Source organism: Mytilus californianus, unplaced genomic scaffold (assembly GCF_021869535.1).
Source record: "Mytilus californianus isolate M0D057914Y unplaced genomic scaffold, xbMytCali1.0.p SCAF_1, whole genome shotgun sequence".
In the NCBI taxonomy this organism is placed as follows: Eukaryota; Metazoa; Mollusca; class Bivalvia; order Mytilida; family Mytilidae; genus Mytilus; species Mytilus californianus.
The window spans coordinates 26,135,720-26,270,270 of record NW_026262581.1 but is presented as its reverse complement, the minus strand read 5'-3'; the positions used below and the strand labels follow the sequence as shown (position 1 = coordinate 26,270,270).

At 32.3% G+C, this 134,551-nt stretch overlaps 3 protein-coding genes and 2 long non-coding RNA genes across 7 annotated transcripts; 2 read left to right on the top strand and 3 right to left on the bottom strand.

The window, feature by feature from the left end:
- Positions 1–6,697: 6,697 nt before the first annotated feature.
- Positions 6,698–17,968, top strand: LOC127718006 (MTRF1L release factor glutamine methyltransferase-like). The gene is made up of 10 exons (XM_052223905.1): positions 6,698–6,743; positions 8,480–8,921; positions 9,893–9,975; positions 11,572–11,665; positions 12,395–12,514; positions 13,572–13,689; positions 14,449–14,554; positions 15,061–15,156; positions 16,118–16,225; positions 17,651–17,968. The coding sequence occupies exons 2-10, from the start codon at positions 8,490–8,492 to the stop codon at positions 17,679–17,681; spliced, it is 1,188 nt and encodes a 395-aa protein (XP_052079865.1). The 5' UTR covers positions 6,698–6,743; positions 8,480–8,489; the 3' UTR covers positions 17,682–17,968.
- A 10,194-nt stretch (positions 17,969–28,162) lies between these two features.
- On the bottom strand, positions 28,163–90,430 carry LOC127718065 (synaptophysin-like). The gene is made up of 6 exons (XM_052223968.1): positions 90,387–90,430; positions 77,097–77,162; positions 40,795–40,925; positions 39,048–39,252; positions 34,127–34,324; positions 28,163–28,573 (listed from the first exon to the last, which is right to left on the bottom strand). The coding sequence occupies exons 1-6, from the start codon at positions 90,399–90,401 to the stop codon at positions 28,448–28,450; spliced, it is 741 nt and encodes a 246-aa protein (XP_052079928.1). The 5' UTR covers positions 90,402–90,430; the 3' UTR covers positions 28,163–28,447.
- LOC127718107 (uncharacterized) lies at positions 30,393–32,708 on the bottom strand. Its single transcript, XR_007989577.1, has 2 exons — positions 31,079–32,708; positions 30,393–30,756 (listed from the first exon to the last, which is right to left on the bottom strand). It is a non-coding gene; the product is annotated as an uncharacterized LOC127718107 (long non-coding RNA).
- Positions 39,989–40,780, bottom strand: LOC127718105 (uncharacterized). Of its 3 annotated transcripts, none has more exons than XR_007989576.1 (3): positions 40,550–40,780; positions 40,416–40,460; positions 39,989–40,334 (listed from the first exon to the last, which is right to left on the bottom strand). It is a non-coding gene; the product is annotated as an uncharacterized LOC127718105 (long non-coding RNA). The 3 variants fall into 3 exon arrangements; XR_007989575.1 differs by lacking the exon at positions 39,989–40,334 and adding an exon at positions 40,336–40,371 and having other exon boundaries at positions 40,416–40,505; XR_007989574.1 differs by lacking the exon at positions 39,989–40,334 and adding an exon at positions 40,336–40,371.
- A 7,350-nt stretch (positions 90,431–97,780) lies between the features above and the next one.
- Positions 97,781–111,363, top strand: LOC127718075 (proteasome subunit alpha type-5-like). Its single transcript, XM_052223978.1, has 9 exons — positions 97,781–97,838; positions 101,447–101,554; positions 102,013–102,139; positions 104,560–104,627; positions 106,985–107,092; positions 108,245–108,303; positions 108,919–109,021; positions 110,133–110,219; positions 111,119–111,363. The coding sequence occupies exons 2-9, from the start codon at positions 101,459–101,461 to the stop codon at positions 111,194–111,196; spliced, it is 726 nt and encodes a 241-aa protein (XP_052079938.1). The 5' UTR covers positions 97,781–97,838; positions 101,447–101,458; the 3' UTR covers positions 111,197–111,363.
- The last annotated feature ends 23,188 nt before the right edge of the window (positions 111,364–134,551 follow it).

Sequence of the window (134,551 nt, the reverse complement as noted above, 5' to 3'; positions counted from 1 at the left end):
TTCATTCAGCCCAAGTTTGGCTGAATTTGCTTCAATAGTTTAATTCAGAGAAGATTTTTGAAAGTAACAAACATGATGAACAAATTATGTGAAATTACCTTTTAAAGGGCAAAAACTCTTTAAGGGGTCAATTGACAATTTTGATCATTTGACTTATTTGTAGATCTTACTTTACTGAACATTTTTGTCGAGCGCTGCAACTTTTGTTGCAAAAGCAAGACAAAGTGATCATATACATTCCGGTGGCAGCGGCGGCGTTCACAAATATTCACTCTGTGGTTAAAGTTTTTGAAATTTTAATAACTTTCTTAAACTATCCTGGATTTCTACCAAACTTGGAAAGAAGCTTGTTTATGATCATAAGATAGTATCCAGAAGTAAATTTTGTAAAAAAAAAAATCCTGTTTATCCGTATTTTACTCATAAATGGACTTTGTTTTTTTCTGCCAGTTAACATTACATTCACTCTGCCGTTAAAGTTTTTGAAATTTTAATAACTTTCTTAAACTATCCTAGATTTGTACCAAACATGGACAGAAGCTTGTTTATGACCAAAAGCTAGTATCTAGAAGGAAATTTTGTAAAAATTTATTTCCTGTTTTTTCGTATTTTACTTATAAATGAACTTAGTTTTTCTTCCAGTTAACATTACATACAGTTTGCAGTTAAAGTTTTTAAAACATTTATTAGATTCATAAACCATCCTGGATTTTTACCAAACTTAGACACAATTAACCTTCTTACAATCAAAAGATAGTATCTAGAGAAAAAATTTTAATAAATTTTTCCCCATTTTTGTTGAGCCTGCGACTTATGATCAGCGGAACCCTTAAGAATTTTTACTGTTTACAGTTTATCTTTATCTATATTAATCAATTCAAGATAATAACCAAAACTGCAAAATTTCCTTTAAATTATCAATTCAGGGGCAATAACCTAAAAATCAGTTATCCAATTTGGCTGAAAATTTCAGGGCAGGTAGATCTTGTCCTAATGAACACTTTAACTCAAGATTTGCTCAAATACCTTGGTTTTAGAGATATAAGCCAAAAACCACATTTTTCTCCTATGTTCTATTTTTAGCCATGGTGGCCTTGTTTTTTTTATGAAACAAAATATAAAACACAAACTATACTTAAGTTACCCTAAGGATCATTCAGCGTAAGTTTAGCTGACATTGCTTCAGTAGTTTCAGAGGAGAAGATTTTTTAAAGTTTAAATTAAACAATCATGACGAACAAATTGTGTAAAATTGCCTTTAAAGGGCAACAACTCCTTAATGGGTCAATTGACAATTTTGGACATTTGACTAATTTGTAGATCTTACTTTGCTGAACATTTTTACTCTTTACAGTTTATCATTATCTATGATAATATTCAAGATAACCAAAAAATGCAAAATTTTATTAAATAACCCGAAAATCGGTTGTCTGATTCGTCTGAAAATTTCAGGGTAGGTAGTTCTTGACCTAATGAACACTTTTACCCCCACCTCAGATTTGCTCTAAATACTTTAGTTTTTGAGATAATAATAAGCCAAAAACTGAATTTTCAATGATTTTACCCCTATGTTCTACTTTTTGTCGAGCCTTCGACTTTTGTCGAAAAAGCGAGACATAGCGATCCTACATTCCGTCGGCGTCGTATCGTCGGCGGCGGCGTCCACAAATATTCACTCTGTGGTTAAAGTTTTTGAAATTTTAATAACTTTCTTAAACTATCCTGGATTTCTACCAAACTTGGACAGAAGCTTGTTTATGATCATAAGATAATATTCAAAAGTAAATTTTGTAAAAAAAAAATTCCATTTTTTCCGTATTTTACTTATAAATGGACTTAGTTTTTCTGCCAGTTAACATTACATTCACTCTGTGGTTAAAGTTTTTGAAATCTTAATAACTTTCTTAAACTATCCTGGATTTCTACCAAACTTGGAAAGAAGCTTGTTTATGATCAGTAGATAGTATCCGCCTGTACGAACTGTGACGCCCGTATATGACACGGAAACCAGGCGTAAAAATCATACTTTAACCGGGCGTCATTGCAGTGTTTAAGGAATGCATGTCCAGGCGTCAACCAGGCGTAAACCAGGCGGAAACCAAGCGTAACTGAGGCGGAAACCAGGCGTAAAATTAGGCGTAATATTTAAATGAGTACGCCTGGTCCAGAGAAAACCAGGCGTAATATGCAAATGAGTACGCCTGGTCAATAAATAAACCAGGCGTAATATCCTTATATAATACTACACTTATTTCAAATCAGTGTATTACCTTAACTGTGTACTTTTGTGTATTTAATGCAAACTTCTGTACTGTTGCTTTAATTTCTCATTATTTGACATAAAACTGGAAATATTAACCATTGAAGAAGCTTAATATATAAATAAATACATTTTAGACAGACACTGGCTCAAATAAGTTTAAGTTTAAATAAGAATTATGACAATTAATTTTTCTTGAAATAAAACTTCTGCATTTTTATTAACTAAGATTTTATAAATTAATGTCCTTTAAAATATAAATGATAATACTGCAATTTAACTTCATGTAAAAGATTTTAATGTTATTATCCAAGGATAAAGGTTTTTGGATTTCAAAATTACTGTTAGAACTTAAAACTTAATAACTTAGGTAATATACTCACATAATTATTATTTACCATGTATTATATTCCATTTTTTTCACAATTTTTATTAATCAATTTGATTCCATATTTCCAAATTCTTCCAAAAAGCACAAAACAAGCTAATTATCCCTGAATGTATGAAGCTGCATGAATAAGTCCAACTCTTGCAAACTAAAACCAAAGAGCCAAATTTTGAAAAAAATTTCCCATGATCCTTTAAACAAAGCATTATGGGTATTAAAGTTTACGCCATACCAACAGTTTTACGCCCGTAAGAAAATTTACGCCTTGCTTATTTCAATTTACGCCAGGTTTACCACTTTTTTCTACGCCCGTAAGGACTACAAATTTACGTTTCCTGCTCCCTTACGCCTGGATCGAGACACGTAACTACTACTTACGCCTGGTTTACGCCTTATTTCCAGGCGTAATACGCCTTATAATTTCATACGGGAAGCTGCTGAGTGAGAATTAAATTTTGTAAAAAAAAAATTCCCATTTTTTCTGTATTTTACTTATAAATGGACTTAGTTTTTCTGCCAGTTAACATTACATTCACTCTGTGGTTAAAGTTTTTAAAATTTTAAGAACTTTCTTAAACTATCCTGGATTTCTACCAAACTTGGAAAGAAGCTTGTTTATGATCAGAAGATAGTATCCAGAAGTAAATTTTGTAAAAAAAAAAATCCATTTTTCCGTATTTTACTTATAAATGGACTTAGTTTTTCTGCCAGTTGACATTACATTCACTCTGTGGTTAAAGTTTTTAACATTTTAACAACTTTCTTAAGCAATCTTGGATTTGTACCAAACTTGGACAGAAGCTTGTTTATGATTAAAAGCTAGTATCTAGAAGGAAATTTTGTTAAAATTTTGTACCATTTTTTCCGTAATTTACTTATAAATGGACTTAGTTTTTCTTCCAGTTAACATTACATACAGTCTGCAGTTTAAGTTTTTAAAACATTTATTAGATTCATAAACTATCCTGGATTTTTACCAAACTTGGACAGAAGCTACTTACAATCAAAAGATAGTATAGAGAGGAATTTTTTTATTAATTTTTTTCCTCATTTTTGTTGAGCCTGCGATTAACAGCAAAAGTAGGCGAGACACTGGGTTCCGCGGAACCCTTACGAATTTTATCCATAGCGGCCATGTTTTTTGACGAAACAGATTTTTATACTAGATACCCTAAGGATCATTCAGCTTAAGTTTAATTGAAATAAATTGGACCAGTAGTCATGGTAGTTTTACACTGGACGGCTGACGACAGACGCCAAGTGATAGCAAAAGCTCACATTTCCTTTTAGAGAGAGAATGAAATGTTAACTGGCAGAAAACCTTATTAAAAGTCCATTTATAAGTAAAATACGAATAAACAGGATTTTTTTTTTTTTACAAAATTTACTTTTTAATACTATCTTATGATCACAAACATTAAAGCTTCTGTCCAAGTGTGGTACAAATCCAGGATAGTTTAAGAAAGTTATCAAAATTTGAAAAACTTTAACCACAGAGTGAATGTTATGTTAACTGGCAGAAAAACTAAGACCATATATGAGTAAAAAACGGAAAAACAGGATTTTTTTTTTTACAAAATTTTACTTCTGGATACTATCTTATGATCATAAACAAGCTTCTGTCCAAGTTTGGTACAAATCTAGGATAGTTTAAGAAAGTTATTAAAATTTTAAAAACTTTAACCACAGAGAGAATGTAATGTTAACCATTGTTAACTGGCAGAAAAACTAAGTCCATTTATGAGTAAAATACAGAAAAACAGGATTTTTATTGTTACAAAATTTTCTTCTGGATACTATCTTATGATCATAAACAAGCTTGTCAAGTACAAGTATTAAGTACTCATTATTGAGTTTAACTACTATATCTAAGAAGAAGAAGAAGAAGAAGCTTCTTGTGGAGAGTTGTCTCACTGGCAATCATTATCCACATCTTCTTTTTTATATTCTCTCCAAGTTTGGTTGAAATGCAGGATAGTTTAAGAAAGTTATTAAAATTTCAAAAACTTTAACCACAGAGTGAATATTTGTGGACGCCGCCGCCGCCGACGCCGGCGGAATGTAGGATCGCTATGTCTCGCTTTTATGACAAAAGTTGCAGGCTCGACAAAAATGAATATGACCACTTAAATTGGAAGGCTTCTTTTGATTTCTTGCTTGGACCAGGTGCGGATCCAATGTTTGGACTGATACTTGTAATAAAAAGTCTATGCATTTATGATTTTATCATTTATGTAGCTCCAAAAGGGGTTCCAGAACCCCCCCCCCCCCCCCAAACCTAAGTCCACATTTCCCGTGTCAATTGAGAGTTTTTTTGGTGCTTCTATTATCTAAAACCATGAGGAATCTTTAAAAATTAAACAAATACAAGCAGAGTGTTGGACAATTTCTTTTTTTTTACTTTCACTTTGCCTTCATAAAAATTAAAATTGGCTATTGATTCACGGGTAAAGAAAGATATTGAAGATTTTAGTTCGCAAAACCTGTTTGATAATGATAACAAGGACTTTAAAATATTGTAAGGCTTTACCTCAAATCTAAACAGTAAAGTACAGGACCAGGAAATGTTTCAAAACTCTGAAACTCGACCCAAAACACTCTCCCAGCGAATTAACCAATCAGTAACAAGAACAATTAAAACGAAAGTAGGAGCACATGTGGAGATAACTGGTGTTTTCTAAGGAAAGGTAACAATATTCATAGAGGCATAGAGTCTAGCACAAATCAAAAATAATATGAAAATGCGTTTATTCATTTATTTACTGTACATATATTTAAAAGAATTAGATTATACTCAGAGATTATGTAAAATAACGAAAGAAGGAGCCCATTCCTTCTTTCAAGATCTTTTGTCATATTCTTATAAGGGTGAGCTATTTTAATAAATAGTGCAATATATAAAATTATAGTATACAGGACAAACTACTATTAATTTGAAACTAGAATACAAATATAATAAATATTAGAATGCATGCAGTTATTGGTACAGTGTAAGGGAGCTACCATTTGATATTTATGGGGGCTTTATAAAGGATGAAAAATTTTGTCCTGCATTTTTTTTTAATTTGTTATCTCTGTCCTGCCTTTTTATTTTTCACTCTATTCAGTCTTTTTTTTTTTAGTTTATCCTGACTTTTGTTTACATAAGTTTACATAAGTTGTCATCCTGCCTTTTTTTTTTTGCAAAGTGTCTCTGATAATGAACTGCCTTTTTTTTTACTCTAAACTCCTGTCCTGCCTATTTTTTTCAAATTACATCCTAGCCCACCCCCTCATAAAAATCAAATGGTAGCTCCCTAAGTGAAATACATGATTTCAGATGGTACTACAAAATACATCGAACATTTAAATTCAAAGCATTTATTATTACCAGTGGAAGATCCAATTATTGGGAGGGGCATTACACCTCCTTTGATCACCCCACCCTCCAAAATAAAAATAGAAAAGAATTAATCTCATGTTCCTCACACTTCACGATTTATATAGTGTTTTTTAGCATTATATTGCAAAACAAATTTCAGAGAATATTAATATATGACTTCTCCAGTCATGTCCAGTATCATATTATGACTCAGTATGACACCTCTATCAACTAAATACCTATAGGTTTCATAACGAGTGAGAATGGGATATCGCTTGATATCAACTCGAGTTATCTAATTTCAATTTTATAATGAACGAGCCATCATCAAGATTATTATTACTATTTAAATTAAATAACGAGAGTTGATATCAAGCGATATCCTATTCTCACAAGTTGTTAAACCTATTTTTTTTATGGTCAACATTCTCATTGTGTTAAATTAAAAATTCCTTGAATTTCAATATAATAATAAATGAGCCATCGGCGAGATTATTATTACTATTTAAATTAAATATCAAGAGTTGATATCAAGCGATATCCTATTCTCACAAGTTGTTAAACCTATTTCTCTTATTGTCAACATTGTCATTGTCAATTTGTGTTAAATTAAAAATTTAGTGTATGACGTCATATGTCCTTTTTGGTGTGTCAAACATCAGACATTTTAAGACGTTTTGTATGCTTCAGAATGTAATAAAATTCGACAACAAGAAGATATTCAGGCGAAAAGTGTGAGTGTTTATATTATTGTCTGTTACCATGGACGAAATGTACATCGTCCTAACCTTTGAAAGTCATCAATGACCTAACGAATAGCCATTAAAAATGCTGTAATATCGTCTTATGATGCTGGATAAGCCAATCAAAGTAACACAGATTTTCGTATCACACCCTGTGCAGTGTGATACGAGTAATATCTATTCATACAAGAAATAGATAACAGGCCACCACCATAAGAGAAACCAATATAAGCATTAGAGCTTTCCTCAAAGGATTTTTATACAACCGCAAAAAATTTTGCGGTCATATTTTGGTATCACTTCGTCGGCGTCAGCGTCAGCGTCGTCTGAAAAACATTTGGTTTCCAGACAATAACTTTAGTATAAGAAAATAGAAATCTATGAAATTTAAACACAAGGTTTAAAACCAAAAGAGCAAGGTTGGGATTGATTTTGGGGGTTATGGTCCCAACAGTTTAGGAATTAGGGGCAAAAAAATGGCCCAAATAAGCATTTTTCTAGTTTCCAGACAATAACTTTTGGAACAGTGTATGGATCTCTCTAAAATTATACCACAAGTTTCCATACCTCAAAGGGATGATTAGGATTGGCTTTGAGGGGTTATGGCTCAAACCGTTTAGGAATTAGGGGCAAAAAAGGGGGGGAAACAAGGGTTTCCTGGTTTATCATGTTTATGGACAGTTACTTAAGTATCGGTCTTTGGATCTCTTTGAAATAGATATTGGACCATTAAGCATTATATAAGGGATAACATTGATTGATGATATTTCACAGTATATAGTAGAGAACAATATTTTGGGATTTTGATTTTGAGAAAGCTTGCTTTATGTTGGGAATAATTGCTATAAGTATTACAATTTTTCATGCTATTGTATATTACAATGTTTTTCATATGCTGAATCTAACTGTGTATTTGTTTGTTGGGCCCATTTTCTAATTGGTCCAAATTTTGGTCCTAATGCTATAAAATTTGTTTTGTTTGATTTAATAAACATTAAATAAAATTTAAAAGATAATAATTACAATGTTATATTTGAATTACCTCCCTTACATTGCTTTTAAATTATATAAAGTTGTCTCTAGTTCTAGTATGAACTTTTTTTTAGCTGTTTCTAGAAACATCAAATACTGTGATGGAAGTACATATAATATGATAATAGTGTATATTTTTTGGAAAAAGGGGTGGTGGGGGGGGGGGGGGGGGGGTCAATTTTTCTTCAAGATTTATAAAAATTGTCAATTTTCCCAAGAAAAATTGTGTGAAACAATTGCTAATTCTTTGTATATTGTCTGAAAACAGATTTACAAAGTATTGCGCAACAGCAAAGTGTGTTGCACAAAAGCAAGAAATTGAATACAAATTCAAATCATATAACCAATTCTAAGTTCTATGACTACAGCTATTCTGTGTCAGATACCTATTATGTGTCAAATATTATTTACAATCCAAATTCAGACCTGTATCAAGCCCGAATATTGTGTCCATTTTTGCCCCAACTGTTCAGGGTTGGACCTCTGCGGTCGTATCCAGCTGCGCTTGGCGAAGCAATTTATTTTTGTATGAGCTAGGGTTGATACAGTGTGAGATAATGAAGAAAACATATCATTAACAATTTGTTTTATAATACTTTGTTTAGGCTATCATAAACTCTAGCTTCTGATCAGAAGCAAGAGTTTATGATAGTTCAAATATATATATCTTGCATAATATTTCATTTTTTATTAAGGTCATAATAAATGAAGTCATTACAGAGACAAGGATGCTATGAACTTCTTCAAATCACAAAATTTATCACTGGGAACATCATTGGTCATCCATCATGTCCATACCTATTAAATGAATCACAGAAGTCCACCAGGATAATTAATAACTGTTTATCTAAAGTGTCGATAAGAACAGTGTCCACTGCTTCAATACATCACAGAAAATATGGGACAGTATTGCTTTCTCCAATACAAAGAACAAAATATTTTGATGGACACAGAGCATTGTTGTTCCAACAAAGCATGCAAAGTGTAAAGCTGTTTTCAACTGATACCATGTGTAAGAATCAGTCTGATGTAAAAGAACTGTCAAAATTTTGGACAAAAATGTTTGAAGAAGAAGGTGTGTCTGAACCTCAGACATCTGCAGAGCTTATTATTGCTCATGCTCTTGGAAAGAAAATGGTAATTCATGTGCAATTGTACATGTATAAGAATAAGAGATGTGTTAGGATTGCCAATGAGATAATGTTCCACTAGAGACTAATTGATGTAGAAGTAATTTACCATATGGCCTTCAAGAAAAAGCAAAACCCATACCACACAGCAAGCTATAAATGACCCCATAAAGACAAATGTAAAACAATTCAAATGAGAAAACTTAAGGTACCAAAAACCTTGACTAAAATTAATTTGGCTTGTTTAATTTTTATAAAATTTCGACAAAATATTTACTTTGACCCTCTGACATGTCTGACAAAAATATAAAAATTTTGAAAAACTTGAACCATTACATTATCAGAAAAATTTCATTGGATATATAGCAGTTTGACAAACACTAATTTTGATCATTGAGAAGCTTAATATTTCCTTAACAATAAAACGTGATTAAAACTTTCATCTGAGTTCATCTCCCTGTAGTGTTATGTACCACCTTAAGACCTGATTTATTGACAAAACAATAAACGAAAAACAAATATGATATACATCAACAAAAGACAACCACTGAATTACAGTCTCTGGACTTGGTACAGGCACATACAGAAAATAGTTTATTAAAACCTACCATTTAGAAAAGATTAAAAGTCGACTCATGGCAGCTCTCCTAATTATAAGAATTGCAAAATGATTGATGTGAAATGTGGTTAACAAGGACAAAAAGTAAAACATTAACACTATTTGGTATCATCCATAAAAGAAAATCAACCATTTATTCATTGATATTTATTAGTTCAAAAAAAGAAGAAGATACCAAAAGTGTGTATTCTTTTGTTCAACATATGACAAAATTGCTTACTTTTAAACTCTATATTTGTGATTATATTAAGTGCATTCCTATATCATTTTTGTATATATTCCGCTTTGAATTATATATCAGCAATAAAATTTGTATAATAATTTCTCGACAAATGTGTGATCGATTTTACTTTTTACAGTTGCATGAAGTCCCACCAGAATATACAGTTGACCTTTCTACAAATTTAGTTATTCAAGAACTATGTCAAAGGAGATTACAAAGGTTAGATTTAAAATATGCTTTAGGGACTTTCCGTCATTATTAGACAACTAATAACATTAATGGTACCTTAGATTTTTACTGCACCAGATCTGCATTTCGACAATTAATGTCTGCATTCCATGTTTCATATGCCTTTAGGTGGTTGAATTCTAGAAGATTTTTCAACTACAGGGGTACTGTCATGACTGGATTCATAATTATTCGTGGGATACCAATTTTCATGGACTTCTTTGGTAAAAAAGAACCACAAATTTAAATGTCCAAAGAAAGTACAAATTTCAGACTTTGGCAAAACCACGAATTTAAATGTCCATGAAAATACAATTTTCCCTCAATCCACAAAAATTGGTACCCACCAAAATAAATGAACCAACAGTATCACCAAATTCTCTATTTTTGGCTTTTTTATTAAGAGGAACTTAATTGACCAATCTTGCATTGTTGCCAAGCTTAGGATTTATACTAACAACAATTTGTCGTTTGTTTTTCATGCTCAGATGACAGTCTAAACAAGTGACTATTGATTATCAGGCAAGGATTCATGATTTATTTATTTAGAGGGCCTTGGCCAACCTTGCATTGTTGCCAAGCATTATCAATCTAAGATCCCTTCCTAATGTGTTTATCATGTTAAGTTGACAATCTAATAAATACTTAACCAACATTTAAAAGGAAGGTACCACAGGCACTTGTCTCTGAAAAAAATTCTCAATATACTTTAATACCGGTATATCACATCTAAAACGTACATGTATCTTCTTTATTAAAGGTTAAAAGACAGTTGATCCAATAAAATAACCTGAATAAAACTAATTTGACTTCTCTTAATATAATATTGAACTAAAAAAGTCAGCTAAAAGTCTTTATTTTTTTTTTTTTTAATAATTTTCAATTTTAACAAGAAATAGGAGCCATATTTATGATATTGAGGCTTCATAGAACCTTCTCATTCTCTACTTCAAATATCCATTCATGTTTAGGTTATTTTTTATTTACAACTTTTAATGTTGATTTTGATTAAAGAGGCAAAAGGTACCAAAGGACATTCAAACTCATAAGTTGAAAATAAACTGACAACGCCATGGCAAAAAAAGACAAACAACGGTACACAAAACTCAACATATAAAACTAAAGACTGAACAATACGAACCCCACCAAACACTAGGGTCTATTTCAGGTGCTCCGGAAGGGTACTCAAATCCTGCTCCACATGTGGCACCCGTTGTGTTGCTCATGATAAATGTTATATACATAGTACATGTATATGCAAATAATTAGATTTTGGATGTAACGTGTGTTCTGATCAGCTGAAAGTTGTTTGTCACATGACCGTGACGTCATCATAATTTTTTCATGATATAATCCTTAACAATGGAATTTTGAATTAAATTATAGGGAATGACTGTAATATTTTTCTGTCTATTTTTCGAAATAACAAAAAATGTGGTGCACATTTTTAAATAACCCACTATTTGGTGTTATTTCTTCATAGACAGAAAGAATATTACAGTCATTCCTTACATGTCTAATAATATATCACTAATTGTTTCATTTTTTTCTATGACTTTGTATAATGTGATAAAGTTTGAATTTAAGGGTACCAGTACAGTACATCATTGGAGAATGGGATTTCCATGATCTTGTTCTAAAGATGAAGGAACCAGTATTTATACCCAGACCAGAAACTGAGGTAGCAATTGGTTAAGTATATTGCTTCAATTGTATGAATTATCTCCCTTATGAAACTAATTATTTTAAAGGGAGATAATTTGTTTTCTTCTTTTGGCTTTAGGCCATTTGGATACCACAGAAAACAACCAATGGCCAACTCCTGGAATAAAAATCACAACCCCACACCCAAAGACAACAGTAACAAATATTTGGGCTGGACAGCTTGATTTAGTACAGGCACAACATGTGGAGGGGTTGAAACTATTTTTCCTGTAATTAAACCTTCCTATTAATTAATTGATAAGTTGATGCAATAAAACTTTTAGTAAAAACCTAATTAATGCAGCAATCATGCAACACAATAACCACTTGATTGAGCTATTAAAGAAGTGAAAAATGGCACTTAATTTGGAAAGCAGTGTCAAAATGAATTATGTTAATTGTTATAAGCTAACTATTGCATGGTGAAAAGTGGTATGTTTTGCAACTTTTCAGTGCAAATTTTACAAGGTTCTTATATTGCATTTTTCTAAAATTTTAATATTCCTGTCAAATATTTTTTGCATTTGGATATGTGTGAACAGATGAAAAACTTTTATTTATGCATTTATAGTAATTCAATAGTGAGGTGATTTTAAATTATAGAAATTATGGTAAATAACTGTTTGAACTAAATATCCCTGTAGTTAAAATTTCATATTTTGTTTGATAAAAATTTTAAAAGTTGTGAGAATTTTTTTAATTTCAGGAACTTGCAGATTTTGTATGTGACTATATAAAATCCAATAACCTTCAAAATGGAAAATTTTTGGACATAGGTTGTGGATCAGGAGCCATATCATTACACATATTGAATTCATTCAAAACGGTTAGATATAATATATTTTATTTTAATCGATAATTGTCTTAAGTCGTCTTCTATAACCTCAAAAATAATGCAGAAAACACATTGTGTGATAATCAGGATAATAGCTTTATTCTATCTAATTTTTCACTAAAGTTTGAACTTTTAGTTCAAGATTTCCAATTATAAAAATAAGAAGATGTTGTAATATTGCCAATGACACAACTCTCCACCAGAGACCAAATGACATAGAAGTTGACCCCTATAGGTCATGTTGCAGCATTCAACAATGAGCAAAACCCATACCACTTAGTCAGCTATAAAAGCCCCAAAATGACAAATGTAAAACAATTCAAACGAGAAAACCAGTGGCCTGATTTATGTACAAAACAATGAACGAAAAACAAATATGATATACAGCAACAAACGACAACCACTGAATTACATGTTCCTGACTTTGGGACAGGCACATACAATGTGTGGGGGGTTAAATTAGTTTCTTTTTAAAAGATGCGGTAAGGGTTATTTGAGAATAATGTATGCATATGGAAGTGGTTGGACACTATTAGTCACACTACATGATATTTTTTTCTGTAAGTGCATACCTGTCAACTTACCCTGATTTTGCAGGTCACACCCGGTAATTTAAGATTTCAACCGAGATTTTTCTACAGTTCCCCAGGTGATCAAATAGCCTTTAATTTCGGCATTTGACCCGTTTTCACCTGTATTTTTTGTGCCTTGAGATTTTTTACAAAAGCGATTTTCCTTTGAAATACCTGCAAATTCGCGAGGTATAGTAGGTTGTATTTCTACAGGTGGATAATACATATGAAAACAAAAGTTATGGGTGGTGGGTACATTTTATTCCTAATTTAGCTCCAACACAAAATTAAAATCAGGTAGTTTAGGATCCATGATGTCATAATATATGTACATTGATTATGAAAACATAAAAAAAAACCATTCTATTTTTGGATAGAAAAAAATATTTTAATATAAAGAAAGTAAACCTTGTCTTCAAATGGGTTTATGTTCAATTTATATATTAGTCTCATTTATTATGGTCATTTTCTTTCAGATCACTGGGGTAGCAATAGATAAACATCATCATGCCTGTGATTTAACAAAAGAAAATGCCAGACACCTAGGGCTTAATAAACGACTAAATATACATCAAATAAATATCTTCCAAAAAGGTAACAATTCAAAAACCCACCCAGAATTAAGAAAAAGCAATTTGTTTTTTACATGCATGTTAAATATATTTATGCAGTAATATACATGTGAAAGTTGTTACTAAGGTTGGTTACTTATAATTAAATGTAATTTATATCTATATAAAAGTACTAGTGCATCAGATAATACATTGAGAATTATTTAAAATGTAGGTAAAAAGGGTGGCATGCTCAAAATATTATGTGTTTGTCAATATTAAGATTCAAGTTAAGGTATAAAAAAGTTTGATGGAAAAGATGTTGTATTAATATGAAACCTTTTGGATAATATGAAAAGATGGATCTTCAAAATTTAAGTCAAAAGGATGGTGTGCTCTCAATATCATACCCATAGTTGATTGATTACATTTCTTAATCTTCTGTTGGTGGTCTTGTGTTTGCCTTGAGTATCAAATAATGTGAGCTTGAATTCTGGACAGGCCAAACCAAAGACTTTAAAATTGTTATTTGCTGCTTCTCCACTAAGCACGCGGCAATAAGAAGTAAGAGCAAAAACTGGTCAGCTCAGAGTCAGAATGATGTGTCCGAGTAGGGTGACATGTCTTCCTGAGAAGTGTTACCTTGTGTACAAGCACGTTTAAAATATGGCTCAGTGTGTCTGTCTAGTACAAAGCAGGGTTAATATTCATATTATATTAACATTTTCTTGTCCTGTATATATAGTTAATTTGTCACTTAAAGTTAAGCACTATCCATCATCATCATTTTTTCAATTTTCAGATACAGTGGAGAAATTACAGGAATATTTACCATTTGATGTTGTCATCAGCAATCCCCCCTATATTCCTACTTTAGATATAGATAATTTGGAACCTGAGGTAGAGAGGTAAGCCACTAGATTTTGACAAAGACCATTGTGCTTTACACCTTTTGCAGTTTTTCAAACAAATTCCAACCCTTGGAATTGGCAGACGACAATCATAAGTTGTTTTGAAGTTACGTTTATTTCTCATGTAAAACCCATGACATCACATGTATTCCATGACAATGTCACAAAATTTTTATGGATTATTTAAAACAAAACAAAGTAAAAACTTGATTTATCTTGTTATTTTCTGTGTTTTGCAACAAAATGTAATCATAAGAATTGAATGCTTTTTTTTCTGTCAATTTATTTGGATGTAAAATATTGATTCTGCTCCTAATATCATCATTTCTATTCATCAATTAAATTGATAATAATTTTAAAATAATTGAAGAATTTTTTTATTTTTAATTTCAATTGGTCCATGTAATTTGGCTCTTTTTTTCTCTTCATACAATAATTAATTAAAGTAGGTCACATAGGCTTTGAATACAAGCGAAATGGCTGATTTTTTTTTCCCGTTTCAGATATGAGAGCAGAGATGCTTTAAATGGTGGTAAAGATGGACTTGATGTCGTTAGACAGATCTTGTACTTGGCTCCACAATTCCTTTCTGTTGGAGGGTAGGCAATCATTCAGTGCTGTTCTAATCATAAGACAAGGTTTAATATGACAGACTGTGATCTTCTGATAAAAAAGTTTGACTTGGATATGAAAAATTTCTCAGAATATCTTTTACGAATCCTTTCAGTATTCTACTGTACTTTTATAATAAATGCAATTATGATGGACGTTTATATATCCAGGTCAAACTTTTTTTATAAGAAGATTGCAATCTGATTAAAATACAGATCGTGTGTCCAAGCTTTGCTTACAAGGATCTTACAACACTTCATTTTACTTTCTGTTCATGCAATTTTGGATCATTTTTTAAATGACTTGAAAGTTTTTTTGTTTTTTTCTCTCTATCTCAAATTCATATCAGAAGTTACAACAAAAACAAAACTGTGTCAGAGGTTTTACATCTTACACTTCATAAATTTTGTATATGTTTTATACAATTTAGATAGATTTGAGGCATGAAAAATATTTTTAATTGAAATGATTTTAATGAATTAAAACTTCAAATTACTCCGGATTTGATCATGCTACTTTCATTTTGGGAATTGAAATATAAAATGGAAGTTTCAAGTTGATAACTGTAAATTCGGAAATTATTGTGTGCATTTATTATTGCAATTATTGAAGAATGGATAAAAATGTGAGATTAATCATTGCGATTTAAGGAAAATCTGCATACAGATGTATGTATCAGATATCTGAATACAGGTTCTTATTATTTCGATACTCAACCAGTCGCATTATTATTCACATTAATAAAAACCTCACAATAATTTCTGAATTTACAATTTAGATGCTGAATGAATTCTGATTTATGATACCTGGTTACTTCTGACAGCTTCAAATGGCAGTAAATATTTTTGTGAGTTCACTCACAGTTCTTATTGCTTTTCTATGGACAAACAACTTGTTGTCCAATATCTAGGGGAGATAACTCATTAAATTTGCTGTTTCATTTTTCAGGCAAATTTGGTTGGAAGTTTACCTGGATGAACCAGAAATGATCAAGGAATTGGTAAAAGAAAACAAGTCCATTAAATATCTTACAACATTGACAGATTTCACAAAAAGGTATATACATATCAAATATATTTTCTGTCATTTTGTAGAGTGCATGATGCACAATTTTAAATGTGAAATGGTTTCATTGGAAGTGAATATTAAATTGAAATGGCTGACCTACATTTGCTTGAATTTGAATTTTGACGTGTTTGTGGGAAAGAAATGGTATTACATTTGAGTTTTTATCCTAAGAATAACCTGAACTTTATGATTTTTTTTTGTTTAAAATTAATTATATTGATAAATTATATTGATAAATTAATTATATAATCAAAGAAGACTTTCTTTGTTTATATAAACATTTAAAAGCACTACATGTATGTCAAATAGCAAAGTTTTTTAATTTGTCTTTTCTTGAAAGGAACATTCTAAGTGTAAAAATCAAATTCTGGAATAAAACAAAGTGTGTAATCTCAACAGGAACAATATATAAGTCAATCTTTTCTATGAAAAGACTCTGGGCCATTGTTGGAATGTTTTGTGCTTTCATTTCGGACAGTCATCCACACTCTTGGCGGTATTAGAATCACTGGTGACTTTATTTTCAACTAAGTAGAACCTTGGCAAAAAGTTTGCAGCTTTCATTCTCAGAAGTATTTATCATTAAATCATCTACAAAACTTTCTCCATTCTCCTGTCCATGATTAAATCACTTTCCTATTTCAGTTGTCGAATTTTTAATTACTTTTCATAATCATTAGAAAATTGAAATGTTAGTTTAATGCACATATCACACTACATTTGACCTAATAAATGCTCCTACTACTAAGAGCACCATCTTTGCTTAACTATCGTTGTCACCTGTCATAAGTGAATTCTGTTGAACTGAGCTAATTAAAAAATTTAACAAAGGATAAAAAAAAGCCATAGGGTATATGGCAACTAGGCAGCAATCTAAAGAGCTCAATAAGGGCTATTCCGTTAAAATGTATGTGGGAGGGTAGGAAGGGACTTTCAAAATATCCCTACAACCAAGAACCATTTTTAGATAATTTTGCATCATGGTTATAGATGCATACTGAAAAAAGACCCATGACCCACATTCAATAATTAAACTTCCCTTCCTACCCTCCCACATACATTTTAATGGAATAGCCCTAAATTGGAAGAAGAAGTATAGAAGGCAACATCCAGGCTTTAAAAAATATCTGCAATAGTAAGGGGTATTATGTTTACCAGTCTGTGCATCATTTTATACATCCCATATCAGGTTAAAGCTTTGGTAAAAAGTAGTTTACTATTATAGAGTTGTGGTAACAATAACTTGAAAATTAAAACACATGTTCATTTATATATGCTGTGCCTTTTAAAATATATGTCAAATAAAGGGAACCAGAAGGGGTCATGATATCCCATAAACACTTGTTCTAATTATATTGATTTTTTAACCTGAAAAATGTCCAATAAAGTCATTGAATAATTCTTCTTTTGAAGGGACAGATTTTGTGTTTTACAAGTACAGTGACAGATTCCAAGAACAGATGTTGCCATGAGAATTTGGTGGTTTAGTAAAATTTTCAGAAAGATCTGATAATTATTTTTTCACCTGTTGTTTTGAGATCATCATCACATCTTCATTGACATGTGAAGGATCAAAATTGCTGTCGTGTGTCTAGACATGTGATGACATTGTCAAAATATTTATTCTTAGTTTATCAAGAATGCCTTTATTTTATATGATATATTTTACTTCTAGTATAATTTTTACTTTTCTTTGTTAATGTGACTTCTTATTAACTGAGTTTTACAGTGTGTATTGCTGTGTATTTGTTTATTCTACATTGGCTAGAGGTATAGGGGGAGGGTTGAGATCTCACAAAACAAGTTTAACCCCGCCGCATTTTTGTGCCTGTCCCAAAGTCAGGAGCCTCTGGCCTTTCTAAGTCTAGATCTTGTATGTTTTTTAATTTTAGTTCATTTATATGTTTTGGAGTTTAGTGTGACGTCCATTTTCATTGAACTACCGGTAGTAAACATTTTTGTTAAGGGGCCAGCTAAAGCCCGCCTCTGGGTGTGGGATTTTCTCGCTGTATTGAAGACCCATTGGTGGCTTTCAGCTGTTTTCTGCACTTTGGTCGGGTTTTTGTCTCTTTGACACATTCCCCATTTCCATTCTCAATTTTATATAAAGTACATTAATACAATTTTTTTTTTCTATATCCACTAAAACATGTTTGTGTGTGCAGTATATTACGTATCATTTTACTCCTCTTTCTGTTGATCAATGCATGTCTGTGTTAGTCTCTCCATCAGCCCAATTTTGTATCTTCCTGCTTCACTAAGATTGGTCATACCCTTGACACATGGCAATATCTTGTAAGTCAAGGCCACAGCAGATGATTTGATTATTTGATCCAGTGGCAAATATTGCATGCATGTTCAGGAAAAGAACAAATTAACAATAAATACAATAGGTAGGTTTTGTATTAGAGGCTGTCAGGAATGAAGGTCTGGGAAATTTGAACAGCCACTGGACAATAAGGGTATATTGGAGAGGGACAGAAATTATTCCTCGCAGCAGGCCAGCTATAATCCCTCAAAGTGTTGTTGCAAGAGTTATTGATGTGTAGAGAGCGTTGCAATCTCTTAAAACCAGCCATCAGATTTAATGTCCCCATTATGACTGATCAGGGCTGCATACTTGTAGATCATGCACAGCCAAATGAACACCACACTTTGGCAACTGTTTTACTGCAGATAGGAAGGACACCAAAGTGACCACAGTAGATGAATATACTGCCTGCTTGGATTCAAGCCACATTTCAAACAACTTATGCGAATGACCTTGGATTTTGATGGTTAAGGTTTTAGCTGGTATATATATATATGAAATGTTCTCTTGGCAACTTGATGAAGTATAAACAATAAATGTGGATAGTGTCCACATGTGGACACAGATGATGCCTCCGCTTGCATATCATATAGTTATAAAGGGACATAACTGAAGAACGGTAAAAGTGACACTACCCAAATTTGAACTTGATCTGAGTTTTGTGGTAATAAGCATTGTGTGTAAGTCTCATAACATTTGGTTGAGGCTAACTTAAGTAGAGAACAGAAACTAAAAAATCAGCAATTTTTATATTTGTAAACACGCATAACTCTAGAACGGTTGTTTTTAAGTTTTATAACATTTGGTTGAGACAAACTAAAAAATTCAGCAATTTTTATGTTTATAAAGGGACATAACTCAAGAATGGTAAAAGTGTCGCCACCAAATTTCGTACTTAATCTGTATTATGTAGTAATAAGCATTGTGTATAAGTTTAATAACATTTGGTTGAAAACGGAAACAAACAATTTGTACTTGATCTAAGTTTTGTGGTAATGAATATTGTGTGTGCTAAGGTTTCATAATATTTGGTTGGGGCAAACTTAAGTTACAGAATGGAAACTAAAAATTTTGCAATCTTTTGATTTATAAAGGGGCATAACTCAGTAATGGTTAAAGTGACACTACCCAAATTCAACTTGATCTGTGTTTTATCAGTGGAAGTCAAAATTAAACATTGCATTGTATAAAGCATTGATTGTAGTTGATTCAACTATAATCATGGACAAAGGAAGATAACTCCAATTTTAAATTACTTGATATTTAGAAGAAAATAAAAATTTAGCAATTTTTCCATTTATAAAGGGGCATAACTCTACAACGGTTAAAGTGACGCCACCAAAATTCAAACTTGATCTTTGTTTTGTGGTAATAATTATTGTGTATAAGTTTCATAACATTTGGTTGAGGCAAACTTGAGTAAGAGAACGGAAACTAAAAATTTTGCAATTTTTCCATTTATAAAGGGGCATAACTCTAGAATGGTTGAAGTGACTCCACCAAAATTCAAACTTGATCTGGGTTTTGTGGTAATAAGCATTGTGTATAAGTTTCATAACATTTGGTTGAGGCAAACTCAAGTTAGAGAATGGAAACCAATTTTGGGACGTACGGACGGACGTACGTACGGACGTACGTACAGATGGACAAGGGTAAAACTTAATGCCCCCACCGCCATGGCGGGGGCATAACAAAAAAAGATGTAGAGTACATGTCAATAAGACAACAACCCAAAAACAAGAGTGCATAGGTTGAAATGTCTCACCTGTTTTACTTATCATTGAATTTATGTTGGATGTCTGTAAAATGAAGGTTTTACTACAAGTATCACATAAACTTAATTTTATTAATGTTCTATGAAAATGAGGTCAGATGATAATGATGGATGGCTGCTCAACGTCCAACAGCAAATTAATATGCATATTCAGGACAAGAACATGTTAATGTAATATGAATATTAACCCTGCTTTGTACTAGATTGACACACTGAGCTGGATTTTTAATGTGCTAGTTCACAAGGTAACAGTCCGTAGGATGACATGTCACCCTACAAGGACACATTATTCTGACTCCGAGCTGACCAGTCTTTGTTCTTACAATAATGCTGTGAGCTAAGCGGAGAGGCAGCAAATACCAATTTTAAAGTCTTTGATTTGACCCAACAACCTTCCGCACTGGAGCAGTCAGATGTACATGGCAGACAGGCATGTACATCTTACAATCTTTCCATGCACAAAATACAGTTGACCTATTGCTAAAAGTACCTGAGAAACAACAAACCACAAAATCCTAACATTTACCAATGAACCAATAAAATGAGGTCAAGGTCATTTGAACCCTGCCTGACAGACATGTACACCTTACAATCATTCCATATACCAAATACAGTTGACCTTTTGCTTATACATGTAGTATCTGATAAACTGACAAAAATAACAAAAACTTATCATTGACCAATGAATCATGAAAATGAGGTCAAGGTCTGTTTATTATGCCCCACCTAAGATACTAGTAGGGGCATTATGTTTTCTGGTCTGTGTGTCCATTTGTTTGTTCATTTATTCGTCCGTCCATCAGTTAGTCTGCATGTCCCACTTCAGGTTAAAATTTTTGGTCAAGGTAGTTTTTGTCCAATCAACTTGAAACTTAGTACACATAGTTCCCTATAATATGATTTTTCTAATTTTAATGCCAAACTAGAATTTTGACCCAAATTTCAGGGTCCACTGAACATAGAAACTGATAGTGCAAGTGGGGCATCCGTGTACTATGGACACATTTTTGTTCTGTCAAAGTTGCTCTAAATTTCAATTTCAAATTGTGTGTAAACATCTTTGATAAATTTTGCCTGGAGACAGTCTATTGGGTAAATTGTAGTAAAATCCAAGTACTCAAATTTGTGAATTATGTATTTTATCCTGCAACTAATGACAGTTTTCCAGACTTTGGCAGTTGTTCCATTTTAACATTTAATATTTTCACGGGAAAAAACCTACCACAAGGGGCCATCTTGATCTTTGTGCTAGGTGTCAACACAAACAACTGTCGAGATGAAAAACAACAAGGAAAAAAAAAAATGTTCCTTTTTCACCCTTTATGGTTTACTTTTACAAATTGTGACTTGAATGGAGAGTTGTTTCATTGGCACTCATACCACATCTTCTTATATCTACTTAATCCTTTCTTATGCAAAATGCATGATAAAAGCTTACATATTTAGTACTAACTGGTACAAAAAAAAAACAAATATGCATGATAAATACAAAACTTTTTAATTCTATAAACAGAAGAATATGTTAATAATGAGCAATATAAAACAATCAACACACATGATAACGAAGCTTTTATATACAACAGTCATACTATGGCATGTATAACAAAAACAACATTGTACTTTTTTCTACTTCCAAGCAGGCCTTACAATGGATATTATAGGATCGTAATCTTATGCTGGATTTCTTTACACATAAAAAATCACTAGTATTAGATTTTGTTTTTTACATTTTAGATGTGAAAGGTAGCTCAGCTAAGGCAACAATTTTACACTATGCACCAGATCAATTTATTTCTTTAAAAGATTAAATCAGCCTCAAAAATATGAAATATGATATGGAAATTCATGTTTTGTCTGTAGCCTGTATTTCTAACCTACCAGTACACATAAACTACACTGCATGTCTAACATGTTGGCATGTGCTATCAAACTATGTAATCACAAAATTTCTTCCAAGTAAATTTAGCATTTTGCTCTATTAAAAATCCACTGAAACCACTTCTTTACCTGAGTGCATAAGTATGAAATTCAAGTATAGAACATTACTATTATGAAGATAAACTTCAATTGGTGGTTCACACAAACTATCGGCCCTCATTAGCTAGATTTTAATAAATCAAATATCTCAAACAGAGACATTCAACAATTTTAAAATATACATTCTGAGGTTTGCCCAAGTGTTCTTAATTTTTAAAATAAAGCATCTTCTTCTAAATAATAGGACAATGTACTTCATAATGTTTTCTGTAAACAAAACGAGGCTGCTTATTTTTTTAATTGAAATGACAAATGCAGACATTGTGTTGCAGTGTTGGAACATTGAAATGTACATATTTAATTAAATAAAGATGCTTACACTATAATTAATTTTTTAGTATCGGTTAAAAAGTACAGACTATATTTTGAATGATAGTACTTATCAAAAAAAATTATTGGTTTAGTGTTTCACATTAAATAATGATTGGGTAAGTCTGGATTATTTTTTTTAGTTTTTAAATTCATAAAGCTTAAAATAGTGTCACTTCTAAGTTCTAGCACCAAATACAATTCTTTACCAGAGGTGGGCCATGTGTAATCTGTCAATAAACACTGACAATGATCAGCATGGTTTTGCAGTGTATTTTGATAGATAGGGTTAACATTTACAACTACTCATATATTGGTGAAAAGCTTTTTCTTAAATATCTGTATACAAAAGTTAATTTGGAACTCAAGATTTGGCTTTTTAAGGAATCCTTAAACACAAATATTTGTTTGTGCCTTATCAAAACCATTCATAAACAAAATTTGATAATTGTTGTACAAAATACCTTTCAAAAATGTTTGAGAGTTCATGTACGTTAACCTAGAACTATAAATAGACATGCAACCACAGATTTAACTATTTAAGTGCAATATGAGTTTCCCATATTTACAAAATATGAATTACAATTCATCCAAATTATTTTTCCTCCAACACCAAAATTTAGTACTGTAGAGTATATTATGCTTTTCAAAAATAAACAACAGATCTAAATAAATAGCAATAAGTCAACACTAAACAATTTTTTAAATTACTATGGTGTTGAGATAGTTTCACTTTAAACATCAAAACTGCTATAAAAACTGCAGAATTATAATTGCTGATTACGTCAACTATTTTTAGAGGTCATGCAACAAAGAACTGCTAAAAAATACTTGATACATTAAAAATAATATTTTTTTTCGGAATGTGATGACAAGCAATACAATCATACTGTACATTTTTATTTTGTTGCAAAATGTGTACACCAAATATTTACATCAACAATAACTATCCTTAAATTAGCTCCTACATTAAATACACCTGCTAGTTTTGACCCCATCAACATTTCTGCCTTCATGTTCATTTTTCATTTTATGAAATATTCATTTTGTAGGAATTCTGTATAGCTTATAAATATAGAAAGAATATTTGATAATACTACCTATTTAATCCATTTTTCAGATCTATATTAAAAGCACTTCTTTCAAAATAATGCAATGCCCTTCCAGGGCTTTTATAAAGATAAATATTGTATAAGTCTAAAAAAAAGTTTGATGTTCAGAATAAATTTTCTACTTCCAAAAAGTACTTTTCATGAAGTACTTCAATCATTTAAACCAAATTTATGTTTCTTTCTCTCTGTTGTGTGGATTTCTTGAAGAACATACAAATTATGACATAGAAATATACATTGCACTCATAACTCATATGCTTAATGTGTATAAGGCACAAAAAAAAAATATCAACATCAATAACAAATAAATACAAAAGCTAAATCATCTCTTCTTGATTTTTTTTTCACTAACATTACTAAGTAACTAGAAACTTTCTTATCAATAAATTCCCTCTAAACTACAAGGGAACTTTAAACTAACCAGACTTAAAGGTCAAAGGTCAGCAATTTAAATGACCACTTCATTTCATGCATAAAGTTCTGATGATTTATTAATTGTTAACTTAACCTCCAGTGGCAAATATTTCATAATATGGTAGTATTCAATTGTCAGATGGAATCTTCGAAGTACTCCATGGAAGATGAAGTTTACACCCACCATAAAACATGGTTAAGATAATTACATACAGTTCTAATATCATTCTAGGAGCACATGGTTTTTTCTTTTAGTTCCAAAATAAAGTAATTCAGAAATGGTGCTGCACTATGTAAACACCATTGGTTTGGAAGTTTTGATTGCTCAAGACAATATTTATGTAGACATTCTTTTAGTACAGAAGTTGAATTTCTGGTGGGGCCTAGTTTTTTTTTAAAGTTTTGTCAGTGAAAATGCAATTTTTAAGGTGCAACTGTAAGGATTTTGAATTTATCAAGATTTTAAAGTAAGATGCTCTTTAGTGACATTGAAATGCGAAAATTTCATCGTAATCTTATTTTACCTTACTAATCCCAGTAACAACTGTGAACTTAAGATAAAAGTCCCTGCAATCATTAATTGTGAATTATAAGTATGCTTCAGTTCCACTGTAATTGCTTTCAGGTAATTGATTTCAAAGATTTTCAATTAAATTAATAAACTATGTTTTTATATCTATTCTAATACAATTATTTGTCTTATTATAGATGTAAGTATATGTCCATTAGACAGCAACCCCAACACACAAACAATAAAACAAACAAACACATATAGAGGTCAACAAACAACCTTCAAAAATAGACATGTACATGTATCTTTACCATTTGCCAACCTCTTAATTGCTTTAATTGCATATGTTTTGATGGCTGAATGAATAAGTTCTACCGAGTGCTAGTTGGTAGCCGTAGGTGATGGTTTTAATTCAAATTTTGTATTGCTTTTATTTCATGTTGTAAGGGTGTACTTATGTGAAATTAAAAAAATCTAGAATTTAAAATTGATAGTATAAGTCAGAAGAGCATAAGTTAAGGAACAAAATAAGCTTAAAATATTGATAGGTTATGGAGCTCCTTTTCCAGATATTTATTTTTTTAAAAATGGCTGGAAAAGGCTGACTCTGAATTTTACCTTATATTTGCATTAGTATTATTTGGGTATCAAATCGAAAGAAAAGAAATCTAGAATCTGCTTAAATTTTGGTAAATGACCTTTTATGAGCTATTAAAGTCTTATATGAAAAGAAAAATGGGTGTTATGGGGCAAAATGTTTTACCCTGTATAGTAGGAAAAAAACCAAGGAGTCCGAACATCTGACAAAAATTCCTAAACCTGACCTAAGTATATCCTTAATTCAACCAACTGTGTCTTAAAGAAACAAAATTTATCTTTCATGTAGGATTGCATAAAACAATAGCTTCTGTCATTGTCTTGTCAAACCCCACCCCAACCCATCCTTGAAAAAAACACTCCAGTACTCGTAATATATTAGGATGAATATAAAATTTTCAAATTTTTGAAAGAACTATATAAGCTAATCAACAAATATGCAGAATCCTACACATTATTAACATGCTTACTCCTTTGTTGTATAAAATGATCGGCATATTCAAAGCTTATAAGACATACATGAGGTAAAAAATTTCATGAAATGGAAATGTTTACATTCAGCCATAAAACAAATTTTTGAAACTAACATGTCAACAAATACTGCTCTAAATAATTTACAATAAATATTTCATGTCTAGCTATAGGTAAATTTTGCTTTTCAACATCTAATATTTAATGAACAATTTTACTCTTGTTGTTACAGTAAACAATTTCATGAAATGGAAATGTTTACATTCAGCCATAAAACAAATTTTTGAAACTAACATGTCAACAAATACTGCTCTAAATAATTTACAATAAATATTTCATGTCTAGCTATAGGTAAATTTTGCTTTTCAACATCTAATATTTAATGAACAATTTTACTCTTGTTGTTACAGTAAACAAATCAACCAATAGTCAAAATATAACAAAGGTTTATTACCTAGAAAATTATTCAAGATGTTCAAATATTTTAATATTTTATGTTCTTGTTAAAAAGAAAATTTTGTATTATTTATGATGGCAACAAAGTTTTTATTTCATTAGCAGTCCCCAGAAAAATAGTACAAGTGTACCTTTAATTTCTTGACTAAAGTCAATTGCTCAAATTTGAGTTACTATATTTTAATCAATTACTTTCTCCACAAAGTTCAATATTAGTTTCCCATTAAAGAATCAGATTATTTTTGAAAATCTGAAAAAGTCTTGATTGCCTGTATTTTTATTTCAGAAAATGTTTCAAAAGGTGAAAACTGGTATTTCAAATTTTCATTTTTGAATATTCAAAAAATTTGGGACAGTTATTCCCATGCAGTGCATACCAAATACATAAATCACAAATCAAATATTTTATTTACATTATCTAAGGGCTATTCCATTAAAATGTATGTGGGAGGGTAGGAATGGAAGTTTAATTATTGAATGTGGGTCATGAGTCTTTTTTTTTTTAGTATGTGTCTATTACCATTATGCAAAATTATCTAAAAAATGGTTCGTGGTTGTAGGGATATTTTGAAAGTCCCTTCCTACCCTCCCACATACATTTTAATGGAATAGCCCAAACTCAGTACACAGGAACAGTTATAAAGTAAATGAGACTGTTCATTACAGTCCAATACAGAAGAACAATCAAGCCTTTTGATTCACAAAATTTGTTCATTCAAAATAAATATGAATAAATATATCATCATTCAACCTTTTTCACATGATACATAATAAATAATGACCTTGCTTATACAGGAATACATTTAAACTTTGCTATTCTAAGATATGGCTATGTTATGAATATAAGTACATGTTAAAACATTGTCCTGATCTACATCAGTGGCGGATCCAGGGGGGGTGTCCGGTGGTTGGAACCCCCCCTTTTTTTGATGATCAATGCATCTGAATGGGGACATATAGTTGGAACCCCCCCTTTTATAAATGACTGGATCCGCCCCTGTACATACTACTGTGGAACCCCAAGGTTGAAGTCAATAACATATCTTACTCTGCCACCCCCCAGAAAATTGGAACCATTTCTTGTATTGGTGAATATATCATCTAAAATTTTGAATAGTAACATAATTAGGAACACACTATTTTGTTCCAATGAGGCAAGAGGGATAGGGCTTGAAACAAAAGAATAAATAAACCCTGAGCTTGTGAGAATGATCTATGTAATGCTTAAAAGTCCATAATAAGCCTGGGCATGTAACTGTCCAATACAATTATCTATCCATTTACATTTATTGGGTGGTGGTGTGTGCTTTTAAGAGTGAGGCATATTGAAATCCCGAACAATTATGTAAAAGGAATGTAAATTCTGTAATATTTAGGCAACAATACTGAAATGAAACTGAACCACTAACCAAAACTGGTTGTTGATATAGGTGATAACATGTGAAATTGATAACTTAAGTTAAATTGATAATTTAGGTTTCATGTCAGTAATTAATCATCTATATTTATATTTAACCATGGCATGATTTATCTCAATTACAAATGTATGAATCAGATGAGGTTTCTGGAGGCATGTCAGTGCACATTTACCATGAATATATCAACACTAGCCTTAGTAAAAGATTAAAAGCAAAATTAGTATACCTTTTTTTTCAGCACAAAAATAGTCAAAACTGCAAATACATCCAGCATTATTGAAATGTTTTTACAGATAAATATTGAACAAGTAGAGGTCAAAAAATGACATTTGACAAATTGAAAGTAAAATGAATATCTGTGAGGAGAAGTGGCAATATTTACTGTGACATTCTGTTTGGTAAAGAAGTTTTTCACCAAACAGACATCTATATTTAAAATCATGTTCAGTGTCCTCAAAAAGATTTCCAGAAGCCATTTAACAATTCAAATGTTCATCTATTTTGTATTTAGTTGTTTTTGATGCTATGGTACGAAAATGTCAGTCATTTTTGAAAACTCTTATTGGAAACTTTGGTATGAATTTTCTTTCCACCAAAAGCTTCTGAAAGCAATCTACAGTAGAACTTCAATCAGTACATTAACATAGATTATACAGATAAATATCCAAACTAATTATACTACTATCGGGACTATAAGAGTAGCTTTCAACCATTTCCAAACTTGTAAAACTTTTTTAAAAAACAAATTCACCATTCTACATTTTAGAAGGAGTAGATGTCTGCTGTTATACACAGACAATCTATATTCTCTGAGGATCTGTGGAAGGTTCCTGAGGAGGTTTTGATCTGACCTTGAACCATGGGGTCTCCTTGTAAAGGAACCATAAGTTGCCTGCCCACACCAGCATATTCAGAAACCCAAAAATCTGAAAGATAAGACAAAATTACTATAATTACTATAAATGTTTTTAAACCATCTTATATTTGAATTATTTATGCTATAACCAACATAAACACAGTATATCCTTTAACTGTACAAGTTATTAAGTTAACTGATATTTTCCCTAGTCAAATTTAAAATTAATGAAGCGTAAGCTAGAAAACAGTTAAACCTGTCAGAATTCTACCAGTTTCTAAGTTATTGCGAACCAAATGAAGCTCTTTCCCAGAATCATCTCCTCTTGGTCAAGGTATTTAAACTTTTGTCAGTTCTATTGTCCCATTGAATAAATACAATAGCTATTGTTCTATGTGTAGTTTATTCACTATGATCTTTAACCCGAATAATTTCAATCAAAATCCTGGATTCATGACACGTTTTTATAGTATAAAGAATTCAGGCCCTCACGTGTGGGGAGAAATCCATCACTCATTGATTAATTTACCTGAGTAAAAAATTATTTACTAAGTAGAAAAAAATACATGTTTCTACTAACAAAACTGCATGTGATGTTGTATTTATTCAATACCAATAATATATTTTCAGTCGGTTCAATATTAATGTAAACACTGATTTAAACATTAAAAGGAAAATTTCTTTTTGTAAAATGTGGTGCAGTTTAAGAGACGTCAATACACTTAAACACAAGTTATTGTCTGAAAACTAGAAAAATGCTTGTTTTAGACCCTTTTAGGCCCCTAATTCCTGAATGGTTTGGGCAATTACCCCCAAAATGAATCCCAACCTTGACTTGTGGTATTGAACCTTGTGATACAATTTCAGAGCAAACAAAATACTTATACACAAGTTATTGTCCTGCAACTAGAAAAATGCTTGTTTTGGGCTCCTTCTTGGCCCCTAATTCCTAAACAGTTGGGACCATCACACCCAAAAACAATCCCAACCTTCCTTTTGTGGTATTGAACCTTTTGCTCAAATTTCAAAGAGATCCATACAATGAAACTTTAGTTATTGTCCGGAAACCAAATGTCTTCGGATGACGACGACACCAACGATGACGCAAACGACGACATGATATCATTATACAATCTAGATATTTGCTTTATTGCCTTAATTTCATTCCAGGAAAACACATTAATTGGAAAAAATGCACTAATTGGAAGATTGTGTATTGAGCCAAATATTTTTCTTTTTAGTTTTTCTTTTCTTTGTTTTGTTCTTTTTTTTTTGTTGTTCTTTCTTTTTTTAAGAGTTGCTAGCTATATATTGTCTTTACTGGTTTCAGCTCATGCATTATACATACTATGCATGAGAAGTGTGTCATTTGTAATACTGGTATGTCTATAATTAACATGGCTTTGATCAACTTTGTCACGTCTTTTGATAGAATTTACAACAACAGAAATGTTGGTGAAAAGTAGAAACATTCAAACAACGATAAGGTCTAAGCTTTACACTAGTCTGTCAGGAAGCCTTAAACACACAATGTCATATTTTTTTTATTTTGCCAGAATGTGTTGTAAACAGGAATTTAATTAAATTTCTTCAGAAGACTTGCATTTTTCTCATATAACCCTCCTGAAAATGATATATATCTGTTTAATTACACCAAAAATCAATAGAGATGGCTTAGTAAAACATTTGGATAATTCCATTATTCTTTTGCTATCAAGACCTAAGCAATAAAATGCTCTGCTGGGGCGCAGCTTGATACGACCGCAGAGGTCGAACCCTGAACAGCTGGGGCAAGTATGGACACAACATTCAAGCTTGATACAGCACTGAATTTGGATTGTAATTAAATATTTGACACAGCATAGGTTTCTGACACAGAATGAAAGTGGTTTAAGAACTTAAAAAATTTTAATTTACCTATTCAAACCATATCATTATTATTTGCTTTTATATATAAATCAGAAATAACCAATTTAAAATGGAAAATTTTAAAGAAAAAAAGGGAAAAAAAATCCCCCCCAATTTTTTGAACCCCCTTATGATTCATCACCCCCAAACTCAATCCCAGCTTTCCCTTTGTGGTATGGTACCTTGCAGTACAATTTCAGAGAGATTCATACACTTGAACACAAGTTATTGTCGGGAAACTAGAAAAATGCTTGTTTTTTTTGCCCCTTTTTGGCCCCAAATTCCTAAACGTTTAGGGCAATTAACCCCAAACTCAAACCCAGCTTTCCCTTTGTGATATGGAACCTTGCAGTACAATTTCATAAAGATCCATACACTTACACACAAGTTATTGTCCTGAAACTAGAAAAATGCTTGTTTTTTTGCCCTTTTATGGCCCCTAATTCCTAAAATTTTTAGGGAATTACCCCCAAAATCAATCCCAGCCTTCCTTTTGTGGTATGGTACCTTGCAGTACAATTTCAGAGAGATCATCCATTTGAACACAAGTTATTGTCTGGAAACTAGAAAAATGCTTATTTTTGGCCCCTTTTTGGCCCTTTATTCCTAAACTTTTTGGGCATTTACCCCCAAACTCAATTCCAGCTTTCCCTTTGGCATATGGAACCTTGTAGTACAATTTCATAAAGATCCATACACTTACACACAAGTTATTGTCATGAAACTAGAAAAAAGCTTGTTTTTTGCCCCTTTTTGGCCCCTAATTCCTAAAATTTGGAGGCTATTACCCCCAAAATCAATCCCAGCATTCCCTTTGTGATATGGAACCTTATGATACAATGTCAGAGAGATCCATACACTTACACACAAGTTATTGTCATGAAACTAGAAAAATGCTTGTTTTTTGCCCCTTTTTTGCCCCTAATTCCTAAAATTTGGAGACAATTACCCCCAAAATCAATCCCAGCATTCCCTTTGTGATATGGAACCTTGTGGTACAATGTCAGAGAGATCCATACACTTACACACAAGTTATGTCTGGAAGTTACAAAAATGCTTATTTTTGGCCCCTAATTCCTTAACTGTGGGTACCATAACCCCCAAAATCAATCCCCACCTTCCTATTGTGGTATTGAACCTGATGGTAAAATTTCATTGAGATCCATTCACTTAAACTAAAGTTAGAGTGCGAAAACTAATGTGTCTTCAGACGACGACGAGGACGCCAACGTCATACCAATATACGACCACAAAAATTTTTTTGCGGTCGTATAAAAACAGCAACATTTAATGAGGTTCTTGATGGGGGGTCCTTCACTTATATTTTATTCTTGAATTTTTTAGACCATTTTTCTCTGCTCTTTACATATATTGCCCATTATTCTCTATTTTGTATTACATTTGCCTATTTATCACTATTCTTTATTCTGCACTTTTTGCCCCTTATTCATGGTATTCACTATTCTGTAAACCCCATTCAGACCCTCTTTTAGTTTAAACATATTTATTCATAGTGGATTGGGAAACAAGTTATTACAACTTATATTCATCCCTTTCCATTTTGCTGGTGCGAGTGCTGTCTTAGCTTGTAGCAGCATTAGCCTGCTCTTTTTCGAAATCTACAAGTGTGTCTAAATTTACATGAAAGAGATATTGCTCTCTCTTAACACAGGTCAGCCATTTATTGTCTCCTTCCGACTGAATATCATCATTTCTCAAGACCATACTTGCAAATGGTGTCAAGGGAGAGCTGAAAATTCAGTTCCTGAAATTTTCTCCCTGGAACAGGGGTTGAACCAGGAACCTTTGTGTTTGTAGTCCGATGCGCTAACCACTACACCACGGCTCTCCTAAACTCTTCCTTCTCCTCTTTAGTACACACATCATATTACCAGCTATCGGTACAACAGATGCAATAAGTAACATGGAACAAAATCTGCTATACATAATTGCAAAATCCATTGTATGAGGATCAGGATGGGGGGTCCTTTATTTCTTTATTTTTAGACCATCTTTCTCTATTCTTTACTTATTTTGCCCAAATGTTATTCTCTATTCTGTATATTTAGCACTCCATCAAAATATCATTTTGGCCTATTTTTCTCTATTCTTTACTTTAAGCCTTTTTCTGCACTTTTTGCCCATTATTCTCTATTCTGTAAACCTCATCCAGACCTTCCTATATTGCAATGGCAATCAGAATAGCAGACAAAAATCTGCCCTAATAATGATAGCAAAAATAATTGTTTTGAATGGAAATTACGAACAGATCAAATAGTACCTGCTGTAGGGACAGCAATTAAAGGCCACACAAGAAGAAACATCTTAATGGCAGAGCTCCAGGGTTGAAAACAGATATCCTTAAGAATATCTCCCAGCTGTTATGAAATATGAACTACATTCATTTGAAAATAGAAAATACATTAAAAATACACTAGCAATCAACCAATTAAAAATTCAAGAAACTTACATAAGGTGTAATTATATAAGAAAATAAATGTGGATAGTGTCCACATGTGGACACAGATGATGCCCCCGCTTGCATAGCATATAGTTATAAAGGGACATTACTGAAGAACGGTAAAAATGACGCTACCCAAATTTGAACTTGATCTGAGTTTTGTGGTAATAAGCATTGTGTGTACGTCTCATAACATTTGGTTGAGGCTAACTTAAGTAGTGAACGGAAACTAAAAATTCAGCAATTTTTCTATTTGTAAAAACACATAACTCTAGAACGGTTGTGTATAAGTTTTATACATTTGGTTGAGACAAACTAAAGTTAGAGAACGGAAACTTAAAATTTAGCAATTTTTATGCTTAAAAAGGGACATAACTCAAGAATGGTAAAAGTGTTCTAACCAAATTTCATACTTAATCTATATTATGTAGTAATAAGCATTGTGTATAAGTTTCATAACATTTGGTTGAGGCAAACTAAAGTTAGAGAACGGAAACTTAAAATTTAGCAATTTTTATGCTTAAAAAGGGACATAACTCAAAAAATTTGTACTTGATCTTAGTTTTGTGGTAATGAATATTGTGTATAGGTTTCATAATGTTTGGTTGGGGCAAACTTAAGTTACAGAATGGAAACTAAAAATTTTGCAATCTTTCGATTTATAAAAGGGCATAACTCAATAATGGTTAAAGTGACACTACCAAAATTGATCTGTGTTTTATCAGTGGAAGTCAAAATTAAACATTGCATTGTATAAAACATTGATTGTAGTTGATTCAACTATAATCATGGACAAAGGAAGATAACTCCAATTTAAAAAATAAATTGATATTTAGTAGAAAATAAAAATTTTGCAATTTTTCCATTTATAAAGAGGCATAACTCTAGAACAGTAAAAGTGATGCCACCAAAATTCAAACTTGATCTGTGTTTTGTGGTAATAAGCATTGTGTATAAGTTTCATAACATTTGGTTAAGGCAAACTTAAGTTAGAGAACGGAAACTAAATATTTTGCAATTTTTCCATTTATAAAGGGGCATAACTCTAGAACGGTTAAAGTGACGCCACCAAAATTCTAACTTGATCTATGTTTTGTGGTAATAAGCATTGTGTATAAGTTTCATATCATTTGGTTGAGGCAAACTCAAGTTAGAGAACGGAATCCAGTTTTGGGACGGACGTACGTACGTACAGACGGACAAGGGTAAAACTTAATGCCACCACCGCTACGGCGGGGGCATTAAAATACTTACCACAGAAACATTCAGGCTTGCAAAATTGGGAAAAATTGTCTGCACACACTGGTTTGGAGCCTTACAGTCTGCTCCAATCTCATCAAACTGTCCACATTTATCAAAGTCAGTATAGTACTTCAAATTCACTAATCCTTGTGCCCAGGCTGAAGATCCAATCAACCAGAACAGGGTAACGACAACAGAAATTATAAAGTCCTGTAAAAAAATAACCAGAAATTATTGTTATATTTTGCCTTTTTGAAAATTTTAAGAAAACAGATACTCGTCCGAGTACACAGTTATTTCGTAGTGCATTTCTTTTAGACAATAAATGAAAATTAAAAAAATCCCACCTGCGCTTTCTCAATAATATTTTTACAGTGTGTTGTACTACTTTTGGGACAAATTATATCAAAATTATAGAAAACTTCATCGGCTCTAACTCAAAATATGGACAATTTCATGTTAAGGGGTCTTCAAATCTTTTGACAGCTTCCGAAGTGCTAATTTTTAACATTTTTCAGCTGGACCAAATCACTACTTTACTTTAAAATTCATGACCCAATTTTTTTTACAGTGTCATTTCACCCCCCTACTTACTATTTGAGTCATAAAACATGGAGAAATAAATTTGGAAGGGGTATAAAAAAAATCGACAAGTAACACACTGTCCACACTAGGGACTCTATTCGTGGACAACGAAAATCAAAGGACGATAACTGTGTACCCGGACCTAATAGGGTGGAAAAAGTTGACCAATCTTAATGAAACTTGGTATGACCAAAGCTTTTTAAATTATAAGACTGCTTACAAAGTTTCATGGCAATAGGATATATATTATAGACAATATGACTAATTCTATAAACAACTTTGCGCGTTAAACTTAGACGTTAAAATTGAAATTTTTCAACTATCAACATTTGGGGCTTAAAAAATTAAAATATTGCAAAAAAATACTTTTGAAATGCCTTGATATATAATATATTATGTATTAAAAGCAATAGAGTACTCATTTGATTTATCAGACTTATCATAATTATTAAAAAGTCAAATTTATATGAGCCTGTGGCTAAAAATGGAGGTTTTCCAATGAAGGGGGGCCTTACATGAAGATGTAATATTTTCCAGCAATTTTAAATTTGTAAAGCTTTTTGGTTATAAATAATCCTTACATATGTATTTAATGTACTTTAAATGGAAAGAAAACTTACAAATAACATATCACATTAGTTTAAAAGGGTCTTAGGCCAAGTAAGACTGAAAATAATTTAGGGTCAATTTAGGCTGTATCACATATTTACATTTAAAAATGCATATTGAAGCTATAGGAAATAAAATTTTGTGTCTTTTCTATCATTTCTATACTCAGGTGACATGATACAATAAATCTGAGCACAAAAAGACTCTTGCATTCAACTTTTTTTGCAGACAGTATGGTCTGATACAAAGATTTTTCACTTTTTAGTGAAAAACATGCATGCAATTTTAGTCTCAACAGGCTTATATTTGAACCACTTGCTATCCTACAGAAGAAAAGAAAGATATTATGTGACATAAAACAGGTACAAAAGACATTGTTAAGTGCTTTTTATACAAATTTAGTGAGGTCTTTATAATGGACTTCAACTTCTATGTTCCAAGCTCCTCACATTTAACTTGATCCAAACAGGGCCTTAGACGAGGATCATATATACAACACATTTTGCACATATTGTCTGAGATAATCTTCTTTTCTGTAGATTCAGAGTTCACAAATGAGTAATACAACTGGATTGAAGCATAGAAACACAAATATTGACACATAAAAACCTGTCAGATAGAAAGTCAGAATGCCACTTATGCATCAAAATTGAAAAAGCTATGAAATGCTTATTTTGACCATAAAATGCCAAAATTGGTCATTTTTGAAGAAATTCTATCAAATAAAAGTTTAAATCCTTTAGTTTTATGCTATTTGATAAATTGACACCATCAAATCATTCAGGGAAGTTGCCAAAGTACAGATTCTATATTTCCTGATTTCACCTCTTAGGTCCGAGTACACAGTTATTTCGTAGTGCATTTCTTTTAGACAATAAATGAAAATTAAAAAAATCCCACCTGTGCTTTCTCAATAATATTTTTACAGTGTGTTGTACTACTTTTGGGACAAATTATATCAAAATTATAGAAAACTTCATCGGCTCTAACTCAAAATATGGACAATTTCATGTTAAGGGGGTCTTCAAATCTTTTGACAGCTTCCGAAGTGCTAATTTTTTACATTTTTCAGCTGGACCAAATCACTACTTTACTTTAAAATTCATGACCCAATTTTTTTTACAGTGTCATTTCACCCCCCTACTTACTATTTGAGTCATAAAACATGGAGAAATAAATTTGGAAGGGGTATAAAAAAAATCGACAAGTAACACACTGTCCACACTAGGGACTATATTCGTGGACAACGAAAATCAAAGGACGATAACTGTGTACCCGGACCTAATAACTGCAGAAACAATAATTTTTATCATGTTTATGGGTTTAATTTTCATGATTTTGTCTCTGAAATTGATTTCATTTGGATTTTTTTTTTTGTGAATTCCAGTTTGTGAAAGTATAAATCTATGACATAATGTTGGTTAAAATATAGTTCAGGGTTTTAATTTAGTGAATATAATCTATCAACAAAATAAAGGAAATCTTTTTCCCCTGGTGGTCCTTGAAGAAAATCTGCTGGTCCTCACTATTATTTCTGTTGCAAAATACCAAAATTGTGTCGATTCTTTGCAAAATTTTGGTAGTCAAAACCTTTGGACCTCCACTTTTCAAGAACTCTGAATCTCAATGAAAATTTCCGCTTTTATAGTAGATTAAAAATATACAGTACACACAAAATGATGAAAAGGGCTTTACATTCAGTGGCAACTATTGCATGTTTATTCTGGACAACAAATGAAAAAGATTCAGTTAAAAAGCCATCTTCACTGGTGGTAAGCGGATGGTCGTAACGTAAAGTTACAGTTAGCTAAAGATGGGAGACAACTCTAGATATAAGTTTTTCTTTTTTCGATTTTCGTGCAGTACAAGGTTTACTTCAGACAAAACGCTTATCTCAAACACACTTATCATTAGTACGTTGATATTGAGGTAAAAATTGATACATAAAATTATTCGAAATTTTCATAAAATAGTCGTTCAAAAATTCGAACATGATGGTCGTAACTTAAATGTGTGATGGTCGTAACATTAACTATTAAATTTTTGACGATGGTCGTAACAGACATGAGATGGTCCTCAATTATTGAGAGATGACTGTAACTTAAGTTAATTGAGACGATTTTATCAAAGTATTTTAAAATTACTGTGCACATAACCATGTTAATAAACTCAGACGCCATATATGGTTTACTGAAAACAACATTTTTTTGTTACTGTGATTATGATATGCAGACATTAAGTTAAATAATAATCAAATATACACAGTGTTGATGTATTCGGGTTTATTACACAAAAAAAACGCAGAGATGATAATTTACTCAACTAATCATACTAATGATGCCCTTTCTTGTTGTATAATCATCCAGCATTCATCTAATGTCGCATAATTTTGTAGTCTTTTTAAAGTACAGATCTCAGATAGAGCTGGATCTGAGAGTACTCACAGTTACTGACAGCTAGTTTAAAGCCAATAACAACTAATGAAATAAATGAGGGTATGGATGGGGTCCTTTATTTCTGTATTCTTTATTTTTTTTTTTCCCATTTTTCTCCTTTCCTTATATTTTTTTGTCCATTTTCCTCTATTCTTTATTTTTTTGGCCCATCATTTTCTATTTTATAAATCCCATACACACCCTCATAAATCTAAGTTAACTACATTTTCTTGCATATTTGAACCATGCTTTAAGATTTCCATAAAATTAAAATAAAAGCTGTGCATGTGCTTTAAATCACCCTAAATATACAGATATAACCCTGCAGTATTTTACCAAAACTACCAACTACTAATGTGTCCTGGTCCGTGTCTCAATTAGCTTCCCTTTTGTCGTATATATTCGATAAAAATATTAATGTGACAGTGGTGGCGCAGTGAAAATTACGTTACAAGTCTTGATTCCCGTTCATTTGCCATTAAACGATTTATGCGGTCATTTATTGCGCTCTCCTGCCCCGTTAATGAAATTGCTTTATTATCCGTCATATGTATAAAAATATCATATTATATTCATAAAAGACACGTTTAAAACTCTTTACTTACCTTATTTTGACTTTTAATACAGAGTTACGACCAGCACACATTTACATGACGCCCATCTTCAACATTTTTGTTGTTTTAGTTACGACCATCATGTTGGAATTTTTGAATGACTGTTTTACGAAAATTCGAATGGTTTTATGTATCAAATTTCACCTCAATATCAACGTACTAGTGTGTTTGAGATAAGCGGTTGGGCTGAAGTGAACCTTATACTGCACGAAAATCGGAAAAGAAAAACTTATCTCTTGAGACAATCTCTGGCTAACCGTAACTTTACGTTACGACCATCCGCTTACCACCAGTGATCTTGAAAGTCTTCGTTGATTGAAGCTCTAACTGTGATTGATGACACTGTTGTATAGTAATAAGAGAGATATTTCAGAGTGATTCAGAATCACTCATAATGACAGCCTCTTTTAAATTAAGAGTTTGTTTTTAGAGATATTACTCCTCATGTCACTGTATGACCAGAAAAGTTGCTGAGCCAGGGAACACATCTAGTGAATAAGATCACCTAAAAACTAGTAGTTATTCCTTAATTATACATTTGTATAGCAAATTGGCAAACATACAGTTGGTGTCCGTTACAGCTGAAACATCAGACAGACAAGAATAAAATTTACAGGACATGTCCAGAAAATATAAGTTTTTGAACCAGTGGCTAGTGGTCAACATAAGGTCATCAAATACTGTACTTACTGCAGTTACTATATTGGTGTTAGACCGATAGAGTTCATCAAATAGCAGATATAACACTAAGGCTGCTAAACAATATAGGAACACAAATACTCCTACAAACACATAGAATTCTGCTGATGACTTTGCTCCTTCCAACAATGCCATTTGGCCAGGGCCACCTGAGGATCTAGTGCACAATGGCCACATAAAATATTCATTGTGCAAGCTGAAATTTAATGAAAAGAATTTAAATGAGTCATTAAATGACTTGAACATGTTATACTTTTTACTGTACAAACAATTTTCTTTTTGTCGTTTTAACAATGAGTAAATAATTGTCAAATTCAGTTATTTTCTCTAATTTTGCCTCTGTGACAGCCTATCAGAGGGGAACATGTTTGATGACATTACAAAGAATGACCTCAGTTAGTTTGTAATTTTATGACATGTATAAAATCACCATAAATATCTATAACAAACTGTTAACATAGAGATATGTTTTGCATTTTTGTTATTTTGAAAGTAAATTGCAAATGTTGAAATTAAAATAGCAATACTTAATAAAATGCTTCGATGAACACAGCTGGATACGACTGCAGAGGTCCAACCCTGAACAGTTGGGGTGAAAATGGACACAATATTCGCACTTGATACAGGTCTGAATTTGGATTGTAATTCAATATTTGACACATAATAGGTTTCTGACACCGAATAACTGTAGTCAAAGAACTTAGAATTGGTTATAATTGATTTGAATTTATATTCAATTTTTTGCTTTTGTGAAATACACTATGCTGTTGCGTATTGACCCCCCCCCCCAAACAAAAATTTTTTTTTTACCCCCACCCCTTTTTTGGGCCAAAAAAAAAAATTTGAAGAAATTTTCTTTTTAATTTCTGAAATCTGAAATGAAACAAAAATTGCCCCCCCCCCCCCCATAATTTCTTTTGTACCCCCTCCCTTTTCCAAAAATAAAAATTCTTTCCCTCAGGATATGGTCATAATCTCCTTCCTTTTGTTGTATTGAACCTTATGGTAAAATTAAGTTATTGTGCGAAAATCAATGTGTCTTCTGACGACGATGACGCAAACGTCATACCAATATACAACCGCAATAATAAAAACTTGTTAGTTATGCAAAGTCAATGAACCATGACTTATGGTACAGGGCCAAACAATCTACATGGAAATGAGATGTGCCATTGCAAATATGACTGCATACCAAGTATCACTGACCTATCACTATTGAATCCCCATAAATTGACCTAATCACAAACTAATACATAGTTGATGCCTGAAACAGCATAACTACGTCTGTCTCATTGACATGTACCAAACAGCATACCTATGTCTCTATGCCTGTCTCATTGACATATACCAAACAGCTACCTATGTCTCTACGTCTGTCTCATTGACATGTACCAAACAGCATACCTATGTCTCTATGCCTGTCTCATTGACATATACCAAACAGCATACCTATGTCTCTATGCCTGTCTCATTGACATATACCAAACAGCTACCTATGTCTCTACGTCTGTCTCATTGACATGTACCAAACAGCATACCTATGTCTCTACGTCTGTTTCATTGACATGTACCAAACAGCATACCTATGTCTCTACGTCTGTTTCATTGACATGTACCAAACATCTCATTTTATTCATGTATTTTTTCTTTTGATAATTAAGCTATCTGGATTCATAACTTATACTTAAGTATCCACTTTATACTTTTTAATCAACCTTATAATTTTCTCAAAACTTACTCATATGGATAAGCAACCTGAATTCTTTCAGTTGCGGTGGTTGTATTATGTGTTCCATTATTACAGACAGCATGAAAACCAATTCTCTCATCCAAACTAACAGTTGTTGCAAAAGCAAATATTGATAGAATCTGAAATGAAAAAATAAAACTTTCATTAAATTTTTTTTCAAAGGGAAACATCTATCAGTATGGCTCCTTTACACATTCTTAAAATCTGCTTTGATACTGGAAATTCAGAAATTATTGCGAGGTTTTTATCAATGCTAATAATGCTACTGGGTGAGATTCGCAATAATAGAACTTACTCACATTTTGATATCTGATCCATATATATGTATGCAGATTTTCCTGAAATGGCAATAATAAATTTCACATTTTGGTCCATTCTTCAAAAATCACAATTATATACGCACGCAACAAATTATGTATTTACAGTATCAGATTCACGAAGGGTTAAGATTTGCTCTAATAAAACCCCATAACTCGGAAACGTAAAATCTAAAATTTATAAAAAACGAAAGGGAGCTCATGTCAATAGATATAAATAATTCACCAAAGTTTTATGCAAATTGGTTAAAGCGTTTTTGAGTTAATGTCCGACATGTTGACGACGGACAGACAGACGGAGGGACGGACGGACGGACGGACAGACGGACAACGGTATACCATAATACGTCCCGTAAACGGGCGTATAAAAACTCATATAACAGACTGGATTAACATTGTCCAATACTTGTAGCTAGTGTAGGTGAAGTTTTGTTTTCAGGCCAACATTAAATATGAGCCACTACTATATACAACTGTAAAAGTATATGAGAGCTATATATTGACATCAAATGCACATATATAATTCAGAGAGCTAGGTAGTCTTTATCTAAAGAAAATTCTAGGAAACAAAGTCCTATAACTCTGTAGTTCAAAATACAATAAAATGCTTCGCTGGGGCGCAGCTTGATACGACCGCAGAGGTCGAACCCTGAACAGTTGGGGCAAGTATGGACACAACATTCAAGCTTGATACAGCTCTGAATTTGGATTGTTATTAAATATTTGACACAGCATAGGTTTCTGACACAGAAAGAATGTGGTCTAAGAACTTGAATTTTTTTAATTTACCTATTATGGTCCAATGTCCAAAATCAAAATACATGGTTAGATTCAGCATATCAAAGAACCCCATATATTCAATTTTTGTTAAAATCAAACAAAGTTTAATTTTGGACCCCAACTTGGACAAACTTGAAAACTGGGCCCATAACCAAAAATCTAAACACATGTTTAGATTCAGCATATCAAAGAACCCCAAGAATTCAATTTTTGCTAAAATCAAACTAAGTTTAATTTTGGACCCTTTGGACCTTAATGTAGACCAATTTAAAAAACGGGACTTAAAATTAAAAATCTAAATACACGGTTAGATTTGGAATATCAAAGAACCCCAATAATTCAATTTTTGATGAAATCAAACACAGTTTAATTTTGGACCCTTTTGACCTCAATATGAACCAATTTGATAGCGGGGCCCACAAATAAAAAATCTAAATACATGGTTAGATTCAGCATATCAAAGAACCCCATATATTCAATTTTTGTTGAAATCAAAAAAAGTTTAATTTTGGACCCCAACTTGGACCAACTTGAAAACTGGGCCCATAATCAAAAATCTAAACACATGTTTAGATTCAGCATATCAAAGAACCCCAAGAATTCAATTTTTGTTAAAATCAAACTAAGTTTAATTTTGGACCCTTTGGACCTCAATGAAGACCAATTTAAAAAACGGGACCCAAATTAAAAATCTAAAAACACGGTTAGATTTGGCATATCAAAGAACCCCAATAATTCAATTTTCAATGAAATCAAACAAAGTTTAATTTTGGACCCTTTTGACCTCAATATGAACCAATTTGATAGCGGGGCCTACAAATAAAAAATCTAAATACATGGTTAGATTCAGCATATCAAAGAACCTCATATATTCAATTTTTGTTGAAATCAAACAAAGTTTAATTTTGGACCCCAATTTGGACCAACTTGAAAACTGGGCCCATAATCAAAAATCTAAATACATGTTTAGATTCAGCATATCAAAGAACCCCATATATTCAATTTTTGTTGAAATCAAACAAAGTTTAAATACTGGACCCTATCTTGGACCAACTTGAAAACTGGGCCCATAATCAAAAATCTAAACACATGTTTAGATTCAGCAAATCAAAGAACCCCAAGAATTCAATTTTAGATGAAATCAAACAAAGTTTAATTTTGGACCCTTTTGACCTCAATATGAACCAATTAGATAACGGGGTCCACAAATAAAAAATCTAAATACATGGTTAGATTCAGCATATCAAAGAACCTCATATATTCAATTTTTGTTGAAATCAAACAAAGTTTAATTTTGGACCCCAATTTGGACCAACTTGAAAACTGGGCCAAAAATCAAAAATCTAAATACATGTTTAGATTCAGCATATCAAAGAACCTCATATATTCAATTTTTGCTAAAATCAAACAAAGTTTAATTTTGGACCCTTTGGACATTAATGTAGACCAATTTGAAAACTGGACCCAAAATTAAAAATCTAAATACACTGTTAGATTCGGCATAACAAATAAATAAATGTGATCAAAGATTTTACAAATCTAATGCACCATACTGTGCAATTAAAGATTACTTCTTGAAATTTTTCAATATTTGAAATTTGAAAAAAAAATAATAGTTGAAGAATAATTCTTTTTAATTTCTGAAATCTGAAATGAGAAAAATTTGGCCCCCCACAATTTCTTTTTATCCCCCCCCCCCTTTTTCCCCCAAAAAAATTCTTTCCCTCAAGATATGGTCATAATCTCAATTCAAATTTCCAATGGAGTTGGCAACCATAATTACCCATTTAAATTTACCATAGTGCTAACTTAATCTATTTTATAATAGAATTAATAAAAATATAGTGTCAAATCTTTCATATGGATTTTTTTGTAAAAAAAAAAGATGAAAACATTTGCAGATATTTTTACTGGTCTTCCTTTATAAATATGCATTTCTTTAAACATAATTTAAAAGCAGTGTAAGGGAAGTAACCAAAACGTTGTATTTGGATTACCTCCCTTACACTGTTTTAGATTATCTTTATTGTTCATTAACCATTACTTTATACATAATTTAAAAGCAGTGTAAGGGAGATAATTTCAATAATGTATTTGATTTATCTCCCTTACACTGCTTTAAATTATGTTTTGTACTAAAGTATTTGTCCATTAACCAGGACAACCTTGTTTTTCCCCCTTTTTTGCCCCTAATTCCTAAACGGTTTGAGCCATAACCCCCCAAAGCAAATCCTAACCATCCCTTTGTGGTATGGAAACTTGTAGTATAATTTCAGAGAGATCCATACACCGTTCCACAGTTATTGTCTGGAAACTAGAAAATGCTCATTTTTGGCCCCTTTTTGGCCCCTAATTCCTTAACTGTTGGTACCATAACCCCCAAAATCAATCCCAACCTTCCTTTTGTGGTATTTAACCTTATGGTCAAATTTCAAAAAGATCCATTCACTTAAACTAAAGTTAGAGTGCGAAAACCAATATGTATTCGGACGACGAATGCGGACGACGACGACGACGACGACGACGCCAACGTCATACCAATATACGACCACAAAATTTTTTTGCGGTCGTATAAAAAACAGATACATATCTTCATGAAGTTTAGGTTAAAGTTTAATGGATGAGTCAAAATGAACTATAATTATTGAAAAAGTCAGGATGAACACACTGCACAAACTATATCATGTATATTATCGCTATTTTGTGTATTTTTCCTAATGATCTTTTTTTGTCATAATTTTTCATATCATGCTACTTAATTGCTTGAGATAGAAAAATTATATTATGTTGTCACTGAAAAATTAAGGGCTCACGTGTCATTGTCAACATCATCAACGTTAGAGGCAAAATAGCGATAAACATATTATCAATGGTCTTTCAAACTCAAGGATGCTTCTCTGCCATATCTCATCTCAGGGCTGTCGCTCTTTGATTGGATTGTAGCTGAGAAACACCCTTTCTTTTGAAAAACCATCGATTATCTATAAATACAATAACTACACAAATGCAGTGCAAGCTATTGCTCATTTATATATCATCCCTTCAATAACATTGAAAGGACTGTAAATGTATCACATGGCATGGCATAACCAGATAAATAATAACAAGAAATGAACTGTCAAATTGACAGCGAACCTGGTTTTTTTATGCTAACAATTGTTGAACTAAATAATAAGACAGGCAGTTCAAATAAAATAGATGAATACTAATTGTGTGGCGCTTTCAGGCTAGTTTGATGCGACACTTTCTGTCCCTATTTTCCAATCTATCAAGGATTATGTCTTGAACAGTAAAAGTTTTAAAAAAAGTCAGTATCAAAATTGACCTTCATTTTGTTATCAACATATCAAAATTTGAGAGGCATTGGTTGGACAGTGTTTAATTTATTGCACATAAACGACATTAAGGGTTATTTCTAGTAAATCAAGACATTTTTTAAACTACTGCTTTTATACTGATTTATACAAGTGAAAATTGTCAAATCTAACTTGACCTCCATTTGGGCATCAGTAACAACATACCAAAAATTAATTTAAACTGGTGGAATGCTTCATTAGTTATTACACTTAAACGAGAAAAAGAGCCTGGAGTTTCCAATCAATCAAGGACTATAACTCTAGACGGTAATTGGGTAAATTACAGAGAACAAGAATACATAAAGAATCCTGGATGAAAATAGGAAAAGAGTTAATAATGTATTATATCCTTGTAATTTGTATGTCTACATGGTTTCAGATAGTTAAAAAAAAAAATTCCTTCCTTTTTTTTTCTTCGTGTCTATAATTATTTTCTTTCCTTTTTTTCTACAAATGTTTTTTTTTTCTTCATTTTTTTTTCCTGTTTATTGCATGTGTACTGAATAAATATATATTTCTTGCATGTGTAACCTTTTTAAAAGAGAGTTCTACTTTTATTATTTGTTCTCAAACTGTAGATTCCATGCTAAATATAGATTCTACCACTGCATCGAATGTGATACGATATTTATCCACTCGAGACAGTTAAATTTTCAAATTTAAAACGCGAGGCTCGCCGAGCGTTTTAAATATTTAAAATTTAACTGTCGAGAGTGGATAAATATCGTATTACACAAGATTTGGTGGTGGAATCTGTTTCTCTAATGATTTTCAAACAATATGCAGGCAAACTTATTCCTTCTTTTTGAATGATCTGCAAAAAGATGTGTTCTTTCTATGTGACGTCATCAGGCATGGTCGCCTTTGTTCATGCCGTCACAATAGGAAATTCAAAGGAAAGCAAGAAAATTCGACGTCATAATCGGATTTTAACCAATGAAGAACTGAGATCAAACGAACCACACGTTGATTAAATTTTTTTTATACAATGGGTGCAGAAAGGGATAAATTGACGAAGAATTAGAGAAAATGCATTATTCAATTGTTCATTGATAAGCTAGGTATAAAACAATTCCTTCTTTGTTGAAAATAGATAGATTTTCCCAATAAATCAATTTCTAATGAATAGAAACCTTTCCTACATCTATTTTCAACTGACAGAAGAAATTCAAAAACTTTTAAAATCTTTAAAAAATTGTCATCAATAGAAACTATAGATTTTCGTCGTTCATTATATAAACAAGTATAAGATCTTATAAGTGAATTTTATCTCTTTAAAAAAATCATTACAGTATAAAGCTTCAAAAGAAAAATGACTTTTAGAGAAGTATCTCATCTGAGTTTGAATCAAGTGGTTAAACCCCCTATCAGTGCTTAATGATTATAGAATTGTCGTATGCTTCAAGTTGAGAACAATCAAAGAGTATCGCTGATCTTGATTCCAATCAAAGAGTATGCCTGATCTTGATTCCAATAAAACACACTGTCATACTTAGCTGACTAGTTAGAAATGTGAACTGTCAAGGGATTATTAGAAACCTTTAGCAATATGATCACAGGCCATCAAAATTATTTTTTTCAAGGAAAAATCTTTAATTTTGCCATCAAGGGATTAGAAAATGACAAGAATAAACTTTTCACTTATTCATTTTATCAATGAATAAAAGGATACTCAACATTACTGTAAAGAAGTATGTGAGAATGTCAATTGTGGATATATGTACTAGTTTACAAATTAGCAATGCATTGACTAAACAAAAAAACAAAAATTTGCAAGTTATTAAACTTTTTTTTTTTGATTCACCTTTAAAAGTGCTGAAATATTTCACAGATTATCTTGACCTATTCTAATGCAAACCTAGCAACAACGTACACCTGTCAGCTTCTTGAAAATGCTGTTCGGTCTGTCTTTAACCAAAGCACACTTAGCTTGTAAAACTTATAATATTTATATTCAACCTTTAATATTTTGACATTGGGCAAAAACAAACTTTTCAAATATTTCTAAATGTTTACTATAAACGTTGCAATTCTGTGGTTTATATAATGAATTTGACCTTTTGAAATTTCAACATTAACCAGTATGACTTGAATTAAAGAACAATATGTTAAGACTGTTCATTGGTATCACCCTTAATGTAGCCTTTTTTGGTGTTTCATTCAGATTGCGCATATTAAGTGACACATTATTAGACGTTTGCGCTTTTTTATAGGACATTTGGGCTTTTGTTAAAGGACTTTTGCGCTTCAATATAAAGGACATTTGCGTTTTTTACATAAAACATGTGCGCTTTTACAATATTTGCTTCTTATGACTTAATTCCCTCCTCTTTTATCCGAGCTTGGGACAGGCAGGTTTGACATGGCAGATATAGTCATAATTTTCTTTATGGTTAAAAGCCAAATAGACATTTCAAAACACATTCAATTCATAGCACATTCGTGTTTAAAAGTCATGTCATAGCACATTGATATAGTTATATATAGCTAAAAGTAAACATTCTTAAGACATAAAAGACATGTATAGTCATCACAGGTCAGTTTTCGCTTGATATCTGATTGATTGATTGATTGTTGGTTGCTTAACGTCCAGTGGCAAATATTTCATGCATATTCAGGACGAGAACAAATAAACAATAAATACAATAGGTAGGTTATGTAAGAGGGACGTACAGGATTAAGGCCAGAGAAATTTAGACTGCCACGGGAAGTGAGGGTATATTGGATAGGGACAGAAATTTAGCCTTGCAACAGGTCACCTATAGACCCCTCAAAGAGTTGTTGCAAGGGTTTTTTAACATGCAAAGAGCGTGGCACTCACTTTACACGAGGCATCGGATTTAACGTCCCCATTCTGACCGGACGTGGCTGCAAATTTGTACATCCCGCACAGCCAAACAGATGCCCCACTTTAGCAAGGGTTTTACTGCCGGTCCGAGGAAGACCAATGGTGACCATACTTCTATTCACCAGTCACCCTTGGGGGCGCTTGATATCTGAAGCCCAAGGAATAAACAAATGTAGCTCATGTAATCTGTCCTAACTGGTATTTCGCCCACATTTCAAATAAATTTTCTAGTTTCTGAATCTCTTTCTCAATTCTTGACTGAGGTGCCTTTTCGTCAATATAAGAATTTTAACGTATAAATCAACCGACTGTTGTTCAATGATAAAAATCCATCGTGACATATACATTTTTGTCCTTTACTAGCCTCATTAACTTCAAACTCTTAGGTTTAAGACTGTGTCAATGTGATCTACCTAACAACAAATATAAGTTGAATTTATTTGCGCAATGATTACAACTAATTAAAATTGCAGGTAGACGACTTTTGGTAAAAAGTGCAAATGTCCAGTCAATTTAATACAGCTGTATCAAAATTTAAAGCGCAAATGTCCATAGTGTTTTGAGCGCATATGTCCTATCGAGTAATAGGTAAAAAAGTGCCAACATCACGTGAAGTAAAGGGAACTAATACCAGTTTATAATGCCTACGTAATACATTATTCTTTACTGGTTTGATAACACTTGGTCACAATTCATTTACCAAGTAGCTTTCCTTTAGCTCCCTATCACATCTTGTTATACCTAAATTTTGCTTGTAAATAAATCAGATATTTATTAATATGTACAATAAAACCTGACTAATTAACAATAAAATGCTTCGCTGGGGCGCAGCTTGATACGACCGCAGAGGTCGAACCCTGAACAGTTGGGGCAAGTATGGACACAACATTCAAGCTTGATACAGCTCTGAATTTGGATTGTTATCAAATATTTGACACAGCATAGGTTTCTGACACAGAAAGAATGTGGTCTAAGAACTTGAATTTTTTTAATTTACCTATTATGGTCCAATGTCCAAAATCAAAATACATGGTTAGATTCAGCATATCAAAGAACCCCATATATTCAATTTTTGTTAAAATCAAACAAAGTTTAATTTTGGGCCCCAACTTGGACAAACTTGAAAACTGGGCCCATAATCAAAAATCTAAACACATGTTTCGATTCAGCATATCAAAGAACCCCAAGAATTCAATTTTTGCTAAAATCAAACTAAGTTTAATTTTGGACCCTTTGGACCTTAATGTAGACCAATTTAAAAAACGGGACTTAAAATTAAAAATCTAAATACACGGTAAGATTTGGAATATCAAAGAACCCCAATAATTCAATTTTTGATGAAATCAAACAAAGTTTAATTTTGGACCCTTTTGACCTCAATATGAACCAATTTGATAGCGGGGCCCACAAATAAAAAATCTAAATTCATGGTTAGATTCAGCATATCAAAGAACCCCATATATTCAATTTTTGTTGAAATCAAAAAAAGTATAATTTTGGACCCCAACTTGGACCAACTTGAAAACTGGGCCCATAATCAAAAATCTAAACACATGTTTAGATTCAGCATATCAAAGAACCCCAAGAATTCAATTTTTGTTAAAATCAAACTAAGTTTAATTTTGGACCCTTTGGACCTCAATGAAGACCAATTTAAAAAACGGGACCCAAATTAAAAATCTAAAAACACGGTTAGATTTGGCATATCAAAGAACCCCAATAATTCAATTTTCGATGAAATCAAACAAAGTTTAATTTTGGACCCTTTTGACCTCAATATGAACCAATTTGATAGCGGGGCCTACAAATAAAAAATCTAAATACATGGTTAGATTCAGCATATCAAAGAACCTCATATATTCAATTTTTGCTAAAATCAAACAAAGTTTAATTTTGGACCCTTTGGACATTAATGTAGACCAATTTGAAAACTGGACCCAAAATTAAAAATCTAAATACACTGTTAGATTCGGCATAACAAATAAATAAATGTGATCAAAGATTTTACAAATCTAATGCGCCATACTGTGCAATTAAAGATTACTTCTTGAAATTTTTCAATATTTGAAATTTGAAAAAAAAATAATATTTGAAGAATAATTCTTTTTAATTTCTGAAATCTGAAATGGGAAAAAATTGGCCCCCCACAATTTCTTTTTATCCCCCCCCCCCCCCACTTTTTCCCCCCAAAAAATTCTTTCCCTCAAGATATGGTCATAATCTCAATTCAAATTTCCAATGGAGTTGGCAACCATAATTACCCATTTAAATTTACCATAGTGCTAACTTAATCTATTTTATAATAGAATTAATAAAAATATAGTGTCAAATCTTTCATATGGATTTTTTTGTAAAAAAAAAAGATGAAAACATTTGCAGATATTTTTACTGGTCTTCCTTTATAAATATGCATTTCTTTAAACATAATTTAAAAGCAGTGTAAGGGAAGTAACCAAAACATTGTATTTGGATTACCTCCCTTACACTGTTTTAGATTATCTTTATTGTTCATTAACCATTACTTTATACATAATTTAAAAGCAGTGTAAGGGAGATAATTTCAATGATGTATTTGATTTATCTCCCTTACACTGCTTTAAATTATGTTTTGTACTAAAGTATTTGTCCATTAAACCAGGACAACCTTGTTTTTCCCCCTTTTTTGCCCCTAATTCCTAAACGGTTTGAGCCATAACCCCCCAAAGCAAATCCTAACCATCCCTTTGTGGTATGGAAACTTGTAGTATAATTTCAGAGAGATCCATACACCGTTCCACAGTTATTGTCTGGAAACTAGAAAATGCTCATTTTTGGCCCCTTTTTGGCCCCTAATTCCTTAACTGTTGGTACCATAACCCCCAAAATCAATCCCAACCTTCCTTTTGTGGTATTTAACCTTATGGTCAAATTTCAAAAAGATCCATTCACTTAAACTAAAGTTAGAGTGCGAAAACCAATATGTATTCGGACGACGACGCCGGACGACGACGACGCCGGACGACGACGACGACGACGACGACGACGACGCCAACGTCATACCAATATACGACCACAAAATTTTTTTGCGGTCGTATAAAAATCTATATAAAGAGCCAACCTGTCTAAAAAAAACACTTGTAACCAATCTCTTAGTAAAGTAATTTAGCCTGTGAAAAGCAAAGTCCCCAAAAAATCTTCAAAAGACATGCTTCACTGATCATGCACATATAAGCTTTTGTATGCAAATTGTGTTTTCTACCAAAATTGAACACTCAATGGATTTAAAATTGTAGTTCAAATTTATTTAGGCTCGCCACTATATGGCCATGAAAAAGTACACATCAATTTCTGACAAAATTTTCATGACAGCTAGATGTCACTAGTAAAATAGGAACGGCTGACCCTACAACTCCTGTGCACATGAATTCAACAATGGTTTTTGTTGAGGTTTATGATAATGTTGCTTAATCTTTTAGTTTTCTGTGTCGTCCACCTTTTTTCTCTTGGCCGTGGTTTTGTCTATTGGCCTTTTAACTTATGGTTTTTGAGATCCCTAGCTATCTTATACCTGCTATTTCAAATTATGTGCGTTGGTGTTTTGTTTTCAGTCAATTGCTTGAAGCTGATCTAAAGTTCATCATGGATTAAAAGTACTATAGAGTGCATTCACTGCTTGCATGATAAAATGCCATTCACATATAAAATCATTAATTTCAAAGTACGGTCAATGATTTTAATTCAAACAAGTCAATAAAGATAATAATAGCAAAATATAATTTAGAATACTGAGTGTTAGTCTTTTTCTTTTCTTTTTTTTTTTTGAATTAGGAATTCAAAGTTTAATATTCATAGTACATATCAAGTAAATATTTAAAAAATATGCAGCTTCAGGTTTCAATCTATCAAAAAATGCATGTAAACAAATGTTGGTATTCTCTGAAATGAAAGTAATTTACACCCCCATTTTTTTGTGGGGTTTGTGTTGCTGACAGTCTTTCGTTTTCTTTTAAGCGGTTTGTGTACTGACTTGTTTGCCTTTTGGTTGTTTTTACCCATGGCATTGTCAGCTTGTTTTCGACTTATGAGTTTGAATATCCTTTTTGGTATTTTTTGCCTCTCTTTACAATATTGTTGGTTTTTTTTAATAAGGTTTTTTTTTTTTTTTAAGTTCTACAGTAAAATAAGTTTTTTCATATTTTTTTACAAATATGAATTATCTGCAATATCTGTGGAGAATCATGCAGAATTCGTTAATCTCTATAAACAACCATAGGCTAGATTTAAGCCATTAATAGCCAGGGTATTAAAGACTGAATCAAATAGTGACTGAAGCAATTCAAACTGATGTCAGGATTTAAAAGCATCCAGGAAAGATTAATATTGTTACAAAAATCAACACAAAATATATAATTTTTATTATTACCAGATAAAATTTATATAATTTGAAAGTATTTTGTTATAAGTATTAGATCAACTTTTTTTTGCCTATGGGTGTTCTATAATCATACTAATTCTGGATATAGAATCGATACTTATAAAATTTATTATTTAAATATGATTATGTAATTAGATGTTCACAGTACAGATTTTTGATGTAAAATGTTCAGTCCAGATTTTTTAATTTAAATATTCAAGCAAACCAGACAATTTTAAATCTCAATTCTGACCTCTTTTATATTTATAACTGAACACAGTAGGCTTTCAACCTTCCAAGTCTAACATGTCTAAGGAAAAGGAACTTTGTCAAAAAATAGTCAAATAAAATGCTTCGCTGGGGCGCAGCTTGATACGACCGCAGAGGTCGAACCCTGAACAGTTGGGGCAAGTATGGACACAACATTCAAGCTTGATACAGCTCTGAATTTGGATTGTTATTAAATATTTGACACAGCATAGGTTTCTGACACAGAAAGAATGTGGTCTAAGAACTTGAATTTTTTTAATTTACCTAATATGGTCCAATGTCCAAAATCAAAATACATGGTTAGATTCAGCATATCAAAGAACCCCATATATTCAATTTTTGTTAAAATCAAACAAAGTTTAATTTTGGACCCCAACTTGGACAAACTTGAAAACTGGGCCCATAATCAAAAATCTAAACACATGTTTAGATTCAGCATATCAAAGAACCCCAATAATTCAATTTTTGCTAAAATCAAACTAAGTTTAATTTTGGACCCTTTGGACCTTAATGTAGACCAATTTAAAAAACGGGACTTAAAATTAAAAATCTAAATACACGGTTAGATTTGGAATATCAAAGAACCCCAATAATTCAATTTTTGATGAAATCAAACAAAGTTTAATTTTGGACCCTTTTGACCTCAATATGAACCAATTTGATAGCGGGGCCCGCAAATAAAAAAATCTAAATACATGGTTAGATTCAGCATATCAAAGAACCCCATATATTCAATTTTTGTTGAAATCAAAAAAAGTTTAATTTTGGACCCCAACTTGGACCAACTTGAAAACTGGGCCCATAATCAAAAATCTAAATACATGTTTAGATTCAGCATATCAAAGAACCCCACATATTCAATTTTTGTTGAAACTAAACAAAGTTTAAATACTGGACCCTATCTTGGACCAACTTGAAAACTGGGCCCATAATCAAAAATCTAAACACATGTTTAGATTCAGCATATCAAAGAACCCCAATAATTCAATTTTTGTTAAAATCAAACTAAGTTTAATTTTGGACCCTTTGGACCTCAATGAAGACCAATTTTAAAAAATGGGACCCAAATTAAAAATCTAAAAACACGGCTAGATTTGGCATATCAAAGAACCCCAATAATTCAATTTTTGATGAAATCAAACAAAGTTTAATTTTAGACCCTTTTGACCTCAATATGAACCAATTTGATAGCGGGGCCTACAAATAAAAAATCTAAATACATGGTTAGATTCAGCATATCAAAGAACCTCATATATTCAATTTTTGTTGAAATCAAACAGTTTAATTTTGGACCCCAATTTGGACCAACTTGAAAACTGGGCCCATAATCAAAAATCTAAATACATGTTTAGATTCAGCATATCAAAGAACCCCATATATTCAATTTTTGTTGAAATCAAACAAAGTTTAAATACTGGACCCTATCTTGGACCAACTTGAAAACTGGGCCCATAATCAAAAATCTAAACACATGTTTAGATTCAGCATATCAAAGAACCCCAAGAATTCAATTTTTGTTAAAATCAAACTAAGTTTAATTTTGGACCCTTTGGACCTTAATGTAGACCAATTTAAAAAACAGGACCCAAAATTAAAAATCTAAATACACGGTTAGATTTGGAATATCAAAGAACCCCAATAATTCAATTTTAGATGAAATCAAACAAAGTTTAATTTTGGACCCTTTTGACCTCAATATGAACCAATTTGATAACGGGGTCCACAAATAAAAAATCTAAATACATGGTTAGATTCAGCATATCAAAGAACCCCATATATTCAATTTTTGTTGAAATCAAACAAAGTTTAATTTTGGACCCCAATTTGGACCAACTTGAAAACTGGGCCAAAAATCAAAAATCTAAATACATGTTTAGATTCAGCATATCAAAGAACCTCATATATTCAATTTTTGCTAAAATCAAACAAAGTTTAATTTTGGACCCTTTGGACCTTAATGTAGACCAATTTGAAAACTGGACCCAAAATTAAAAATCTAAATACACTGTTAGATTCGGCATAACAAATAAATAAATGTGATCAAAGATTTTACAAATCTAATGCGCCATACTGTGCAATTAAAGATTACTTCTTGAAATTTTTCAATATTTGAAATTTGAAAAAAAAATAATATTTGAAGAATAATTCTTTTTAATTTCTGAAATCTGAAATGAGAAAAAATTGACCCCCCACAATTTCTTTTTATCACCCCCCCCCCCCCCCCCCTTTTTTCCCCAAAAAAATTCTTTCCCTCAAGATATGGTCATAATCTCAATTCAAATTTCCAATGGAGTTGGCAACCATAATTACCCATTTAAATTTACCATAGTGCTAACTTAATCTATTTTATAATAGAATTAAAAATATAGTGTCAAATCTTTCATATGGATTTTTTGTAAAAAAAAAAGATGCAACATTTGCAGATATTTTTACTGGTCTTCCTTTATAAATATGTATTTCTTTAAACATAATTTAAAAGCAGTGTAAGGGAAGTAACCAAAACGTTGTATTTGGATTACCTCCCTTACACTGTTTTAAATTATCTTTATTGTTCATTAACCATTACTTTATACATAATTTAAAAGCAGTGTAAGGGAGATAATTTCAATGATGTATTTGATTTATCTGCCTTACACTGCTTTAAATTATGTTGTTTACTAAAGTATTTGTCCATTAACCAGGACAACCTTGTTTTTCCCCCTTTTTTTCCCCTAATTCCTAAACGGTTTGAGCCATAACCCCCCAAAGCAAATCCTAACCATCCCTTTGTGGTATGGAAACTTGTAGTATAATTTCAGAGAGATCCATACACCGTTCCACAGTTATTGTCTGGAAACTAGAAAATGCTTATTTTTGGCCCCTTTTTGGCCCCTAATTCCTTAACTGTTGGTACCATAACCCCCAAAATCAATCCCAACCTTCCTTTTGTGGTATTTAACCTTATGGTCAAATTTCAAAAAGATCCATTCACTTAAACTAAAGTTAGAGTGCGAAAACCAATGTGTATTCCGACGACGACGACGCCGGACGACGACGACGACGACGACGCCAACGTCATACCAATATACGACCACAAAATTTTTTTGCGGTCGTTTAAAAATTTGTGAATTATAATGCACTGGCCAGTATTCTTTAAAATGTTGAATTTCAGTGGACTAAAGGTGTTAAACCGATCATAATTGTAAAACAAACCACGACAGATCAGAAAGTTTACTTTTGTTTAAAAAAAATCAAGAAAGTTACAACTGCAAAAGACTAATGTTTAATGATAGGAATGTCCCATAGTTTATAAATTTTCAAATGATATATGTTTAAATACCTTTCTTGTTCTCATCTTAAGGTTTTACTGAATGAAACCCATATTTTTAATTTTTTTCTTAATACTTTTCATACAATCTGATTTGACATTAGGATATAAGAACAGTCGAAACCCTTAATTCTGTGATGATTTTTTTTCTTCAAAATTTAACTAAGTTTAAAATACACTTATAAAAAATTAATTTGTTAACTTTCTTTACCTACATGATTTTTTTTTCAATCTCATATAAAAAAAATCCAGACACATTTTTTTCTGCAAACATCATTTTTTAAATGGCTACATGTATCTCACCTAACAATTGTAAGTACCTCCTTGTTTTCCATAATTTTGATATTTTGACATATCATATCATCTTTTCAAAAAGATGATCAAAAATGAAAAATTTATATTGAATTTCAAGTGCAATTTAGAAATAAATACAAAATGTAGATTAACCAAAAATCTATTTTTCCCTGTCTATCCAAATCTATATAATTCTGTTTTTCAAAATAAAAGGACATAGCTAAAATTTCTAACTATATGCATGTATGTAAAACATATTACAATATATACCTGAGCTGGTATTAATACCATCTTTTTTTAAATTAAATAAAAAAATACAATATAAACTTGTGCATCAGCATACTGTACATTCACAAAACAGTACACAATTAGTATTTTAATTTAAATAAATAAATCAATATTCAAACTGTGCCTTACCAGATTTAAAACTTTCAGAAAAATAATCGTAACAATCATTTTACATCCATCGTCAACAGATAATGTGAACAATTTATTATCTTCCCTAACAAATAGACAAAGCTCGACTAATAACCAGCATATCTGATTCTCAATAGTTCCATTAAACAATGACTGTATTGGAATTATCCAACGACAACAGAACTGTGAAGGTATTTAGGTAATCATGGCTATTCATAATAGTTACTGTGGATTCATTATAATTTGTGGCCTGTGGGCAGTGTGGGGTATCACTTTTCATTAAATTCGTGGGGATACAGCAACTAAGAATTCAAAATGTTCAACAATGTTTAAATTCTACATAGGCTTGTATACCACTTTGACCTATAATTGTTAACTTCTTACACATTGTGACTTGGATTGAGTGTTGTCTCATTGGCACTCATACCACATCTTCTTATTTATCCATGTATACAAACTTTTGTAAAACCACTAAATCAAATTTCAACGATGATAATACCATTTTCCCCAAATCCACATCAATTGGTACAGACAAAAATAAATGACTCCACAGTAACCTCTAATAAAATGCTCTGCTGGGCGCAGCTTGATACAACCGCAGAGGTTGAACCCTGAACAGTTGGGGCAAGTGTTGACACTACTTTCAAGCTTGATAGTCAGCTCTGAATTTGGATTGTGATTAAATATTTGACACAGCATAGGTTTGTGACACAAAATGAATGTGGTCAAAGAACTGAAAAATTTGAAATTGGACTTTTACCTATTATGGTCCAATAATGAGATAATTCAATTTTGATGAAATCAAACAAGGTTTAATTTTGGACCCTTTAGACCTCATTATTGACCAATTTAAAAACGGGACCCAAAATCAAAAATCCAAATACACGGTTAGCATGTTTAGATTCAGCATATTAAAGAACCCCAAGAATTCAAGACTTTGAATTTAACCCATTGAAATTGGTAAATAAATAAGCAATTTATACAAAGTATTAGAAAAGTATTGATTTGGCCCCTCTTTCCTAAATGGTTAGGCAGTGTTCTCCCCAGAAGTTTTGGATAGCATCACATTTGGCGTAAAAAAAATAAACTGTATTTTTTTCAATGTCATTTGTAGTGTTGCGGCGCGGAAATTATTATAGCATCACAGGAAAAAAATATAGCGTCTCAGTGCTGCGACGCTAAAATGGCCTGGGGAGAACACTGGGTTAGGACCATAACCCGAAAATAAATTCTTACCTTCCTTTTTTGGTATTGAACCTTGTGGTTTAATTTCATAGAGATCCATAGAACTTTAATCAAGTTATTATACGGGAACCAGAAAATCCTAGTTTTTTGGCCCCTAATTCCCAAAATCAACCCTACCTTCCATTAAAGTATGGAACCTTGTGGTACAATTTCATAGAGATCCATAGAATTATACACAAATCATTGTCCTGAAAGAAGAAAAATGCTTGTTTTTGGCCCCTTATTCCTAAACAGTTAAATAACAGGAAAATAACCCCCAATATCAATCCCAACCTTCCTTTTGTGGTATGGAACATAAGAGATTCATACAATTTTACTCAAATTGGTGTCTGGAAACCAAATGTCTTCGGACTGCAATGCTGAAGCCAAACACACAGACATTGTCATAACATCATAGGACTACAAAATTTGGCAATCATATAGAAAATGTCACCCCGCAGCAGAGACTGTACCGTACATAAAAACCTTTTCAAGGACTTAATTTTTTTCATTTGTAATTACAAAGCAAAAATTTTACATAATATCAGTTAAAAATTAGCTTATAAATATCATGTATATCCTGTTGGTAAAAATTTCATAAAATAACCAGCATATTTATGGCTTCAGTTTACTTTTGATGTAGGCTTTGGGTATGCTTTGCTATATGAGTAGAAGTCAATTTCACCACACATTACCTGTAAAATGAAGAGTTTATACAAAAACTAACAATTATAGCTAAAAACCGACATCTAGTTTGGAGGAAATGTTTTATCTTTACATCCTTGGAAGGACATAATCATTGAACTAAATGGATTATTTATTTCTCAGTATCTATTCTACATCCCCATTCTTACCAGAAGTGGCTGGGTACTTGTACATCCAGCACAGCCAAACAGACACCCCATTCGACAATGGTTTTACTGCAGTTGGAAGAAGAAAAAGTTACCATATTTCTATATTTCCCAATCACCCTTGGAGGGTTTGATATTATAATTGAATAAAAGTATTTTAAAAGATATATATATGTCTTTTCAGAGACAACAACCAAACAACACAAATTATGTAAAAAATCTAAAGGTTATCAACCAGTCCATATAGATTTGTGTAATAAATTGTCGGAGATGTAAAATCATTTTGACCCATTGCCATATTACAATATTTCTAAATAGCTGAAGTTATTTTCATAGTACATTATCTATTAAGGAGATTAATTTCCTGATCAAACCATTTGGTTTGTTTTAAATAGAATCCTGGTGACATAGTCTGCATGACACCTATTGGTCTGGTGGCTAGAACAGAACATATCGATTTTGTAAAAAAAACCATAATTGAACTTTGATTTTATGACCTTATTTATTCTCTCTAATAATTTTAAATCTGCCCATTAATTTTCTATACATTACACACAAGTCCGATTAATTTGATATCAGGGTGACAATTTAATCATCATTACTGTCCCCAGTAATGACAATACCATTAAGTAATAGATTTTTAATACAGGACAAATATACTGAGTAACAAAAGTTTAGCAACGATATTTTTGAATTCACATTTCAAAATTTTAATATAAATTCTAAACATAACAATGAATAAATTAATGTAAAAAATAATATAAACCATTAGCGGTAATCTTAACTTGACACAAATTTTTTTCTTAATTTATTCCTGAAACTTTCGGAATTTTAAATTCATAGTTTTTCAATTAAAACAAGAATTGTACAAATGAAATAAGAGCGCTAACGATGAAATTTTCCATATAACTAATGTTTCCAAGGGGCAGAACTCTTTTAACAAGAATGTGTCCATAGTACACAGATGCCCGACTCACACTATCATTTTCTATGTTCAGTGGACCGTGAAATTGGAGTCAAACTCCAATTTGGCATTAAAATTAGAAAGGTAATATCATAGGGAACATGTGTATTTTAAGTTTCAAGTTGATTGGACTTCAACTTCATCAAAAACTACCTTGAAAAAAAATCCCCCCCCCCCCCCAAATTTTTTTGGAAATTTTGAAGATTATTTTCTTTTCAGGAAAAATATACAATTTCAGAGAGTTCCATAAACTTTAACACAAGTTACTGTCCAGAGACTAGAAAAATGCTTGTTTTTGGCACCTTTTTTGTCCCTAATTTCTTAACGTTTGGGGCAATTACCCCCAAACTCTATCCCAGCCTTCCCTTTGTGGTATATATAGAACCTTGTAGTACAATTTCAGAGAGATCCATACACTTAAACACAAGGTATTGTCTGGAAACTAGAAAAATGCTTGTTTTTGGCCCTTTTTTTTGGTCCTGAACGTTTGGGGCGATCTCAGGTGCTCCAGAAGGGTAAGCAAATCCTGCTCCACATGCAGCACTCATTGTGTTGCAATCTTTCTAAAAAGTTACAGGAATCTGAGTTGAAAATTGAAGGAGTAGTAGATTACACAACTTAGTTACCAACTTTTCCCTGGTCAGAGTGTGACCCAACCTCTATTCACTCTTCAGCATTATATATCACTGTAAGATCAATCAAGGGTGGTGACAAAAGAAAAGAATCACTGCAAGATCAATAAAGGGTGGTGAAGAAAGAACAGAACTAAGACTATGGATAATACCAAACAGAAATTTTATTCTACTAAAAAAATCACTGTGAAAAAAACCTGGCCATTATATATAATGATATGATGATTATCTTTTATCTGATATTTACTTTTTTCTACGATAATAGTTCTTAAAAAACTTTTAACAATGCAATACTGTACAGATACTAATTGTGACCATTCTGAAAAAGAATAAAGTGATCAGCAATTTTAGAACAACAATATATAACAATGGAGGTCAGAAACAATCTTTGAGTTAATAATAATGTTTTATCGAATTAGACACATCAGTATAATCAGAAAGGTTTTACTAATGGTATCCAGTCAGGGAGACCTGTCAAACAGTACTTATTTTCTGAGAATTATTATCGCTCCAACAATATTGATGTTGTCACAGTAAATGCACCATTATATGTGCTTTGATAAATGCCATTAATTTCTGTCTCCAAATTCATAAATTTCCCATCCTTTTGACAAGAATTCTCTTAAGTAAATCTGCATTAAATCATTAATGAAGTAAATTTCAGGCTAATCATACTATAACATGTATAATGTACTGTGATAGGTTTTTTGCCAAGTCGTTACAATGTACTATTAACATGATTAAGGGGTTAATGCTCTCAATGTAAAATTTAAACAGGGCAATAACAATGTCACTATAACATGTACAAAGTAACCCTAATTGATTATTTCTGGGGCAATAACTCCAAAGCAGGTCCGCAGATTTTTCTTAAATTTTTAAGATATATGTATCTTGTCATGCTGATCATTTTTGCATTTTACTTTCAACCTAGCTCGCAATCCTCCAGTTTATGAAACAATGGCAAGGAAAGGCTGAAAAAGTAAAAAAATCAACATTTCAGAGGCAATTAATCCAAAACAGGTGTAGATAGAACTTGTTGTGTTGACCATTTCCACCCTTAAGTCAGTTTTTCTCTTACAGAGACAGTAGCCAAAACTGTAGTTTGACCCTATGTTCTATGTTTAGACATGGCAGCTATGTTGGTTGATCAACCTGGACAAAAATCACTTACTTTATAGTTTACATCCTATATGCAAACTTTGGTTTCAATCTATTGAGGATTTTAGAGGAGAACTTCAGGAAGATTTTGAAAGAAATGTTTATGGATGAAGGACGCCAAGTGATGGCAAAAGCACACAATCACTAGCCCTTTTTTGCCAGGTGATTTAAAAAAACAAAACTTTAAACTTGATAACGGATAAACGCAAAGACCAGAAAAAATAATACCACCTACTATGGTAGGCGGGACGTATTACATTGTACTATAAAACAAGAGTGCACACACTGAAATGTCTCGCCTTCTATACTGACCATTGATTTTATGTTGATAGTCCTACATATAAAGTTTTAATACAAGTATGACATTTTTGATCCAAGAAAATAAGGTCAAGGTCAGATAAACCAAGCCGTAAATACATGTACACCTTTAATACAATAATTCCATACACAGAATATAGATGACCTATTGCTTATAGTATAAAAGAAACAGACCAAACCATGGAAATTCTATATTGACCAATGAACCATGAAAATGAAGTCAAGGTCAGACAATACCTGCCAGACAGACATGTACACCTTAAAATCATTCCATGCATCAAATATAGTTGATCTATTGCTTATAGTATCTAAGAAACGAAATGAGGTCAAGGTCAAATAAAACCTGCCAGACTGACATGTACATTGTAAAATATTTCCATACACCAAATATAGTTGACTTACTGCATAAAGTATTAAAAAAAACAAGACCAACACACAATAAACTGTTATCACAAAGATAATGTCTCGCCTTTTTGTAATTTTGATAATGCAAATGTTGAAATTATAAAATGAATCTCAGCAACACTTTAACATGTAAGTTATGTTAATATTCAAAGTCGATAAACCATGACTGAAGGTACATGGCTAAACAATCTCCATGGAATGAGATGTGCCAATGCTAATACAGCTGCATACCAAATACCATTGACTTATTACAAGTCGTTCCCTTTAAACAAACCTAAACACAAACATTAACTTGTAAACTATGTAAAAGTTTCAAAGTCAATGAACCATGATCAGGGGTGGCCAAATAATCTCCATGGTAATGAGATATGCCAGTGCTTATACAACTGAACACCAATTAACATTGACCTACCACTAATGGTTCCCCATAAATTGACCTAATCACAAACTAATACATGTAAACTATGAAAAGTTTCAAAGTCAATAGACCTTGACTGAGGGGGCGGGGCCAAATAATCTCCATGGTAATGAGATGTGCCAATGCTTATACAACTGCATACCAAATATCATTGACCTACCACTAGTGGTTCCCCATAAAGTGACCTAATCACAAACTAATACATGTAAACTATGAAAAGTTTCAAAGTCAACAGACCTTGACTGAGGGGGCGGGGCCAAATAATCTCCATGGTAATGAGATATGCCAATGCTTATACAACTGCATACCAAATATCATTGACCTACCACTAGTGCTTCCCCATAAATTGACCTAATCACAAACTAATACATGTAAACTATGAAAAGTTTCTAAGTCGATAGACCTTGACTGAGGGGGTGGGCCAAATAATCCCCATGGTAATGAGATATGCCAATGCTTATACAACTGCATACCAAATATCATTGACCTACCACTAGTGGTTCCCCATAAATTGACCTAATCACAAACTAATACATGTAAACTATGATAAGTTTCAAAGTCAATAGACCTTGACTGAGGGGGCGGGGCCAAATAATCTCCATGATAATGAGATATGCCAATGCTTATACAACTGCATACCAAATATCACTGACCTACAACTAGTGCTTCCCCATAAATTGACCTAATCACAAACTAATACATGTAACCTATGAAAAGTTTCAAAGTCAATAGACCTTGACTGAGGGGGCGGGGTCAAATAATCTCCATGGTAATGAGATATGCCAATGCTTATACAACTGCATATTAAATATCATTGACCTACCACTAGTGGTTCCCCATAAATTGACCTAATCACAAACTAATACATGTAAACTATGAAAAGTTTCAAAGTCAATAGACCTTGACTGAGGGGCGGGCCAAATAATCTCCATGGTAATGAGATATGCCAATGCTTATACAACTGCATATTAAATATCATTGACCTACCACTAGTGGTTCCCCATAAATTGACCTAATCACAAACTAATACATGTAAACTATGAAAAGTTTCAAAGTCAATAGACCTTGACTGAGGGGCGGGCCAAATAATCTCCATAGTAATGAGATGTGCCAATGCTAATACAACTGCATACCAAATATCATTGACCTACCACTAGTGGTTCACCATGAACTAGACCTAATCACAAACTAATACATTGTTGACGACGCCGATGCCGAAAACAGCATACCTATGTCTCGCTTTTTGACTCCGTCATTAGGTGAGACAAAAACTAAACCCTTTCCACTGAACCATGAAAATGAGGTCAAGGTCAGATGACACCTGCCAGTTGGACATGTACACATTACAATCATTACATACACCAAATATAGTAGACCTATTGCTTATAGTATCTGAGATATGGACTTGACAACAAAAACTTAACCTTGTTCACTGATCCATGAAATGAGGTCGAGGTCAAGTAAAAACTGTCTGACAGGCATGAGGACCTTGCAAGGTACGCACATACCAAATATAGTTATCCTATTACTCATAATAAGAGAGAAATTAACATTACAAAAAACCTTAACTTTTTTTCAAGTAGTCACTGAACCATGAAAATGAGGTTAAGGACAATGGACATATGACAGATGAAAAATTCATATAATAAGGCATCTATATACAAAGTATGAAGCATCCAGGTCTTCTACCTTCTGAAATATGAAGTTTTTAAGAAGTAAGTTAACGCCGCTGCCAGATCACTATCCCTATGCCGAGCTTTCTGCGACTTTAGGCTCGACAAAAATGTTTTAACTTACTTATTATCTTATCTTTTTATATTCCATACATGTAAAAGAATTCCCTATCTAACTTCTGCTGAAAAGTTGATATAAAATGTATTACCTCAGTCCTGTAATAAATGTGTTAAATAAAAACTTGATAAAATGTGTCCTTCAAATACTATAACAATTGTCTGATTATCAGAATACCAAGAAAGAATACTTAAAACAAGGAAATTAGTTCCTGGTTGGCAATCAAATCAGAAAAATCTGGAGGAAATCAAATTTGTCTGATAAATACACTAATCAAAATGAGACATTTTATAATGATGACAGTAATCCAAACTTGTTACTGTCTGATTAGAGGCAAAATAGACAAATACAGTGAAAACCGTCTTCACAAACTCCTGCAGGACTTTGGATTTTGTTCAAATTAGACAAGCTTTAGAGTTTACGCAGGTTTAAGCTTCTATAAAATTTCACTGTTTGTGTTCTCCTAGGAGATTTCATTTTAGACAGGTTTCAGGTTACTAGGGTTTTTAGTTGAGACAGGTTTCACTGTACTGCAAATTGCAATGTATAGAAGATATCTTAGGAAACAATTAGATCTTAATATGCACTGTACAGTACTATAACGAAATCTCTGACCTGTTTGACCCCTAATTGCTCAGAACCTAGCGAAGACCTTTTCTAATTTTAATGATCTTATCTAATCTACAACATATCTCAAAATCACAAAGATTTTGTGTGTATTGACTCCCCTAAAGATTTTTTTATCTCAGCTTTTCAAGAAAATATATTTAGAAATCTTAACTTAAAATGAAAATTAGCTATAGGACAGGAGTTAGAAGCTTGAAATTTATCTTTATATAAAACTGATTACACCTGAGACCATTCACAGCAAGTTCGGTTAACCAATTCTCTTATAAATGATCAAATTCAATTTTATCAAGAGCTATTCAATTTTTTTTCTGGATGAAATACAAATTGCTCAAATGGAAATCTTCAGTTAAGTCACCTGAATCAAGTTGCATCACTTCAGCTATATTCATTTCAGCTACAAATACATATTTTAATAGTTCTTTGTATAGAATTCAATTGAAATGACAAGTTACAAAAAAAAAATTAGGTTAACACAAGTATAGTTTTTGGTGTAATTCTGAAAGTAGTATTTTCCATCATTAACATGATTTAGATAACATGCTTTTACAAAGAATGCTCCATCAATATCCATAAAGGAATTATTTCATGTCACGATTATGAATAATAAAACTGTAAAAGTCTAGCGATTTTCCTTAAATTTAAAGAAATGGCACCTTATTTTAGTAATGAAATAAAATACAACTGTAATTTCTGCAGTCTTTAGGGAATATTCTGATAAACCACTAACATCATTTAGCATTAGCTCCTAATAGAAGGAAACCATTCTGTAACACATCTGTGTCATACTGTGTTATAGTTCTCTGTAAATCAATTTTAATATGCATTGAAAATTGGCAAACTTCATTTTGCCTCTATTTCAAAGTCATGCAATTTTTATTTAGATATATTTTGTCTTTCCCAAAGGTGATCCAATGAATAGTTATAACTTTTGTTATTAAGGAAATAAAACCTTTCCCCCAGGATCAGTTGGTGTTTACCTTGCCATTTTTTAATAATATTTTGCAATGGGAACTTTCCTATTGAATAAATACAATAGCTATTGTTCTCTGTCATGTCTGTGGAGTTCATTCAATGGGAACTTAAAATTTTCCAAGAAAAAAAATCATTATTGATTAATTTGACTTTTCAAAAAAATAAACTATTGATGGAAATACATGTAAGAATACTGAATTATGAAACACTGCATGTAATGTTAGATTAATTCAATATCAACAAATTTATTTCTACTGTGATAGTAAATTGGTTTTTTAGTGGGTTACTAAATTGTACGAGGGAGACAACATTGCTACATGTATATATACCAGCCTATTACTATAAAACCAAAATAATTTAATATAAATTCATTTGCAATATGCACCATTTATTAATAAATGAAATGTTTCATTAAAAGTTTCTGTAAACAGAAATTCATCACAATAAACTTTTTAAGCCAAAGGTTTTTTGGAAATCTTTTATAGGCTTGCGTTTGAAAACTGTTTATTTTCAAACTTTCTATTCTTTGTACATTGCATCCGCGAACTAAATGCCCTAACTTAGTTGTTTTTATTCTTGTACATTTCATATAATAATTGTTATATTCCAATCAATAATTCTATGGTAGGCAATATCATTCTAATTGGGGACGGAAATCTTTCAAGTTACAAAATTACATTTTCAATGCTTCAAAGTAATTAGTTTAAATGACATTTTTTCAGGAAACTAATCAAAACAATCACCAGTGACAATCTAGGAAGACAAATTTGAATAAAAGAATCCTCCAAGCTTTTCAAATTCTAAAATTATCAGGGTAAAACATGACGTCTAATTGTATTATATAAAACTATTTCTAGATTGGTGGTGATGTAATAAAACAAGGATATTTAAGTGCAGGTATTTAGAAATGCCTAGGTTGTAAAAAAAAATAGACAGGGGTCCTTAATTATATAAGGAGCATCCAAATTACAGAAAAATAAGATGATGAGGTATGATTGCCAATATCCACCAGAGACCAAATTAATTAGAAGTTAGCATATATTTAAGACTACTGATTCAAATTAATAGAAAGGGGGGTCGAGATCTGAAAAGTTACTAGTTTAACACACCAACATATCTATTAGCCAGTCCGAAGACAGGAAGTTACACATCGGTTGTCTCATGTCATATCGAGATATTTTTTTTTTATTCTTTAATAATTTATTGTTTTTTGCAGACACTGTCTTTGTTTTAATTTATTCACAACACTAAGGTTCTTGGCAATTTTAATATAGAGATGGACTCTGATTGATAGGTATTTTTTTTTTTTTTTTTGTGTCTAACACCACTTTCACCATTATTGTCAAATTCACATTGGTGGAGGAAGACTGAGTGCCAAGACAGAACCACCAACTTTAAGCAGGAAAACTGGCTTGACTTATTGTATAGGCACATACTACATGTATACCTGACTGTTGTATGAGACTATATGTTGACCTCTAGATGTCTTCTGATTATTTGTGTCGTTGGGTTGCTGTCTCATTGATGTATTACGGCATTTACCCACATCTTAAATATATATATTCAGTGAAACTCCAACAGTGACAACAGATGCAGAACCTAGTTACTATATGATGTAGATCTTGTTCTGTGTCAACAATTATCAGCATACATTTAGATAGATGCCTATAATCCAATATTGAAGATTAAGTAAAATCTACCTTTCCATCTGAAAACCCAATACTTACTGTATGGTGACCTACAATAACTAACGTCTACGTCAGTTATTCTCTGGTGGAGAGTTGTCTCATTGGCAATCATACCATATCTTCTTATCTTTTATATTAACAATGTCCCATTTAAGTTCCGCTTATATCTATGATTTCAATCAGTCCAGAGGCTGAAGAAGGGTAAAACATTGCTTTAATTTAAGTAAAAAAAAATTCATTCTTCTACGCCTACGAACTAAAAATGACATCAATTTTCTTAAATTAATCACACAATTTTGTTATATTTATAAATCAACTGTATTAACTATTTCTATTCAAAATTGAACATAACATTTGCAATCCATAAAAAAAATCTGTTCTTATTGAACCCCTTAATAGATTTGTCCGTAAATCTGACAAATACGCATTAATGAAAACAGAGAAAATTCTAATTGAAAAGGTCGTTCTATAAATCTGTAGAAACATGAAATGAAAACCCAGACTCTAATTCCGTTATGATCTATAGAACACTGCTTTCCCAGGAAAAACGCCTTGATTAATTTTTCCCTCCACGATCATGTCCATTTATGAAATACCAATTATTCATCTAATGATAAAGTAGCTGGTACAAACAAATAAATGGGTAATATTTATTACGATCCTTATTTGTTAAAAAATAAACCAAGCTTGACAGCAGCTAAATATAGGATGATTAAAGACATAAAATAAGGGAAAATAAAACTCTGTTGTGATGGAGATGGCGTCCTACAATAAAAACTCATCTTTGCTGTCATTCTAATAGAAAAATGGTGTAGACTTTTAAAAGATAAATGTGCTGAAAGTTAACTCTGTCGTATAGAAGTTTATTCCCATATAACGTTTATCTCAATGAGTAGAAAAATATGATAAGTTATAAATGTTTATTATTATATTTAATTAAAAGGCTTATAGATGGGTGTATGATTAATATTACAGCCACAAATATAATTAAGGCAGCCACATTCAGGGAAGTAAGGAAATATTTTTACTGGACTTAACCAAACTATATATTGGCATTTTACCAATGTCCAAATGACCTCAAAAATGAATGTATAATGTCGACCATTTCTCATCATGAGGACAGCAGTTCCGTTAATTTCGTAATTTCCCCATGGTCATGATATCTACATTACGATTGAAAATGAATTCTGAAACATTTCATGGTGACAGTACAAAGTATGTGATTATAAAAATCCTAAGTATCTATCTATCACAGAATTTAACTACTACTTAATCTAGGAAAATCATTTATAATTCAAAACCATTTCAATGATCTTATTTCAACTACTGAATTGTTTCAGTCAACTGCATAATTTTTTTGTAAATAATCAATGATGATACATTGTACCATAATACAATAAAATTAGTAACGTTCAATTTCAGTGTACAGCTTGATCAAATAGTCAGACATACAAGAACATCTTTATTTACTGCTTTTGTAATTTCCATTACTGTTTACTAGGTTTTTTCATTTATTGGCAGAAAACATTTGAGGGTTCAGAACAAGCACAACATTTCATCCCCTGCAACAACTACATTATGTCAGTTTTCACAAATAACTTCTTTACTTCCCATTCCCCCCCCCCCCCCCCCCATTAATAATTTCATCATTTTTTTTCCAAGTGTCTGTGTAGACTGCATTTACTATCATAAAAAAAGTCCTATACAATTTATACAAAATGATTCTGTTATAAATCAGTCTTGTTGACCAGTATTGAATAAATCACAGGGCAATAACAGGCCATTGAACATCCTAATCTCAACCAATGGTCAATCTATAGCAATTTATTATTGAAATGAATTATTAGTCATGAACTTCCTCTTAGCTTTAAATTCCTAAAGCATTCTGCAATTCCAACCCTTAGTATTAGTTTAATACTTAGGATGGAGTATAAAAATAAGGAGATGTGGTATGATTGCCAATGAGACAATTATATCCACCAGAGTCCAAATGAGGTTGAACTTTAGGTCACTGTATATTAGGAGCCAATCTGGCGATATAAATTTCTTTTATATTAACTTAAATAAAAGGACCACAGATTGAAATTAACAGAGCTCCAAATAAAACTTGGAAAACACAATAGTACCTAATTCTATATGAAAAGAATTCAAAATAGCAGAATTTCATGAAATTGGATCATTCTCGAAAATCTTCTAAAACATTCAAAGTTCTAAAAAGACACCACATGGGCAAATGTTAATGAAATGAATATGTAGCTAACAAACAAATTCCATATTTGCCAGTAACAAGTCTAGGTAAATCTAGTCAGAAAGTTCTATTTAAAAATGGCGCTTATAATTTATTTTTAAACATTTAACACCATGTAAGCATATACATGTATTTGCTTTTCACAATGAATATTCACAATGAAAAGCACGAGCAAGTCTTGCTCATGCTTTTGAAGACATAAAATATAATAAAATGCTTCGCTGGGGCGCAGCTTGATACGACCACAGAGGTCGAACCCTGAACAGTTGGGGCAAGTATGGACACAACATTCAAGCTTGATACAGCTCTGAATTTGGATTGTTATTAAATATTTGAAACAGCATAGGTTTCTGACACAGAAAGAATGTGGTCTAAGAACTTGAATTTTTTTAATTTACCTATTATGGTCCAATGTCCAAAATCAAAATACATGGTTAGATTCAGCATATCAAAGAACCCCATATATTCAATTTTTGTTAAAATCAAACACAGTTTAATTTTGGACCCCAACTTGGACAAACTTGAAAACTGGGCCCATAATCAAAAATCTAAACACATGTTTAGATTCAGCATATCAAAGAACCCCAAGAATTCAATTTTTGCTAAAATCAAACTAAGTTTAATTTTGGACCCTTTGGACCTTAATGTAGACCAATTTAAAAAACGGGACTTAAAATTAAAAATCTAAATACACGGTTAGATTTGGAATATCAAAGAACCCCAATAATTCAATTTTTGATGAAATCAAACAAAGTTTAATTTTGGACCCTTTTGACCTCAATATGAACCAATTTGATAGCAGGGCCCACAAATAAAAAATCTAAATTCATGGTTAGATTCAGCATATCAAAGAACCCCATATATTCAATTTTTGTTGAAATCAAAAAAAGTTTAATTTTGGACCCCAACTTGGACCAACTTGAAAACTGGGCCCATAATCAAAAATCTAAACACATGTTTAGATTCAGCATATCAAAGAACCCCAAGAATTCAATTTTTGTTAAAATCAAACTAAGTTTAATTTTGGACCCTTTGGACCTCAATGAAGACCAATTTAAAAAACGGGACCCAAATTAAACATCTAAAAACACGGTTAGATTTGGCATATCAAAGAACCCCAATAATTCAATTTTTGATGAAATCAAACAAAGTTAAATTTTGGACCCTTTTGACCTCAATATGAACCAATTTGATAGCGGGGCCTACAAATAAAAAATCTAAATACATGGTTAGACTCAGCATATCAAAGAACCCCATATATTCAATTTTTGTTGAAATCAAACAAAGTTTAATTTTGGACCCCAATTTGGACCAACTTGAAAACTGGGCCCATAATCAAAAATCTAAATACATGTTTAGATTCAGCATATCAAAGAACCCCATATATTCATTTTTTGTTGAAATCAAACAAAGTTTAAATACTGGACCCTATCTTGGACCAACTTGAAAACTGGGCCCATAATCAAAAATCTAAACACATGTTTAGATTCAGCATATCAAAGAACCCCAAGAATTCAATTTTTGTTAAAATCAAACTTAGTTTAATTTTGGACCCTTTGGACCTTAATGTAGTCTAATTTAAAAAACAGGACCCAAAATTAAAAATCTAAATACACGGTTAGATTTGGAATATCAAAGAGCCCCAATAATTCAATTTTAGATGAAATCAAACAAAGTTTAATTTTGGACCCTTTTGACCTCAATATGAACCAATTTGATAACGGGGTCCACAAATAAAAAATCTAAATACATGGTTAGATTCAGCATATCAAAGAACCCCATATATTCAATTTTTGTTGAAATCAAACAAAGTTTAATTTTGGACCCCAATTTGGACCAACTTGAAAACTGGGCCAAAAATCAAAAATCTAAATACATGTTTAGATTCAGCATATCAAAGAACCTCATATATTCAATTTTTGCTAAAATCAAACAAATTTTTATTTTGGACCCTTTGGACCTTAATGTAGACTATTTTGAAAACTGGACCCAAAATTAAAAATCTAAATACACTGTTAGATTCGGCATAACAAATAAATAAATGTGATCAAAGATTTAACAAATCTAATGCACCATACTGTGCAATTAAAGATTACTTCTTGAAATTTTTCAATATTTGAAATTTGAAAAAAAAATAATATTTGAAGAATAATTCTTTTTAATTTCTGAAATCTGAAATGAGAAAAAATTGACCCCCCACAATTTCTTTTTATCCCCCCCCCCCCCTTTTTCCCCAAAAAAATTCTTTCCCTCAAGATATGGTGATAATCTCAATTCAAATTTCCAATGGAGTTGGCAACCATAATTACCCATTTAAATTTACCATAGTGCTAACTTAATCTATTTTATAATAGAATTAATAAAAATATAGTGTCAAATCTTTCATATGGATTTTTTTGTAAAAAAAAATGATGCAACATTTGCAGATATTTTTACTGGTCTTCCTTTATAAATATGCATTTCTTTAAACATAATTTAAAAGCAGTGTAAGGGAAGTAACCAAAACGTTGAATTTGGATTACCTCCCTTACACTGTTTTAAATTATCTTTATTGTTCATTAACCATTACTTTATACATAATTTAAAAGCAGTGTAAGGGAGATAATTTCAATGATGTATTTGATTTATCTCCCTTACACTGCTTTAAATTATGTTTTGTACTAAAGTATTTGTCCTTTAACCAGGACAACCTTGTTTTTCCCCCTTTTTTGCCCCTAATTCCTAAACGGTTTGAGCCATAACCCCCCAAAGCAAATCCTAACCATCCCTTTGTGGTATGGAAACTTGTAGTATAATTTCAGAGAGATCCATACACCGTTCCACAGTTATTGTCTGGAAACTAGAAAATGCTTATTTTTGGCCCCTTTTCGGCCCCTAATTCCTTAACTGTTGGTACCATAACCCCCAAAATCAATCCCAACCTTCCTTTTGTGGTATATAACCTTATGGTAAAATTTCAAAAAGATCCATTCACTTAAACTAAAGTTAGAGTGCGAAAACCAATGTGTCTTCGGACGACGCCGGACGACGACGACGACGACGCCAACGTCATACCAATATACGACCACAAAATTTTTTTGCGGTCGTATAAAAAGCTGGAAAAGTCTCTCATTGAGCTTAAAACAAGTATTGTTCGGAAACAAACATAGTCATAAAAAATGAAATTAAATGTAAAACAAAAACATAGTCAATATCGTTTAAGTTTTAATGATAAAATCTGATTTCATTTGAAAGAAATTTTACCCAATCTTCCAAGTCTGAAGAATTTAAAAAAAAAAATTGAAAATATAATTTTCATTTCAATATTTTTTTCTGATATTGGTAGGATATATACCACGTTAAAACAAATGACTGTACAATTTCAACTGAAAGGAAAACTATCAAGGTGATCTGATTTTGTCTGATATGGACAAGAGTCTATTATATAATATTCAATGTACCTGGCACATTCTAACAAAATTATGCCTGACTGTACAGTTGCAACAAAGGTAAACAATCAAAATGATCTACATTGTTCAGTATATAATAGAAAAACAAAGGATATGGGGTATCCATCCATGACACAAAAACAGTAAATGCACAGCAAAAAAACACATACAAAAAGCAAAGGAACAGCGTTTTTATTGCTGTTTTTCATCTCAATGTCACAGTGAGACCTCAACACTGAGCAAAAAAACTCTCACCTGATCACTGCAAGTATATATTCATTTGACAAATCATAAGCCTTATATACATGTATATATATGCCAACACATAATCTCCTCATTTATTTTATGACATTTGCTATTACATGAATGCCAAATTTTTTTTTTTAAATTACTAAAAAAATTCTGCCCTTAGCCGATATTCAAATTTTGTTTTCCATCAACATGATCAACACAAGATCAATGTATACATCACTGAGATAGCCAGCTAAAATGTAATCAAGATTAATTATCCCAATTATGGAGTGACAATATAGATTCATTGAATTTTTTTCTCCATGTTCTCCAAAATAGTTTAACATCTCAAATAGTTTACAGTTACTTGAAAAACATATTTCTTTTTGTTTTTTAACTGCGATCATTACTTAGTTAAATGACCTCTGGTAATCAAGAGTTATCTTTCTTTGAATAAATTTAAAAACATTTTGATAAGGTACCAATGTACTTAGACCTAGACCTTGACCCTGATGGTATTCTTCTAAGTTCAGTATCACTTAACCACAAGATTATGAAACATCATGAGGTCACATAAATGTAAAACTTCAAGTGCAATGAAGTAGAAGACCTCTAGATAATATATTTTGTGTTTTATTGTGTTGTCTGGTTACTGTCCAATCATACATTTGTAGATGCAACAGATATATCCCTTTGTTCATATATATGATCAAGATAATTTAGACATCTTCATGATTTTGTTGGAATGACATTGTCCCATTCTACATGCATGTAAAATAAGGGTCAAGTGATAATGCGTTTATCGTGACTTTACCAGATTGACAACCATAGGCAGTCAGAGCTCAAACATAAATAGGTCTAATTTTGTTTTTTTTTTTACTCATAGATCGAGAGATTTAAATGTGTATGTTTCATGTATTGTCTCCCTTTAAATTATAACAAAATATGACTTCAACAAGTTAATTGTAGGTTCAGCAAAAAATATTAGACCTTAATCAAAATGTTGTGAAATACTGACTTCTACAAGAGGATAAGTTACCAATTAGGTAACTTTCAAGACCATTACACACACATAATAAAATGCTCCGCTGGGAGCAGCTTGATACAACCGCAGAGGTCGAACCCTGAACAGTTGGGGCAAGTATATATGGACACAACATTCAAGCTTGATACAGCACTGAATTTGGATTGTGATTAAATATTTGACACAGCATAGCTTTCTGACACAGAATGAATGTGGTCTAAGAACTTAAAAATTTTTAATTTACCTATTCAAACCATATCATTATTATTTGCTTTTATATATAAATCAGAAATAACCAATTTAAAATGGAAAATTTTAAAGAAAAAAAAAGGAAAAAAAAATCCCCCCCCAAATTTTTTTAACCCCCTTATGATTCATCACCCCCAAACTCAATCTCAGCCTTCCCTTTGTAGTATGGTACCTTGCAGTACAATTTCAGAGAGATCCATACACTTGAACACATGTTATGGTCTGGAAACTAGAAAAATGCTTGTTTTTTGGCCCCAAATTCCTAAACATTTAGGGCAATTACCCCCAAACTCAAACCCAGCTTTCCCTTTGTGATATGGAACCTTGTAGTACAATTTCATAAAGATCCATACACTTACACACAAGTTATTGTCCTGAAACTAGAAAAATGCTTGTTTTTTTGCCACTTTTTGGCCCCTAATTCCTAAAATTTTGAGGCAATTAGCCCCAAAATCAATCCCAGCCTTCTCTTTGTGGTATGGTACCTTGCAGTACATATTTCAGAGAGATCCATACACTTGAACACAAGTTATTGTCTGGAAACTAGAAAAATGCTTATTTTTGGCCCCTTTTAGGCCCCTTATTCATAAACGTTTTGGGCAATTACCCCTAAACTCAATTCCAGCTTTCCCTTTGTGATATGGAACCTTGTAGTACAATTTCAAAAAGATCCATACACTTACACTCAAGTTATTGTCATGAAACTAGAAAAATGCTTGTTTTTTTACCCTTTTTTGGCCCCTAATTCCTAAAATTTGGAGGCAATTACCCCCAAAATCAATCCCAGCATTCCCTTTGTGATATGGAACCTTGTGGTAAAATGTCAGAGAGATCCATAAACTAACACACAACTTACGTCTGGAAGTTACAAAAATGCTTATTTTTGGCCCCTAATTCCTGAACTGTTGGTACCATAACCCCCCAAAATCAATCCCAACCTTCCTTTTGTGATATTGAACCTTGTGGTAAAATTTCATAGAGATCCATTCACTTAAACTAAAGTAAGAGTGCGAAAACCAATGTGTCTTCGGACGATGACGACGATGACGACGACGACAACCTATGTCATGCCAATATAAAAAGGTCAAGTATCAATTTGAAATTGTGACAACAATGAACAGCAGTGTTTTGTTTTCTGTAGAAAAATATGAACAAGAGTTTAAAAAAAAGAGACAATGTTTATTCACTTTCTAATGCAACAATTTATAACCACTGAAAATGAAAAATATCTTAGATGTCAATAAAAACGTTCATTTAGATCATTACAAATACAATGTACCTTGTAGATAACTCAGATCCTTGTTAATTCTTAGAAAAATGTTTATTGTCACATATATATATATAGATGAAGTACCTTTACCTAAAAGTCAAATAAAATGTTTTCATCCTGTTTTATTAAACCTAAATTGAACAAAATAAATCTGTCATTTGCTAACTTATACAAACTTGTCCATAATTGCAGACAACATTTTTATCATATTAGATAATTTGACTTCTGTAAGTCAGAAACAAAAAAAGATTGGTTTATGTCTGAGCTCTGTCTAATAGACGAACTCTGTTTACGAATATGATGAATTGCAGATTTAGCCAACTTTCGTTCATTTTTCCCAAAGAATTGTTTTTCACTGGTTGCTATGAAGTCTGATTGCAACCATTCAAATCTTATCATATCATTTAATCATACATGCAGATGTATTAAAGGAAAATGTATATGAAACACTATCATGTGACAGTATTTGATTTGATTATACATGTTATAATCAGGTACATGTACATGTGTAATGTACAATTTCTCATGTGAAGCGGCTGCATATTTTATTTTAAAGTTGCATGCATGGTCATGTACACTGTAGAATCAGAGGTCACTCAAGCAGGACAAATTATATAAGTTGTACTCCATTTCTACATCAAATAATCATTTGTCATTGTAATTTTAGGACTAAGAATAAGATTTATATGTGGGGAATATAGTGAAAATAAATATGAAACAACATACTTTTAGACATTGTTGAATGACATGTACATGTATGACACTTGTTTACAATCCTCGTTAAAAAAAATGTAATATGCAACTTACCCACTGTAAAACCTTAATGAAGCCTCTTGGTTCTTTTAGTGGCTCAATACTGAAGCTCATGGCATTCTGTAATTCAAAAAAGATCTTTCAATACACAAAAACTTTTGTAGACATTTATGACATTACTTTACAAAGAATTCACAGTTCCTAATACATGTAGATGTTACCTGCTTACTTTAGCCTAAATTGATTAAAATTAAATGTTAAGTACAATGAAGTAAATTGATGATGATTCTGTAAAAAATCTTGGTTTTGATTTTTCACACTGAACATGCTGAATGCTCACGCCATTGTAGTTGATTCACTCTGATAAGTTTTAATTGACTGCTGCCATCTGACGGTCAGCTAGTCAGTCCTATATTACCAAAAGGATCAGAGTTTTTTCTTTCTTTAAAGACACTTTTGGAAGGCTGTTGATCTACAGGTTGGATTTCTTTTCATCTTTAACAATTAGGTTGCCTGAATTTCATGAAACTGAAAGTCCACATGCATTAAAAATAGAATTACATGTACATGTAGATATTGACAATATTGACAACCACATGTATGTCTTAAAAATGGTCTGGCTAATAAAAACACAAGTTGTTGTATCTCAGTATGACATACATGTACATTTGTACATGTATGTCATTTTTGAACTGAAAAGGGATTTGAAAGATGAAACAATATTTCAATCGAGTCATTATAGTATTCAATGATACATAGATATATGTATATCCTAAAACTGAGGTTTTTAGAAAGTTAAAACACATTGACCATGTTGACAGAAAAAAAATATTATAAAAAGACAAGATGATAAGTTTATTTTTCAATAAACTATTTTGATTTTATTTTGTTAAGAAAAAAACAAAAATGTTTCAGAAGGGAAGAAGAATTAATAACTTGTTTCAGAAGGGAAATAAAATTAATAACTTGTTTCAGAAGGGAAGTAAAGTTAATAGCTTGTTTCCGAAGGAAAGAAAAATTAATAACTTGTTTCAGAAGGGAAGTAAAATTAATAACTTGTGTCAGAAGGGAAGTAAAATTAATAACTTGTTTCAGAAGGGAAGAAAAATTAATAACTTGTTTCAGGAGGGAAGTTAAATTAATAACTTGTTTAAGAAGGGAAGCAAAATTTATAACTTGTGTCAGAAGGAAGTAAAATTAATAACTTGCTTCAGAAGGGAAGTGAAACAAAAATGGCTTGTTTCCACTGAATTACAGGAAACAGAATCTTGTTCCTGTACATTATCATGGTCATGATGGTTATTGAGAAAAATAGTTTTTTTCTTATTAAAATTAACAAAATATATTATCCTTTTAAAAGAAAATTCATCCCCCTCACACGCATACAAAAGATGAATGACAAAGTTCAATAAAATATTTCCTTAAATTTAACAATTTGTGTAAAATTTTATAGATATCCTATTTTGCAAAATGTACATGTAAGCATTTGCATTGTATTTAAATTCTATCCATATCTCTAAACTATGATCATGATTGCAGCTGTTGATTTAATTTAAGGCTTTGATGCTGTAAAAACTAGTTTTAATTTTTTTTTAAATAGGATAAACTTTTAAGTCTTTTGTTAAGCATATGAAAAGTTACTACATAAATGTAAATCTAGTACTTATAAATCAATTTACAGGCCTAATGTAGTAAATGAAGGCTGGTACTGAAAGTTTTTTTTTGAAAGAGGTATCAAATTTCTGATGGCAACGGGTTCTGAGTGCTCTAGACATAATGGTAACACTATTTTTTGTTGTAAACCATCCCATCCAACCAAACAAAATAAAGTGAAAATAAAACAAATTAAATCTACAGCTTACATTTACATGTACATGATGTACATGTATATCAGACACTATCAGCTCACCTACTTTTACATGTACTCATCTAGTAAATTTCATGGTGTGATTGCTTCCATTATCATACATCATTTAATAAAATGCTCCGCTGGGCGCAGCTTGATACGACCGCAGATGTCGAACCCTGAACAGTTGGGGCAAGTATGGACACAACATTCAAGCTTGATACAGCACTGAATTTGGATTGTGATTAAATATTTGACACAGCACAGGTTTCTGACACAGAATGAATGTGGTCTAAGAACTTAAAAATTTTTAATTTACCTATTCAAACCATATCATTATTATTTGCTTTTATATATAAATCAGAAACAACCAATTTTAAATGGAAAATTTTAAAGAAAAAAAAATCCCCCCGAAATGTTTTTTGAACCCCCTTATGATTCATCACCCCCAAACTCAATCCCAGCCTTCCCTTTGTGGAATGGTACCTGCAGTACAATTAAAGAGATACATACACTTGAACACAAGTTATTGTCTGTAACTAGACAAATGCTTATTTTTGGCCCCTTATTCCTAAACGTTTGGGCAATTACCCCCAAACTCAATTCCAGCTTTCCCTTTGTGATATGGAACTGTGTAGTACAATTTCAGAAAGATCCATACACTTACATACAAGTTATTGTCATGAAACTAGAAAAATGCTTGTTTTTTGCCCCTTTTTTGGCCCCTAATTCCTAATATTTTGAGGCAATTACCCCCAAAATCAATCCTAGCATTTCCTGTGTGATATGGAACCTTGTGGTACAATGTCAGAGAGATCCATACACTTACACACAAGTTATGTCTGGAAGTTACAAAAATGCTTATTTTTGGCCCCTAATTCCTTAACTGTTGGTACAATAACCCCCAAAATCAATCCTAACCTTCCTTTTGTGGTATTGAACCTTATGGTAAAATTTCAAAGAGATCCATTCACTTAAACTAAAGTTAGAGTGCGAAAACCAATGTGTCTTTGGACGACGACGACTCCAACGTCATACCAATATACGACCGCAAAAAATTTGCGGTCGTATAAAAATAAGGAGATGTGGTATGATTGCCAATGAGACAACTCTCAAATGACACAGAAATTATTAACTATAGGTCACTGTCATGACTGTACAGCCTTCAACAATGAGTAAAACCCATACCATGTACATTGTATATGTATTTTCACACTTAAGCATTCTGCAGTAAAACATATATTTCAAATGTTTATCCTTTTCCTTTTTTGACAATAGCTACAGTACAACCTGTGACTTCCTCTTAGTTATGTCCACCCTCTTGTATGGTCACCATTGAAAGGTGGCCATTTATTGGGGTATTCAATCTTGAGATGTTGGCCATTTATTGGGGTCATAAAACATAGGTTAATGTTTTATCTAATTATGTTACCTGTTGAAATCAATCAGGATTGAAGTTTTCAGCTTGTATGTTTCATTAAAATTTACCTGTACAGGTAACTCAGGTTTCTTCTCAAATTGACATATCACCTTTTCTTTAAAATGTAGAATAGAATGTTGTTTTAGTCTTTGTTAATTCATATCATTTGTTGATTTTTCTGTCTTTAAATTTACATATTTTCCTTTTTTTTATAATGTTATTTTTTATTTGTTTTTTTGCTTCTTATTTTTTAAATTTTTTCTTGGAAAGAATCTTCAGTAAAAATGACAAAAATTCAACGATAAGTAAAGTTATTGACTAGCATTTGAAAACAAAACAGAGAATCCTTTAAATAATTATTTTTACAGTAAAAAAAGTTATTGTACATGATGTACATGGTATTCAATTGTTTGTTTGCATTAATAAATGAATTATTATTAATTATAACTTATAATCATGCAAATGATATGTTTAAAGGAACCATGAAGCAAGTAATTTAACAAGCCTGTTTCTTATTAAAATTATCAATCATGAATATCAATCCTTTTACAATAAATTTAGTTAACAAAGTTGTACAATCTATTTTCATGATTATTATTCAGGAAAACTAAAAATATCATTATATGGTATAGGAAAAAACTATTTTTGTTTATCTTTTATATTTTTCCAAATCTCAAAACTGGAGTTGTGCATGAAGAATCACTAGAGACTTAAATTTTCCAAATGGCTACCTAGTTATCATCAAATTTTGATATAGGCTAATCATAATGAAAAATGTTCTTATCTCTATATTGATCTGAATAAAGTAAATCTTTAAATTATTTAAAGAAAAAATTGTCTTGCTTTTTGAAACAATTGTAAACTTATCAAATATGTTATCTTCAGTTTGGCTAATTTTGTCAGTTAACAGGCAAAATTTGTCTCCAGAAAAAATAAAGTACACTTCTATATAGATTGTGACATTTTTATGGTCTATTAATTAAATCACTTTTTGATCTGTGTATCATATTGTCGAAACTGCAGGACTGGCATATGCATGATACATATTCTTGGTATACATTTGCAAAGAATATTTCACTCAACTCAGGCCTTTTAGATAACGTTAATAATTGCAGGGACATGAATGAATTAGATTCTATAAGCTCTGATTAAAAATGAATTTTTAGAAAAAAAAAAGAATATTTTAGAAAATAAAATAAAAACTTATGATGAAAACAGTAAACTCAAATGCTTCACTCAGTAAAGAATTAGTGGTCATAATTTAGAAATAGAAAATGGTGGATAAAAATTCCTATAAAGGATAGCATTGTTTGTAAAATTAACATAACAACTTACATGACTTAGAGATAATCTATTTGAAAATTGTTTACCTTCTCATAATTATGTCTCTGACCAGTTTATGAATAAAATCTTGAATTTTATGAATAAAATCTTAACCAAGAACAAAAAGTAAAAGAAATGCTTAACCTCTATAACATGGAACATGTTTAAAATATTGGCTCCTTTATAAAAAAAAAAGTCATTAGAACTGAGGGCAAAATAGAATAATTTTTTTCCATGTGTTTTGATTTCTTATAAAATTGTTATTTCTTTGCATTATAATGATTGCTTTTGGTTTTTTTTTGTCAGAAACTTGATTAAATTGTAATATGTTTATATGCCAACAAAAATATTATCCAATTTTTCTGTAATGAATATTTTCAATATACATGTATTTATTAAATGGAGAAATAATGAATAGCCTACATTTTATTTAGAATAAGTCCTAAAGATCATCTAAAACATTTGTTAAACTATGTTAAATGCAGTAAGTTTAAACAATTTTGATTTTAGAAAATTAATTTGAGAAACACCTTTTCAATGGAAAAAGGTAGGCGTAGTGAAAGTTTGCATTATATTAGAAGATGATATTCATTTATTATTCACTTGCCAAAAAATACATGTAAAAAATAACTTAAATTGATAGAATTATTTAAAAGGTATAACATCAAAACAAACAGTCATGAGAAAATTTTTACAAAAAAAAAGTTTAATAGGAAGCTATATGATCAACTAGTTTTATTATTTCATTTTATTTTTAGAATTTTCTTGTCATAATCACAATTATTAAAGTTGACAAACACATATATTTTACCTGAGACACTTTACCTGTAAGTTATATGATTTTAACACTTCAATGCAGTCATGATTTCCCTTTATCCTTGACTAGTTTTTGGTTAATACCTTGTGTATTAATCAAGCAACAGGAGGTATAATGATGGACATTTAGGGTCATCATGGTGACCATATTTTTTATTAAGATAATGTCACAGGTAGTACTGTATGAATGTGTGCATATCACAAGTAGAAAAAATTATTTGCATGTCAAGAGTAGAAAAATCTTGTTTACTTTTATTCTGATAAACTACATGTGTATATAGCTAATATAACTTTGAAAGTAAACTTTAGAATTGTGAGCCTTTATTTTTTTGTGTTGCTATAACAACAATCAGAATAGTTCCCCAAATGAGTAGCTACATGTACATTAATTCCTCAAATTAGGGATATTGCTTTCACTAAGAAAGAAAACATTTTTTTCACATCAACATTTCAAGTACTTTAAATGACACCTGTTCACAAAAATTCGTAAGGGTTCAGCGGAACCCAGTGTCTCGCCTCCTTTTGCTGTTAATCGCAGGCTCAACAAAAATGAGGAAAAAAATTAACAAAAATATTCTTCTCTATACTATCTTTAGATTGTAAGTACCGGTAGCGTCTGTCCAAGTTTGGTAAAAAAAATAGTTTATGAATCTAATAAATGTTTTAAAAACTTTGACTGCAGACTGTATGTAATGTTAACTGGAAGAAAAACTAAGTCCATTTATAAGTAAAATAAGGAAATAAACTGTTATCACAGAGATATGTCTCGCCTTTTTGTAATTTTGATAATGCAAATGTTGAAATTAAAGTAGCAATACTTTAACATGTAAGTTATGCAAATATTCAAAGTCGATGAACCACGACTGAAGGTACATGGCTAAACAATCTCTATGGAATGAGATGTGCCAATGCTAATACAACTGCATACCAAATACCATTGACTGATTATACGACGTTCCCTTTAAACAAACCTAAACACAAACATTAACTTGTAAACTATGTAAAAGTTTTAAAAGTCAATGAACCATGATCAGGGGTGGGGCTATATAATCTCCATGGAAACGATACTTGCAAATGCCAATAAATTTGAATACCAAATATCATTGACTTAACATAAGCAGTTCATCTTAAACTGATCTAATCACAAACTAATACATGTAAACTAAGCAAAAGTTTCAAAGTAAATAGACCATGACTGAGGGGGTGGGGCCAAATATTCTCCATGGAAATGAGATGTGCTAATGCTTATACAACTGAAAACCAATTAACATTGGCCTACCACTAATGGTTCCCCTGACCTGACCTAATCACAAACTAATACATGTTAACTTAGCAAAATTTTCAAAGTCTATAGACCATGACTAAGGGGGCGGAGCCAAATAATCTCCATGGAAATGAGATATGCCAATGCTTATACAACTGCATACCAAATATTATTGACCTACCACTAGTGGTTCCCCATAAATTGACCTAATCACAAACTAATACATGTAAACTATGAAAAGTTTCAAAGTCAATAGACCTTGACTGAGGGGGCGGGGCCAAATAATCTCCAAAGGTAATGAGATGTGCCAATGCTAATCCAACTGCATACCAAATATCATTGACCTACCACTAGTGGTTCACCATGAATTAGACCTAATCACAAACTAATACATTGTTGACGCCGTTGCCGACGCCGGAAACAGCATACATTGTGTACCTATGTCTCGCTTTTTGACTCTGTCAAGGCAAGACAAAAATGGAACAAAATTTAACAAAATTTCCTTCTAGATACTAGCTATAGCTTTTAATCTTAAACAAGCTTCTGTCCAAGTTTGGTACAAATCCAAGATAGTTTAAGAAAGTTTTTAAAATTTCAAAAACTTTAACCACAGAGTGAATATTAGTGGATGCCGCCAACGACAACAAAGACAACAACGGAATGTAGGATTGCTGTGTCTCGCTTTTTCGACAAAAGTCGAAGGCTCAACAAAAAGCAACAACCTTTTTAAAAGATAAATATTCCTAAACTTATTTACCATGTTTACTGAGAAGTTAAAGTCTATAAATTAAACCTTCTAAAAATTGACAATTTCCAAGGCTACTTTCTTTCAAATGAATTTTTTAAAACCCCAAAATGTTCAGCAATGTTCAGGAAAACTTGTTCCAATTTTCTATGAATAAAATTTCTGCCATTCTATTATAATAAAATGCTCCGCTGGGCGCAGCTTGATACGACCGCAGAGGTCGAACCCTGAACAGTTGGGGCAAGTATGGACACAACATTCAAGCTTGATACAGCTCTGAATTTGGATTGTGATCAAATATTTGACACAGCATAGGTTTCTGACACAGAAATAATGTGGTCTAAGAACTTAAAATTTTTTAATTTACCTATTATGGTCCAATATCAAAATCAAAATACATGGTTAGATTCAGCATATCAAAGAACCCCATATATTCATTTTTTGTTGAAATCAAACAAAGTTTAATTTTGGACCCCAACTTGGACCAACTTGAAAACTGGGCCCATAATCAAAAATCTAAACACATGTTTAGATTCAGCATATCAAAAAACCTCAAGAATTTAATTTTTGTTAAAATCAAACTAAGTTTAATTTTGGACCCTTTGGATCTTAATGTAGACCAATTTAAATAAAATGCTCCGCAGGGCGCAGCTTGATACGACCGCAGAGGTCGAACCCTGAACAGTTGGGGCAAGTATGGACACAATATTCAAGCTTGATACAGCTCTGAATTTGGATTGTGATTAAATATTTGACACAGCATAGGTTTCTGACACAGAATGAATGTGGTCTAAGAACTTAAAAATTTTAAATTGGACATTCACCTATTATGGTCCAATATCCAAAATCTAAATACATGGTTAGATTCAGCATATCAAAGAACCCAAAGAATTCAATTTTTGATGAAATCAAGCAAAGTTTAATTTTGGACCCTTATGACCTCAATGTGGACAAAGTTGATAACGGGGACCAAAAATCAAAAATCTAAATCAGTGTTCCAGCTTGAATCTCAGGGCAGAAGGGTGCTAGTTGTCTGAAAGGGCACTTTAGCGTTATAACCCAGATTTTAAGGGCAATGTTGGACAGTGTATAAATTACCTTGAATATTGCTAGGCTCAGCTGGAGAACATTAGTTGTATTTAAACCATATTCAGAAATTAATGTGTTCTTGATGTTGGTTCCAGTAAGAATTTTTTTTCATCAAATTAATATACCATGAAGCAAAGCATATCATTTTGATGTTAATCTAAACAAACTTGTACATTTGGTATGGAAAATAATCATCAGAAATTTCAATGTTTTATAACTTATACCAAAATAAACAAGTAGTTTTGAAAGATGGAGTTATACATGCAAAATTGAATGTTGAATGTAATTGAATTATCTACATTTAAATTACTTGTTCAAACATATAGCATGTATAGTATATATGTTATTGAGAGTTATTTATTATCATTTGAATTGTTACAAAAAAGTATTTTTAAGTGCACACCAAAGTGCTCCTCAGTAAGGAGTTTTATAAATATAACAGGTGAGACAGGAGATGATCATATTTAATATTGATGCAATAATATATTGCAGAAGGTATAAACAGTTACTTTTTTCTCCATCATTGTTAAATTTAAATTTGTTGAGTGCTCTTAATTATGTCAGGAGGATTATAAAATACAAGAAGTATTAAAAACAGGAAGTGCATCTTGTTATGTTCAAAGTACAAATTTCTTTGATTCCTCTTTAAATTTCATACTCATGGTTATGAAACAAAACATTTTTTACCAATTAAGTCAAAACTATGTATGCCTTTAAAATTGTTTAAGATTTTATTTTTTATGGTATGCCTACTGAAATAATTTTTTTCAGGTGTACATGCTGTACATAAACATTACAAATGGATAACATGTGGACATTTCATTCTGTATTAAATATCTAGTATTTGTTCAATTATCTTAAATCCACTAATTAGCAGTAAACAATCATTAACAAAGGTGATAAAACTGCCAAAGCACTAGGTATTTAACTTAATCCCATTGTCAGTTAATTAGTGTTACACAATCAGGTACAATTTTACCGGAAACGCCGGTAGGCATGAAATTTGGAAATTTTATTTTTTTGAAAAGGCAGAGGGGTGCATTCTTTTACTTTGGAGGGCAGAAGGGCGGGGGTAAGGGCACCAAGGGCGGGCCGCCCTTCTATTTAGGGCAGGCGGGAACACTGTAAATGCATGGTTAGATTCAGCATATCAAAGAACCCCATATATTCAATTTTTGTTGAAATCAAACAAAGTTTAATTTTGGACCCCGATTTGGACCAACTTGAAAACTGGGCCCATAATCAAAAATCTAAATACATGTTTAGATTCAGCATATCATAGAACCCTAAAACTTAAATTTTTGTTAAAATCAAACTAAGTTTAATTTTGGACCCTTTGGACCTTAATGTAGACCAATTTGAAAACGGAACCAAAAATTAAGAATCTAAATACACGGTTAGATTCGGCATATCAAAGAACCCCAATAATTCAATTTTTGATGAAAACAAACAAAGTTAAATTTTGGACCCTTTGGACCTCAATGTGGACCAATTTAAAAACGGGGCCCAAAATCCAAAAACTTAATACACGATTAGATTCAGCATATTAAAGAACCCCAAGAATTCAAGAATAAAACCCCATTGAAATTGATCAAGAAATAAGCAATTTATACGAAGTATCTTCTTTTGCACAATACTGTGCAATTGAATATTTCTTGCTATTGCGCACTACTGTACAATTGACAATTTCTTGCTATTGCGCAATATTGTGCTATTGGATATTTCTTGCTATTGTGCAATACTGTGCAATTGAAGATTTCTTGTTATTGCGCAATACTGTGCAATTGAAGATTTCTTGCTATTGTGCAATACTGTGCAATTGAAAATTTCTTGCTATTGCACAATACTTATTATATAATAATTTACACATCCTGTTTGGTGTGTATCTCCTACCATATCATTATTATTTGCTTTTAAATATTAATCAGAAATAACCAACTTAAAATGGAAAATTTTAAAAGAAAAAAAAAAAGGAAAAAAAAAAAAAAAAAAGAAAAAAAAAAAATCCCCCCCCCCAAATTTTTTGAACCCCCTTACGATTCATCACTCCCAAACTCAATCCCAGCCTTCCCTTTGTGGTATGGTACCTTGCAGTACAATTTCAGAGAGATCCATACACTTGAACACAAGTTATTGTCTGGAAACAAGAAAAATGCTTATTTTTGGCCCCTTTTTGGCCACCAATTCCTAAACGTTTCGGGCAATTACCCCCAAACTCAATTCCAGCTTTCCCTTTGTGATATGGAACCTTGTAGTACAATTTCAGAAATATCCAAACACTTACACACAAGTTATTGTCATGAAACTAGAAAAATGCTTGTTTTTTGCCCCTTTTTTGGCCCCTAATTCCTAAAATTTTGAGGCAATTACCCCCAAAATCAATTACAGCCTTCCCTTTGTGATAAGGAACCTTGTGGTACAATGTCAGAGAGATCCATACACTTACACACAAGTTATTGTCTGGAAGTTACAAAAATGCTTATTTTTGGCCCCTTTTTGGCCCCTAATTCCTTAACTGTTGGTACCATAACCCCCAAAATCAATCCCAACCTTCCTTTCGTGGTATTGAACCTTATGGTAAAATTTCATGGAGATCCATTCACTTAAACTAAAGTTAGAGTGCGAAAACCAATGTGTCTTCGGACGACGCCGGACGACGACGACGCCAACGTCATACCAATATACGACCAAAAAATTTTTAATTTTTGCGGTCGTATAAAAAGACAGATAAATAAATTGCTTTGCAGAGCGCAGCTGGATACGACCGCAGAAGTCCAACCCTGAACAGTTGGGGCAAAAATGGACACAATATTTTCGCTTGATCATGTTGATACAGGTCTGAATTTGGATTGGTACATGTTATCTGGATGTGGATCAGCCCTCAATTTAGTCTACTGAAATGGTCGCCTGGGCGACTTTAAAAGCTGATTGGCGACCAAAAATTCATAACTGGTCGCCATTTAGGCTATTAGAATATTGAAAATCTGGCGAACGTAAATTTTGCCCTGATCAGAGTTGGGTTTTAAAAAATCGTCTGAGCGCTTGACAGTAACACAAATATTTACTGTATTTCAAGTGCCTTTTAGATTTAAGCTTGATCTTGTCAGTGCTTTATTGCATCAGGTACTTGTAGTTCATTTGTAAGCAATCTGTTGTCGTTGACTAACTGACAGGATTTATATATATCTATCTTCATATTTCCGCACTCAGACACAACTTGGACTATTTCGTGCCATTAAAAAGAAAACCATTGGCATTTATAGATTGTGATTATTGAAAGCACATGGTCGTGCCTCGTTCTTGATTTCGTCAGTAAACAGATGGAAACAAGGTAGGGACAATTTTGTTAACTTGTTCTCATAGATTCAATAAAATACTGGCTACAATTTAGCAAACAATTTCAGATGTTCACTTGACCAATCGGCCAATCACCAGTGCTTCTGCACAAATCCGATGATATTTTTACTATATACTTGAGCTTTGGGCTACCGCTTAACGTCGTAGACTGTTTTAAAACATGTACAGTGTCAATGAATAGAATATCAAATAAATCATGAGGTTTTTAACAGTTGATTTACACAAACTATTTTCTTCACTCGTCAGCATAAAAACACAACAAAAACTTAATACTTTTATTTCACAAGGGTTGTTAAGATATAAAAAAAAAAATGTAGGCGACCTGAAATTATTTCCTGGCCACTGAAATTTTGAGTTGGCCACTAAATTTTCAGTTGGCATTTCATTTCAGAAGCTACATTTTGTACTTTGAGGGCTGTGGATGTGTAGATATAGATATATCAGCCCATGAGCCAGAATATGAAGCTAAATGTCGAGTGAGCATAGCGGGTTGATATTTTTCAATAGTCTATATAATGAGTGTTGGTTTACAAAATTATTACTTGGGTAGTCCTGCTTCGAATGATTCCGACAACAAAGGTAGGTGTGTCATACACCATTGTGTAGATAAATGAATTTAGATTTACGTCATAACAACTTTCAGAGGGGTTGACAACTGAGAAATTGAAATATAACGGAATTTAGCGACCGGGTGATATTTTAAAAAAATGCAAGTTAAGTACCTTGTGTTATATAAGGTATTTACGAAAAAAATTTCTGAGACAAGTGCTTGTGAGTGAGACTGTGAAGATAAGTACAGTTCCTATGAATAAAATAGTAGACGAAATATTCACAGAAGTGACAATTACAGAAGTAAATGGGAGTAGGCGGGTTTACCAGACTGGGAGATATTACCAGACACTACTGTAGTATTAATAGACTTGTACATTTACGTTTCAAGGTACAACTACTACAAGTATCTAGTTTAGATAAATTTGTGAGGATTTCAAGAGCCATGTAAACACCTCCCAAGGGGGGAAGTTCCCATCAAGATATTGGTAGGTAAAGTTTGCAGATTCAGATTTGCCACAGTAATGTATGGCAATAAATAAAGGGGGATAACTGATTAGTGATTGAAAAATATCAATGACTCATTATCATGTTGAATATAAATTAAATGTAAACATAAATTATCAATTAAAGTTCTCAAAACTCATAACATCTTAATTTCTTTAAAATCTATGTTAACGGTTTGCTGAGAACGAGCGGTGATAATTTCAAATAGAAAAACCCAAAGGCAAAGAACATAACTGGATAACATAGAACTAGAACTAGCAGACAGGTCATGTCACTCATTGAGCCGGTCCGTCCTATAATTTGACTCGATATCAGACAAAGTCTAGATTACACACAGGAAAAAGAGAAAAATTAAGCGACTGTCTGTCATTGGAGACAAATTAATGGCCTGAAAGGACCGGTGAAATGACAAATACCAAAGACGTTACCTTTGCAGATTCCATTTTCGCTTTTCAACTGGTCCCGCAATCAAGATTTTCCGCTTTTGTCATTGGTCAAAATTTATCTCAAATGTTTTATATCCAATTCATATATATGGTCATTCAACTGTATTATTGAGATTTTAATTGGAATCAAAACCACTAGTCAGTTAATTGTAATGTATTAACTTTAACTGTTTAAGATTTAAGAGATTCGATGCGAGCCTACTTCAAACTAATATGCAAACCAAGTTATGGTAACAAGAACATAACTTATTCCGTCTTTTTCTAAAAAAAAATTCTATCACCTAACCTATACAAACCACGGATTACTGTAAAAATTCTTGGTAAAACCAGAGACATATATACACATATATGTATATATGTCTCTGGTAAAACCTAAGACCACTTCCAAGCAACAAAATAAATGCACATTAAATACAATAAATTGTGAGAGATCATTTGCTTTTTACCTTTTTTATTTCATTTTACAACAATTTCCTTTGCAATTAATTATTTCATGATCATCTGCCCTGGGACATTATAAAAATAACACATATCTGAGAGGGTGATAGAGCAGATTGTTTCCCCGAGAAAACATTGTCAACTGAGGCGAAGCCAAGGCTGGCAATGTCTTTACAAGGGGTAACAATCTGCTCTGCGCCGCCCCCCCCTAGTAAAATTTGAAAATAAAGTTGAGAATGGAAATGGGGAATATGTCAAAGAGACAACAACCCGACCAAAGAGCAGACAACAGCCGAAAGCCACCAACGGGTCTTCAACGCAGCGAGAAAATCCCGCACCCGGAGGTCACGGGTCCTCAGCTGGCCCCTAAATAAAATTGTGTACTAGTTCAGTGAAAATGGACGTCACACTAAACTCCAAAACATATAAATGAACTAAATTAAAAAAAACATACAAGATTAACAAAGGCCAGAGGCTCCTGACTTGGGACAGGAGCAAAAAAAGCATCGGTTGTCCTCAGCTTAATAAAGAATATTTCGATAATTTTACCTCAAAAAAATGTTCGCCTCGCTCCAATCGGCGAAAATTTAAGTTACTGTCTATTAAATTTCAAATTCATAATAATAATTAAACTATGACGTCTTGTACATAACAACCATCCGTATCTAATCATGAAAGCGCACACTTGATCAAGCGTCTCCGTGAAGGGTAATAGTCAGTATTTGCCATATGATAGTATATAAATAACACATAGCTGAGAGGGTGATAGAGCAGATTGTTACCCCGAGAAAACATTGTCAACTGAGGCGAAGCCAAGGTTGACATTGTCTTTTCGAGGGTAACAATCTGCTCTATCACCCTCTCAGATATGTGTTATTTAATTTATTATACTGAATGTTCTGTTATTACTGTCGATTAAATTTCAAATTTAATGTAATAAACTATGACGCTTTGTACATAACAACCATCCGTATTTAATAAAGCGCACACTTGATCAAGCGTCTCCGTTAAGGGTAATAGAGTATGTGCCATAGGATAGAGTCGTATTTAATAAAGCGCACACTTGATCAAGCGTCTCCGTGAAGGGTAATAGAGTATTTGTCATAGGATAGAGTCGTATTTAATAAAGCGCACACTTGATCAAGCGTCTCCATGAAGGGTAATAGAGTAAATTAACACCCTCGTATTAGCCAATCAAAATATGACATTTTAACGTGAAGTATAATAAAGTAAATTGTCTCCCTCGTATTAACCAATCAAAATCTTGCATTTTGACATGAAGTATAATAAAATATAGTGTTAGTATAATAGTCCCAGATCTACCGTATAACCATTTTTTCGTCTTACTTCTTCAAGCATATGTGCATATATGTGCGGATTTTTTTTTAAGTTATCAGTCAAAGGGAAAATAAAAGACATGTCTATCACAAGTACATTTATATATCTTGACTTACATCTAGAAATTGACAATGAGGGTCGGTTGAAAACAAAACTTCACGGCAAAAGAAATGATTTCAGCTTCCCAATTGTGAACTTTCCATTTCTATGTAGCAACATTCCAGCAGCGCCTGCATACGGAGTATATATCTCCCTGATACGATATTCCCGGGCTTGTATTTCCTATCATGATTTCCTTGATAGAGGATTGCTGCTCACAAGGAAGCTATTAAACCAAGCGTTCTAAATGGTGAAGTTGAAATCATCCCTTCGTAAATTTTACTTACGCCATCACGAGTTGGTTGACCGTTATGGAATAACCGTTTAACAGATGATATCGGATATGTTCCTTATGTCGTAAATACAATACCTTTCCCTTTTCACGAATATGACCTACCGAGTTAGACTATTTACCGGATTTGTAAAAACATAACTTATCGGCAACACGACGGGTGCCACATGTGGAGTAGGATCTGCTTACCCTTCCGGAGCACCTGAGATCACAACCAGTTTTTGGTTGGGTTCGTGTTGCTTAGTCTTTAGTTTTCTATGTTGTGTCATCTGTACTATTATTTGTCTATTTGTCTTTTTATTTTTGGCCATGGCGTTGTCAGTTTGTTTTCGATCTATGAGTTTGACTGTCCCTCTGGTATCTGTCGTCCCTCCTTTTTTTTGTACATTCATATTCATATACAAAGGTTCACATGACTTATATGAGTCTTATATTACCGTGAATTTGAAAACTCCATCAAAACCTGTATGTTGTAAAGTTTTATATATAAAAAAAACACAAAATATAATACAAAGGTAGACATGATGTATGTCCTCTTTGAAGGGGGACAGGAGACAGTCAGGAGCAGTTGGGACTAGGGCGCAATCCACTCAACTTTTAAAAGATTATTGAAATTAAAAAAAAATGAAAGTGACCACTGACTTCCTTCTAGACTTGTAGACAATAGAAAATACTTTCTTTTTTCTTATCACTTGCAAAAGTTTGTCCCCACACTTTTAGTCTGCTCCTATCCATTTGTCTCTCCCTTTTTTATATACTGATAAAATTGAAAAGTAATATCTACATGAAATGGAACTCTTGCATACAGACAAGATTCGGAAGATAATTTGCAGAGATCCTTGTCTCATATTTTCAGTATAATTATTAACCATTTATAACATGAGAAGTCTCACGATAGAAAAAAGAAGACAACGTTTGTCAAAAAGTGGTAATTATATAGAAATTCCTTTTTGTCGAATAAGTTATTACGTAATTAATGATTAAAGAAAAAGTAAAATCGACTGCATGGTATAGACCTATGGTTCTATTTGTTATCATTACAAACAGATCTTCGTTTAAAATCATTTTACATTTTTATTTTTTATTATTTAGAAAAAGAAAAAACAAATTACCTTCAACAAGTTCTCATTTAGATGGTAACATAATACAATATTGCTTTTTGTTTTGTTTTAAACACTCCGTCTCATACACATGCGAAACAAGAGGTTAACATATATAAAATACACATTTGTACCCTGGAAACATAAAAAAATAACCAACAATAATTCTAACATAGACTTAAAATTGCTATACTTTATATTACTTTTACTTACTTTGAAACGATAAAAAGATATTCATGCAGGAAATGTCTTCATTTCATAAAATATTACTTGAATAGAACTAATTACATTCGAATAAGTAATGTATTCATTACCAATAGCATTCGAACACATATGACATACCCTCTAATCTTTCGGAATATCATGTACCACCTACCCAGCTCTACTGGAATTTGTCTCAATTTAGAAATATATTCACGTTCGAATGGCGATAAGTGTTTAAGATACTTTTCTAAAATAAACATTGTTTTGAACAGACCTTTGAAAGAATTGTCCGTAACGCATCTATTTAAGGAATGACTGTAATATTTTTTTCTGCCTATGAAGAAATAACATGAAAAATGTGGTGCACAATAAATAACCCGCTACTTAAAAGTGTGCACCACATTTTTGAGGTTATTTCGAATAGACAGACAAAATATTACAGTCATTCCTTATAATTTAATTTAAATTCCATTTTTAAGGAGTTAATCATGAACAAATATTGATGACAAAGTTATGTCCATGAGCTGATAGACGAAAAACTTTCAGCCAACCAGAACACAAGGTACATCCAAAATTAATATATATAAGATGATCAATTGAAAAGGAAGTAACTCATCAGATCGATACATAAAACAAAAACACAAAAGACACAATGTATACACATATTAGAGAGTATAATTGCAGTTTCAACTGAAAGCTAGTTCAAAGCCAATAACAACCAATAAAAAATCATGTATCTAAGACTAACATTCGTATTACGACATTCAAAATTACTTTATCTGTCATTGACGAATTTAAATTTCTGTCAGTATGCTCTGGTGGTAAATTTTAAAATCGATTTCTGAGTTGCCTTCGATAATACCAGTTTGGCTTAAACAAGATTTTATATAGTCCTACTATATAAATCCAGAGCTCTAAAATAAATCCTTGGCCGAGTTAAAACGTCTTAAATGTTCCTATAAATCTTCAATGTTGACAGCATCAGTACTATTTGATTTTTTTGTCTTTATATACTATTCAGTCATTTCCAGAAACCTTTTGAATCAGATTTGGCATCTTTTCTGCGATCTTTTGTGGTATTTAATTGAAAATCAATATAATTCCGATTCAATTTTTTTTATAAGATTTTTAGAGAGAGAAAGAAATCATAGTTTTTTGCAAAAAGTAAATACAAATAGAATTGAGAATGGAAATGGGGAATGTGTCAAAGAGACAACAACCCGACTATAGAGCAGACAACAGCAAGAAGGCCACCAATGTGTCTTCAATGCAGCGAGAAACTCCCGCAACCGAAGGCGTCCTTCAGCTGGCCCCTAAACAAATATGTATACTAGTTCAGTGATAATGGACGTCATACTAAACTCCAAATTATACACAGGAAACTAAAATTAAAAATGATACAAGACTAACAAAGGCCAGAGGCTCCTGACTTGGGACAGGCGCAAAAATGCGGCGGGGTTAAACATGTTTTTTGATATCTCAACCCTCCCCCTATACCTCTAGCCAATGTAGAAAAAACAAACGCACAACAGAACCTGCTTTTACATTAAACGAGATCTTAATTTTTTGGCTGTAAAATACCAGGCAAAAATAATTTTGTGTTAACTATAGTATACTAGTAACTATTATTGTATATTCGACTAAGTGGAAGAATTAGTTTTATTTTGTCATTTCTTAGAGAATTGAAAATATAATCCTGAATAAAAAAACAATTTAGATTAAGACATTTCAGTTTTTCACCAGAAACTCTACACAAAAATTTACGACAAAAGTGATGATTTTTCTTTCCCTATTGTTGATTTTCCTTTTTTGGACAGTGATATTGCTCTGGCATCGTCTTACGGTGTTTATATATCCCAACTCGTTCGCTATGCCCGAATCTGTAGTGACGTTTTGGATTTCAATGAGCGTAATCTATGTATACTGGTAAATTATTAAATCAGGGATTTCGTTACCACAAATTACTTAAAACCTTTACTAAATTCTTCAATAGATACACAGAATTTGGTTTGCAAGTTTGGCTGTACCTGTAAATAAATATTTCAAACGGAATAGCACACCCTAAAGTTTACGGTGATGTTGTTTACCGAGCCCGGAAATTTATATATTCTAAAAGGTTACCAATTCAACACTGTAATTAGATCTTTGAATATTGTTTTATTGGTATAAATATTGATTTTGTTATCAGTAAATTAAAACCATACCAAATAGTATTGTTATACACATATGCATTTTAACGGTACTACAACATGTACAATCTGTCGATACCTTTATTTTGGAATTGCACAAGGTATGTTTTTCTCTGACTGTTAATGACGTCTTTACGCTAAATCCATTGGATGTTGAATGTGTACTGATTGATATTTTTATCTTAGATACATAATTTTGTTTATTATTTGTTATTGGCTTTGAACTTGCTGTCAGTAACTGCGGGTACTCTCAGATCTGTACTTAGTGTCTTTTTTGTTGTTAGGGATGAGGGATGGATAAATACCTTGCCACGTCCGGTCTGTGTTTTTGTTTGATGTTTTTCTGCTTTGTATCGATCTGATGAGTTAAGCCTTTTTAACTGATTTTTTGTTTGTTCTTATGTGCTGTTACACCATTGTCCCAGGTTAGGGGAGGGTGGAGCATGTTGAGTGTTCACAAACATGTTTAACCCCGCCATTGGCATTCTTTATGTGCCTGTCCCAAGTCAGGAGCCTGTAGTTCAGTGGTTGTCGTTGGTTCATGTCTGTCATATTTGTTTTTCGTAAATTGTTTTGTTATAAATTAAGCCGTTAGTTTTCGCAATTGAATTGTTTCATATTTTTCATGTCGGGCTGTTTTATACGGCCGCCGGACTATACGTTATGGGTTTTTCTCATTGTTGAAGGCCGTACAGTTGCCTATAATTGCTTACATCCACTTCATTTGAACTTTGGTGGATAGTCATCTCCTGATTGGCAATCATACCACAACGCCTTATTTTTTATAAAGGCCAAATAAAGTGCGAAGTTGAAGAGCATTTACAGATATATTTTAGGAAACACAAATGATTGACAAATATTATCTTATCTTAGTTTCGCCAGAGACATTTATGGTAATGTCTTATTTTTCTGTTTTCGTGTGAGTCTCCTTGTTTCGTCACCTGCTGCTGATGTAATCTCAGCCCTGCTCAGCGGTACTATCACTCGTCACAGATGAGGATGAAGCAAAAGCAGTTTATAGTAAAAAAAAATCCAGGAATTTAGATTTCAAATCTAACATTGATATCGGATAAGTTTCTTATGTCGTAACTACAATACCCTGCCCTTTTCACGAATGTGACCTACCGAATTAGACTATTTGCCGGATTTGTAATAACAGAGGGGCCTGATGGGGGGGGGGGGGGGGTCTCATCACGATTCACGAGTTGATTTTTTTGTCAATCACGATTCACAGAAAATAAATTTCCATGATCACGGATCACGAAAATATAAAAAAAAAAAAAAAATCTGTAGAAAAACGGATCACGATAGCGAAAATACGCCGATCACGAAGAACGAAAATAACCCATCAGGCCCCTCATAACATAAGCAACACGACAAGTGCCACATATGGAGCAGGATCTGCTTACCCTTCCGGAGCACCAGAGATCACCCCCATTTTTTGGTGGGGTTCGTGTTGCTTAGTCTTTAGTTTTCTATGTTTTGTCATCTGTACTATCATTTGTCTATTTGTCTTTTTATTTTTGGCCATGGCGTTGTCAGTTTGTTTTCGATCTGTGAGTTTGACTGTCCCTCTGGTATCTTTCGTCAATCCTCTATTGAAATAACATCAACTTTCATTTTTTTTTCAAATAGAAATATTCAACAAAAACATTTTCGACACTTATATTACGAGAAACACGTGCCCGTGGTAAATTTAACAGATCCGGAGAAATTCAGGTTTGATACGTCGTCCGATTTTGTTAGTTAGTCAATCCTTAGTTGCAGTTTGCCGGTGAGTTCATTTTCACAAATTAAAATGCATCTTTATCATTAAACAAAAGAGACTCACAGAAGCAGCAAGAAATAATCTTTTGTCTTTATAAATGTTAATTGGAATTATACGTTTATAATGTTTCTTATCCTTAAATAAATGAAAACTTTCAAGTTTTACAAAACTGCAATATCATGATCCATCATCTTACTCAAAATATGATATTTACAAGACTATAGCCACCTACCTAGTAACTTGCCAAATCATAGACGAATTTAGAGGGTAGTGACCACCCTTCTGTTTGGACCTACATACAGGGGTTACAGGGCTGTCAAGTTTTCCTGAAGCATATGATATGTGTGAGATTTGGCAAAAATTCTAAAGATCAAAGAGAAAAAAACAATAGATCAAAGGAAAATGCCGCCAAATAAGCATGAAAGTGTGTGAGTCTCAGGCAAAATATATGAGACTTGACAGTAATGGGTTTATGCATAGTCCCATTCCATCATCACAGGACATACAATGGCTTTCGAGACGCGACGGCCATACTTCCATGACGGCCATAGGATGTGTTGGCCATACCGTCACATCGTCCATGGGGCATATCGGCCACACATTGTGAGACGTATCGTCCACACTGTAAAAAATTTTTTTTATTGAGGTTATAACATAAAATATAATAATAAAATAAGTATTTATTCTGATATAATTATTGATGTTCTGATACTGTCATCCTCGTACAGGTCCCACAGCGAAGTTAGACAGCCTTGAAGCTGCTTGTATGTGTCTCGTTGATATCGGCTAAGCTGCTGTTCACTCACAAGCTGCTGTGTGATGGACACGGTCTTGGCTTCTTGTTGGAAGGCTGGCACAATCTTGTAGATATGGAGGTGGTTGTGGGCAGCCTTGCCATTGAAACGCCTATGCCACCCTAAAATAAACACAATAATTGCTAAAAATTTGAATAAAAACGAAACAATTTTAATGTTAATATTTATAAAAACTCAAATATGATGATAGTATAACTTTATATAATTCAAAATATATAAATTCACATTAATATTTGTAACATTGTTTGATAATTGGCAATCACGTAACCTAATTAAAGGATTAACACCTCCGAAATTTGTATACTTTGCATTAAACAGAGACACGCGCCCAATGATTGGATTAATATGATTTATGATGGGTCTTTTTTTTGTAATCATACGTAATCATAAATAACGGTTTGAGACCTTTGGCATAACAGGACTTATTCTGAATAATAGTCAACCACAAAAAATGAAAAATTTATGTTGAATACAATTTTTCTTCTCAAAATAATAAAGAAACGATAAGAAATTAAAACAATTCTGTCGAACACACAACATTTAAAGAAATAATACAATAACGTATATGTACCTCAACCTCCATATCTTGTGGTATGAGGACACATTTTGCACAGTGGAAAATAATGTCGGCTTCTTCATTTTAAGTTAAATAAAAGTAAAAAAAAAAATGTATCTGAAATATGACCGAAAGTACGAAATATGATTCAAAGGAAAAACTAAATTAATAATAAATTTGTAAATACCTGTATTGCAAAGCCTGTGTTGCCATTTATCACAATCCTCACATTGGAGAGCATGTTGTCTTGGTCGGACTTGCTGGTCACATAGCACACAAGGGTACGACATGATGAACAGCAATTTTCAAAATGACTTATTTTGGCCCCTTTTTGGCCCCTAGTTCCTGAACTGTTAGGACCATAACACCAAAAATCAGTCCCAACCTTCCTTTTGTGGTTATAAACCTTTAGTTTAAATTTCATAGATTTCTTTTTACTTACTGTAGTATACTAAAGTTATTGTCCGGAAACCAAATGTCTTCGGACGACGCTGATACCAATATACAACTGCAAAATTTTTTGCGGTCGTATAAAAAAGAAAAAGACTGAAAGACAGATAACAGTATATACAAACCACAACATAGAAAACTAAAGACTGAGCAACGCAAAACCCACCATAAACCGGGGGTGATCACAGGTGTCTTACAGTATTATCAGATATATTTATATATATGTATATATATATGTCTCTGGTATGACGTAATAGTGAACATTGTATAATTGTATTTAATTCTGATGTCAGTATTTACGAAATATGTGTTTTTGTATATTAGAATTCATGGAAATGCAGAATAAAGCCCTATTGTAATAAGAAGTAACACAAATATATACAAAAACACAAATATTTCATAAATACTGAACTGTGAAAAATACACTTTTCAATGCGAAGCAGATTTTAAATCGTGCTATATTCATTATTTCCATGCATTTGACGTATTTCTACTTTTAGAAAAATATCATCAAATATTTTCATCATATATTGTATGATATTCACATGATACTGGTATACCCTGAACATGCATGGAATATTTGCCACTGGACGTTAAGCAACCTTCAATCATTAATTTTTTTATTATGTTGATTCCTAAAACAAAAGAGATCAGCAACACATAGAGTTGCCTTCATTTTGACTATAATATTAACAAGTAACAAAAAAGTTTTGGGTACACTTAAACGCCAATTTTAAACTGGTTGTAAATTGATTGGCCCCTAATTATTTTTGTTTTTATAACACTTAATCTGTTATACTTTATTCAACCTATGCCAACATTTTTTCATACAATTTTATACCTAAATTTCAAAATGTTGGCATAGGTTGAATGAACCTATGATATATATATAATGAGTAAACAAATGATATAACAAAATTAAACATGATAAATAATATAAAAACAGTTTATTTAAAAGTTATAACCATCTATAAGTATCAAAATAATTCATATATAACATCTATAAAAAAAAAAAAAAAAAACATGGACGATACGTCTTTACAAAGTATGGCCGTTTCATCTTTTCGGGGTATGGCCGTTTCATCCTATGGACGTCATGGCAGTATGGCCGTCACGTCCTGCATCGATACAATGTAGCACTGAATTTTGACATCATGGGCGCCCCTTTTTCAAGATCCTGGTTCTGTAATTGAAAAGTGTATTGCTTTTGTTATCTATAACACTTCACAATCATAAAAGATTTATTGAAAGTTGTGTATACATGTAAGTAGTATTCATATTCAGTAAACAGAAGTCAAGGTGAGTTTTGAAAATTTATAATGGACAAATGAGATACAGTTAAATATAAATGCTGTAGATACCATATCTGATTTTGAAATTGTCATGTTTTTGGTACGTTGAATCACTGAAATCTCTCTTGAATGTACTGAAATACTCATTGTTCTGCAGTACCAAAAGACCTTAGAAATGATACGACTGTAATTCAGGGGTATACATAATCATATGTTGTTTTTTACTCATTACAATTTACAAGGCATATTTTACCATAGAAGAACATTACAAAATGTATGTGTTGCCTGTTATATGTGTTCCTTTTAATATCTTACAATATGTATGCAGAAGGTAGATAACTCCATCGTCACCATAGCACTGAAAGAATTTTCAGAATATGAACGATGCATTAACTACAATGTACTTAACTCAGTAGTGATATGATTATTATATTGTATTTAATAATAATTACTACTTTACTGACTTAATTTGAAGTTTTTATTTGTGTAAAATAATTTCAGATCTAACAAAAGATGTTTCTTACAAGATCTGAATATGACAGAGGTGTTAACACATTTTCACCGGAAGGCAGATTATTCCAAGTAGAATATGCCATCGAAGCAATCAAAGTAAGTATATTTTTTGTAAATTTATATCCACTCCAGAAAGAAATGAATTTGAATTGTGGTGTAAAGATATGCATTTTACAAGAGTGAGACAAACATCAAAATTTCTTATTTGTTATGATGATTGCTATATTGTATGTTAGTTATAAAACAGGGGGAAAAAAATTATTTGTCACTTAATGTTAAGCAAACAGCAATCAATTACATATAAAAAAATAAATTTCAAAATGTGATGGATTGAACTTTACAACAAAATTAATGTACATGTAGCTTGATTTTTATTTTTGTTCTGACAGGAGAAAGCAGTACATGTAGTAAGAAAAAATTCAATAACTCTTTGACAAAAATTATTCCTAAAATAAACAAAACAGAATTTAGAAATATTTATTTTACTGAACAACAATGAAGAAAATATGTTTTGAAACTTAGTGAATAAATTGATCTTATGAATTTTTCTTCAGCTTGGCTCTACAGCAATTGGAATACAAACCAGTGAAGGCGTAGTGTTGGCAGTTGAGAAAAGAGTTACCTCCCCTCTTATTGAAGCAGCTAGTATTGAAAAAGTATTTGAAATAGATGACCATATAGGTATTTGATCTACAGACATCATTTTAATCAGTATAATCAATCAGCTATCCAAAACATTATTAAAATTGAAATATTCCTTTTAATTGTCTTATTTTCCCCCCTGTTTTACCACTTTTACTTCAAATAACATTTATATGGTATAACAGTATATTATGATATTTCTCAGCTGCAGAATTTGGAATCACTTAAGAGATTGGAAGTTAAAAAGCAATTTGTAACGAACTTTGGATTCTGATCAAGGTGAATTGTGAGAGGGATTGCATTTTTAATGCAGCGAAATCTGTCTTATTTAAACCCTGTCTTAAACGAACTCTCATATCTGGACATATAGTAAATTTTTAGTAATTTGAACATCGGTGTTATCTTCACTCCAGTAGCTATAGGGTTCTGTTTGATTAAATATATTTTGTTTTAAGGGCTATTCCATTCATGAAGACTATTTTGTGTACAGTGAAATTGTAAGAGAAATTCTCAATTTGCCTCTGTGGAATTTCCCCATTTTCTTCTCTAGGTACCAGGTATGTTTAAATGGAACAATCATAAATTCCATTTCTGTCTACATATTATTTATTGAATTATCTCCCTTTAACTTCAACAGTGATGATTTGTAGACTTAAATTACATGTTTTATTTAATACCCTCCAAAATGTAATAAACTCTCATGTTTTACATGTATCTTAGATAACAAGATTTTGTAATAGATACATTCGTACATGTATGTGAATACCATACAATCATAGCCTTTGTATGAGGTGGATACGAGGATATATCGACTGAGGATGAAGTATATACTTCTTTAGGGTGAAATATCCCATATCAACCTCATACAAAGGCTACAATCATGACAATTGTTAGATTATTATTGCCAATAAACAGGGTTTAAGCTAGGATTTTGAGGGCTTTTGTCACTTTTGTGCTGGAGGAAAATCAACCTTATTTTGGGTAGCAGCAAGGGACCTAAGATGTATATTACTATCTATACATATTTGTCAGACTTTGGTGTACTTAGGCATACTAGGCAGTTACTGCATGATTTGACTGATGTGGCACTTTAATACGAAGATTAGGATATAAGATCTAGAAATCTAGTTCACAATTTCACTTAGTTAGTTTCAGGGCACATTCCTAATCAGCAAAAGTTGGGATCCATTTTTTTTTTAAACCAGGAATCACAGCATAAATGAACTTGTAAGGACTATTTCACTGCATTATTCATACTCATTATCCTTAAAAACGTTTTAAAGTGATACATTGTATTTAGAATTTATTCTATACAGTTGGACCCAAGGATTTGTACAAATCCTTATTGGAACAATTCTAATGACTTTAAATTGTAAATTTATCATGAATAGATCACGTTTACTTTCGATTTCCAAATGATTCATCTACGGGTTGGTTCATGTTTAAAAAAGGCAGGAAATTATCATTTTTTTGAAATTAAATTTGCTAAATAAGATCCATATTTGTCTCTCTTGATAAGTTTGATACTTAATTATTTCGTATTTTACGTTTTAGTGTCTTTAAATTCATAAGAATACTTTCGCGTATGCGCAGTTCATCGTAAAGGAAGCACCTGCTTGACTCTTGAAAACATTTCTGAAATTGTCGAAAGTTTTTGATTAAAAGTTCAGTGGCGGATCCAGAAATTTTCATAAGAGGGGGGCCACTGACTGCCTAAGAGGAGGCCCGCTCCAGTCATGCTTCAGTGATTCCTAAATAATCAACCAAATTTTTCCCACAAAAGTGGGGGCCTGGGCCCCCTGGAAAACCCTCTAAATCCGTCTCTGAAGTTATATCAAATATGACGAAAATACGTTCATTTGACGAAACTACGACAAGCGAACTGCAAATTATGATCGTTTGAGAAATATTGAAATTAAAATGCAACTGTCCGATGGAAAACTCAAATGACGAAACTACGACAAACAAACTGCAAACTGTGCTCGTTTGATAAATATTGAAATTGAAATGCCGACTGACTGATTTTACATGGGAAAATAATTATGATGATCAATTATGAGGTTGATAAATAATTAAAGGATTAGTGACCAGTCCGATGGTGATAAGCGGATTATCTGTAATCACAACTTATAACACCTGTTGTAAATGTTAATTAGCTGAGGGTCATAAACTTGTCAGAAACAATAAGACAGGTAGAATTATAGTATTTTCATGCGAAATATTTTTACTCCTTCCAAATTTAGGTGACGAAATTGATTTGGAATACTTTCGTCATTTTGAAAACCGTTTCGTAAATGACGAAAATGACGAGCGCTAGCAAAATCATGGCAATAAATCAGAAGTAGAGAACCAATTCTATCTGCTATTTTCTGTCTACCTTTGAAAATATAGTTGAAAATGTGACTCTTTCTAGTTAGAATATACACAATAATAATATGAATGTATATCATACTTTTCAGGATGTGCAATGAGTGGTCTTATTGCTGATTCTAGAACACTAATAGACAGAGCACGTGTAGAAGCACAGGTAAGAATAAAATAAGTACTCTGATGTCCCTGTTGCTGCAAATATTTCATTTCTCCACTTTTAAAGTTATTTTAGGTCATAACTTAAACAGAAATGGATGATCAATATTAAAGGAGCATTAGCTGTTAACTCTTGTTCACTGATTTGACTCAAATTTTCATATTTGATTTATAACATACTAAAACTTATATCCAAATTATAAAAAGTCTTAAAAAATTTACGATGATAATATGTATCAGCATTGCATTCATATTTTAGTCTAAAATGCCATCTATTATAATTATTAACCATTGAGGTTACCTCCGAAGACTGCAGACGGTCATATAACCCAATACAGACATAAATATAGATATAAATAGATAGCAAACACGTGTAATTGAATTTTTTTTTCTAGGTCTGTTTGATTTCATATTATAGGTTAACAAATATGTTAATCATCGTTTTTAACCTGTATAAGAATGAATTTTTGTTGATTGAATCAGTCAACCAAATGATTTACTATTGTTTCACTTTCAAAGTTGACATTCTTTTCCTTTTAATTGCTGAACACACCTAGTTTATGCGTAACCCATCTCTAGCTAAAGGGTTCAATAGAAGGTCACATGAATATGGATTCAATGAGGTCGAATTATTATGCTCCGTAGCTTATTTTGACAAATTTGAACCAAACTGGCTGTTAAAAGCGAATTATTATTTCACTATTTCACTTTCATTAATGATTGAACAATAAAAAATCATATTTTAATTTTGTTTATATCTTGTAGCTAATGCCCCTTTAATTTATGAATTCATGAACTAGTTTTTATTAGTCAAAACCTGCTATAAAGGTAATCTCTACAAAGAGAAAACCTGTATTGTCATGTCATCCTTTTCTTGTCCTGCTATTTTAGTACCTACATCTATGTATTTCGAACCTTTCTTATCAGATCAGGTTTCTTTTATCCTTAGGGTGATCTTTATATACAGGTTTAGGTAGTGTTAAAAGTATATACATTGTATATTTTATACAATGTCTACATCTGTGTATTCATTTATCTGTAAGCATCCCCCTTCTACAACTCTTCTGAAACTAGGAAATACATTTCCATGAAACTCTTACAGATTATTCTGTACCAAATAGCTTTGTGTTTTCTTTCTTTATTTTGCTATGTTTTTAAACTATTTCAAAAATCATGTGAGCTTATGCCATCACTTGGCGTCCTCTGTCGTCTGTCGTTGTAAACTATTTCAAAAATCTTCTCCTCTGAAACTACTGGGCCAAATACCTTCAAACTTTAACTAAATGTTCCTTAGAGTATTTTGTTTATAATATGTATCCGAAGTTTTGATCCATTGACAAACATGGCTGCCATGACTAAAAATAGAACATAAGGGTCAAATGCAGTTTTTGGCTTATATCTCAAAAACTAAAGCTTTTAGAGCAAATCTGACATGGGGGTAAATTTGTTCAATTGGTCAACATCTATCGGCCCTGAAATTATCAGACGAATCAAACAACCCATTGGTGGGTTTCTGCCACCAAATTGGTAGTTTTAACAAAATTTTGCAGTTTTTTGTTATTATCTTGAATATTATTATAGATAGATATAAACTGTAAGCTGCAATAATGTTCAGCAAAGTAAGATCTACAAAAAAGTTAATCTGACCAAAATTGTCAATTGACCCCTTAAGGAGTTATTGCCCTTTAAAGACAATTTTACACAATTTGTTCATCAAGTTTGCTAACATTTAAAAATCTTCTCCTCTGAAATACAGGTGAGCGATTCAGGCTCTTGAGAGCCTCTTGTTCAGTATATTGGCAAAACATGAATTTGTTTGGAGAAGGAATATAATGTGTTGTGCCCTTCCTACCATATTAGGGGTCATTGTGTTTTCCAGTCTGTCCTTGCTTCTGTTAGTCCATCCTGTATCAGGTTTAAGTTTTTGTTTAAGGTGGCTTACCACGAGGTACGTATGTCCCAAAATTGGTTCCGGTTCTCTTACTTTAGTTTGCCTCAACCAAATGTTATGAAACTTATACACAATGCTTATTACCACAAAAGAAAGATCAAGTTTGAATTTTGGTGGTGTCACTTTTACCGTTCTACAGTTATGCCCCTTTACAAATGGAAAAATTGCTGAATTTTTTCGATTTTGTTCTCTTACTTTAGTTTGCCTCAACCAAATGTTATGAAACTTATACACAATGCTTACCGGTATTACCACAAAACTCAGATCAAGTTCAAATTTTGGGTAGTGTCACTTTTATCGTTCTTGAGTTATGTCCCTTTATAACATTATATGCAAGCGGGGGCATCATCTGTGTCCCCTGGACACATTCACCATTTATCTCTTTGACATTTAGTTTTATTTTACAGAATCATTGGTTTACATATAATGAGAAGATGTCAGTAGAGAGTGTAACACAATCTGTCAGTAATGTGGCCTTACAGTTTGGTGATGATGATGCAGATCCAGGAGCAATGGTAAATATTGACAAATATACATCAATTTAAGTTGATATGGGAGTACATGTATCAACAAAAAAGAGGAAGTACTTTTAGCCTTCCTGCTCGTATGTGTGAGATATGACCATCACTTTGGGTCCACTCATTGTAAGCTTTTAAAACATCTTCTCTTTTGAAACTACTGGACCAATTTCAACCAATTTTTGGCTGAATGATCCTAAGGTTATCTAGTATAAGGTTTATGTGTTTTGTTCCTGTCTATCAACCATTATGGCAAACAATAAAACATAAGGGTAAAATGATGTTGATACTAAATACCAAAAGGATCATTCAGCCCAAGTTTGGCAATTGTATTGAAAACTAGAGAGAAACTGAAAACAATAAAAAAAAATTGCAAAAATGCGGTTTTATTTATCCTTAAGCCAAATTCATATTAAAAAACAGGTGTCATGAGCTCGTTTCCAAGCTACAGTTTGTGTCACATTCTAAAAACACAAAAAAATATTGACCAGAGAGAAAACTAATGAACTTTTGCATTAACTTTTAAGAAGACAGCTTTTATTAATTATAGTTTTCCTAATGAGTACAACAAATGTTTTAAATATAGGTTCACAATACCTAATTTCATACATAGTAACAAAATAGACATACATAAGAGTACAATTATATTATCTGAGTTATTGCCCCTTATAAGACAACTGTAAAAGATTTATATTGAAGTTGTATTTGCTAAGCAAAAAAAGTATACCATAAGTTTAAATGTCTTTATTTGAAAGGAAATTTATGCAAAAAGTTATATTGTTTTTCTTTTAATATTGAGATTTATTAAATTCATTGAAAATCTATACCAGCAGTGAGTGATCTGATATAGGCAATTACTATTTTTATCCATATTTAAAATATAATTACTATTAAAAACACAAGAATTGTGTATCATGACTCTTTTAAGAATTGAGCTCCATCTAATGAAGAAAATGTTAAATGATGCTTGAAATAAATTTCTTTTAAAGCAGGTTGAATTATTTCCTGGTTATGCCAGTGAATAATAGATTTTTTTGGGATATCTCAGTTGATTTCTTAAATTACTACTATTGTATATGATAAAGGTATATCGATAAATAATCCATTATTCATAAAATGTACCAAAACAGTATTATTTTTTTCTTCCAGAGCCGTCCTTTTGGTGTTGCATTATTGTTTGCTGGGATAGATAAAAAAGGACCTCAATTGTAAGTTACATTCCCGGTTTAATTAAGTATTATAGACCCCATTTATTCTAGAAAGGCTATACAATATAAAAAAATCAAGATGTGGTATGATTGCCAATGAGACAACTCCCCACCAGAGACCAAATGCCGTAGAAGTAAGCAACTATAGGTCACATTACGGCCTTCAACAATGAGCAAACCCCACACCACACTGCATGCTTTAAAAGGCCTTGAAATGCCAAATGTAATACAATTCAAGTAGGAAAACTAGTTCATAAGTGTGAACATTTAGTTGTTCATTTAAAAATGGACTGTTTTGATAAGTTTTTTTAATACTTATATATATATCTATATACATGCACCTGTATTTTTTTCATTTTTTTTTTGTGGGTGAGAGGGAGGGGAAGTATTTATAAAAAATTAAAGAATTAACAGTTTGAGTTTTAACAGTTATATATATTTTAAATGCCATAATAAAGAAATCAAAAACAATGTGTTAATTTTCTGGCTCTGCTTATAGTATTATAAAACTCAATTCCAAACATTAATGGACCAAATGCCATAGTAAGGTAATGAATGGTCTTTAAGATTTTTATAAATTTTCATCAGCATAAGTATATAAGTATATCTTTTCAGGTATCACATGGATCCATCTGGAACCTTTATACAATATGATGCTAAAGCAATAGGATCTGGGTCAGAGGGAGCACAACAAGCACTTCAGGATGTCTATCATAAGGTAAGTAAAAACCCAGATTTATAAGGTTAGTAAAAAGCAAGAATTATAAGGTAAGTAAAAACTTAGAATCATGAGGTTAGTAAAAACCCAGAATTATAAGGTTAGTAAAAAGCAAGAATTATAAGGTAAGTAAAAACCCAGAATCATGAGGTTAGTAAAAACCAAGAATTATAAGGTAAGTAAAAACCAAGAATTATAAGGTAAGTAAAAACCAAGAATCATAAGATAAGTAAAACCAAGAATATTGTATTAAAAGAGAGAAAAGATACCAAGGGAGTCTATCAAAAATCATAAGCAAAAAAAAACAACCCAGACAACACCATGGCAAAAAAAAAAAAGAAAAGAAATACAACAATAACAAAAATGTTGCACATAAAACTAAAATTGAGCAACACAAACCCCACCAAAATTCAGATGTGAAACTATTTGCTTATAAAAAGGGAAATATGAAAGCATTGCAACATACACATTACAATGGTATATAAATTCCATGAAATACATAAGATTATTGTCGAAATGAATGGCACAAGATGTAGCATTGTAGGTTAACACAAATAATTCAGAAACCCAGCAACAAGACATATATATATTGAAAAATAATACAAAACTGACTTTTACTTTTAAGACTGTCAAATCAAAGGAAAAAAAAACAGATGAATCAATCTTAATTCATACATATAACGGTCACAGCAAGAGGTTCCAGATAATACACATTCAATTACACCACAGCTGTTTAAAAGAAAATTTGGGGATGATTCTTTGCCTTTATTTAGCAGATTTCTGGTATTGTCAGTTTGGATTTGTCTGTAACAATGATTTTTATTATACATGTACACAATGATTTGTATCTGATACAGAATAAAATCACCTGTAGCAATTATAGAATAGACAAAAATGTGCAATTAATGAAATTAAACATAAAAACAGTGTATAAATGCAAATGAGAGTAAGACAATTTAATTTTTGTCACTTCAAATATTTATTTTTGCAAAATTTAAAAAACAGTTGAGTGGTGTTAATCTGTTCTTTTTGTTAGAAAAATTATGTGTAATCTTCCAAATGGTTTCAAGAATTTTAATTTTAAACATTTCTTCTTTCTCATTTCTTTCAGTCTATGACATTAAAAGAAGCATGTAAATCAGCTCTTACAATTCTTAAACAAGTCATGGAAGAAAAATTAAATTCCACAAATGTAGAGGTAAGAATTATATTTATGAGGTCAAATGTTTGAAATATATGCCACTGGATGTAAAGCAAATATCGATCAATCAATCAAATCTCAAAAATTGACATCATTAGTATCGTTTATATACATTAAATATTTATAAAAAGGTTTGAAAAGTCCAGTGTTTCCCCACTTGAGTAAGCTTATACACATACGATTTATACCTTTGTGGGGGGTGGAATATAATTAATGTCTTTGATATTGCCCATTAGTTTATTATATTTGTAAGGTTGAAATCTACTCAAAACTAGAGAAAATAGTCATTTGATTGTTAGAAGGATTGCTGGTCAGGTATACATGTCTATCTGTAAAGGAGTCATGGTTCTGAACTTCAATGATCAACATTGATGTTTTTGCCATTAGGTCAGGTTCTCAATTGCTAGGATTTATAAATATAAATTTTATAAGTCAACTGTGTTATGTTTGACAAGTTCATTGTTTCTTTGAAGTTTCTTTGATACATATAGTATTTACCTTTTACTCAAGACAGTCGCCATATTATTCAATTATGATTTATTAACTAGGCAAGAAATTTCAGCATGTGTACTGTATTATTTTGGTTTTTATTCTATCTTGTATAGATGTATATTGTATCTGGTTAAAAGAAATTATAAGTCATCATTCTTTTAAATGGGCATAAATGTGAGAACAAATTATTGGGTGTATTACCCAATGGAAAATACTTAATACAGAATGATATTTCTATCTTAATTCAGTATACAAAATGGCATTTCTATCTTATTTAAATTTGGTATGCAGAATGGTATTTCTATCTTGATTCAGTCTACAATTAATCTTTCATTTATCTTAATTCAGTTAAAAATGGTAATTCTATCTTAATTCAGTATACAAAATGGTATTTCTATTTTCAGATGGCTAAGGTAACACCAGAGAAATTCTTTCACATGTTTTCTAAAGAGGAATTAGAAGATGTGATCAAAGATATTTAACAATAATTCCGTAGATTCACAGAACTTTGTTTCTTCATTGTTATCATCTAGAAGTGCTAGTGAATTATCTCATCTTATGATGTTAATAAAACTTCTCAATGTTATAATGTGATGTCTTATTGAGATTTAGTTGAATATTCACTACAATAAAATGTTGAAATATTTAATTTCTTTTCAATGTCATACCTGAATATTTTGTAATTCTTTTTTTTTTATGGATTGGGCTTCTATCATAATTATATGAAGCAGAATCAAGTGAACGTAATTATCACATAACTGCCAACACACCTGTTCTACGGGGAGACTCTGTCTTTTTCCTTTAAGAATTTGATATCTCTCCCTTTGGACCTGTCACCTATGAGGGATATAAAAATCTCCCCCCTTTTGACAATAAATCACCATATTTTCACCCCTTTTCATCAAATGAGTTGTGTATATATAGTACTTTTGGTGATTCATTAGGGCCCTGCCAAATGGTGGGTCGCCCTATAGTGATCAGTCTGTCCGTCCGTCCGTAACAAACTGTGTCCGCTCTATATCTAGAGAACCGTTATGATTTCATACTTTATACTTGACATGTATATTAACCAACACCAGAGGGTGTGTCATAATGTTTGTACAACTTCCTAGGTCAAAGGTCAAGGTCAAAAACTGGTTTCAGTTGACAACCCCATGTCCTATGGTAAAGATCGTGTCCGCTCTTTTTCTTGAGAACATTTATGATTTCAAAGTTTATACTCGACATGTATATAAACCAACGCCAGAGGGTGTGTCATAATGTATGAACAACTTCCTAGGTCAAAGGTCAAGGTCAAAAACTTTGGTTTCAGATGACAACCTTATGTCCTATGGTTAAGATACAAATTTTTTACCACATGTTATTCACAGTGGGGCCCACAGAGATGGCTCCCATCTCAATGATGTCTATTTTTCACTGTATTGCAAAAACATTGCTTATTTGCATATAAAAAAAAAGACATCCAAGGTCATCAGGAAATATAGATTCCACCACTGCATCAGGCCATCAAGTGTATTATGATATTTTTTCCACACAAGACAGTTAAATTCTAATATTTAAAGAGCGAGGCTTGCCAAGCTTTTTTATACGACTGCAAAAATTATGCGGTCGTAATTGGTATGACGTTGTCGTCGTTGTCATCGTCGTCCGAAGACACATTAGTTTTCGCACTATAACTTTAGTTTAAGTGAATGGATCTCTATGAAATTTTACCATAAGGTTCAATACCACAAAAGGAAGGTTGGGATTGATTTTGGGGGTTATTGTACCAACAGTTAAGGAATTAGGGGCCAAAAATAAGCATTTTTGTAACTTCCAGACAATAACTTGTGTGTAAGTGTATGGATCTCTCTGACATTGTACCACAAGGTTCCATATCACAAAGGGAAGGCTGGAATTGGTTTTGGGGGTAATTGCCTCAAAATTTTAGGAATTGGGGGCCAAAAAAGGGGCAAAAAACAAGCATTTTTCTAGTTTCATGACAATAACTTGTTTGTAAGTGTTTGGATATTTCTGAAATTGTACTAAAAGGTTCCATATCTCAAAGGGAAAGCTGGAATTGAGTTTGGGGGTAATTGCCCGAAACATTTAGGAATTGGGGGCCAAAAAGGGGCCAAAAATAAGCATTTTTCTAGTTTCCAGACAATAACTTGTGTTCAAGTGTATGGATCTCTCTGAAATTGTACTGCAAGGTGCCATACCACAAAAGGAAGGCTGGGATTGATGATCGGGGGTAATTGCCTCAATATTTTAGGAATTAGGGGCAAAAAACAAGCATTTTTCTAGTTTCAGGACAATAACTTGTGTGTAAGTGTATGGATCTTTCTGAAATTGTACTATAAGGTTCCATATCACAAAGGGAAAGCTGGGTTTGAGTTTGGGGTTAATTGCCCTAAACGTTTAGGAATTTGGGGCCAAAAAGTGGCCAAAAAACACATTTTTCTAGTTTCCAGACAATAACTTGTGTTAAAGTGTATGGATCTCTCTGAAATTGTATTGCAAGGTACCATACCACAAAGGGAAGGCTAGGATTGAGTTTGGGGGTGATGAATCATAAGGGGGTTCAAAAAATTTGGGGGGGGATTTTTTTTTTTTCCTTTTTATACGACCGCAAAAAAATTTTGAGGTCGTATATTGGTATGACGTTGGCGTCGTCGTCGTCGTCGTCGTCCGAATACATAATGGTTTTCGCACTCTAACTTTAGTTTAAGTGAATGGATCTCTATGAAATTTTACCATAAGGTTCAATACCACAAAAGGAAGGTTGGGATTGATTTTGGGGGTTATTGTACCAACAGTTAAGGAATTAGGGGCCAAAAATAAGCATTTTTGTAACTTCCAGACAATAACTTGTGTGTAAGTGTATGGATCTCTCTGACATTGTACCACAAGGTTCCATATCACAAAGGGAAGGCTGGAATTGGTTTTGGGGGTAATTGCCTCAAAATTTTAGGAATTGGGGGCCAAAAAAGGGGCAAAAAACAAGCATTTTTCTAGTTTCATGACAATAACTTGTTTGTAAGTGTTTGGATATTTCTGAAATTGTACTAAAAGGTTCCATATCTCAAAGGGAAAGCTGGAATTGAGTTTGGGGGTAATTGCCCGAAACATTTAGGAATTGGGGGCCAAAAAGGGGCCAAAAATAAGCATTTTTCTAGTTTCCAGACAATAACTTGTGTTCAAGTGTATGGATCTCTCTGAAATTGTACTGCAAGGTGCCATACCACAAAAGGAAGGCTGGGATTGATGATCGGGGGTAATTGCCTCAATATTTTAGGAATTAGGGGCAAAAAACAAGCATTTTTCTAGTTTCAGGACAATAACTTGTGTGTAAGTGTATGGATCTTTCTGAAATTGTACTATAAGGTTCCATATCACAAAGGGAAAGCTGGGTTTGAGTTTGGGGTTAATTGCCCTAAACGTTTAGGAATTTGGGGCCAAAAAGTGGCCAAAAAACACATTTTTCTAGTTTCCAGACAATAACTTGTGTTAAAGTGTATGGATCTCTCTGAAATTGTATTGCAAGGTACCATACCACAAAGGGAAGGCTGGGATTGAGTTTGGGGGTGATGAATCATAAGGGGGTTCAAAAAATTTGGGGGGGGATTTTTTTTTTTTCCTTTTTATACGACCGCAAAAAAATTTTGAGGTCGTATATTGGTATGACGTTGGCGTCGTCGTCGTCGTCGTCGTCGTCGTCGTCCGAATACATAATGGTTTTCGCACTCTAACTTTAGTTTAAGTGAATGGATCTCTATGAAATTTTACCATAAGGTTCAATACCACAATAGGAAGGTGGGGATTGATTTTGGGGGTTATGGTACCAACAGTTAAGGAATTAGGGGCCAAAAAGGGGCCGAAAATAAGCATTTTTGTAACTTCCAGACATAACTTGTGTGTTAGCATATGGATCTCTTTGACATTGTACCACAAGATTCCATATCACAAAGGGTCAATGCTGGGATTGATTTTGGGGTTAATTGCCTCAAAATTTTAGGAATAAGGGGCCAAAAGGGGGCAAAAAACAAGCATTTTTCTAGTTTCATGACAATAACTTGTGTGTAAGTGTATGGATCTTTCTGAAATTTTACTACAAGGTTCCATTTCACAAAGGGAAAGCTGGAATTGAGTGTTGTGGTAATTGCCCAAAACGTTTAGTAATAAGGGGCCTAAAAAGGGGTTTAAAATAAGCATTTTTTAGTTTCTAGACAATAACTTGTGTTCAAGTGTATGGATCTCTCTAAAATTGTATTACAAGGTACCATACCACAAAGGCAAGGCTGTTATTGAGCTTGGTTTGGGGGGAAAGGGGGGTGGGGGTGATGAATCATAAGGGGGCGGGGGTCAAAAAAGGGGTAATTTTTTTTTTCCTTTTTTTTTTGTTTAAAATTTACATTTTAAGTTAGTTATTTTTTATCACGAAGAGAAAGTAGGAATGAGTTTTGGGGTTAATTGCTCAAACATTTATGAATAAGGGGCCAAATATTGGTCGAAAATAAGGATTTTTTTAGTTTGCAACAAAAACTTGTGTTCAAGTGTATGGATCTCTGTGAAATTGTATTGCAATGTACCATACCACAAATTGAAGGTTGTGATTGAGGTGGGGGATGATGAATCAAAAGGGGGTTGAAAAAATGTGTGGGGGGTAGGATTTTTTTTTTTTCCTTTTTTTTTCTTTAACATTTTCCATTTAAAGATGGTTGTTTCAGATTTATATATGAAAGAAAATAATAATGATACGGTTATATATCATGAGGAATTGAAATTTAATTATGTATATTGGAAATTTAGGTTATATTGGAAAGTAATAATTGGCTTTGGGGGGGGGGGGGGGGGGGGTTATGGCTCTAATGTTTAAGGAATAAGGGGAAAAAAGGTTAAAAAAACAAGGGTTTCCATTTTAATAGACAAATAATTGAGTAAAGAACATTATTTAAAAGCAGTGTAAGGTTGGTAATTCAAACTCATTTAAATATCTCATCTACACTGCTTTTAAATAATGTAAATTGGAAATTTGCCAATAACTTTATTGTTAATAAATGCATTGGAAATTTGCCAACAATTTTAGTGTAATAAACTTCATTGGAAATTTGCCAATATAAAATTTTGCTGATGAAGGTTTTTTGTTTACCTTTAGCCTTGACTATGAAGTCATTTTCTATTTTTATAGCCTTATGATGTAGTTGAATTATTTAATACTTTTATGATGTGTTTAAATGGGGTTTTATCATGTTTATGGTTGCAAATTTATTGTTTTAGTATAATAAACTCCTTTTAAAATTTGCCAATAATAAAAATTTTTGTTTATTTTTAGCTATGATTATGATGTCATTTTCTATTTTACTTTTATGGTTGCAAAGAAATTTTTATTTTTAGATATTACTGTTAAATGATGCTGATTAAGGTTTTTGCTATGTTTAGCCATGACTATGATGTCATTTTCTATTTTAATATCTGTTATGATGTATTTAAATGGGCTTTTATGGTTACAAAGGAATTTTATTTTTAGATATTACTATAAAATGTTGCTGATGCTGATTAAGGATTTTGTTTATTTTTAGCCATGACTATGATGTCATTTTCTATTTTAATACCTTTATGATGTAATTTCCATTTTTAGATATTACTGTTAAATGATGCTGATTAAGGGTTTTTTGCTATGTTTAGCCATGACTATGATGTCATTTTCTATTTTAATATCTTTATGATGTATTTAAATGGGCTTTTATGGTTACAAAGGAATTTTATTTTTAGATATTACTTTAAATGTTGCTGATTAAGGATTTTTGTTTATTTTTAGCCATGACTATGATGTCACTTTCTATTTTAATACCTTTATGATGTATTTAAATGGGCTCCCATGTATTTAGATTTTTGATTATTTATACATGTTACCAAATTGGTCCACATTGAACAAAAACGGTCCAAATTTCAACTTTATTACATTACATCAAACATTGAATTCTACATATTCTTTGATATATTGAAATTAACAAACAATTTAGTTTATGGATATTCCACCATAATAGGTAAATTAAATTTTTTCCAGTTCTTACACCACATTCATCCTGTGTCAGAAACCTATGCTGTGTCAAATATTTAATGACAATCCAAAGTCATAGCTGTATCAAGCTTGAATTTTGTGTCCATACTTGCCCCAACTGTTCAGGGTTCGACCTCTGCGGTCGTATCAAGCTGCGCCCCAGCGAAGCATTTTATTTTTCTTTTTTTCCTTTTTTTTTTCTTTTAAAATTTTCCATTTGAAGTTGGTTATTTCCGATTTATATTTAAAAGCAAATAATAATGATATGGTAGGAGATACACACCAAACAGGATGTGTAAATTATTATATAATAAGTATTGTGCAATAGCAAGAAATTTTCAATTGCACAGTATTGCACAATAGCAAGAAATCTTCAATAGCACAGTATTGTGCAATAGCAAGAAATCTCCAATTGCACAGTATTGCGCAATAGCAAGAAATATCCAATAGCACAATATTGCGCAATAGCAAGAAATTGTCAATTGTACAGTATTGCGCAATAGCAAGAAATATTCAATAGCACAGTATTGTGCAAAAGAAGATACTTCGTATAAATTGCTTATTTCTTGACCAATTTCAATGGGGTTTTATTCTTGAATTCTTGGGGTTCTTTAATATGCTGAATCTAACCGTGTATTTTTGGATTTTGGGCCCCGTTTTTAAATTGGTCCACATTGAGGTCCAAAGGGTCCAAAATTAAACTTTGTTTGATTTCATCAAAAATTGAATTATTGGGGTTCTTTGATATGCCGAATCTAACCGTGTATTTAGATTCTTAATTTTTGGTTCCGTTTTCAAATTGGTCTACATGAAGGTCCAAAGGGTCCAAAATTAAACTTAGTTTGATTTTAACAAAAATTGAATTCTTAGGGTTCTTTGATATGCTGAATCTAAACATGTATTTAGATTTTTGATTATGGGCCCAGTTTTCAAGTTGGTCCAAATGGGGGTCAAAAATTAAACTTTGTTTGATTTCAACAAAAATTGAATATATGGGGTTCTTTGATATGCTGAATCTAACCATGTATTTAGATTTTTGATTTTTGGGCCCCTTTATCAACTTTGTCCACATTGAGGTCAAAAGGGTCCAAAATTAAACTTTGTTTGATTTCATCAAAAATTGAATTCTTGGGGTTCTTTGATATGCTGAATCTAACCATGTATTTAGATTTTGGATATTGGACCATGATAGGTGAATGTCCAATTTAAAATTTTTAAGTTCTTAGACCACATTCATTCAGTGTCAGAAACCTATGCTGTGTCAAATATTTAATCACAATCCAAATTCAGAGCTGTATCAAGCTTGAATGTTGTGTCCATACTTAACCCAACTGTTCAGGGTTTGACCTCTGCGGTCGTATCAAGCTGCGCCCTGCGGAGCATTTTATTAATAATTAAAATTTAGCTGTTGATAGTGGAGAAATATCATAATACACGAGTAAGAGTGGTGGAATCTGTTTCTCTAATGATTTTTAGACAATAAACAAAGTTTGTCCTTCCTTTTCAAAGATTTACAGGAAATAGTGTTCTTTATATGTGACGTCATCAGGCATGGTCGCTTTTTTTCATGACGTCGCAATAGGAAATTCAGAAGAAACCCAAGAAAATTTGACGTCATAATTAATTTTCGACCAATCATTTGCAGAGAACAAAGTTTTTTCTCTAGAGAGGAGAAATATTTTTCTCACATGGATGAGAAATGTGAAAAAAACATGAAAATTAGAGAATGTTGTTTTAACTAATTATTTCCATGTAGCAGCCACTCCAGAACACTGTGACTCTTTTCACAAAAAATCTTACGATTAAAATCGATCATAAGTTATACTGAAATGTGTATGACTTATGAGTATTTTCACTCTTAAGATTTTTTGTGAAAAGAGCTGCAGGTCTTTTATGGTGATATGCCATGGCATATGCAGTGCAGTTAGAAAGCTGCTATAAGAATACTGTTTAAATAGCTAATCCATGTGACCAGAATTGTTCTTGGGTTTAACAGGACAGAAGATGGAGGTTGATAAATGTTTCATTCAGAGGGTCAAAATTGTAGGTGTGATGAAATCAAGGGAAACTTACATACCACAAGAGTAAAAGATATGCTCTAAAGATTCTTCAACACTTTTTACATTGGATCTATAATTAAATTGATCAGTTTGAGAGACAAAATGCAGGGCTATACCTAGTGTTTCTTTATGTGGAATGGTCTATAGATATAAAGCACATTTAAATACATGTGTATGGAAAAATAAATGTAAAACATGGGGGGAGGGGGAACTGGAAACAACTCCATAATGAGAGGTGTATACATTCAATAGGTTTTGCAAGCTTTTCTGTAAAGTTTTAAGGATCTGGGTTGATTCCTCAAACAATACTATGGTAGACAGTATATAACATGAAAAACTGCAATCTCTGTGTGAAGTTCCAAGGATCTGGATTGAAATCTGAAGGATGAGCTTATTAAAACCATTAACTCACCATTTTCTTAGAAAAATGCGTGCCAAGTCAGGAATATGACAGTTGTTTTCCTGCATTTTTTTCAAAAATGTTTTTTTTTCTAATTTTTACAAAAATCAACAAGGATCTTCGTTTTTTAGATATGACTGTGTATGAAAATTAATGGAAATCAGATGAGACAATCTTAACTTTTCATACGACATAAAACTTATGCAGGACGGACAGACGGACTTATATTGTTATAGGGCAACTATTCGATGTGGTATCATTACATAATCAGATCCACTGGCAATGAACAATTATAGCCCTATTCACAAACAAAACTGAAGCGGAATAAGTCATGAAAATCTAATCTTTTGATATACCAATTACAAGCGACAACAGATCTTTCCCGATCCTTTCCACGATCATCAAATAGCGGTACCCGATCTTTCACGATCCAAAATATCATTTTTTTACATTTCTTTTTCTTCCATTTTTGCAAATTTTCTGAAAAAACTAAACAAAGTAACTCAAAGAACCATTCTAAACAGTAATATGGAACGATATTTTAAAGAGAAAAGTAATTTATGCATTCAAAATATGAAAACCATCATGTTTGTTTATATTTTAATTTCTTTGAAATTTCGAGGAGCAATCTACCTTTTGTAGTTTTGTAAAAACGGTATACTTTTAAACCTTGATTTTTCTCGGATACTGATCATAATGTTGAATCATTTTGACAGACAGTTTTGTTTTTCCAATATTTATCATTATAATAATTCATTTACATCAAATTAGATTACTAACTGACGTCGCATGTGTCTTCTCGATAACAGATTCCCTGTACGATCCTAAGCCAGATCTTTCACGATCCAATCGCAATACTTGACCACCGTTACTTTTTCTTTCACGATAATTTTTCTCGATATACCAAATGACAGCCGTGCTTCGGTGAAGTGTAAATTGAACAACAAAAAAAGAAGGTATAAAATGGCAATGGTAAGATATAAATTCATTAGAAATATGTTCTAATCCTTGTTCTGTTCGATTCCGATATCCAAGAAAGCGTGATTACTATACCACCAACAAACATTTATTTAATATTAATGTCGGTATGGACTAACGTCAATATATGTCCTATATTAACTTAGGAACCTACAAATTACAATGGATACACAAATAGCTTTTTGGAAACAATTTCATAAACAGAATCTTCATTTAAATGGCAAAGATTTTCTTGATTTATCGAACAAAAACGTGTGATTTTCGACGGAATTTAAAATGAAAACAACCTTTCAGCAGTTTCATTACTATACATGTTTATTTACAAAAACTGACCTTGTCAATACTTGCATGGAAGTATCAGATCACCAATTCAAAATCCCTATCTATGCAACCATTTTATTTTCAAATTCCATAGCTTTCTAAATATTCCACCTTAAGTTTAACTTCATAGAAACCAGGTACGTGTATATCCTGAATTGTACATGTATCACCTTTCTACATGCCAATCTTCAATCAATGTTTATAGTCTTCTAATGAAATCTGAACATTCGGAAGGATACTACTACTAAAAATATACAACTGCGCCATGAGCGCATGATACGCCCGTCGTCTTGTGTGTGAATTTTTATGCAATAATCATAAATAGTTTCTGACATACGGCACGACATGCGAAAACCCCCCCTTTTTAATACAAAAAACTCAATATCTCTAAAATAAAATTTTGAATCAAAACCAAAAAGTATACAGATCTTTAGATTAACATAACTAAAAAGTGTGTAAAATTTTAAGCAATAATCATAAATCGTTTTTGAGATACGGCACGACATGTGAAAAACCCCTCCCCCCTTTTTTTTTTACAAAATACTCAATAACTCAAAAATAAAATTTTTAATCATCACCAAAAAGTATACAGATATTAAGATTAATATAACTAAGAAGTGTGTCAAGTTTCAAGCAATAACCATATATTGTTTTTGAGATACGGCGCGACATGTGAAAACACACACGTACACACCTGTTTTAGTTACTAAGTCCCGTAACTCAAAAAGTTTTAATCTTATTTTCACCCAAAAGTATACAGATTGTTTAACCATCATAAGAAACAACTATGTAAAGTTTCATGAAATTTGGATAAGTCGTTCTCAAGTTACGGTGCGACATGTTTACGCCGGACAGACAGACGGACAGACGACATTTGTATACCATAATACGTAATGCAAACTCGTGGACAAGTAAATTTTAGCTCAAAATGGTCTAAATATATTTCTCTTTCACCAAACGTTTCATTTCTGCAAATTTGTTGGTTACTTTAACTAAACATTCACACCAAAAGCACTATTTTTTGTCAAGGAAGGGCTACTATTACATACGTTCTAGATTGGAGTGGGTGAATTGGTGGTATGACACCAAAAAAATGAAAATGTGAAAAATAGTTTGCCTTATCGATTACAATAGAATATTATCTGATTGTCTAGCCTAGTGTTCTCAACTGGAGTTTTTGAAAACCTTGGGCTCGATTCCCAGCGAGGTCAAATGAAAAATCTGAAAATTGGTATTTGCCTGTTCTCCCCTAGGCAAGCGGTATATAGAAGCTAAAAGCAAAGACTGATCAGCTCGGAGTCCTGAACTAGTTTTTTTCTCGGGTATGGCGATATATCAGGTTACCCTGTGAACCATCAGTCCAGCACGTCGAAAGATAAATTCAGCGTGTCGGTCTAATACAAATCAGGGTTTATATTCATATCGCATTAACTCGTTCTGATATGAATGGTATATTTGCCACTGGACGTTTAAATTAATGCACCCACAATTACGATTAGAGCCTTTGTTCGTAAACCAATACATTTCTCTAATATTATGTATAATTAGCGGACGTCGGTCTTATTGATTTTTTTTTTTACAAAAATCAGATCAGTAATGAATAAAGTAGGATTTTTCAAACATAAGTGCTCCAAAAAATCTTTGTGTCTGTTGCTGGTCTAGATGTCCGAGTTTCTATATGCGGCTTCTTGGACTAATTTTACAAAAGAAGGATTTTTCAGCTTTCGAGCTAGGTTTAAAAATCTAAATTAGATATAATTCCTTTACCTTGTGACGAAATAATTCCAATAGATATCTTAGACAGCAGATTATGATTTCCAATATACCCAGAAAGCAAACCTTACATGATAGCGGTATGATCAAAAATTTCATTTTTGCCATAGTGACAAACTAATATTAATAAATATATACTAAAAAGGTGAGACAAAAGTCACAAATGAACAGACAGTGGACACTTTTAGCATATAAGCACACACCATTAATAATCGATGCAAACATTGTATAATATATTCTATACACGTTTACTAAGTTGCCTTTTGGTTTCAATTTTTAAACAAAAGTTCGAGGTGTAATGAAAGAAAATTGATTACTTTTTTTAATATTTTATTCTTGGGTTACTTTGATATTACTAAACATAGTGCCCACAGCTTCATAACATGGCTGGCAGACACATTTGACGCAGGTATTGTAAATTCCGCTCCATGAACTGACGCATGTTTTCATCATTTTGACGCATGGAGTAACACACCAAACAGACTTAAAACTGACGCAGGCAAAATTCAGTCCCCACATCAAAGCGCACGGTACTCCACACACAGCGGTCAAGCCTTTGTAACAGCAATCCATACTTCCGGTGAAGACTTTATCATAGGAACTCCAAACACAATACATACTTTGAGCAGTGGGTGGTTCCCCTATTACACTTTCAAAATTGATCTATAACGAAATGAAATGTGTCACGGTTACAAAATTATAAACAAAAAGTATCTCATATATATATAGAGGTAGTGGGATAATTTCCCCGGAATTTATCTCATTACTGGACCATTTTTGCTAAGTTTTCAGTGTGTATACTCTTTACTATACCACCGCTTCGTATGAGTAGCTTGAGGTTCTAGCAACTTTTATGTTAGCGTTTAAATATGCACTCGATTATTAGTACAAAAGCTATAATTACTGATTCAGAACTGGTTTTTTTTCTGTAGATTTTGTTCGTAAAATATTGAGTATTTATCTAAAAAAAGAAGTAAAGGTTATATTCCGAACCAAAGCCAACATTCTATCAGAAATAAATTTCTATTACATTTTCAATCCAGATTCATTTTTTGGGGAAACGATTGTCATTGCATTGGGTGCATTATTGAGGGGAATGACACGCTTTTGGGATGTGGGAAATAGGGGGTAAACAGTAGGGATGCGATATATAAGGGGTAAAACAAGTGAGATCTGGGATAAAGAAAGAAAGTGGAGAGTGGAAAAAAATACACATTAAAGCGGGATTTGGAAAATGAGCACCCTTGTGTCATCCTCTCATTATTTAACATAACATGTAAATTTTAACATATTGTATCGTCTTTAGTGTCAAAATAAAGCACCGAGTAACATTTTGATTATTGAAAAAGCATATATTCAAATTCGAGTAGATTACATCATATTTCCAATTAGATAATGTATATTAACGAAGTATGTTCTACTAGCAATTGGTAATGCTGTATAATTGAATGTTCATTGTAACCATTATTTCATCTGTATTTGCTCACTTATACAAAACGAGCGCATTTCTATTGGTGAGCTCGTGGTACCGTTCCCGTCTCGAGTGCTGGAGGTTGAGGGTTTAATCCCCGACCGGGTCAATTTAAAGACTTGAATATTGGGATGTGTTCCTTCTACGCTAACCCAACATCTAGGAGTAAAATGCAAATACTGGTCGGTTCAAAGTCAGAATACTTTTCAGAATAATTTTTCTATATAGAGTAACATGTCTTTCTGTGGATTGTTTGTTATCTTGGGAACGAGCAAGTCACAATCCGTTTCACCATGTAGATCTATAATACTAGTAGTATACAAAACGGGTGTTTACTATTCATTTCACATTAACAAATTCTTGTCCTCAATATTGATTGTAATAATTACCACAGAATGTTACAATTATCAATCTATTGTCCTCGACATCATCATATAGATTTTTGGTAATGTTAAATTACTATTTTGTTGTGTATGTCATTTGCCCATGGTTATCATTTCATCGTGTTAGGATTAATATCAGTGGCGGACTCAAAGTGGTATGCCCTCCTTTTGATCTGACAAAAATATCATTTACATAAAATCGATTATAAAAAAAAATCGCCTCGACTTGCAACGCTCGAAAACATTTTTACTAATTGGCCATGTACGACCCCCTTTCCTCAAACTCTGGATATAGTTTTTTTTAATATTAGACTTACCATGACATGATCATTTAGCGAGTTTGGATCTCTCATAGCTGCAATACCATTCATTCTGTAAAATTCAGCCGTTTTTTGTCTACAAAAGTACATTTTAACAAATTACTTAGCTATATAGATCCGAATCAGGAATCTGAATTTCAAGTGACCCGGTTCTTGTTGGTCCCTACCTGCCATATTACTTTACTGTTCTTTCTTGTAGTATAATATCAGACCGTTGTTTCACATTTTGTCATACTGGGGCTTTATCTATCTTACAATACGGTATGGAGTTTGCCGATTATTGAAGGCCGTGCGGTTACCCGAAATTGTTCACATTTTAGTCCTCTGGTCTGATAGTTGTCTCATTTGCAGTCATATCGCATCTCCTTAATTTTATGTAGAGCTTCATTTCCAACAAGTTTGGGATCTTGGTAGACGATTAGAGAGGCTAAAGACTGGAGATTACATGGTCTCGAAGCAGAGCTTTACAAAATGGCGTGATTTACGGATTCGTACGGCCCCGGTAAATACTCTCTTTCTATCGGAAGAAGCCGGCATCAGATCACAATTATTTCCCATTGATATCGGTGCTCTTTTTTCTTCTGTGTAAAAGTCAAATTGAATTTAAGAAACTGTTCCCGTCCGGTTTAAACGGGAACTAAATTCATCTGCTTATAGACCATTGTTATTCTATTAAAATTTGCATGTCCTAGCTAAATTTATCGCTGCTTCTTTCATGAGAGCCCTTATTAACATCCAAAGTCAAGTGTAGGCTTTGAGTTATGCATAAATGCCGAAGCTAATCCTAGTTTACCCTCACTTGGGGAAAATCAGTACTTTCTCTTTCAACGATCAATTGTGTCCACATTTTTGGCTCGCCTGCGACGAAAGTCGCGGAAAGCGAGATATAGGGATTGCTTTTCCGGCGACGGCGTCAACAATTGTTAAGTTGTTCTGATAGGAACTATACATGGATAGATCATTGATATTTTGTATGAAGATGCATTACTATCAGTGCATATAAGTTTATCCAATTTTGAGGCCCTACCCCCTGGGCCTTGGTCCAGTGACTTTGAATTAATTAGTAATTTTAAATGTTAAGTTTTCTGCTTAAGTTAGATTGATAGGAAGTACTTGCGATAGATCAATGATATTTTGTATGAAGTTGCATTACTATCAGTACATATCAGTTTGACGACTAATTTAAGGCCCTGTTTCCTAGGTCATAGTCCAGTGACTCTCAATCAATTAACAATTGCAATGTTAAGTTATATCATTTGTTAGTTTGATAGGAACTACTTACAATAGACAATATCTATAAAGTTACATTGTTGTCTGTATATCTCTGTTTGTCAACCATTTCGAGGCCCTACCCACTTGTTGGTCCAGCGACTTTGAATTCATTAGCAATGTTGCTGTCCATCAGATTGTCTTTTTCTGAATTTCATCCCGATAGGCGAGACATATCTCTGTGTCAACAGTTTATTACTTTTTGTAATATATTGTAACTTATAGCATCACATAAATAGTTTACCTTTCAAAGAAAACGGTATCAAGAGTAATCAGGCAGAAATACCCTACATAATACTTGGGAACCACATGAAATAATAATAATGAATGTGGAGCAAGGGTATATATAGTCACCAAACCATGTGGTAGTTTCAGTGAAATATTACCATATGTCCTGGATTTTTTCATTCGTCGACACGACAAAGATGTAAGTAAGTAAAAAAATAAGTAATCTTTATCTAAAGTCGGATTTTCATATGTACAATCACAACATTGAACACGAGTTCTTTAGAGCTCTTTAGCCGACTGATATATATAACAACGTAACATGATCAATCAACATGTACATTTACAGCACTTACAAACATTTCAAGCAACACATATGAATAGATACAGATAAATAATTTTGGTCTGAAGCCAGCCTTCTTTAACAAGTCAAAAATTCTGCTATGTATAAAATAATATATTTGTTACAAAATCATCGTCTGCTTAATGAATGGTGATGAAAAAGACTTTTATAAATTTGGTGCATTACTGGGCGCTTTTCTGGATATACCTTCATAACCCTTCATAGCCAAAAATTTGAAAGCCAGTGATGTATAAATGCCTGGATACGTTAGGAGCTTCATGTCCGAATATGGTCAACTTTGTCTTAGGTAGTTGGAATCTTAGTTTCTTATCAATGGAGAATTTCAGTACCAAACCACTTACTATGGAGCTAATGCATGATACCCACGGAGCTAGACCTGTAGCTATATCGACCCAGTGTTATAAAATGAATATGACACTTTATAAATTTGGTGCGCCAGAAGTCCTTTTTTAGATTTACCTTCATCGGGAAATTCTATAACCAAGCATTTAAAAGCTTTCGATATGTAAATACCTGAATACGCGAAGAACTATGTGACCAAATTTGAAAAAAAAATATTCAAATTCATCTAAGTCAATATTGCCTGAGAGTGTTGGAAACTTAGTTCCTTAATAATACTAACGTTAGTACTTAAATTAATCAACGGAGGATTTCAGAAAAGTATGCTTTGAATCATGTCAGTAAGAAGCACTAGGTACTGAGCTCAGATACTCTCGGGGACTGTCAGTCCACGAGCAGCGGTTTCGACCCGTGTGGCAGTGCTATATAGAATTGAAAATAACAATTTATAAAGGTGCGTTTGAAGCGCTTTTCATATTTACCTTCACCATGAACACACAATTCCAAAAACTTTGAAAGCCAATTTTGTATAAATACATGAAAACGCCAGAAGATATACACTCACCAAAAAATACCTAAAACGTAAAATTAATTGAATAATATAACATTGTTGTTGTAATAGGTTAGTAGTAAGAGTTGGCTACGTTAGAGGCAGGACTTCTGAAAGGGCGATATAAAGATGTGAATCTATATTGTCAAAGTCCTATATTAAATTAAGATCGTAATGCCGACCAAAACAAATTACATAAAATTAAGGTACACACAACTAATGCTGCGTTCACACGTAATTCGAATTCGATTCGCATTAACTAATTCGAATTAGTTTAATTCGCATTCGAAACGTTTAACGTCCAAACGTAAATTCTAATTCGAATTGCAATGCGCGTAAAATTCGCTTTACTGTCCTAACGACGTTAACTTTTAATTCGTATTAACAAAAACAGATTTCTAATGCGAATTGGATAATGCGATTTAGCCAATTCGAATCAATTCGAATTAAAAAAGAAGAGTGTGTGAACGCGATTAGCGAATTCGATTCGCATTCGATTCGAATTCAATTCGAATTAATGCTGCGTTCACACGTAATTCGAATTCGATTCGCATTAACTAATTCGAATTAGTTTAATTCGCATTCGAAACGTTTTACTTCCAAACGTAAATTCTAATTCGAATTGCAATGCGCGTCAAATTCGCTTTACTGTCCAAACGACGTTAACTTTTAATTCGTATTAACAAAAACGCAATTCTAATGCGAATTGGATAATGCGATTTAGCCAATTCGAATCAATTCGAATTAAAAAAGAAGAGTGTGTGAACGCGATTAGCGAATTCGATTCGCATTCGATTCGAATTCAATTCGAATTAAATGTACGTGTGAACGAGGCATAAATGTACGTGTGAACGAGGCATTAGTAACTTTTGTAAATACTTACTTGGGTAAAAAAAAAATCTCTCTCTGCTAGCAAACGTTGATAAGGAACATATAGAGTTCTGTTGTTAAGACGGCAACGTCATAAAAAAGCAACGACATAAAACAAAAGTATCAACAATCAAGTGGCTTGCGCCAATCGTGAAGGGTCTGAGGGATACATTATTCCAAGGTTTTGTTCCACCAAAATGAAACAAATACATTTAGTACATTGTACCAGTTTCATGGCGTTTGAAATAACTTTGAGGGGTGCTTATTTCCCAAATCGCGCTTTTTGGTAATTTCCCCCTATCCCACTTTTTTACCATATATCCCACATCCCTACTTTTTACCCTTATATCCCACATCCCCACTTTTTACCCCCTATATCCCACATCCCCTATTTTTTATCCCTATATCCCATATCCCCACTTGTTTATCCCTATATCCCACATCCCTACTTTTTACACCTATATCCCACATCCCCACTTTTTACCACCTATATCCCACATTCCCACTTTTTACCCCCTATATCCCACATCCCCACTTTTTTTACCCCCTATATCCCACATCCCCTATTTTTTATCCCTATATCCCATATCCCCACTTTTTTATCCCTATATCCCACATCCCTACTTTTACACCTATATCCCACATCCCCACTTTTTACCACCTATATCCCACATCCCCACTTTTTACCCCCTATATCCCAAATCCCCACGTTTTTTCTCCCTTCATCCCATATCCCAACAGCGTGTCATCCCTCTCATATTTAACTGATGCACAAACAATTTAAATTTAAAAACACTATGAAGTGTTTTTTTTACTGAATTCTATATTTTTGTAATATATGTGTGCAAAACAAGTAAGGTGCAGTGTTTCTTTCATTCTTTCTTGGTTTTTATTTAAGTTTTTATCATGATAGCTAGAATTCTATGAACATATTACTGAATAACATCAGTTAAGTATTGTTAAGTATTGTTATATGGATATGAATTAGTGAGTATTTTTACAACACCGACGCCACAATACAGTTCCACAAATAGTTGAAAACTACCAAATAGTAGTTATGTTGATATGTTAAATATTGTTTAATGACAAATGTCCCACACCAGGTGCAGGTTTAGTATATGATACATTGTTTTATAGATTAACTCTCATAATTACTCTAGTTTATACCAAAATTATGTTCTTATTGTGGAAGTGTGCCAGCTTTTTGTATACGACCTAGTCATATGTCATTATGCTTCACTGAAAACATTGCGTTGTTGATATTTGAAAGCCGGATAAAGCACATACAATATACAGAACGAAAGACAAAACATGAAAAATATTGCTTTATAAAAAAAACTTGTGTTATATGTTCTTCAACGAAGGACCACATTATTATGAAATGCATAATGTCCGAGCACGTCTTCCGATAACTTAAGTATGCTTTACGAATCTGTTCTATTTATTTTACATAATAAAAAATTAGGAGACCACTATTTACCGGAGTCCAAATGTTTATGTAAGCAACTACATGTCAACACTCGGCCTTCAAAGTTATATATACCGTAAAGTAAGCTATAGAAGCACCCGATAGGAGAAAATGTAAAACAATTTAAACGTGAAAAAAACAACACCCTGATTAATGATAAAACAATGAACGAAAAGCAAATATAACGGACAGCAATCACCGACAACCACTGAATTGTGGAATAATGTTTGGTTCAACCAGAGACATATACTATTATAATATATGTCGCTGGTTCGATGCACCAATCTCACTTGCGATATTGACAATTTTTATATTTTTCGAACCATATTTATGGTAGTTTTTAAAGATTCAACAGGTTGGAGCTCATATCATGATATTTAGCTCAAAATTCCTTTACTGGGTCTAAATAAAATTTCTGTACGGTGTTCGGCAATATACAAAAACTTTTATTCCGATATTGACAATTTTTGGTTATTTTTTTAAATACGGAAAAATTCCACTTTTCTTCTTCTAATCCAACTAATTTTTTTCTACTGACTGTCATATTTGTTTTTCGTAAATTGTTTTGTTATCAATTAGGCCGTTAGTTTTCTCAATTGAAATGTTTCATATTTTGTATAGCCGTCTATACGGTATGGGTTTTTCTCATTGCTGAAGTCCGTACGGTTGCCTATAATTGCTTACATCCACTTTAATTTAACTTTGAAGGATAGATGTCTCATTGGCAATCATACCTGATCTCCTTATTTTTATAATAATACCTCCTTTTCAATTTATAACATTTTCATTTTATTTCTGCTAATCTTGGCTCTAGATCATAAAACTTTTCTCAGTACTCTGAGTACAAAATTTGTGCTCCAAACACCAAATCCAGGATTTTGATTGGTTGATTTCTGAGTCTGAGTAGGAAAATCGTGCTCGAAAGTTTTATGACCGCAAGGCCTGAAGTTGTAGGACATACATGGTCAAAAAAAGGCAGGGGACTGGCATATCATGCACTCATGGTACATGTACCGTTGTTTCTTTCATAAGTGTGCGTACACTCTAAAAAATGTGTTTAGAGCCTAAACACTTTCCTAAACACATTTATGAAACCGATTTTTGACATGTTTTAAATCTAAACATGTTTAATATTTAATGTGCTAACAGCCTAAACGTGACAAGCTATAAAGTGCTTAGACTGTAATCATGTTTAGCTGTAAAGCGTTTAGACTAGAAACACGTTTAGCTAAAAAGTGCTTAGACTGTAAACATGTTTAGCTGTGAATTGTTGTATCTGGAAACATGTTTAGCTGAGAAGTGTTTTGTCTGGAAACACGTTTAGCTGTGAAGTGTTTTGAATGTAAACATGTTTAGACCATAAAGGGTCGTGAAGAAACATGTTTATCATTTTATTGTGAGAAGCCGTTACTTCATTAGGCCCCAATTAAACTAATATTCCGGAAGGCTTGACTGTAAAACGTATGATAGCTCTCAATAAAACAGGTTTTCATACCATCACAAAAAGGAGCCAATGCATCAAACTAAGAAACTGGAATTTCCATATCAAATTGAATGTGACCAATACCTTTTCAATCTCAATGAGTTTTTTCTTTAATTCAATTCACGTCATTCGACTATTGCATTTTTTCTTCATTTCAAATATTCGTAAAACAGTCTAGAACTTTTGAAATGAAATTATCATTATACTAATTCTAGCTTTAAAAACAAAATTACAACATATAAAACAAAGGAATTTATGTAATCATTTATTTCCAGTTTATCATTGAACACAATCAAAAATAAATTCATATCAAGGTACATGTACATAATATTGACCAATCTTCTACTTGTACCCCATCCCTACAACAAAACAATTTGAAAATGTCCTGTTTTCATTTTACAGGTCAATAAGAGCTTCTCCTTTCTTAGTGCCCAACTGCTGGTCAATGGCCTGAAATATAGAAAAATATTGATAAGCAACTAAGTAGAATTAATCTAAAAATATAAGAATACGAACTACAACACCAAAAAGTAAACGCATGATTTAAGATCCAGATAACAACATTAGGACTGTGGTATAAAAACATAAATTTACTGATGAATCAATTGATATTTTTTAATATAAAACTTCTTTTCATGCTTAATATTATTCATTTGATCAAATATATATTGGCATTTTTAAAATCAAATACACTTTTGATTCTTACCTAGCAGCATATTTGCTACTGTTCTTTATCTCCTCTTTTAGCATGCCAAGACAGGTGATGATTTCCTCTGCACTTCTCTCATCTAGAATAAAACAATACATATCAATCAAATTATAAAAAAAATCACAACCGCTTATAACTATTGAAATAAACAAGCATCTTTCTATTTATTTTGAGGAAATGTTGATTGTGCATATCGGAAGTGCTTACGAAAACAATGAACTCGATATGACACTGGATTTGCGAATGATGCACCTCATCCTGATAAGACTCGGCAGATTCCGCTACTCTTCATGTTCCATTATATTCTGCCGAGGAGTACCAAACGAAAATTATCCTCACAAACTCCTTTCCAAGAACATATATAAATAAAAAAATAAATGCAAACTTGCATGATAGAACATTAAACAGCTCTTATCATCTATACACAAGATAGTTTGAACACATAAAGCTCTTACAAGCACATGTTTCGTGGGATGGTACCCCCTTTTCTCTCTTGCATTGACTATACGGTAGTGTACTTGTAAATAATGCTTATAACTGTCAATAATCATTTAAAATTGGCAGTACAAAATAAAAGACAGTATAATCATAACTCCTTACCTTTCTGAAACAGTCAAGTTACGGTCAGTTATGGTCAGAAGTAAACAGCGTGGCCTTTGACTTCGGGTTCTTTGTTTCTTCTTCCCGCTCAAAAATTAGCACGTGATATGAATGCCGTATTCGGCCTAAATGTGTTGTAATTCTAAACGTGTTTAGGAAAGTGTCTAAATATTGAAAGTGCTTAGAATTTAAACACGTTTAGCTTTATATACTTGACAAAGTAGCTAAACATGTTTAGCACAGCAACATGTTTATTGAAAAGTGCTGAGAGCCAAAACATGTTTATTTTTTTATGTTTAGAAATTAAACACTTTCCTAAGCACATAAGTCTTACAACACGTTTAAATTCTAAGCACAATTTTTACAGTGTACGTTTCGGAATTTTAGAATCTACTGTAAATTTTTTCTTGCAATTTTTATGTAGCAGTTCACAATCGATCAAAAAAGGGAATCATGTGCTTAAAGATAAGCTTAAACAGAACAGAATAAAAAGACAACAAAAAGCATCGCAAGTTTGCGACTTTAACCGTCAATTGGTGCCCGCAAATCTTCAAATACTGTACTGTCATTTGCATTTTAATGCAACTGTAAAAAAAAAACACTGCAAAATGACAAATTCTTAGTTGATCAAACTACGTCTGAGCTTCCCCGCACAACATCAAACATGCATCAAGCATGGAATTGATGTCCTGAAATTTGTTGCAATATCCAACCAAAATAAACGTTACAGATTTTGTTGTATTAATTTAATTTTAGATGTAACACGTTTTCTGATTGGCTGAAAGTTTTTTGGTTATCAGCTCATAGACATAATTTTGCCATGCGATCGTGACGTCATCAACGTTTTTTCATGATTTACTCCTTAGAAATGGAATTTAGAATTAAATAATAAAAAATGACTAATATTTTTTCTGTCTATTCGAAATAACCTCAAACATGTGGTGCACACCTTTAAATTACCCGCTACGCGAGTTATTTAGTGTGCACAACATGTTTGATGTTATTTCGAATAGACAACTGTATCGCATGTCATTGAGATATTGTATGGCTGACCCCATAAACCGCTAAATCATATAGGGTTTTTACCAGCCTTATTTTATGCATACCCGCTCAAAGTATACATTCATAATATGCCGTTTCCAATTCTTGTTTTTCTCATTTCCCTCGGTACATTTGTTCTTTGTAAGAAGTTCGACAAATACTGTTTTGAAGAGTATTGAACTAATGTTAATGCAACTTAACACATATTCTGAATGATTGTTGCTTTGTTTACGTCTTTTGATTTTAAAACACTAATTTTTAAATGGGTATGCATTTCTTTTATACGCCCTCACATCTACAATATGGATCTATTTTCTCTGTTTGACAAATTGTAATGAGGCCGAAAGTTTTTTTAGCTGAAGATCAAGTATGACTGCTTAACGAATAAACGCCAAGAACAAAGCAAATCCGCCTTTCAAAACGTTTGACAGACTTTTTATTCTTTATAAGTTAGAAGAAATCTTTGTAATCTATTTCTTTCCTTTAATGTGCGAGTTTATTTATATGTTCAGATTGGAATTGTTGGAGCAGATTCCACGAGATTCCTCGAGATTTGGAAGGACTTCTCATTTACTTACTGAATTAAAATCCAAACTTCCAATTTCGTTCTTTTAAATCGCAATTTATGTCAGAACCTGGTGTTGTCAATAGTTGGACATAGGATTCTAGCTTAAGAACAGCGCAGCTCCGAATTTGTTTGTCAGTTGAAGAGACGCGATTCTTATATAATTTAGCATTCTCATCAAGACAAAACTATCTTTACAAAAACTCAACAGAGCAGAACGCATAACAGTTACTTTTTGATGATGTCTTTCATGGTTCCGTACAAAAAGAAATTGCAAAACGGTCGTTATCGCTGAATAATTGGTTTTATGAATTAATTTAATATTGAAAGCGCTTCTATATAGTAAAGTTGTAAAAATTAATTGAATTGGCGGGACTACTTTAAAACAGGCAGATCACTTTTCAATATTTGCAGATTTTTTAAGAGACACGAGGTAATAAGTATTTTAGTTAATTACCCATAACACTCTAGTATTTTGTGAAGTTTTTAGCAGACAACTGTTACTATTTCTTTTACATGCATCCACGTAAGCCACCGTGATAGATCGATTTCACTGTTGTAAGTCAACAGACTCCTAAAATAAGGATGTCAACACCCATTAGTTA

What these genes read in the sequence shown, in the direction of transcription:
- LOC127718006 (XM_052223905.1), top strand. Translation starts at nt 8,490, where the DNA reads ATGAAGTCATTACAGAGACAAGGATGCTATGAACTTCTTCAAATCACA. An exon ending in TACCCAGACCAGAAACTGAG is followed by an intron (nt 11,666 to 12,394) that starts GTAGCAATTGGT and finishes TTTTAATTTCAG; the next exon opens with GAACTTGCAGATTTTGTATG. An exon ending in TTGGAACCTGAGGTAGAGAG is followed by an intron (nt 14,555 to 15,060) that starts GTAAGCCACTAG and finishes TTCCCGTTTCAG; the next exon opens with ATATGAGAGCAGAGATGCTT.
- LOC127718065 (XM_052223968.1), bottom strand. An exon ending in TCATTAAGGTTTTACAGTGG is followed by an intron (nt 40,926 to 77,096) that starts GTAAGTTGCATA and finishes TTTTCATTTCAG; the next exon opens with ATTCTATCAATATTTGCTTT. An exon ending in CAGGTTGCTTATCCATATGA is followed by an intron (nt 39,253 to 40,794) that starts GTAAGTTTTGAG and finishes ATTAAATTTCAG; the next exon opens with CTTGCACAATGAATATTTTA.
- LOC127718075 (XM_052223978.1), top strand. Translation starts at nt 101,459, where the DNA reads ATGTTTCTTACAAGATCTGAATATGACAGAGGTGTTAACACATTTTCA. An exon ending in GATAAAAAAGGACCTCAATT is followed by an intron (nt 108,304 to 108,918) that starts GTAAGTTACATT and finishes ATATCTTTTCAG; the next exon opens with GTATCACATGGATCCATCTG. An exon ending in TTCAGGATGTCTATCATAAG is followed by an intron (nt 109,022 to 110,132) that starts GTAAGTAAAAAC and finishes CATTTCTTTCAG; the next exon opens with TCTATGACATTAAAAGAAGC.